The 144,179-nt window shown below is 38.5% G+C and overlaps 5 protein-coding genes across 8 annotated transcripts; 3 read left to right on the top strand and 2 right to left on the bottom strand.

The window, feature by feature from the left end:
• Positions 1-15,395: 15,395 nt before the first annotated feature.
• Positions 15,396-16,016, bottom strand: LOC126381203 (uncharacterized). Its single transcript, XM_050030723.1, has one exon. It carries the CDS (start codon positions 16,014-16,016, stop codon positions 15,396-15,398), a length of 621 nt encoding a protein of 206 aa, XP_049886680.1.
• Positions 16,017-30,559: 14,543 nt separating this feature from the next.
• LOC126382155 (peroxiredoxin 1) lies at positions 30,560-52,124 on the top strand. Of its 3 annotated transcripts, none has more exons than XM_050031930.1 (5): positions 30,560-30,672; positions 42,527-42,667; positions 46,254-46,393; positions 47,234-47,402; positions 50,813-52,124. In XM_050031930.1, exons 2-5 carry the CDS (start codon positions 42,537-42,539, stop codon positions 50,958-50,960), a joined length of 588 nt encoding a protein of 195 aa, XP_049887887.1. In that variant the 5' UTR covers positions 30,560-30,672; positions 42,527-42,536; the 3' UTR covers positions 50,961-52,124. The 3 variants fall into 3 exon arrangements, with proteins under 3 accessions (XP_049887887.1, XP_049887886.1, XP_049887888.1); XM_050031929.1 differs by lacking the exon at positions 30,560-30,672 and adding an exon at positions 31,159-31,226; XM_050031931.1 differs by lacking the exon at positions 30,560-30,672 and adding an exon at positions 33,523-33,619.
• LOC126382091 (uncharacterized) lies at positions 39,433-42,484 on the top strand. The gene is made up of 2 exons (XM_050031822.1): positions 39,433-39,662; positions 39,938-42,484. Exons 1-2 carry the CDS (start codon positions 39,559-39,561, stop codon positions 41,661-41,663), a joined length of 1,830 nt encoding a protein of 609 aa, XP_049887779.1. The 5' UTR covers positions 39,433-39,558; the 3' UTR covers positions 41,664-42,484.
• Positions 52,125-57,666: 5,542 nt separating the features above from the next.
• Positions 57,667-66,629, top strand: LOC126382134 (nanos homolog 1-like). 2 transcript variants are annotated; one of them, XM_050031899.1, is made up of 7 exons: positions 57,667-57,913; positions 59,516-59,612; positions 61,296-61,403; positions 62,561-62,695; positions 63,117-63,250; positions 63,900-64,077; positions 65,081-66,629. In XM_050031899.1, the coding sequence occupies exons 1-7, from the start codon at positions 57,860-57,862 to the stop codon at positions 65,293-65,295; spliced, it is 921 nt and encodes a 306-aa protein (XP_049887856.1). In that variant the 5' UTR covers positions 57,667-57,859; the 3' UTR covers positions 65,296-66,629. The 2 variants fall into 2 exon arrangements, with proteins under 2 accessions (XP_049887856.1, XP_049887857.1); XM_050031900.1 differs by lacking the exon at positions 57,667-57,913 and adding an exon at positions 58,627-58,753.
• A 21,248-nt stretch (positions 66,630-87,877) lies between these two features.
• LOC126381231 (ichor) lies at positions 87,878-100,376 on the bottom strand. The gene is made up of 2 exons (XM_050030735.1): positions 100,344-100,376; positions 87,878-93,635 (listed from the first exon to the last, which is right to left on the bottom strand). Exons 1-2 carry the CDS (start codon positions 100,374-100,376, stop codon positions 92,214-92,216), a joined length of 1,455 nt encoding a protein of 484 aa, XP_049886692.1. The 3' UTR covers positions 87,878-92,213.
• Positions 100,377-144,179: the final 43,803 nt, after the last annotated feature.

Here is a 144,179-nt window from a genome sequence, read left to right on the forward strand (position 1 = left end):
TCACTAACACCCTATATAGACATGAGCTTATGTTATATGATCTATCAGTTTGTAATTGATGTTGTCATCATCAAATCAAATCAAATATACTTTATTGCACAAAACCAAAATTTCAGCAATCAGAATATGAATACAGTACAATCATCATCATCATCACCAGCCCATTAACGTCCCCACTGCTGGGGTACGGGCCTTCCCTATGGATGGATAGGGAGATCGGGCCTTAAACCATCACGCGGGCCCAGTGCGGATTGATGGTTAATAACGACTGCTAATGCAGCCGGGACCAACGGCTTAACATGCCTTCCGAAGCACGAAGGAGCTCGAGATGAAAACTTTTTTTTGTGGTCATCCATCCTATGACCGGCCTTTGCGAAAGTTGCTTAACTTCAACAATCGCAGACCGAGCGCGTTTACCGCTGCGCCACCGAACTCCTCCAGTAACACCCTGTATAGACATGAGCTTATGTTTTATGATCTATCAGTTTGTAATTGATGTTGTAAATTCTCCTAACAAAATAAAGGCAAATTTAAATCGCGTAGGTTGTACATAATACAAACTTCAACGCATGTTTGTTATAACTTTATATGATTTTAGGATGTTTTTGGACTCAATTAAAATATTATGAATATGATTGTTGATTCTCGAAAGGGCAAACTACTGTGATGGGTTAATTAACATGAATTGGGGTCCGAAATTACGAAACATCATAAGGGGAAAGGGGCGTAATGTACTTGTTATCATTTGTACTTATTGTTAGATAGAACAGAATCGACCATCCTCTCTCGACTGATACATCCCTATGCTAACGAACGTCACAACACTGGCTTCTGTACTTTGACAGATCGTACTCGTACCGCGCATTGAAGCTATTGTAAAACACTATCTATATTAAAATATATTTACAAATTGTACTAAACTAGATTTTCCGTTTGACTTTTTCGATGAAAGCACAATTTCTTTGGCTTTAAGCGGCTTGACCGCTGCCAGGCAACGATTCTAATTACCTGTTGAAGTGTCTTCCCGGAAAACGACTCCTTAGCTATTCCAGGTTCAGGGAATGAAACGCGTCCGTACGTGACAATTGGAGACAAAAGACAAAAACCGAAACAAGTACCTTCACAACCAAATAATTATAAATAATAAATACCCACATACATTACACCTGTATTTAATGATAATGTGATTTTGATTTTTCTGCGAGACATTGTACAAACACATGATTTTGGATTTCAGGGAGGGGGGTTACTCATAACCCTCTCTCGTGATTAAGGAACAGCCCCTTTATAGTGGCGCTAAGCTCTTGATAGCACAACGAGGCTAAGCGCTTTACAACCCATTCACACTGAACGAAACTAGTTTTGCATTCCATCTGTTCAATCAGATTACATTCCTGGTTAAATCAGGTGTTAGCCGACAGTATCACACCACGTGATACACTCGCTGTGTCTATAAACCCCGCAGTTTACGCTCTCGCCAACAAACCTGATGGTCCATTAAATTTGCATCGGACGATTTTACACGGTTTTTGTGGTCTACTCTGTAAAAATACGTCGAGTAAGTGCAGTAAAACGAACGTAAAACAGAGTAAATCTGTTCGGCTGATTAAGGGAGAGATAAAGGTCTTACGTTATTTACGGCCAGCCAAATGGATCGGAATTAGGTTAGAAGTCTTTTGTTTATACGCTGTAATGGCCGCATTACCTTTCCGGAATGCGGTAAAGTTAGGTACGTGTAGGTAGGTATTCTTGAAGTGCCTAATAGTTACACGGAAAGAAACAATAAAATGACAACTACGGTCGCGCCATGAACAAAATGTATGCAGTAGTATAACTCTACCTAACCTGGTGTTATGTTGGTTATCACGACTGTTCGGTGGGGCCATAAGCTCACGACTATATCCCAATTAGGGTAGTCAGAGGTACAATCAAAGAGCAACAAGTTCAGTCACTGAGCCCAGCGAATTATTTGTAAACAGTGGTGAAATGGTAAACCATTAGTTGTCATATTATATGTGTTTTTGAAGGTGTTTTTGGTCTATTTATAGAAACTACATGTAACCAGTAGGTCTTTAGTGTAACCAGTAATTTAATTACTTTGCAAGAAACTGATTGGACTTTTGTAGCTTCTCGTACATCCATCGCAAGAACTGAGTACCCACGCCTCACCAAGGTTTCTATTAGATATGGACAGACATAGAGTTTTGTATAAAACTCTACAACCTAGATTATCTACCCGAAGCATTTTTATACTTATTTTGTCATGAAATACATCAGATTCAGAATGATTTTCAAGAAAGGCCAGGTCGAAAGTTCTCTAAACTGGCGAGCATACATGAATTGATGAGAGTGGAAGAAAGGAAAGTGTGTCAGGATCCTAGGAAATGGAATTCCGTGGTAACTGCCTACCCCAACGGGAAATAGGCGTGATCTTGTGTATCTGAATCCATATCCTTTTAATTTACAAAAGGAAATTACTACCCTTTCTGACGACCGAAGATATTCCTTTCATAATTATCAATCTTCAGCCAAATGCCACTTCAATGAGTCTCACAAATCAGCCATTCGCCTCACTAGATTACACAATAAACACAAAGTTAGGGTGACCCCACATCAAGCAGTTGTAAAATGGTCGCTTATTAATCCTGCAGTCACATCCTCGCCCGCGGCAGCCCGAAACTTGCCTTTGATATATATCTTCTATTTTTATTACTTTTCCGATTCTCTGGCGCGATCCCAACTCGCGTTCCGACCCCGACAATGCGATATCACGACTCTGTTTACTGTCAAATTGTCGTATAACTTCTGTGTGTGGCTACCTTTAGGAAGTTATGTTTTGATTTTTGTCATTAAAAGTTAGTGTTTTCTTACAAACTTTTGTTTGTCTTCTTTGTTAGACTGAGAACAAAGACGTTCAATACAATACAATACAAATACACTTTATTGCACCAAAATAAAAAGAAATAATTACAAAAATACTCTTACATGGCAAATGGTGGCCTTATCGCTTAAAGCGATTTCTTCCAGACAAAAATTTAAAGATTGCGGGTACAAACTATAAGTACAACTTACCAATAAATACATGCAAATAAATAAATACTTACAAATATGATATATACCTAACCTATATACATAACCTAACATATATACCTACTTATATAAATAGTACACACAAAATACCTAATAATAAGCAACTCAAGAGCTTCAGAATATGAGCACTACAACACACATTATTATAAAAACAGAACCATTCAGAAAGAAAGAAAGAAGAAATAAAAGTAACCTTGGAGTACATTCAAAACACAAAAAATAGACGTTCGTTATGTAAAAATTGACGATTTAAAGTGTAACTATGTTACCTACTGAATAAAGATATTTTTGAATTTGAATTTGATTCTTTCAGCTGCTTATCATCCAGCTTTTAGAGCAACACTGAGAAATGAGTACCTAGTCAAACCGCATGCGTTCCCCTCTGCCAAAGTTGCACATTCCAAATTCATATCACTCATCACGAAATCTCAGAAACTAGAAGTGCTAAGAGTCTCAAAGTTTGCATAGGGGTGTCTTTTGGTACGTAAGTGCCCACTAAGATTAAATTTTGCTAAATTCAACCCCTAAAGGATAAAAACAGGTGGTAAAGTTTGTATGAGACTTCTATAACATAGTAGGGTTTCCAAATTACTAGGAATAACTCATTATTTAAAGAAATCAAAACTTATAGTGTGTCAGAATCGAAGCAAATGGAAATCCATAGTCTCTGCTTACCCCGGTGGGCATTAGGCGTGAGTTAATGTATGTGTGTATGTATCAAAACTTATTTAATATTTTTTCTAAGAAATCTTTAGAAAGGGGTCTAATAGGGATTGTTGTATTAAAAAGTCATCATCATCAGCCCATTAACGTCCCCACTGCTGGGGCACAGGCCTTCCCTATGGATGGATAGGGAGATCGGGCCTTAAACCATCACGCGGGCCCAGTGCGGATTGATGGTTATTAACGACTGCGAATGCAGCTGGGACCAACGGCTTAACGTGCCTTCCGAAGCACGGAGGCCCGAGACGAAAACTTTTTTTTGTGGTCACCCATCCTATGACCGGCCTATGCGAAAGTTGCTTAACTTCAACAATCGCAGACTGAGCGCGTTTACCGCTGCGCCACCGAGCTCCTTGTAAAAGCTATCGACTATATGGAAATGGCGTAGTACGCTATAAGTACTTACGGTAATCCAAAGTTTCTCGTACTGAGGAGGGGAAAGCCAGAGTCTAACGTATAGGCCCGAGTTTGCATACGAATTGCTTTTCCCAGTTATGAATTACACAACTTTTGGGCAATCAATAGATCAACCCGTCGGATGGAGTTATCGATAGATTAAATTTATCGACATTATTGAGTAGAGACTTTGTAAAAGTACAATTTGTTTATTGAACTGATTAATCTCAATGAATAATAAATCAATAATACAAATAATAACATACATAACATAGCATCGTTCATTTTAATAGGGGACTAAAATGGATAATAGGGGATTAATAGGTTAGGGGGGGGGGGGTTAGGTTAGGGGGTTTAATGGGGGATTTCAATAGGGTAGTTTCCAACTAGTCAAATGAGTTACTTTTTACTAAACGTCAAAACAAGAAATTACTATGGAATTTGTATTAAATTCCATAGTAATTTCCGAAACAACCTGTGACGTCATAAAGGTGACGAAATGTCGTACTTATTATTACATTTTTCTTTATTCAAATTCATAAATAAAAAAGTTAAATAGAAAGAAGTAAACGTTTTTTGTCACCTTTAGGTCTGTCTTTATTTAGTTATCAGAATTTCATAATTTATCTTTGACCTAGAAAACTACACAATTGCAATTAACCTGGTTTAAATCCTGAAATCCACATGATATCAATTATCTGTGATCCAAACATGAATTCAAAGTCAAAATCAAATTCAGTGGCTTAGAGCCCGTGACTACGATGTTAGTCACGCGTTCTCCGAACAGGGCTATCACGGAATCTGATGTAAGAATAATTAGTTGTGGTTAGGTTAAGTTAGTGATTATTTAGAAGATATGAATGCATGGGATTAACTGTCTGAGAACTGATATTAGGCAGCTAAATTACTCAATTGTATACCAATATTTTATGTTTTTTTTTTTAAAGAACGTCTAGGGCCCTGTGCCGAGGTTTTTCTTGCAGCTTCTTTTCCCCGGCTATACAGGTTGTGAGAAGCTGCAGTAGTTTTAGGCGGATGAGACGTTCGTTATGTAAAATTGACGATTCAAAATGTAACTATGTTACCTATTGAATAAAGATATTTTTGAATTTGAATTTGAGTTCCCAAGTAATTAAAAAAATAGTTGCAAACCTACAAAAAAAATTGCTTGTAAAAATTACTTGTAATTACTTGTAACAACCACCTCAAGCGCGAATTTATGTATGTATGTTTTAGTAAAATCCTTGTAATTATCGTAATTACATAAGCCATTCAAATCGTTAAAACTCCTGTACGACTTATATTTCCTCTATAATTAGCAATTTATTCCACTTTTTATTTCCCCATTTTAGTTCCTTCATTCATGATGAATACCACATCTCACATGCCACAATAATGTTAACAGCAGTAAAGCAATCATCAACGGGACACCCGCTAGACTCCTAATAACATAGTTAATCGTTTCTGTCAATACATACACATACATACCTACATAAAACTCACGCCTATTTCCCACCGCGGTAAGCAGAGACTACAGAATTCCATTTGCTTCGATCCAGACACACTTCTCTTGCTTCCTCCACATTCATCAATCGCTTCATACACGCACGCCGGTTCAGAGTAGATCGTATTAAACCTTTTCTAAGGACATCTCCAATTTGGTCAATGTAAGTCCTTCTCGGTCTTCCTCTGCCAGCCCTACCATCAACTTTCGCTTTATATACCGCTTTTGCAATTCTATTATCCTTCATCCGCTCTACGTGTCCAAACCAACCTAACATTCCCTTCTCAATCTTAGTCACTATATCGTCTTTTACACCACATCTCTGTCTTATCACACTGTTTCTCACTCTACAATATATCTGACTAATAAGTACATATACATACATAAACTCACGCCTATTCCCCACCGAGATAAGCACAGACTATGGAATTCCATTTGCTTCGATCCTGACACACTTCTCGTGCTTCCTCCACATTCATCAATCGTTTCATACACGCACGCCGCTTCGGAGTAGATCGCACTGAAGTTTTCTAAGGACATCTCAAATTAAAGCAATTAATGAATTGACTAATAAGTATATACAAATGTATCTGTACTACTTACCTCCCCTTACCTCAGTTACTTCATAGATAGAATTATATTATGCGAAATATCTAACATCAGACGCCTTACTACAAGCACTAAAGATGATTCTAGATTAAAAATATGGTCCGCGAATTTTAATGGAAGTAAGTAATTGACTAGTCATAAAAAAATCTGTTTAGAATCTACGATACTACCTCCGCGGGTCTTTCGTAGCGCGCGGTGGCGGCCCTAAAAAATAATAAAAAAATAAAATTAAGCGATGCGAGACGTCAAAGTAGCACCCCTCAGCCGCTTAAAATACAATTATTTTCAGTCAGTTCACAGCCACCTATATTTTGCTGTTTAATTCTTTTAAAAATGTTGTTTACTGCCACCTGGTGTGAGTTTTATGTGGCCGCAATCTAGCCCGATGAAGTTAGTTTGCGGCCAAGGTGCACCAGTCTTGGTTGATTTTGGCGACGCCCCCCCCCCCCCCCCCCTTTCGGCTCTCGGTGCGGTCGCACTTCTCGAACCGCCCTAGGACCGCCACTGGTGCCACGAACTACATTTTATACCTGGGGGGGTTAAAATGGTCACATCGAAGCAATTTATCTAAGAAAGCAATATTGCAATTTGACATTTGCGCATTTAAAAGTAAGTGCGCAATGCAAACAAATGTCAAATACTAATATTGCTGTCTTAGATGAATTGCTTCGATGTGGCCGTTTTAACCCCCCTGGGATTATTTTAAGCCTTCATTTTGTAATAAAGCGGCAGGTGTCTCGATGGTTATACAGACGATATGGTAACAATAGTACAGCAAGCTATGATCCTTGCGTGTGTTGGAGCAATTTATCCCTACACTATAGGGTAAAGTGGCCCTATAGCCTTAATTCATCGGTTTATTGTCCCCGTTTGAAGCATAATGAGGTTATGATTCTGACGTATTTTTATTCGTTGTGACGACCTCTATGGTGTAATGGCACACCCTGGACATTCCATACATGAATCACATAACATAAACAGCCTATATACGTCCCACTGCTTGGCACAGGTCTCCCCTCATACAACCGGAGGAAATCATACGGAGGGGGTATGGAGTATACACCACCACGCTGCTCCATTGCGAATTGCTGGAGGTGTTTTACGGTTAACATGAGGGACCAACGGCTTAACGTGCTTCGGAGGGAATCATCTTACTGTTTCAGACAATCAAGTCATTCAAGCTTGCAATGTCCTTACTAAGCAAAGGACAGTCTCACAAAGTGATTTCAACAATGTGCCCATCGGGAATCGAACCCGGATGTCCAGATCTTGTGCTCAACGCCCTAACCACTAAATCACGGAGATGTCAGTGCATAAAACACATTCTTAAGTAATTAAATAGTACCCGGGAGTAATTCATCTTACTTTTGGACATTCGGGTGATCAGCCCCAATTTCCTAACCAAACCAGATATTTAGAAGTGATTTTTTTGATGCCCCACCTTGATTCGAACCCGGGACCCTCAGATCGTGAACCCAACGCAAAACACTGGACCACGGAAGCTTTCAAATGCACTAACTGTACCAAAGTCTCTGAAATAAAAATACCTCTCCTTACATTTCCTGCCAATAACTTCCGCCACAAAACAAATAGAATTTCTCCATACAATGTAAGCGGTTTATAAGTTTTCCATTTAGCGATGCTTCCCGATTCCATAAGATTTTTTTATTTCTGCCTGGAACGGATCCATTGTTTGAAATGTAGGTAGTTTAATGCTTGTTTTGTGCAATTACAGACTGGATTTCCGTTATGATTTTTATTTAATTTTCTAGAGCTTTTGGCCTGGTTATAATTGGCGATTTATGAAGTGTATAGGGATAGGAGTGTTCTTTATAATATCTTATTTGAAGCTGATTATTAGTTGTATGTCGTTTCCATATCTCGAGACTATGGAGTCCCGGACTTTTGGATGGCGTGCGTGGGGCCGAACCCAACACGTACTTAAGACAATTTAATCTAAATGTAGTGTGTGGGGGAGTTATAGCCCAGTTGGTAGAACGCTTGCCTCTCACTTTGAGGTCACAGGTTCGAATTCAACACAGGCCTAAACCAATGATTGTCGAATTCGTTTTCGAATTCAGGTTTGGATCATAAATGATAATCAGGTGCTCAACGGTGAAGGAAAGCATCATGAGGAAACCCATATTCCCAAGAAATGCGTTTCGGAGGTATGTGACCTAACCTGTATTGGGCTGGTTTTCCCTTCGTGGGTTGGAAGATCAGACAGGCAGTCGCTTCTGGAAAAACCGGACCTGACAAATCTTCAGATTAGGTAAGCAAAAGTGCAGCATATTATTTGTATCAGTGGTGAAATTATGAACAAGTTGTCATAATTATAAAATTTATGGTTTGTAGGTGTTTTTGGTACATTAGAGAAACGATATGTTACCAGGAGATCTTAAGTGCAACCAGTTAATTTATTACTTTGCAAGAAACTGATTGGACTTTTGCACCTTCGTACATCAGTAGCTATACATGTTAGTGATGTGAAGGAAACAGGGCGACCGAAGCGTACGCAACTAGTTTTCCACAGCGCGCTCCGCAATCACACGGCTGCTGCGCAATGACGTCATACACCCGAGTCATTCTATCACACTAATTACTTCACCACCAGCCAGTCAAAGGCAAAGGTAATTTTCTTGAGGAACTAGAGATGCAGTAAAATAACTTGGTAAACCCTTCAACGTGTAAAGGACGTTATGATACCGACGACCGTTCCTTATTGAGGTAGGTTGAGGCTGTCAGAGGTGGTAAGTATGTGTCAACTGGCGCACGTGTCAATTTTTATCTGTGCGAGTTGCCACCTTACTTAATTAGACAAAGCAAATTGAAAAGCAAACCTAGCAGTTGCTTTTCTTAACATGAGTATGATAGAATTACCGTGCAGAACACCAGTCAGTATCCACCTTTAAGAGCACAGGGGATCACTGATCCTTCCAACGTGTGACCATGCATAGTTTAATAGCGCAACCAGGTGAGGTACCCTTTACACGCCTACTACATATTGTCGTGGCGCCGCCATGGTGTACTATTGAGAAAATGCCCTATAAATTGAAGCCCTAATATGGATATGATGAATCGTACTTGGTAATCGTACTCGTAATCGGTCTTGTTTCTCTCTAGTGTGAGTTGTAAGATCAATGACCAACGATTATAATCACTATTGCTGAACTGATAAGGTCGATTTATGTATTTGTTAATTGAAAAAGTTGGATGACGTCATCAGAAGAATTCAGTGCGTTATACCACTGAACGGCATCCGAATATTTCAAATTACCAAAATAAAAATCGATCTTCTCTTTTCTGTGATAGTGATTACAATTCCATAAAACTGAAAATTCTATACGGAAGAATCCCGATGCGCTTTCAGCTCTACACGGAACAACCATAAACTTTTAAATAAAGCCATAAAATACTTACGACTATACCCCCAGGCATATCCATCGAATGCACTTTTAGCACGCAGCTAAATTGGCCGGCGTTCACCGTGAAACGAGCGTCTTTACCGCCTGTGAGGGGAACGTCTGAACACGTCTGAACGTCTATATACGTCCGATGTCTGAGCGGCTGCAATTGACAGCGTTTCTTTTAAGAGATGGTTAATTACTTGCTTCCGAGTGATGCTTTCCTAGTACTTCCTAGGATAACTACAGGAACGGTTAGTAACCTATTACTGTAGTCACTCACGCTCTTAATACTTAATGGGGTGGGTATAGCCACAATTACTAAGAAAACAATTTGCAACCACTTTCGAATATTGATCACATTATCTAACATTAGATATAACTACGGATAAGGATCCTTTGTAGTACTTTACAAGTTTACGTCTTGTCTTGAAGACTTATTACCAGCGAAAGTTATCTGTCAGTCTGTATCAAGTAGATACCTAATAGTGTTTCCCATAATATTTCATCCATACAAACCACTTGGATTTAGAATATAGGGTTGATCTTTTTATTGCCCAAAACTTGTGTAATACATATTTTCATTAGTCATCATTAATTTAAGAGCCTCGCTGTTGTGGGTTTAGCATTCTCCGTGCTATTTATTTAGGGAAAAATAGGGCAGGGGTTTCCCTCTTGTCTTCCTCCCCGCAGTACTGACGCGAGTGGGATGGCGCCCAGAGAAGTTATTTCAAAGCCGTACTAGGACTCCTGTCCTCCGCCTTTCAGTAGTACTTTTCATTAGTAATTAAAATAAAATTTAAAGAATACCAAATAAACAGTAGGTGAGTAAAATACGTGCAGACGCAAAAATAGGGTTGTTTATAGCAATGTTTTATTACAACCGCCTGGTGGAATCAAGTAACGATGACGAGGGTACACGGGCAGTGCAGGGTTGCCTCTGTAATCAATTTTCATATTTCAACATAACATAATCTCACGACTATATTCGAATTGGGGTAGTCAGAGGTTCCATCGCAATATGAACTAAGCACCCACATCTCACCGACAGTTATTTTAGACGTGATAGGTAGTGAGCCGTATTCAATTCAAATTCAAAATTCAAAAATATCTTTATTCAGTAGGTAACATAGTTACACTTTGAATCGTCAACTTTCACATAACGAACGTCTCATCCGCCTTAAATTACTGCAGCCTCTCACAGCCTGTATAGCCGGGGAAAAGAAGCTGCGAGAAAAACCTCGGCACAGGGCCCTAGACGTTCTTTAAAAATCGCCGTCTATTATGGTCGAGCCAACTATGTTAGTGAAAACTGCACTTATGATTCATTAATAACTCATTCGTGCAAGTCCCTAGTCGTAATACCTAGGTTCGAACCGGCGCGTGTTCAATATAGCCGACGAAAAAATAGCGCATTCAACAACACGGTGTCTTTAAGAGATATGATGTTTTAATAAACGTGTGACTTATTTTAACGAGGCAGCCCTAGCACACGGTGGCGGTACCATTAATTTCCATTTATTCCGGTGACAGCGGATCGTGAGTCGACGTGTGCGCTGAAATACGCCATGTTGCTTCTCAGACATATTCTAAGGAAGGAAAGGACCAATTACATAAATAACCGTACACGCATAAACAGTGCGCTGTGAATTCTTAGGCAAGTGGAATGACCAGAGTTATGAACTGTATGAAACGTCCTGCCGTCCCTTTTTTTGCATAAGACAAATGCATTTTTGACGTGGTTTGTCCCAGATGGTACTAACTACTTGGCGCTGAGGGTTCTCACCTGGTACAAAAATTTAAGACAACAGGCCTGAGGGTGCCCAAAGCCTCTGTTCAGAGACGCGTCAGTCGTCTGCGAGGATTATATTTAAATGAATTAATCGACTGACCACGCAGGCGGGGTCATTATCGGTCCCGATGAAAGAAGTAACTGTAAGAAACAACTTGCAGTCTCTTTTGATTTCACAAGACAAATTTATAAATTCGTAGTCTCATTTATAACTTATAACCGATACTATAGAAAAATTAATGAACACACAATATCAATTTTCAAAGAGGATTTCAGCCAGTAACATAGGTACAGGTACCAAAACTTCAAGTATTCTGTAAAGTGTATCTTGAGAGTACATAATCTAATCTAGCCTACAAGATCCCACTGCTGGGTAAAGGCCTCTCCTTCCTTTTTCCATTTCTCACGGTCCTGTGCGTACTCCGGCCAGTCCCTCCGGCAAGCGTCCAAGTCGTCACGCTATCTCTTTCGAGGTCCGACGATCCGTGCCCACCATTCAGGGTGCCTGCGACAAACATGTCCGGCCCAACTCCGTTTCAGTGTGGCGGCTTTATGTCCCACATCAGATGCCAGTTTTTCAAAGTATTGGTACAGTACCTAATACATACATACCTAAGTAGCTTATATACGTCCCTCTGCTGGGCACAGACCTCCCCTAAATCAACCGGAGAGGGTATGGAGCATACTCCACCACGCTGTTCCACTGCGAGTTAGTGGAGGTATTTTACGGCTAATAGCCGGGACCAACGGCTTAACGTGCCCTCCGATGCAGGGAATCAACTTATTTTTTTCAGACAATCAGGTAATTCAATCCTGTAGGTTGGTACTTATTCAAATTTATTCTTTATATCCCAAAACCGAGGAATGATTTATACGAGTAGAATGGAATTGTCTAAGGTAAATAAGTAGAAAGAGAGTGACATGACAAATAAAAGTGCCTCTCACTTGATGGACAGGTACACGGGTTTCCTGTCACTACACATTGCATCATACTCTCTTAAGGTATAAAATATTTTACAAAACCCGGGATTAAAGGAGTGAGTTTATTTACGACACGACTAAAACGGACTGAACTCATACATACATAAGCTCACGCCTATTTCCTATTGGGGTAGGCAGAGACCGAACTGACGTGCAATACAAGGTGTTAGTTATCCCCCGTAACGAGTACCAAGGGAAATGACTCATGATTCTGAGTTCATATCAAGTGGTAATTTCCGTTGCAAAATTCATGATTATAAGAGATAAGTCCACCCTTGTAAACGTCCATTTCTTGTTTGTGATGTAACTAGTTGTTAAGTGCAATAAAGTATATTATTTATTTTGTGTTTTTTTGTTGTGTGCAAAGCTTTATTACATAAGCGTGCTTAACACGAGTCCTTTCTTTTCTCCTATCGTGTGAATTGTAAGGTCGACTACCAACCCCATCAACCTGGGTGTCAGGGTTATTATTGAGCCGCCAAAGGCCCCTGACATGACTCATGTTTGATGGAGGTGTTTTTACGGCTAATAGCCGGGTCCAAAGGCTTAAAGTGCCATCCGAAGCACGGAATCATCTTATTTTTTCGGTCAATCAGGTGATTCAAGCCTGAAAAGTCCTTACCAAACAAAGGACAGTCTCACAAAGTGATTTCGACAATGTCCCCATCGGGAATCGAACCCGGACCTTCAGATCGTGAGCCTAACGCTCTAACCACTAGACCACGAAGGCTGTTAACGACACTTACATGAGATTTCAATTTATTTAGTATTTAATTTCACGTGCGCAGCACATGCCGGGCTTACCTAAGTGGTTAAGAAATGTTTGCGCTTGACAATCACATCTAATGGTAAGTGATAATGTGGCCTAAAGTGATACACGCCGGCTCACATGTGCTACTTCTTCATGCCATGAAGACTTGGCACAAGCGGGCACATGATTAAGTGAGTAAGAAGTGTTTGCGCTTGACAATCACATCTAATGGTTAGTGAAGATGTGGCCTGAGGTGGTGGTAGTGGTGGTGGTCTTGGTGATAGTACAAGTATTTTCCCGCAGCGTACGCAATCAATCTATTCTGTTATAATCTGTACACGTTCAATCCAAAAAAGCACATTTATAAACACAGTAGGTATACGAAAGGTAGTTGTTACTTTCGTGATAAATTTTTCCTCCTTTACGTCAGTGCCACGTTGATTGATGGTGATTGATAAAAGTTCACGTTCATATTGATTAAGGTTCAACCTCCTGTGGCAGATAGGTATGTTTATACCAGACAGGGGTATTGATTTCCATTCTTCTTTTAAATATATGACAGCGTTCTTAACGACCTGTGTCGCCATAACTCACTCACAGATACACATTCAGAAAGATAAAACGTTAGAATTATTCATCATCATATCCCTTTTTACCCGACTGCGGCGAAGCAAAAAGGAGGGTTATGTGTTTAACCGCTCTGTATGTATGTATAAGTGTATGCGCGTCTGTTACCGCCTAACTTCTAAACCACCAGTCAGAACTTAACAAATGTGTCACTAGAAGCGTTTTGATCGTCCAGTGATTATAGATTATGTGACGTTGCGTAAAAATCAATGAGGCGCCCTCTAGAGGATATAAACTGAAAACGAAAAAAAATCATGTTGGATATCAAATCTCTCTCTCTATTTAAGAGCTTAGCTCTTGTCGGTGGAGTAATCGCCGCGGATATCGCGGATATAAAATAAAAGGGCTTAATTTGCACATTTCAAATATGTACATATTATTCGCTTTTACCTTAGGAAAATTTTAATTGGGAAAAAACTGTTTGACTCTATGTGTAAAAATTTATAATAAAATACCTATTGAATTAAAATCATTTAATTTGACATCTTTTAAACGACATTTATATATTTGGTTAATTAATAAACAATTTTATAGTGTTGATGAATTATTAAGTGTATCATGTGTACCAACCTCATCAACCCACCAACCACACCTGACATCAGTCAGAATTATTATTGAGCCGCCAAAACAACAATTATTATTATTTAAATTTAATTCAGTAGTTACGAGCCTAAATGCCGCTTTACATTCCGGGGTCTATTTACCTAATCTAAAGGTAGGCATTGGCAGGTCTGGTTTTCCGGGTGAGAGCCCTCAGCGAGGGACCTCATTCCTTCGGTCAAGTATGCCAACTGAGGGAAACCTACAACAAGTAACGTCCAAAAAAAAAGAAGCCAGAGATGGCTTCTGAACTAAGAAACTGAGAAGTTTCTCAGTTTTGCAACCTGAAGAGGTAAGTAACTCTTATCCTAAGGATGGTTAAGTAGTAGTGGCCATCCCAATTACAGATTAGAGTAGTAACTAAGTACGTACTTTAAGTTCGTTAATTGTTCGTTAGAATTGAATTGAATGCATACATAACATAAACAGCCTATATAAGTCTCACTGCTGGGCACAGGCCTCTCCTCAATCAACTGGAGTTTTAGTAGCATACTAATTTAAAATAATATTCCATCTTGTTCCCGTTTAAAACCTCAATATACAGCATGTAGCACTAAAGAGTACAGATTATTAATCCCTGAAAATCCTTTAACCACATTACTATAGCGAACAGAACGACGCAACATGAAAACCGCGTAATTGACTCCATATTTGTTCCACCGAACGCTCCACTCTCCACCCGTCACGCAGCTTATTAATATGTAAATTCACCAGTCGCAAAACCACGAAAATTACTACCACAGCATAAAAAACCTCCAAAAAGCCCAAAGAACAATACCGCAGCATCACAAAATTTGCTAAGTGAGTCCGTTAGTCTGTGACGCGGGGTCGCCAAGCTATAACCCGTTTACGGCTTATTAAAAGATTGAATGTAATGAGTTACATGCAAATGCATACAGAGTAATTGTATGAACGTAATTAATGTAATATGGTTGGGCGGATCGTTAAATTGGACCAGGCGTGACCTATCATGCTCGAGGTTGATGGGACGTGGTGAGGCCAGTCGGGCAGCCGGTCGACCACGATAGGCGGGATCTTCTTGCTCGCGGGGGCGAGCGGCGGCTGGGATTTCGCGGGCTTCGGCGATGGTGTAGGCGCCGTCCGGAGGGACGGGCGCGGAGGCGCATGCGGCGGCGAATCCGGGTTTGTATTCAACACCGCCGCGTATGATCGCGGCGGTGTTGTCTCCGTGTCCGGCCTGGACATGGAGGGCGGCGAGAAGGGGTTGGTGGGTGCGAACGAGAACGTGCTCGGCGGCGTTGTCTCCATGTCCAGTGAGGGCATGGAGAGTGCAACGGGCGGGCTGATCTTCGTGCGGAGTTGCGGCGGGGGCCGCTCCGGTGGCGTGGCGGTCCTCTTTGCCGCGGCCTCTGTTCCCGGAAGTTGGGGCAGGGGTCGCGGGAAAACGGGCGGCCGGTAGGTCCGGGCGATAGGCGGCAGTGCGGGCGAAGTAGCGGTGGCTGTGATGGCGTTCGATAGGCGGGTGCTCACGAACACGCGAGACATGCGCTTCGACACACCGGCTGTTGGGGGAGCCATGCTCACCCCGTTACGGCTGAGGCGCGATCAAGCGGCGTTGGGGCTGCTTGCGTGCGAGGTTTGGCGGTCCGCCTGGCAGAGCACGCGTTATCACACCCTCCCCGGTGAGACCCGCTAGTGGGAGGCCGGGGGTGGATAGGGTGATAACGGTGATACCGTTTGGAGCCGCGGTAGGAGGGTATTTTAATAAAATACCCCCCCTGCCTCTACGTCGATGGCTGCTGAGTGTGGGTAGACGTTGAAGCTACCTCCGAGCACTTCGGCAAGCAGAGCGATCCTGAAATGGATATGATTTTCTATCGTTTGGGTTGTGGGGTGGCCGACCAACCTCAGCAACCCTGGGTTATTGTTAGGCAACAAAAACCCGTAATATGGCTCATATAAGGAGTACGAACCTAATACATCAGCAAGTTCAAGACATATCCACCGATCGGACAAGCGGATCGGAACAATCAAACTAGGGATCACAAGGTGATATACCCCATAACTCCCCCCTCCCCCCTCTCCCCTCTCCCCTTCTCCCTTCCTCCAAGAAACCAAGCAAGGAAGCCACCGAAACTTATTATCAATTAACTTCTGTCTCCAAAAATAACCTACAATAATAATATACGTACACCTATTTTTTCACGTGCTCGAGATATAATTAAATAAGATCCCGCACCCAAATCACTGATGTAGTTAGGCGGGCGGCCAAATTGAGTTTCACTAATTGTGTAACTCGCCCCGGGCCTAGGGACTAGGTCAGATTTTTCTCATACTATTAGTGTAGCTATGAGAAATGAATATACTTATAACTCTTGGCAGGTTGCGTATGAAATACACTCGGTATTTTGATGGTTGTTTACCCATGTCTTGCTTTTTTAAAATAATATATGCTTGTCATAGAGGCAGCCAATCAGCTCGCGACACCAAACACTTCAGGACCCCGATACCGACTCCGTCGGCGTGGTCGACGATTTCCCTCAATCATTAATTCTTTCAAATATTTTTCCTCTCAGACGACGCCCTGAGCCGAGTTTGGCGCCCAACTGAGCGTTGTCTTAAACGTTGTACCGAGTGAGAGCCTTCAGCGCTCCCCAATTGTCCGGCCACCTGCGGCAAATCTACAATAAGTCACGTCAAAAAAAAGACCATACATCCACATCACTTACCTGATGGTAAGTGACGATGTGGTCTAGGGTGGATCACGCTTACATAGCGAATGCCTATTCACTCTAGCCTTGAAGACTCCCAGATTATAACGAGTTGGAAACACAGACGACGGCAGTTCCAATCTTTCGCTGTTCGCATCAAAAACAAGAGGCGAATCGTTGTTTACCTATCACATTGGTCTAACCCGAGTAAGCACGAAGAAAATCTAAGTCTATGAGTCTTACAGGAAGCTCGGTGAGGTGTGGTACTTAGTTCATCTTATAATGGATGTTCCTCTAACTAGTCGAGTAAGAAAAATATCATGAACTTATGATGGGACTTATGGTATGGTATTGTATTGTATTGTAAATGTGTATTATTTCGACGACGCGACTCTCTCGTAACTTACACATGGAACAAAGTAACAGAAGACAGGTAACAAACAACAGAAACACTAGCTACAGAACAGCAGCTGATAATTCACAACAACACTTAACAGCTGTCGAACGAACAATGCAGTTTTCATAATTTGCAAGCGAGTCGATAACAAGCACAAAAGACGCTCCACTATAATTGGAGTCGCATTTATTGTTGCACAATACAATGCGTACAATACGATGCAATGCTATGCGATGCGATGAATGCGGCATGCAGAGCGCATTTTTAGCGGTCGACGTTCAATTGAGAAGGGCTTTTTGTCCGGGGAAAAGATGAGAGGCAAGGAATCGATTCTTTTTTACGGTGCACTATAGTGTTTATATGGCAAAAGGCGGAGCTTCGCGCTGCATTTACTTTTGTTGAAAAGATGAAAACAAAAATAATTACATCTTCTATCGTGTGGATTGTGAGGTGAATTACCAACCCGATGAACCCTGGTCTCAGGGTTATCACTGAGCCGCTATGGACCCCTGACATGACTCATGTAACGACTACGTACTTACATCAGTAAGTAATAACCGGGACCAATGGCTTAACGTGCCTTCCGAAGCACGGATCTTTTTACTTTTTGGATACCAGGTGAACAGCCTGTAATGTCCTAACCAAAGTAGGGATCACAAAGTGATTTTTGTGATTTGTCCCCACTGGAATTCGAACCCGGGAGCTCCAGATCGTGAGCACAACGCTCAACCACTGGACCACGGAGGCCGTCTAATTACTTAAAAAAACATCACACCTATATCTCGAAGGGGAAGGCAGAGGTGTGTACAGGTTACTGAAATCCAAACCCCATTGTTTAACTATTGTGTCTGGAAATCTCGGACGCAAGAGGAGATTAACATACTCCTCGCTAGCTATGTTTATGTTGCTGGCAACACAAGTATAAAATAATAATATTTTTTGCATGGCAATATTGTACGGAATTGAATTTCCGACGCTTCCCGCGAAAGTGTATTTTAACGATTACCTACAAAAACTTAATTAAATAGTAGTCGTTACATGAGCCCTGTCAGGGGCTTTTGGCGGCTCAATAGTAACCCTAATACCAGAGTTGATGAGGTTGGTACTCCACCTCACAACCCACACGATAGAAGAAGAAGACTAGGTTTTCATGCTGTGGTATGATGCTATGAGTAATAGAGACGTAGATACATAAAATGACTGTACGGCAACAGGGAAGGAGTTGGTACCTAATACTTGTAATAGTATTATTGCATATGGTTAAGTTCTCCGTACGCTACTCGTGATGCTTTAACAACACATTTTACACAACACTAGGTGGGTATATAAATTATACACCCCATCTCAGTATACATATATCAGCGCCACCAACCCAGCACACGTCATGTTCTAAGAGTGACAGCAGAGCATTAATAATCAGCCCGTCACGTCGCGTCACGTCGCGTCACGTCGCGTCGCGTCGTGTCGCGTCGTGTCGCGCCAGACGACCGGTGTATCGATCCTGCTTAACAACACGTCACTCCGTCGGACACTTTCGTACACGCATTTTTTTAAACGATTAAATGGAATTTTTTTGAAAGGTCGTATTTCACGCGTTGTTAACCAAAGGGATGCGGTAAATATGAGCGTATTTAACGGCTGTTTTAGGTTACTGGTTTGTGCAGAGAAACGTAGAGCCTACGCCTTCATACGTACCTACTGTAGCAGAGTTCAAACTCTGCACATACTGGCCTTTCCTTGTTACCGTCAATCATTTTAAATTTCGAAATTCTCATTCCATTTCACAATTGTTTTTATTCTACACTTACGCATTGCATCCCCGACCTTGATAAGAGCAACATCTATACTGCTTAGCTCTGGCCTTGTCCACTAATTGTAATTGTGATCATCATGTGATCAATTCTTCATTGTACGGTCACGAGCATTAATATGTATACACTTTGGTACCATGTAACATTAACTTTTTTGTCAAATTGAACTGTAAGTCTCACTAAATGTCGAATGTGTTAGTGCGACAGAGTCCTAAAGTCATGACTGTACCTATTTTATATAGCATCGTTATAATTTCGTTAATTTCGTGTTTGTGAAGTGCTAATTAATGCTATTGTAACACATTATCTGTATTGATATACTTATAGGTTATTACTAATTGTTATTACTGAATGAGACGTTCTAATATTACGTACCTAACTTTCCCTTGCATGAAATGAGAAACTGAGTTTTGTTTGGAAATGTTTAATATTCCCTAGCTCACACCTTAGCTTAGAAGAACACTAATGTTTTTACAGGCTAAATCCCGTCTTAACTTCCTATCTAGATTGCAGCGCGATTTAAGCTGGGCTAACTTAGAAACACAAATTATAACTTAGGATCGGCAGGTGATCGAAAGACCTAACTTAGATCGAGTTAGTGCTCGATACAAACACTAGATCACTTTGTTTTATGTATAGAAGCGGTGGCGTAGCTTCATAGACAGTACCCGGTGGTTTAGGTTTATTTATTTATTTTTAGGTTTATTTATAAGCTCATAACGACCTAACATAAGCTCAACTATATACGGATTGGGATAGTCAGAGGTACATCCATCACAACATATTTATATTTGTATCAGTAACTAGTCATCATAGAAGGAAAGCTAGAAGGAAAGAGAGGAAGGGGAAAGACCAAGAAGAGCTTACATGGAACAGATTAAAGAAAAGGTTAACGTCGTGTCTTATAGGGAAGTCAAGGAATTGGCCTTTGATGGACTGGAATGGAAAATGCTGCACCGACAAGAGCGTGGCTCTTAAATTGATGATGATGATCAGTAACTAAAGTGAAAACAGGATGTTAACTGCTTCCGAATATGAAAACGAATGATAAAGTTACACTCACAGAAATCCATACGCGTCCGACGCGCTCTAAGGTTTTTTTTATGAATTATATAGCTATTATAACAGCACAGATAATTTTTGCTTTATTAAAAAAGTACAGTATTTACGTTTCTTTAGATTTTTTTTCAAGTTTTTGCCTGAACGAGGCCCATTATGGCCTTTGACGTTCAGACATGCCACTCAAAAATGTACTGTAGTCGGGTTGGCATCTTTTTTTACTTCACAAAATCAACACTCTATGTATACTAGTGTGCTCAAAGTCACTGGCGTGGTATATAGCACTCCGTTACTTATCAAGTAACAGCACTAGTGCTATATACCACGCCAGTGACTTTAATACAACTCGGATGGCAGTGGCTCCTCTACATACAAACTGGAAGTAACTTTTAAACTGCATAAAAGCAGTATATCCCTTATATTGGAAATCACGTAAGCGCATTTTTGAACAACCACACTTGGATGTTAATTTTGTTAACAAAACCTCATAATAGACCACTCCTAGTTTCAATCGAGGTAAAATATTGTGGTATATATTTTTAGCCGGACTGAAATTAATTGAAAGAAATCTAGGTTGAGTTAAAGAAACTCGCATCAGAAAGTGACTTTACAAAAAAGCGCTTACGTGGTTTTAACTCGAAAATATAAAACTTGTATGTAGATTTAATGGAAACTGTGCGCATGTTAGCCATGCAGGGGCCTTAGCCAATTGAAAGCGATTATAACAATCGACAGTGACAGTGATAAAAATGCGTTGAAAAATAGGGTGTCGTGACAATCCTATATCACAAGCAAAAGCAATACCAACACTAACTATCATCATCATCATCATCATCATCCCCCTAGCATTATCCAGTTTCTCACAGGGTCCGCTTACCTAACCTGAAGATTTCACAGGTCCGGTTTTTTACAGAAGCGACTGTCAGCGAAGGGAAAACCATACAGGTTAGGCCATATACCTCCGTAAATGCATTTCCCGGGACTGTGGGTTTCCTCACGATGTTTCTCTTCACCGCTGAGCACGTGATAATCATTTATGATCCAAACATGAATTCGAAAACAAATTCAGCTATCATATTATTTATTTAATGGAAACTGTGTATGGATACGAAATTATTTTGGTATTTCGTCCAGTCATGCACGGGTTTGAGGAAAGTTCAGAGGTTTATTTATGGAGGTCGGGAAAATCAAGTATGGCAGTGAAATTCTAAATATATTTAGGTCTTCTTCTATCGTGTGGGTTGTGCGATGTCAGGTCCCTGGTGCCAGGGTTATTATTGAGCCGCCAAAGGCCCTTGACATGGCTCATGTAACGACTACTTACTTACATCAATAAATAGTAACCAGGACCAACGGCTTCCGAAGCACGGATCATCTTACTTTTTGGACAATCAGGTGATCAGCCGGTAATGTTCTAACTAAACTAGAGATCACAAAGTGATTTTTTTGTGATATATCCCCACCGGAATTTGAACCCGGGACCTCCGAATCGTGAGCCCAACGCTCAACCACTGGACCACGGAGGTATATTTAGGTTGTTACTACGAATGAGTTAGGTTAGGTTAGGTTCCTAGCATTGGAAGTTTTACAACAGCAGCAGAATTGTTCTGTTTTTACAGAGTCCGCTTATTTAACCTAAATGTAATGACAGGTCTGGTCTATTACAGAAGCTATTCCCTGTCTGTTCTTCCGACCCGTGAAGGGAAAACCACCCCATGCGTAAAGTCTCAACCTCCGAAACGCAATTTTCGGAAATGTAGGTTTCTTCGCGATGTTTTCATTCACCGCGGGTTGAACATAAAATTATTATGTGTTCCAGGAATTTGAATGTTTCTGTAATCATACCTATTTTTGTGTTTGAATGACATGAGGTAGACAATAAACTTTGGAAGATTTACCTCAGGTATCATTCACTACTTGGCCGGACAAATGGAGCGCTAAGGGGTCACTTGGTTCACAATCAAATGAAGTAGGTATCTACAATGTCAATAACTGAAAATTACAAACTTGGTACACTTTAGCCATCAACGAAATTAGTTGTTAGAATAGGTCTGTAATGCTTGATTACATTCTTGACTTAGCGTTAAAAACAGACTTATTACGACTAACTTGTCTAATAAATTACCTAGCCTAAAGCGTTTAATTGGCCATTACTCATTTCTCGTCTTAATAAAAAAGACTTTTACAACTAAAGGGTAATTTCTCAGCAAACAGATTATCAGCTTTTTCTATCTCAATTTTATATTCAACTCTAAGCTCAGCAACTTTGGGATCAAGAAAGAAAGAAAAAAGTATATTAATTCGGCAAAAAATACATTATTTAAACACAAAAAAATATAAAAGTACAAATTTATTTATTACAAAAAAGTCGTCAAATAACGCTAACTTTAATTATTTTATTATTTATGATACTTTTATTATTATTTATTTATGATACTTTTATGCTTATTTGTGAATATTATTATTTACACATTTTAAAGTAGTAGTAAGTAATTAACAATTGAATTATAAATAATGCCGAAACGATTGCAGCTCAGCAAAAGCTAGTTTTAGCTAGATTATGGCGCTGATTTTCAGCTGCAGACGATTTATCATCAAAAATAATTGAACAAACAAAACTGGACTCCTAAGTCCAGTTTTGTTTGTTCCAACTCGCGGAAGGAAAACCATCCCCATAAGGTTAGGTCACATATCTCCGAAACGCATTTCTCTAAGTTAATATCAAGTGGAATTTTCCGCCGCAAAATTCATTATCTTTTCAGTTTTTTTTAATTATTTTCAATTCTATACTTTTGCAATGGAAAATTCCACTTGTTAGTAACTCAGAAACATGGTCTGTATCATCCCTCAAAGTTTTCGTTACGATGTCACTACACCCCGTATAACTAATTTGACTAATGCCTTGAAAGCATTGCTTAGAATTGACGTCCGAGACCAACGGCTTAACGTGCCTTCCGAAGCACGGAATCATTCTCCTCCAGGAGATTGAGGGGAGGCCTGTATGCAGCTGTAGTACGAATACCTATAGGCTATTTATGTTTTGATCTTAAACACTGTCTAACCGGGAATCAAATCCGGCACCTTCAGTAGCTAAGCAATTAAGGTAATTATTAGCTGAAAATCTAAGGTTAAATGATCTCATTTTGGTTAGGTTTGAGTTCGCTAGCTTATTACAAAATACATGCAGGTAACTTTGAGTGAAAGAGGGAGAGGACATAGTTATAAACAGAGCGATAAGCTACTTTACGAATTTAAATTATATATGTAATAACTACTTCTCTGATGGGTTCGAAATTAGGATTAGGAAATACATCATTACTGCTGTTTATTTTATTTTAAACTAGCGACCCGCCCCGGTTTCGCTCGGGTGCAATGCTGATGAAAAAATGAAATTATTTACGACATCACATTAAAAACCTCAAAAATAACAATATTTTTCCACTATTTAATGGATGTTCTTATACATAATATAAACCTTCCTCTTGAATCACTCTATCTATTTTAAAAAAACCGCATCAGAAGCCGTTGCATAGTTTTAAATATTTAAGCGTACATAGGGATATAGGGACAGAAAAAGCGACTCTGTTTTATACTATATAGTGAAGCCCCCGATTACATACTTGGCTTTTGACGTGGCTTGGCGGAAGCCTAAGTCCAGGGTGGACAATTTACAGCTGATGATGATGTTAATTACATACTTATTTACGTATATCTACCCTATCGTATACCCTGTGTATCGTATTTCGTATTCCCAGGACCGACTGTTTAACGTTCCCTTCTAAGCACGGATCATCTTACTTTCAAACAATCGAGTGATCAACCTACAAATCTTAAAATGTCCTCAATGTTAGGAATCACAAAGTATTTTCTGATTATAGGTAACCCCCCGGGATTCGAACCCGGGACTTCTGGATCGTGACGCCAGCGGTCCACCACTGGACCACGGAGGTTAGTCAGGTAAATATATTAAAAACGCTAATCTTTCTTCACTCTGTCCTACCCCTAACATTCCTTAGGGATAATCGAGGCGTACATAACGATGCGAGTTTGAGCCGTGTTCTCAGCCGTAACCAACATTACATGATCTCTCAAACATTGTATTCCTTCACATAATGTTCCAGTAAAAAGATTTGTACCGAGTCGCGAAGGCTTACTTACAGTGGTCATGAAAGAAATTACAGAAACAGTCATTAGGTAAATTGAATGGGTATTTGTACGTGAGTATGATTTGTTTATGTATATCCTTAGGGCAGAGATTTGGTATGGATTTCTTCTGTAAGTAGGTATTTGATACAATGAATAATGCAAAGAAATTATATACCCAGTAGATACCTAAATGTTAAAAACTGTTCTTCTTTCCCAGGTCTCAAAGTCTTCCTCAAAGGTTTAAGTATGGATACCGAGTGTTAGTGACACCGTGAAAACTTTGAGTGATTATTGAGGGAGAATTTTCCGTCGCAAAAGTATGGAACTGAAAATATTAAAAAAACCACACTAAAATTATCATGAAAATTACCATTTTCCGACAGGAAATTCCACTTGACATTAACTCAGAATCATGGTCTGAATCGTACCCCAAAGTTTTCGTTACAGCGTCACGAACACTGTATTTTAGTAAGTACTAAAATAAAATGTATCACAGACGTATGTTACTATTAAGTTGTCTGTATCTTAAGGCAAAAGAAAAAGAGTTGCTCTAAGGGAAAACAGTGCAAAATTAGATCCCCAAACAAATTCTCCGAAGCTTCTAACGTTATCTAACACCCGTGAAAGTTTATTTTACACATCGCATTAGCGAAGGAAATTAACGATGTTGGTTAATTAAGATGAATGTACCTACATCGTAACAGCCTCGGAGAGGGAGTGACGAACCAATTGGCAACCCTTAACGGTTCTCCGGTTGAGTCGTAACTTGTGGGGACTATTACTCACCAAATTGCAAATTGATCAAATTACTAGGTAAGTCCTAACAGAACCATGGATGTGCAAGTCTTGATCCTTGGACTGTTACATAACTAGAACTATCAGCCTATATCGAGGGCTTCGACCAATAGCCGTACGACGTCCATCTACGTAAATACTAGTATTCGCTGCGTCAATTGGCGGAAGGTCTCGATTCGCGCCGCGGTGTCGTGCAGTCCTTGCTGATCCTCATTATGACCTAATGCGTCCGTGGTCTAGAGATTCATCAGAAAAAGAAGAAGACTACCAAAACTACCAAGAATCAAATGTTTCTTTGTGTTTATTTTTACACTAAAAAGATACCGCCTTAATTTAGCCGTTTTTACCGTTCATTGACTACCGACACGGAAAACCCATTCGCAAGCAAGTGTGCCAGGCAGCAGGAATTACGCCGCTTTAAAGTGCATTGTAACCTAGGAGAGACTATTTATATAAAATCGCGTACCTTAGAGTACTGGACGTAATATGCGTCAACGCGAAATTAAATTATCCCATCGTCTTTTGTCTTTTTGTAGACGCAGGTCGCTAACCATACGTAAGTTCTAACAAGATTTTTGCTAAAATACAAAACATTCTAAAATTACCCATCCCACATACGAAAGACTTCATCAAAGGACGCTCAAAGTTTATCGCTTGAGAGCTGGTGATGCGTCTAAACAAAAAAGTAAACGACTGTATGGCTGCTTCATCCACAATATTTAAAGACTAAACGTACCGATATTTTCTGTCCTGTGGTTTCTTCGTATCCATAGTGCAACACGGGCCTCTCTTTCGTCTCTTTCAACTACGTTTTCCTCTTTCAAGATAAAATTCACAACACGTTTTTTAAACTAAGCAGTTATCGTAATAGAATGAACAAACTAAACGAATAAAAGACATACTTTCTCATTTACTTACAAAAATATATAGGTATCAAAAATGGCACTGTTTCGTGCAAGGGTGGTATGAAATAGCGCATTCCCATCACAATCCTCAAAACAAAAACGTTTTTAACGAATTAACTATGAAACGAGCGAGCCGCGCTTCACCTGTCAACCGACGCAATCCATCATGTCGGTTCCCGCCAAATGTAACGCGCTTTGTCCCGACAAAATGGCGCGAGCTAAATACATGTAGGTCGGGCTGAAATATGCGGTACTTATGAGGTTTAAACAATTAACATTTTAAAAATGAGAACACAGATTAATTTGGAAAAGTCAGGGCATTTGTTTCCAGTCTAAATTAATCACGTTTATGTTTTGCGAATCTCATTCTTCTCCCAGTACCTACCTTACCTACCTACAACACTCGTAATCATAAAAGAAACTAACATAACAATAATGATTTAGACAAAAAAATATTACTTAGGTATGATCTCAGATTATTATCTAAACAAAATGTAAGCTAAGGGTAAGAAACCACCAGCAAACTAGCAAAATAATGTTCAGCCTTAAGAGCCTACTAGTTACTTATTTAGCTGCTGAGAAGTTAGCCTCAACAGACTAGATGTTGTTTTTTTATGATGAATGTTGTGTTCACTTGTAATTGGCTTACACATAAGTACTGTTTTACTTTGTTTAATTATGTCCTAACTAAATGTTAGAATGTGCATAGCTGTAAGTGATCCATTAATAAATAAATAAATAGCAGTTCACTGACCACGTTAACCACTGCCCATTATACTATTGGGTAATGCCGGATCTACATAAAATTGTTAGCAAGCAACGACAAGTGCCGACTTGTCAAATAAGCACAAATTATGCCTCGGTGTAGTCGACGCAAAAGAACAACATAAGCACACGATTTGGGTTAAGTCAGTGACTTTAAGATAATTTTGTATTAGCAAGCTTCGTCATCAAAAGGAATTTTCAGGAAGGTTCTTTGAAATCTTTGATGGTTTTCTTTGCTTACACTACCGTTGTGGCTTTTTATCTGTCTATCTGCTTTTATCATCACCGTTATCAATTTAAGAGCCACGCTCTTGTCGTTAAAGCATACTCCATTTTTACCAATCAAATGTCAATTCTTTGATGTTTTTGTAAGACACGACGTTCGCCTTGTTTTTCATTTATTCCATGTAAGCTTTTCTTGGTCTTCCCCTTCCTTTATTTTCTTGCCTTCTATAATGTTTCTTTGATAAATTCGCCGTGTCCAATCTCAACCTTCTCAATCTTGATGGCCTGCTTTATCAGTCCTCGATAACTCTCAACACTTTTCTCCTTTTCCTTAGTCTTGTAGCACTTCCTCATTAGTAATCATTTCCTTTTCCTTTCTGTCCAACTTATTCTTTCCATTCTCCTTCAACACCAACAACATCTGTTTTTATACTTAAGTGTGAAACTCGTCTAGTGTATGACTTGTCCCCAGTACCAAAGGCAGCGGCTGCAGGCGGCATATGAAGAAAGTTTCTGGACCTCGGAAGTTAGCGCGACCGGTCCGCGGATCTTTTGCTAGGATTCTTTGAATTTGTTCCGCCATACTTGTTAGTTGCTTAGCACCGGCTTTCATGCTTGAATAGTTCCTGCAATACTTGCCCGCTTTCAGTATGTCTTTGTAAACTTGTGCAGGTTGTTATTGAGTTTATTTAACGTGTAAAACTTTTAAGTATATCGAAAAAATGTTTGGATATTATTTACAAAAATAAAATAGCCTTCTTTTTCTATCCTGTGGGTTATGAGGTGGATTACCAACCTCAGCAGGCTTGGTGTCAGGATTACTATTGACCCGTCAAAGGCCCCTGACATCAATGATATCAATAATTTATGATACAAACATGAATTAAATCTCATAAAGTCGAATTCAGAGCAACGAAGAGTAACAGCCTATTACCACTATTAAGTACTATTACCAAATCTGTGCCTCTACTGGGACAATAAGAGTGTATGAAGCTTCACTGTTACTTTAAAATATACATAACTACCGACCATGAAATGTGATCATTATTTAAAAAAAGTAATTAAATATTTATCAGTCGAAACAAGCAAAAAATACAAAAGCCTAGAGAAAAGCAAATTCACTCCATTTTTGCTTAAAAGTTTTCAGGAATTAATTGTTTCTTATATTTCTTTAATTAAAAATATCTGATTAAATAGGCAAGTATTTTAATTTTAAAAAGTGGGAGATGTTATCTGAAGTATATTTTATAAGTAAGAACAGAATGAGATATAGGTAAGTATTTTAGTTTTAAAAAGGCACCTTTTGCACATTGAAAAGAGGACTTTTATTCTCGTAATAGATTTTCAATAACAATGGAAATTAAAAACCAACGGCTTCGAATATCTCAAAGAAACTCGTTATAAGGCGAAACTAAGCTCGCCTGTCGAGGGAAGAGGAAAAATTTTACATTTATTTTTTAAAGTCCTCACGCACGACGGTACGTGATGTAACCAAATTGGACTTATCCTGCGAGCTGCGGGGCTCTTAATTTACACAGCACTGACGGAAAAGATCGCACGCCTTGCATTATTTTTAAGCAAATTCGCTTTTACTCTGCAGTGTGCAGAAATAATTAGAACTTAAAACCAATAGAAAGGGCTGAGCCACAAGTAATCAAAGACACTTACGTCCACTTTTGATAGGCACGTGATGTTTTATAGTGACAAAGAATTCGCCCATAAAATTATTAACTTTAAAATTATTATTAAGTTTATTTCCCACCGGGGTAAACAGTGACTGTGGAATTCCATTTGCTTTGATGCTTAGGTATTGTAGTATCGGATAGTCATCATCATCTCCCTAGCATTATCCCGTTTTTCACAGGGTCCGCTTACCTAACCTAATTTTACAGGTCCGGTTTTTGACTGAAGCGACTGCCTGTCTCACCTTCCAACCCGCGAAGGGAAAACCAGCCCAATACAGGTTAGTTCACATACCTCCGAAAAATGCATTTCCCGGGAATGTGGATTTCCTTGCGATGTTTTCCGTCACCGCTGACCACGTGATAATCATTTATGATCCAAACATGAATTCGAAAACAAATTTGATAATCGTTGGTTTTGGCTTCTACTGGAGTCGAACCTGCGACCCCAAAGTGAAAGGCAAGCGTTCTACCAAGGCTCCACTGTAGTATCGGTAAGTAGGTATAGAAATATACCTAGTCAGGAAAAGCTTTATTATTTGACTTCTAACTATTACAATATTTTTAAGTACCAAAAATGAGCAAGTTGAAAAGAAATAACATCGTCCAAGGCCCAGGCCGCCATAGACACTCCCTGTCACCAGACATCGACTTACTTATCTTAAGATTAACTTTTTGACTAACGCGCCAGACACGATGAAACCAAAGAGGTCACAGAACGTCATCGTAAGTCGATCGGTCTTTTTCTGACCTAGGTACCTTTAGAACTATAATATTCTACTTTATTAAGTAGGTAGGTACCTTACCGACCTTCTTACCCCACTGCCCTGTATGCTACATTAAAACGAGCGTATCGTTCTGCTCCAAATCAGTCGGCAGCCAAGTGGTCACATTGCGTCAGGATTTACGACCGCTGACCTACAGAGGTTTATTGCGTGCTCCCGTAAAATACTCCGCTAAAGTCAGTGTAAGGTTCACTATTTATTGCAATTACTGCGTAGGTGGACAGTAAATACCTACGCCTACCTAACTGTTTTGAAGCCTAGTCTTGTTTGAAAAGCTGTCAAGTTAGTGATAGGAAATTATGTAACCTACCTACCTATTATGGTACTTACTTACTTACTACTACTTATAGCATTGGAAGGTAGAAAAGCATTAGCAGAATGTTTTCGTTTCAGGTTTTCAGCATCCGTCCGTCAAATAAATAAAAACTGTTGTTGTGAAGAAAAAAATACGTAGGAATAATAAAAAAACGTGTCTAAATTTTTTAACATTTTACGTATTTTTTATTAGACGGGATTTTCACAAACTTACCCCACTTCATGCACTAACTTAAAATAGCGCCATCTGTACTGCCTTGTATGAACTACGTTTCAATGTCAACATCAGCTACGTACGTAAACTCAGTAGAATTACTGGGCAGAAAATATTTTATTTTAACGGTAGAGGGCGGTATCTGTTATTGTAAAAAATACGTATTATTTCTATGTTTATTATTTTTAGCTTTTTATTTTTAAAAAGTTTAATTACCCTGTGTGATTTGATTTATTAAAAACAGAGAAACTAAAAATATGAAACAAAAGAATTTTCATTAATTATTTTATTACTGGCAACTAGATCTAGCCGGCCGGCCGGCTGCGGTCGCCATATTTTTTCCGGCTGTCAAGTGTCATTTTCACGCCGATATCTACGCAGTGTGACCGTGTCTTTCGTATTTTTTACGTCACTTTATTTCCTGGTAAGCAATTATTTACAATTTTGTACGCTTAACTTCATCTATCTCGTGTTTCTTCCTTTCGCGTATGTTCATAGCGTTAAAATGTGATTTTTATGTGACATAGACACGTACAAAATTAATAACGTACCTACCTTCCTTTTGTCTAGCCGGTGAATGTAAAGATTCATCTAGAAACGGATCCTAAGCAACGCTTCCACATAAGTAACCTTGGCATACATTTAGGCATAACTTATCAGTCGATCACAAAAAAATCGCAATGCTTTTTAATGTTTCCTCCTACTACGTGTTTCAAATTGTGTGATGCATGCTTGAACCGCGATGTTGAAATGTGTAGGATTTTCTTGAAATTTAGTTGAAATCTTATCGGAAAACTATTAATGTACCGACAATGAAACTTGGAAATTACCATGTAACGCAGAAATTAATGTTTTGTTAAGTAATTATGTGGATTTTGGTTAAGGTATTATGGCCGAATTGAACGGTAGGAAGCGACTGCGTAGTGAGTCTGAGATGGAAGTGGATGGGAATTTGTCGAAAAAATTACTCCCAGAGAGGTAGGAATCCACTGTACTTACTGTATGGTGTAGGGGGCTCTGCATGCTGCAGATTAATACTGATAAAAAAAATATAAATATGTATTGTGGCAAATAAGTATCTGTTTATGTACCTAGTGACTACTGCTTTGCAACAATATAAAAGAGACAAAGAGTGCCTTTATTGTCGTAATTTATTTCGTTATGCTTTATTTAACTTATGTTTCTAAATAGCCACTATAATATGCTATATGTATACTACCTATATATTCATGTACATTCAATATAAAGATGTAGGAATCTGTTAAAAAATGCATGATGGATTGTAGGTAAAAGGTAGAAATGTTTGCATGTTAATAAACCTACATAAATTATAAAGAATTTTGAATAAACCGAGTTGTTCTATTTGAACAAACAGGGATAGATAGGTTGAATTTATTTTAGATCTATTTTTGCATGGTAATAGGTATTAATGAACTCCATAAAAAGGTTTCAATTACTAAAAAAGACTTAATAAATTTGCCCAAATATTTTTTTTATAATCACATTTTAATCTGAATTCAGGTTAACATACTGTATTCAAATACTATCAAATTTTAATTATTAATTCACTTATATTGATGCTAGTTGACGAAGACAAATTATCAAGTGTAGCGGCAAGATGATGGAGCACAAATGTTACTGTCGTGGTGATGAGGTCAACAGCCTGGACCTCAGCAAGCCAGAGCACCTCATGCCTATGATGAGACCATTCTCTATGAGGTTCTAGAACATTCTACCTTTTGTAGATTTGTCTACAAAGTATTATTAGTATTGAATTTGTAATTTACAATAGTAGAATTAGGTACTTATGGATAGGTAAATTAAAAAGCATTACCGCCTGTTCAACAATTGGTGATAAACTGTCTGCTTAGCTTATCTGCCAGATGCTTGTCTGATAGCAGTAGTTACTGTCAAGTACTGTTGCCTGACAAGTTCTGAATAGGCTTATCAGACACTTAAGTATTATCAACAAGTGGTGAAATAGGCACCTTAGTGTTGTAAATTATGTAGTCAATGAAATAATGGTGAGTTTACAGAGTTATAGTATAGATTTATTACCTGTAGTATAGAAGTGTAGTTAGATTTCAGGTACCTAACAACTAGTTGTTGGATTGTAGTTTCAAAGTAGATAAGTTATTTGTTGGAAAATATAGGTGTGGAATTTTTCTTAATATGAGAAAATAAGACAATAATGTGCCTAGAAGAGGTCACATCATCACAGTTCTTTAGGATTTTCCATTTATAATCATTATGTATTTGATAATTCAAACTTCAAAGGGGGATAGCCCCTTGTTAATGTCATGTTTGTTGTTTATCTCAAGTGTTGAGATAATCCGCGCATGACTATCAAGTGCATACACATACCTTCTCACATAATATATTTATCTGTGACATGTGGCTTTATTCCCAAGTGATTTTATTTAGCTATTCCTTTGACAAACCGTAGGTGTCATAAATTTATTATCTTACCTACTTCTCCTTACAGAGGAGACTTTCCTTCTAACATGATGTACAGTTATTATATCTATATCGCCCGATAGGCTGATTCCTTCAGATTTTCAATGAAAAAAAATCTTTTGGATTTGGGCCGTCTTCTGTACAAAATCCCTAGTAGGTATAGTACCTATTTACCCATGCTCTATGCCATGCCTGTCTGGATTTTTGAGGACAGGTCTCTGCCCATATACATTATTTTATTGTCCCTCGATAGTTAGTTCCCCTATTCTTCCTTGTTTGAAACGTAAGCTGTATGCAACAGCCAGCCATAAAGATCGATTCCTTGCAGCTGTTTTTTTTCTCGACCATGAGCCATGACGTCAGTAATCCACGGTAAACGGTTTTGTTGAGGGTCAATTCCATTAACAATTTTACTGTAAAATTGGTTGGTCATCGATTAATTAACATGGTTTTGTAGACCATTCAAATGAGTTACTTTATTGATGAACAAAACTCATGTCAAAAAAGTTCTTATCTATCACATAGTACATTAATATTATCATCTCTAGGTATATTTTACGTCTAATAAAATTCAGCATAATCTAATCTACTTTCAATATTACATTCTAACTTACTCAATGGTTCCTTCGTGATCGATGCCCATACATCATTCTGTGAAAGAATGATTCATCATTCATTCTATTAATAATATTATTACCTAATCTTAGGTACTTAGTCCTATCAATTAAATTAGGTACCTACATATCTAATTTATCAGGCATCGTCTAGACTTCTATATCGATAATGTCTAGATAGACATACTTACCTATATCGTATTTCAGAGACGGAACTCGATAGTATTAAAAGTTCATTTGATAACAGTTCATTATCGCGTTCACACGTGTAGTGGTTATTTCTGACAGGAACTTTGAAATGTAAGTAGGTTTTTTTTTTACTTTGATATTTTTTTACTAATTCAACCGCTACAGGTCCCTTCTACCTATCGGGATATGCGCCTTTTCCTACACTTTTCAAACCGATATTGATTTTTTTTTGTTTTGTTGTTTCTTTCGCTGAAATTACTGAATGGAAATCGTAGTAAGTGAAGTTCCGTGGCCTCTGCCTAACACAACGGGAAATAGGCGTTACTTTATATTATGTATTTTTTTTTAGTAACTTTTTTATTTACTATTTTTGTCAATGTAAGGTAAGGGGGAAAGTGTTTTTTTTTTTAATACTTTCTTTCAGTTAGTATACACTGATTATTCCAGTTGACGAAGTATAGCTTCAGCATTTTTTTCTTCACCTTGCGACGTTTACCGGTGCTTTCTACAGTTAACTCTTAATAAAAACTCTTAGGTCAATGACCAAATCGCCAGTTTATTATCTACAGGACGAGACATTTGTCTTTGTGTTTGGTTCCCATCTTAAATTAATTAGCATTATTAAATTGCCTAATTCTTGTCCCTGCAGCTCACATTCAAGTTCTCACTGCATTGTTTGTTGCTTAATGGTAGTTAAGGTCAGCGACCCTACCACAGAATCGGTAATAGTTCGACCCTGCGCTATGTGGCATAGCAACCGGTTTATGTTCAAGCATAAAATAAGTAATAATACTACGTAGTTCAAGTGTCGATTATGTAACTAAGCGCACGATATGTCGTTTTTCTACTCCATAATATTTATTATCCGGACAGATGTCTTGTCAGTCCCAAAGGCTTCCTAGTCGTCTTTCTATGTTATTTTGGGCCTGCCTCTGGTGCGATGTCCATCTGTAGACAAGGCGTTACTAGGCAACGATTGCCTGCCACAGATAACATTTTTTTTTTCTATTGAACTCTGGATAAGGAACTGTGGAAGAAGAGAGAGGAGACCTTTACTCAGCTGTGGGATACGATAGGCTAGAGAAACAATAAGACTTAATTATATTCTTGCGTTCAGTTCAGATGCTAGAGTGCAGTTTTCATTAACACAGTTGGCTCGACCATTATAGTCGGCGGACGGCTCACCCACCTATCACGTTCTAACAAAAAGCTCGGTGAGGTGTGGGTACTCGGTTCATCTTGCGATGGATGTACCTCTGACTACCCAGGTGCTATGTTCAGATGCTTGTCATACCGTAACAGTCGACTTCTGGGTTTCGGTTTCACAGCTTTCGGCTCACGAGTCCGTCCGCATGGACTTCGGTTACCGCGCGCGGCACTTTTTCAATCCCCTTTTCAACCCCTTAGGGGGTGATTTCCGAGAAAAAAACTATCGTATGTCCTCCTGTAGCTTTCATACCAAATAACATTTAAATCGACTTTGCGGTTTAAGCGTGAAAAGGTAGCAGACAGAAAATAATTACATTCGTATTTATATCGACGGTTACAAACCCATCATGTTCATTTCTTTCCTTTAGGTTTCTTTTCTTTAACTGCGTCATAATATCATCTTAATACCGACGGCGTTAACCTGTGGTTCTGCCCATCTCTATAAATGTATCATCATCACCAGCCCATTAACGTCCCCACTGCTGGGGCACGGGCCTTCCCTATGGATGGATAGGAGGATCGGGCCTTAAACCACCACGCGGGCCCAGTGCGGATTGGTATATGTATATGCCTGTTTATAGCAATACAGAAAGTTGGCAATTACACTTCTCTTTATTTATTAAAGTTATAACGCAACTCACAAGGGTAGGTAGCTAATAAAACCGCCACTTCACTTTATGGACTCACCAAGTCTCATATGTATGAAAACTATCCAATCGAACGCAAATTGTCGTGATACAGAACCATTATGTTACAACAAGTTGCGACAACTTTTAAATGCAATTTCATTATAACACGCCTTATGGGAGCTACCTATCCGTCGTAGTTGAAGCATCATCGTTATTAGCTGTGACTTTTAAGTTCCAAGATGTTGGTCCCAGCAGGCTTCCGAGCTTCTAGGAGTTAGGTTGACTTACATAAGCAAAGCCTCATCATCAAAGAAATTAGACGACAAAGCTCACAGAAATTCCTTACGATTTCCTTCACCAAACCCTTCCCTTTCCCGTCCCCACTTCCCCGTCCTAACCCAGTCTCCTCGTCCTCAGGTTGGACAACCTGGAGACGATGATAACCAACATGCTGACGTGCGGTCTCCTGACAGAGTACATATACCGCGGGGACGGGCAGCTACTCGTCTGTCTGTGGCGCCGCACGCAGTTCATGCCGCCTCCCCTGGTCCATGCCATCGCCCCCGACCACTACCCCGATTGTCTAGAAGAAATAGACAAAGCGCTGATCAGCTGCACCGCTGAAGAGTTCTATATGGCGACTACCAGTAGGTTGGTGGGGATCACCAGTAGATTTACACAACCTTAGATCTTGTCGTTTAAGGTTCTATGGGTAGGAATCGGAATGTTATCCTCTTCTGTCCTTCTTCCTTAGTTCTTCATATCCTTAGCGGAGTAACCAAGACAAAACCCAACTTTTGCGAATATCAACATCATATACCTAAGCATCACGCTTGTATCTGCCTACCAGAGGCAGAGCTATACATATGTTTATGTAGGTGGCAAGTCATTAACTGGTCACAAATCCGAAGAGAATAAAATAATAGCGAATAAGCGAGATCTACATAAACCCTGGAATGGGTAGTCCCTCTTTCTGCCATCCAAGCGATCATTCATCATCATCTCATCTCAGGCCTTTACATCTTTATCAGATGATTCAAACAGTTTCTCTGGCAGCTTTAGGGTTACCAAATTATAGGTATGTTTTCAATTTTATTCTCATATAAGAAATATTAAGTATGTATTTTATTTATAAAGCAGGTAGGTAGTTGGTTAGATTTTCTTGGGTAATTCTGTATTTGTACCTACTATTTTGTAACTTAGATAAATAATGTAAGTTAACTCATTGTTTGCGCATTAGTTCTACTCTGACCTTTGCCTTGTCTTAGATGATAATAAATAAACGACAAGGTGACGGGAATATTGTTCAGTTTGGAATATTCTAGATGCCGTTGTGTGCATCGTAAAGTTGGATTGTTTTCAGAATACTTACCTATTGTCCTCTTGTGAATGTGAAAACATGCAAGATTCTTTGTGCATTTTTGCATCGGTATTTTTTTTAATTCGTTATTTAAACTTGGATGGTGTTATTTTTTTTGTTCCTACCTTAATTATACTAGCCTCTTTATTATCCTTTCTCCAACAAAAAGACTACAACTTCTCAGTAATCAACATACCCAGCAATTTACATTCAGATTCTCCATAAACCAATTACGCGTATCAACCGCATCCAACCGCTACCTATCTAAATTAGTTGAGAATAAAATGTGTATTGTATTATTTGAATAAATACAAACCGCCTTTTTAAAAACTATAAAAAAAATTCGAGATGCTCTAAACGTGCGATCATTTGCTAGTAAGTTAAAACGACTTACGTAAAAGGACCAGTAAATCTTACTTGTATCTGAAAAATAAAACTAAAACGAAATATAATTTAAATACAGACAGCTTTTTTAACAAACGAAGACAAAAAACTAAACTAGGCTTAAAATAATTTAAAGTCGACGGATTTTAATGAAACTAATTGAAAAGTCATAATAATTCTACACAAAATCTGCGACAGGGGCGCCGCAGCCGCGGGCCTTTTTTCGTGACACGAACTACACTTCTCATCAAAAAAATCGAAACACCTTGCAAGTTTACGTTTTGTCAGGATTATCAGAAAAATGTGTACATTTAGGAATAAATGTTAAATGTCGTTTAATAGTGAGTAATATGAGCTTATCAAATCTTAATGTTAATGTTCTAAATTTAAATGAATTTTTCATAGGTTTCGTATTTTGTTAAATGAGTCATTTTTATTCCGTATGGAGTATAAAGGAAATGGATAAAACAACACACGTAAATGAAAAAAAAAGCTAAAAAACGTTTATTTAATAACTTGTATTCCCTCCCCGAGCTCTAATTACTGCTTCCATACGGTTCTTCATCGATCGGATGAGAGTCACGATCACATGCTGTGGTATATTGTCCCATTCCTCTTGGATTGCATCTTGCAGCTGGCTAAGTGTTTCTGGGGCAGGATCTCTTGCTCAAATTCGTCTCTTTAATTCATCCCACAGATGTTCAATGGGATTCATGTCCGGGCTTCTTGCTGGCCATTCCATAATAGAGATATCGACTTCGTTAAGATAATCTCGTACGACGCCCGCGGTGTGAGCCCTAGCATTGTCGTGCATGAATATGAAGCCGTTGCCAATAAAATGTGCATAGGGCATCACATGAGGCTCGAGACACTCTTCGACGTACCGATGACAGTTTAGTGCAGGCAGACGTGGCCCAGACACGAAAGCAAGCTCTGTCTTACCGTCGGCGCTGATTCCTCCCCAAACCGTCCACGAACCGCCACCATAGCTGACCTTTTCTTCAATGCAGCATTGTGCATAGCGTTCTCCGTCTCTTCTGTAGACCTTGTTCCTTCCGTCGTTACCATACAGCATAATTTTACACTCATCAGAAAAGAGAACTTTGCTCCACTGTAGGTATGACCAATTTAGGTGCTCACGTGCAAAGTTAAGGCGCGCTCTTCGATGGTCTGCAGTTAATTTCGGCCCATTTGCTGGCTTATGCGGTACCAGTCCACGATCCTTCAACCTTCTTCTAATTGTAGAGTCACTTACAGCCACCCTTCGTACAACACGAAGCCGCTGCTGCAGTTGAAAAGCGTTAAGGCGTCGATTTCTTAAAGAAGTTGTTACAATAAATCGATCATCTCGCTCAGAAGTGACCCGATTCCTGCCAGATCCTGAACGGCGCGTGAACAAACCAGTCTCCCGATAACGTTTATAGACTCTATGAACAGATGACAGGCTTAGATGCAGTCTTGCAGCCACAACACGCTGACTAAGGCCAGAATCCAGCAATGCCACAACTTGGGCGGCTTCTGTGGGCGAAGTATCCATACGTTTTAGAAAAAAAACCTTTTTTCAGACGTCCCAAAGTCACAGTATTGAAATAAAAAACAAAAAGTTTAAGGATAGGCGCCAATTTTTAGTTTTTAAACGCTAAATGTACTCCAACCCTAAACACACATTTGTCTCAAAACAGTGATTCATTTCGTTTATAAGATAAACAAATGAAATTCTAATTTTGAATTTAGAATTTTCGCTTATTACTGTAATGGCCAAACTGCCAGCTATACATTTATGTATTTTTTTTTCATCGTATGAATTCTTTTTTGTGTTAAATTCGGACAGAAACAATGAAAACGGAAGTGTTTCGATTTTTTTGATGAGAAGTGTATATTCAAATTCTAAAATATCTTTATTCAGTAGGCAACATAGTTACACTTTGAATAGTATTTTTTTACATGACGAACGTCTCAACCGTCTAAAACCTACTGCAGCTTCTCACAACCTGTATAGCCGGGGAAAAGAAGCTGCAAAAAAACCTCGGCAAAGGGCCCTTTCTTTCTAGACTTTCTTAAATTAATATTTTAAACCTAGTTGTCTTTTAGTCTTCGTTTTGTATTAACAATGTAAAAGTTTAGGTCCTAAGTAAACATGCATATATGAGGGGTATAAAATCAAAATCCGCTATAATGCTTAAGGACCAAATTTGAGTTAGTAGCACCGTTGGAAACCTCGTAAAAATTGCTTTAGAATGCTTGACTAGTTTCGTACCGAAACCCGCTAAAACATACAGAAATCTGCCCACTAAACATAGTATTAAAATCAAAAGCCCCTATAACAGTGCCAGTTTCAAAATCCTCCATAATTGAAACGACCAATCACAGCACCGCATTTGCGTCACATGATCAGTAAAACAGTATGGCGGTTGTTGAGTGCCGGCGAAAACTTGTGTGTGGTTTTTTAACTAATTTAATGTGAAAATATGGATGAATTAGCCCAATTTGTTAAAAAATGTGATCCTAAACATGCTAGGAAACGACCACGCGATCCATCTTCATGGAAGCGTGAAGTGGAGCGCAAGAAACGGTATGTAATACTTTGTCATTATTGTGTTCCAACTTCTTCCAAAAAAGTTTTATGCAAGATGCATCCAGCCTATTCTAAATAAGGTATTTAGCAGAACGATTATTTTTGTTTTATTTTCATTTCACTACATTGTGTTTTACTACTAATCCCACTAAACTGTTTAAATGATTTTCGCGATAAATTATATTAATAAGCAATAAACATAGTTCTGTAGCGATTCATTTTGACGTTTGTCGTTTGTGTGCGTTTTGATTTTTTTTATATTTTTTTTTCAGGTACGAAGCCAAGAAATTGCCAACATTTCCACAATGTGAGCACGATCAAAAATCTTTTCGCTGTACCTTACTTACATGTCAAGATATACGAAGGTTTCACAAAAACTTTTATAAATGTACGACGAAACTTCAGCAAGATAATTTTATTCTGAGATATTGCAGTATCAAGAAAGCGGAGAAATCCAAGCCGGATAGCAAGAGGAAATTAGCCACAAAATATTCTATATGTTCTAAAGACGGACTGCTTGTTCCCGTATGTCGAAACACATTTTTGAACGCTTTACAAATAAAAAAAGATCGGGTCCAAGGGGTAATGACCAGATTTTATAACAGCGAAGGCTCTCCCATTAAAGAGACAAGAGGAGGCGATCGTAAATCATTTCTGTATGAAGCAAAAAAACTCTCAGTACAATGGTTTATAGAAAAATTTAAAGGTCAAGAAAGCCATTACTGCAGATCACAAACAAAAAGACTATACTTGCCATCCGGATTAAATATTAGAAAAATGTGGAGGATCTATAATGACTCAAGAGATGCTGAACTAAAAGTTAAACAAAGTTTTTTTCGGAGTATATTTAACAGGTACTATAACATCGGATTCGGCACCCCGAGAACAGACGTATGTTCTACTTGTATATCTTTGCAGGAACAACTAAAAGTTGAAAAAGATGTTACAAAAAGAAACGAGTTAATGATTCAGAAAAGACTCCACGGTCTTAAATACAAAGCGTTTTACAGCATATTGAAGGAAGATAGCCAAGACACCAAAACGATAAGCTATGACTGTCAAAAAAATCAGCCTCTGCCGAAATTGCCCGATCAGTCTGCCTATTTCAGCAGGCAGTTTAATTTTTACCACTTTGCTATAGTGGAGGGCAATTCGAAAGCTAAACTCGGAAAAGAAAACGTACATTCTTACTATTGGAATGAAACAACTCACGCCAAAGGAGGCAATGAAATTATAAGTGCCGTTTACCATTTTCTACAGAATGTAGAGATCTCAGAACATATAAAAGTTCTTCGCATGGTTTGTGATGGTTGTTCGGGCCAAAATAAAAACACTGGTATGATCAGCATGCTAGGTAAATGGCTTTCTGTTGAAGCCCCAAGACATCTGAAAAAAATTGAATTGATTTTCCCAATTGTTGGACATTCGTTCATACCGCCTGATCGTGTCTTCGCCAAAATTGAAAAGACGCTGAAGACAAAAGAAGTTGTAACGTCTCCATCGGAATATGCAGCTGTGTTACAAGAACATGGATCATGCGTAGACCTAGCATCGATTCCAGTTTATGACTGGAAGACAGCTTATGCTTCCATCATTAAACCGACGACATCCTGGCACTTCCCTTTTATGAAATCGAAGCGCTTTTTTATTACTCGTACCAAAACGGAAAATGTTTTGGTACAGGGTGAAGAAGCTTATAGAACGGAGCGAAACACAAAAAAAATAATAACGAAAAAAAATAAAAAAATTATAATGATTGCTCCACAGGTTATTCAACCTAACACAATCGTACCAAAAGCATCGAAATTGAACGATGTTTATGGCCTCCTTAAAAAACATTTTGGGGACGAATGGAAAAATTTAGAATGTTTAAAATATTATAAAGATTTGGAGGGCATTGGGAATAATGATTCTCAAGATAACGAACGCGATGATGATGATGATGACTGTAATGGTTTATGCGAGCCAGGCTTTGAAGAAGTTGCCATAAATGTATAAAGTAAGAGCTATCTGCGCAATGAATACTAGTGTTTTAAGCTTGTGTTAATTATAATATTAGGGTTAAGCTCAGTTATTAATAAAAAATTGCTATTGAAAAGATCCGATGTTTTTATTTTAGGTATTTACCTAGCTACATTAGAACTAATCTAACTCATCTGGCCCTAATACATTTTGCATAACGCCATCCACCCGAGTTTTATTCCTGGTTGCAAAACCCGCCAAAATATGACAATTTATTTTCAAAACCCGCTGTAACGGCAGGTTAATTTCAATCTCCTCTATAACAAATTTTTAAATGCTTTTAACGGTTTCATAACTTTAATTTTTTTCCTTGTCCAGCCTAAATTAGTGTTGTCATGTCATAAACTAAATTATTAGCATAAAAAAATCCCAGTAAGTTGTATTGATTAAGCTCTAACGATTTTTTGTATCCTGTGATATTTTTGAAAAATGTGTTTTAGTGGGTTTTGATACTATACCCCTCATATCTACCACACCTACAAGAACATTACAGGCTGATCACCTGATTGTCCGACAGTAAGATGATCCGTGCTTCGGAAGGCACGTTAAGCTGTTGGTCCCGGTTACTACCTACTGATGTAAGTATGTAGTCGTTAGATGAGCCATATCAGGGGGCCTTTGGCGGCTCAATAATAACCCTGACACCAGGTTTGATGGGGTTGGTAATCCACCTCACAACTCACACGATAGAAGAAGACCTACAAGAAAGATTGTGTGGTACGGACTTTTGTAGCCTGGAAAGCTTAAACTACTGTACCGATTTAGATGAAATTTGTGCGCGCGAAAGCCGAAGTCACAGACATGAACAGAAAGCTAAAAACTTTGTTAATGTTTTCCAGTTTCAACAAGATGCCGCTGCAGCTGACTAAACCCGCCCCCGCGTGGAAGACCACCGCCGTCATTAACGGAGAGTTCAAGGACATCGCGCTCTCAGACTACAAGGGCAAATACGTCGTGCTCTTCTTCTACCCCCTCGACTTGTAAGTTGAATGATTTACTTTTTAACCGACTTTGAAAAAAGAAGGTTCTCAATTCGTTGGGGGTTTGTTTTTTTTTTTTTTTGGGGTATAAATGATGACCCTTTTTATTACGCCCAGGCACAATAACGTCTTCCACCCATTATTATTCTGATCCAAATAGAGAGAAGCAATATAGGTAGCAACATATTCTATACAAATATCAAGCAACAATTATTTTTATATGTTTCTGCCATTACAATGTATTTTGGAATAATTATGTAGGTAACCTACCCAATTGATGAGAAAATAGGTAATTATCACGCTAAAGCTGTACAACGCCATCTAGAAATAGAAATAGAAATGTTTTATTGCGACCATGTGTTCGTACAAATTGTGGTGTTATAAAAATACAGATGTAAGTATTATAGTATCAACATGGATCCGGTAAGGGCACTGCAACTGTGAACATCGCCTGGAAAATCCCACATTGGGAATATAACATATTCATGTAGTTGTGAGTGTTATTAACATAATTTTTCTAGAACTTTGACCCAACGAACTTTTGAACTACCTCTTAAATCCGGTTTTGATAGTCATTTTGTGTTAGTTTCCACTGGAATTAGTATTCAATTTGGTTTGAATTAGATTTGAATTTTAATTGTATCGTTGACTAAAGTTTTGTAATCGTTGTGAAATACGAAGGTAACATGAAATGAATAGTGAATGAACACTGTGTCACATTATTACGTCATTCGTTACATTTCCTCGTGGTGTGTCGAATTCTTGCGTAGGTATACAAGTGTGGATGAACAGCTTATCACGAATTGAGTTCAACGTATCGTGCGTGACTTCACAAGTTGTCTTGTAAGGCCCACAGTGTAATAATAAAAAGGTATTTTTTTCTAAACTCTGTTAGCACTAATTCTGTCGGTGGTTTCTCGTCAATATTCTCACAATACTCTGACAAACAGCATATGACCCTACAAATAATGATCACAGTACAGTAAAAAAAATTAAGCAAAATTAAAAATTTTGAAAAAAACCCACGACGGTAAAAATATCATCGAAAAAGAATAAAATAACTCAAAACCCCCGACTTAACCCAATTATTATGTAACGAAATATTATATTAGACTTAAAAATACTTTCTAAAAAAGAGTTGATATCTCGAGACATCGGTAATAGATATACTTAAGTACCTAAACAATGAATATGGATGTTTACAGTTTTTTCCTAACGTGTCTGTTTCTCGAAGATATACTTAAATGTAGCGATAATAATTTTACCATAATACATAACCGAGGAATATCCGTCGGGGGCTGCCTTTTCTATATAAAATTTCAACAAAAATTTAATCATACTCATAAGTGTATTTTATATCGTCGTTAAACATCTACAATTCTTCAATCATTGTATTCACGTCACTAGAAAAACTTTAGCTGGGTTAATGGCAGCCCCCGACGGATATTCCTCGGTTATGTATTATGGTAAAATTATTATCGCTACATTTAAGTATATCTTCGAGAAACAGACACGTTAGGAAAAAACTGTAAACATCCATATTCATTGTTTAGGTACTTAAGTATGTATATCTATTACCGATGTCTCGAGATATCAACTCTTTTTTAGAAAGTATTTTTAGTCTATTATAATATTTCGTTACATAATAATTGGGTTAAGTCGGGGGTTTTGAGTTATTCTTTTTCGATGAGATTTTTACCGTCGTGGGTTTTTTCAAAATTTTTAATTTTGCTTAATTTTATTTCAGACTTTTTAGAGAGCATATACGAATTATAATCTATATATTGTGTAGGTAAGATCTCGCAAAACAATAAGTGTGATTCATCCTACCATATAAAATTAAGTTTCTTATTAAATATTATACAGTTGCTTTCTGTTTAAAGTTACCTCTATAACACTCATCTGAGAACATGCACCAATCACCCACGAACTCATTTCTGAAATCCGCATTGAAAACAGACAATAAGTTTTAATTTTAATAATATTGCAATATAAACGATTCACACTAATAGAGCAGCGCCCCCTAGTGAGTTAATATCATAAGACTTAGACCATGCACCATTCAACTACGAACCCATTGCTGAAAACCGCATTGAAATTGGACAATTCGTTTTAATATTATTGCAATACTATTTTTCACTAATATTGTAGCGCCCTCTAGTGAGGTAAAGACGTAATTTTTATTATTTGGGAACATGCATTAAGCTACCACGTACACATTGCTGAAAACAGAATTGTAATCGGACATTTCGTTTTGATTATATTGCAACATTGTTTTGCACTAATATTGTGGCGCCCCCTAGTGAGTTACAGCCATGACACCTGTCTAAGAACATGAACTCAACAAACACAATCCCGTTATTGAAAACCGCCTCAAAATCGGATCATTAGTTTAAAAGATAGGTGGTAACATTACTTTGCACAAACGCACACACAAACATATCTCACCCTAAACACATATACCTGCTCCGTTCCGTCGTGGGTAATAAATGTAATTAAAATTATACTAACCGTAATTAACAACACTTTGCTTTACTTAATACTACCTGATTATTGAGTGATAGGTTCAACTTTATGAATTAAATGAGGATTAATAGGATGAATTTGATTCACTTGACCACACAATCCATGTGCCACTTATAGTCGATCTTGATTTTTCTTTAATCTTCGCCAATCACTTCGTATTAATTTATCTACAATTTATTGTTTATGATCTTCTCTGAAATCCGGCTCGAAGGACCATGAATATGCCTGATATGACTTTTTACTGATTTTTAAGGGATTTAGGTAGCAATGAAACAGCACCGTGTTCGACGTAATTACGTGTAATCAATGGAACCGAAAAAAAAAACGCCTGTCAAAAACAATTAACTAATAAAAACTATTGCAAATAAATTGCTATTATAAATTGAAGAGGCGTTTCGGATAATATTGACTGTAAACACTAATATTGTGGCGCCCCCTAGTGAGTTACAGACATGACACCTATCTAATAACATGAACTCATCAAACACAAACCCGTTATTGAAAACCGCATCAAAATCGGATCATTAGTTTAGAAGATAAGTGATAACATTACTTTGCACAAACGCACACACAAACATCTCTCACCCTAAACGCATATACCTGCTCCGTTCCGTCGTGGGTAATAAGCCGTGGTAGTAAAACGCTTGCTTCTCACTTTGAGGTCGCAGGTTCGAATCCAATGTCGAATTTGTTTTCGAATTCATGTTTCGATCAAAAATGATTATATCACGTGCTCAGCGGTGAAGGAAAACATCGCGAGGAAACCCACATTACCGTGAAACGCATTACCGGAGGTATGTGACCTAACCTGTATTGGGCTGGTTTTCCCTTCGCATTAAAAAATCTTCAGGTTAGGTACGCGGACCTTGCGAAAAACAGGATAATGATAGGGACATGATGAGTACAGTAAAAATAAAGTTGAAATATGTAATATCGCTCTTAGGGTTGTAGCTCATCTGGCAACAAGATAATCAGCTGATCGCATATTTATTGTTATTCGCTCCCAGCATAGAAGCAATTATGAACACCAAAACTATAACCATCTCTCTCCTTCCCACAGCACGTTCGTATGCCCGACAGAGATCATCGCGTTTTCGGAGCGCGCGGACGACTTCCGCAAGATCGGCTGTGAGGTGATTGCTGCTTCCACCGACTCGCACTTCACCCACCTCGCCTGGATCAACACGCCACGCAAACAGGGTACGTACCTACTCTCGTATGGGTTGTGAGATCAAAACCGACCTCATCAACCCTGGTGTCAGGTCTATTATTGGCCAATGGCCCCTAACATGGCTCATATAACGACTACAAACGTACGTAATTAAGTAAATACGAGTAGTATCTTGGGCCGACTACATACAGTCTGAAGATCGGGTGATCAGCCTACAATGCCCTAATCATATCAGGGATCACAGTGATTTTGTGTTATGTCCCCACCGAGAATCGAACCCGGGAGCTCCAGATCGGCAAATAAGTACCTATAACTAGAGATTGATTATTTTATGAACTTGTGTTCCTTGTCATTACTGATATTCAATATAATAATGATAAATAATAATATGATAATACGTAGGTGATAGGCCGCGCTGCTGCTGTTATCTAGCAATTTGACAGGTCACTGAATACACGAGTCAAAATACTGACCTTAAAAATGTAAATACTAGATTCAATAAAGTTCTTTTCCAATGCCTAATTTGATAATGTAATTAATTGAAATATTGTACTTTATCTTCTGAATTATTTGACACATTTACACATTCTTTAACACTTCCATAAATGTTATGCCTGTTTAATTACCCGTCCCTTTCATTTTCGGTGGATAAGAAAACGACAGGTATAACTTAGAACAAAATTAGATGATGTGTACGGTCATGAGCAGTATAATGTACCCACTTTAGGACTCTGTCGCACTAACATATTTCAATTTGTCAAAAAAGTTAATGTGACATGGTACCAAAGTGTATACATATTAATGCTCGTGACCGTACAGCAAGAATCGGGGCCAATATTAATACATACATATATTCTGTTATCTTCTAGGTGGTCTCGGCCCAATGAACATCCCGATCATCAGCGACAAGTCCCACAAGATCGCGCGCGACTACGGAGTCTTGAACGAGGAGACCGGCATCCCCTTCCGAGGACTGTTCATCATCGATGACAAGGGCAACTTGCGCCAGATCACCGTCAACGACTTGCCCGTTGGACGGTATGTGGTTGTTCTACTCATCATCACTAATTTAAGAGCCACGCTCTTCTTCTTCTGTCGTTTGGGTTGTTGTCTGTTGTAGGATTATCAACCTCATCAACCCTGGTGTCAGGGTTACTATTGAGCCGCCAACGGCCCCTGACATAACTCATGTAACGACTACGTACTTACATCAGTAAGTAGTAACCGGGAGCAACGGCTTATCGTGCCTTCCGAAGCACGGATCGCCACGCCACGAAGCCACGCTCTTATCGGTGTACGTAGTATTCTCCATGCTACTTTTTAGGGAGAAATAGGCAGTGGTTTCCCTTTTACCTTCCGCCCCCCAGTACTCTGTCTGACGCGAGTGGGATGGCGCGATAGTCTATTTCAAAGCCGTACTACGACTCCTGTCCTCCGCCTTTGAATAGTACTGATATGACAGTTACTGCTGCCCTCTGTCAAGTTCCAGGTTTTAGTCCATTTGTTCTACTACAGACAGATAAATTATTCGCGCTGGTAACTCTTAACGGAGGGTCTCCACCAGTCACCACAAGACCCCCTGTGCTTTTCTTCTTGGAAGTATCACATTTTATCAAACCCTTTTGCCCTTATACTTAGAGCACAGAATAAAGAAAAATACTGCGTATATAACGGTAGCTCCCCCCCGCACCAGTTCGTATTGGGCAGCAACCTCATCCTCTGGGTCTTTAGTTTTGTATCAGCACACTACGAACGAGATTTTTGTATAGTGTTCTGTAGGGCTAACATGCGCAGGGTGATGATATTTTGTCACGGTCATTTTATTAATTCTGACGATATAATTGTCGTCCTGTCGATTGGTGCTAATATGTGAACCCAAATAAGTCATGTCGTTCTTTTAAATTAGGGAAAAAACAAACTTATCGATTTCGTCAAAATTGATTGATTCGATCGATAAAATCACCACATATTAGCCTTGCAGGGTTTGCTCCCAATGTTAATGTTGTGTGATGTTTAAGGCCAGCCAAAATCAAAATTATAACCTTTCCCTGTTTCAGCCAAATGTTTCCAGCAGTCTAAACAAAACATTCAACTTCTCCTATTAATGTTCACTCACGTATATCAATCATCATCACCAGCCCATTAACGTCCCCACTGCTGGGGCACGGGCCTCCCCTATGGATGGACAGGGAGATCGGCCTTAAACCACCACGCGGGCCCAGTGCAGATTGGTGGTTATTAACGACTGCTAATGCAGCCGGGACCAACGGCTTAACGTGCCTTCCGAAGCACGGAGGAGCTCGAGATCAAAACCTTTTTTTTTGTGGTCACCCATCCTATGACCGGCCTTTGCGAAAGTTGCTTAACTTCAACAATCGCAGACCGAGCGCGTTTACCGCTGCGCCACCGAGCTCCTCCGTATATCAATCACTGCATTCCTATTTAACAAACTTGCTCATCGTCGTGAAAATAAAATAGATTAAAAATAGACACTTTTTGTCAACTTACGTCGATAACACGTCACAGTCCAAGGTTGAACTCACAACTATATGCGCGTGTAATGAAGTGACTCTCTCATACGTCATTTACACCGTTATGTCCATATTATGACCGCGTGCTATGGACATTAGGTATTCAATAGTCAGTGTATGACTATTGAATACCTAATGTCTTCCGTGTGATCTTAGACAGAATTTTCTGCCTCAAAAGGGATTATGAGCGGGAGTTATATCTGATTGTATACATATTTGAATGAAGTATGTTAAGTTTTTATTACAAATGACCTTTTGTAGTTTGTTTGTAGGCATCTGATGCCGATAATTTCCATCTTCTCTCGTGTGGGTTGTGATATCAATGACCAATCACATCAACCTTACGTCAGGGTTATTATTATTAGAACCGACAAAGGATGAACCGTGTGGCTCATGTAATGACTACTTACTTACGTACATAGTTGCCGGTACCGACAGCGTATCGTGCCCTCTGAAGCACGGATCACTTACTCGGACAATTCATCTCCCCATTCATTCTTCTTGGGTGATCAGCCGGCAATGCCTGACACAAAGTGGTTTTTGTGATGTGTGACCAAAACATTAACTTGCACAAAATCAACTCCCTAACATTCTAATCTCGTTATTCACAGGGTCCACTTCCTTAACCTGTAGATTTGACAAGTCCAGTTCTTTACAGAAGTGACTGCCTGTCTGACCTTCCAACCCGCGAAGGACATACCATTATGTCACGGCACAGCCTATTACAGTTTAGGTCACATACCTCCGAAATGCATTTCTCGGGAATTTGAGTTTCCTCGCGATGTTCTTCTTCACCGCTGAGGACGCGATAATAATTCCAAACACGAATTCGAAAATTATTGGTTTAGGCCCGTGCTGGAGTTCGAATCTGCGACCTCACAGTGAGAGTAAACAGTTCTTCCAACTGAGCTACCATGGCTCCTATTATCATATCTTGTATTACAACCAATAAACATGACAAATGCGATACGATTCAAGAGTTCACGATACAAAATACATGCAATGTTAATCACTGCCTTATCAGTGGTGGAGTAAGTTACTATATTGATTAATTACATACACAATAATCTCGCACGTAACAATTGTATTATCGCTCAGGTGTGAATTATCCACTGTGATATGGCGGCAAGGCCATCCTGTGAACGCGACAGACAAACGATGCGATAAAATTTGTTAAGTGCTTTATTCAGAGTGTTAGTGACATCGTAACGAAAACTTTAAGGGATGATTCAAATCATGCTTCTGAGTTGATATTAAGTGGAATTTCAAAAATTCAAGTGAAAAAAGCATACATTCATTTTGCTACGGAAAATTCCACTTGATATTTACTCAGAATCATGGTCTGAGTCATCCCCCTCAGTATCCGTTACGATGTAACTAACACCATGTATACTACCATTGTGGAACGGCCTCTGTGGTCTATTGATTAGAGCGATGAGCACTCCATCTGGAAGCCCCGGATTCAAATGCTAGCACGGGCCTAACCTAAACATATGATTTTCGAGTCCATGTTACAATGAGTTCGAGTATCACGTGCTCAGCGGTGAAGGAAAAGATAAACCCACATTCCCGAGAAATGGATTTCCGAGGTATGTGACCTTACCTGTGAGCTAGTTTTCCCTTCGCAGGTTGGAAGGTCAGATAGGCAGTAACTTCTGTAAAAAACTGGACCAGGCAAAGATCCTTTGAAAATCGTGATAATGCTAGGGACGTGATGACTTTTATAACCTTCTTTCATATCGTATGGTACACCTTATCTCACCCGCATCGCATGGCGACACGTATCACCTATCACGTTGGTCTAACTGAAAGCTCGTTGAGGTGTGGGTACTCAATTTATCTTGCTATGGATGTGCCTCTGCGTACCCCAATTTGGATATAGTCATGTTTTTCTCAACCATTCCTTTCTCTCCGCAGATCAGTAGAAGAGACCCTCCGCCTTGTGCAAGCATTCCAATACACTGACAAGTACGGTGAGGTGTGCCCGGCCAACTGGCAGCCCGGCTCCAAGACCATCAAGCCTGACACCAAGGCGGCTCAGGAGTACTTCGTTGATACCAACTAAACCAAGAAACTCATCAAGCAAGGATAGACGTGTGACATTGGGGAATGTATGTTATGCCATTCGTTGAATGTAATGTAGGAAATACCAATAGTAGACCGCGAAAATCAGTTCTACTGATAGGCATATCCATAGTATTGAAGTTTATCAACAATATCGATCCTATTGAGACGTTGCTGACCAATAGGCTCGCCCCTATAACATGGGACTTAACTTAAACATAGTTGGTGAGGAGTCGTTTATGCTATATTATCTTGATTATCAATAATCACTATCAATCGGCAACACTAATGTAAATGTACCTAGAAAATTACTTTAAAGGACACTTTGGTCAAGTAAATTCCATCTTGAGGGAATTCTTACAAGCCACGTCATAATATGTGAAATGTCAACCACAATACCTTGCGAAATGACGTAGAATCTATCATTGTAAAATTTTCCTGTAACAAGCTTATCTATAATTTTGAAGAGACAAGGTACTAGAATTGAAACTAAAATCCTTAATTTCTAAATTCCTATCAAACAATCATCTTGAAATGGCATAACATACTGAAATGGGTTTGGAAGGCGGGTCCTTTCACATATCCGTAGTCGTAGAGCACTAAGCCAAACAGATTGTAAATCTGTCAGACTATTCGAATAATAGAAATCAACGTCTATCCTTCCTTACCATTAATTTAGGTGCACCTATCGGCACTGGAAATTGACGTTGACGTGAAATAACAACTAAAAGACTATAAATAATAATATGTTACGGAGTGAAGTTGGTCCGAATGTATAAAATGCGTTCGGACAATCCATGAGCGCATTTTTATATTTTTAGATTTGAAAAAAATAACGCTGAATCAGCTGCCAACTTCATAGTCGAAAAGCAAAAAAAAAACAAATTTCATTCGTCGTTTGAAGTTGTTGCTTCACGTACAAAAGCGATTTCCTTCCTACATTTTTGTATTCTATAATAATAAATCAATGCATACTTCGGTGCGTATCGTGCGTGAATCTCACAGAGCAGATCACATGTAGACGTTCTATAGCCTGTATTTTATAACTATTCGGCAATAAATTGGTCAGAGTAGCTCTGAACTTTACCTCTAGTTACGCAATCAGTATTTACAGAGATCCTGTTAATCGAGGCTGTAATAAAGCTACATACTATGTTATACAATATTTTGTTGTTTTATTTTTTTATAGGTCCTAAATCATACACCCACCGGTGTTACTGTTACTGTCATCTTTTGTATTGGAATTTTTATTATGATACTGTGGGTTGTTTTCTTATTATTTGTAGTTTATTATTTGTTCTCACCTTTGGGATGGCTCAGCTAAGTACCAACTTGCTGCGTTGGATTCTGTTGAGCGACGTGCTAAGAGGTTGATCGGCGACAGGAAGCTGGTGGAAGCCAAACTGCATAGCCTAGACCACCGCCGTAAAGTCGCCTGTCTGTCGGTTTTTTACAGATTGTACTTCGGGGAGTGTGCACAGGAGCTCCATCGGCTCATTCCACCAAGTCCATTCCATCTGAGGACATCCAGACGTACTGCGGGTTACCATCCTTACTTGGTTGACATACCACTAATCCGCACCAAGCGCTTCGCTTCATCCTTCATAATGCGCACAGCCAGGGAATGGAATGGGCTGCCGGCGTCGGTGTTTCCTGACTCTTATAACCTGGGGTCCTTTAAATCACGGGTGAATAGGCATTTTCTGGGTAAGCTCGTTCCAACGTCGATCTCTTCTTGTAGAAGAACGAAGTCAAGAGCAAACCCATCTTAATTAAAAAAAAAAAAAAAGTAGTTCTGCCCACACCGTTTACGCACGTGACTATTGATGTGTGTAAAATATCATGCACCCCCCTTTGCCAACAACGAAAAACAAATGCCTACTTAGGTACAAGCTAATTACCTATTTATCGTAAAATATCAAACAATTTCTACATGGTGTAGACAGATTGTTCACAAGAATTTAGTGCATTTAAACTGACTATAATATTATCCTATTTAATGTGACATGATTAGAATGATAGCAGGACAGAGATGAGAGTTACTAGACGGGTGGTAGCTTCTGCACTGTAGAACTGTGTGGAACTTGTTGAAAAGCAGCCATATGAAAAGGAGGCCTCAAGTAGGGGCGAGCCTTGTCAGTAGATACATCGCAATTTAAACCCCTCTCTCATAACCCCTTCTAGCAACTATTCTCAGTAGTTACGAGTACTAATATACACTTTGATACCATGTCACATTAACTTTTTTGACAAATTAAACCGTAAGTCTCATTAAATGTCAAACATGATAGTGCGATAGGGTTTTAAAGTGGGTACATGATATTACTTATTATGACCGTACAAAGAAAGCTTAGTGCGAAATAGAGACGCTACGTTAGTTACCAAGAGTCCCTTATCATGGCACTGCCACCAATAAATGCTTATAACTTTTGAACGTCAGACCGACAAATTCTGGTATTTGGCGACAAATTATCGTATATTTTTCTGTGTAGATACAAATACTTGTAGGTTTAGAACTTGCGAAGGCTATAATATGAAAACTAGCCAAGACATACCTTAGGCTACAATACATTATCTTATGTTATAAAGAAGATATGATATGTTATACTGTTACTTATAAATAAAGGGCATTGAACATTTCACTATAGAGGCTGGCATAGCCTGGTGGCGCCACCTAGCGGATTTTTCAAAACTGCGGCGCACGATGAAACCTGTGCATATCGATAGGGGGCACTTTTCTGCACAAAAAAGCTTTAATGAACCTATGCTCTAAAGCGTCACGTTTTCAAGATATTTAGCTTGAAAGTTCCGAAAAGTGTTGTATGAACAAATCGATTTTACTTTTATATGCAATTGGAATATAGTGACTAAGTGATTATGCATGGAATATTAGTGTTTAATATACCACATATTTACTTTATTGAAAAATAAATAAATAGAAAATAGATAAAATAAATATCTATAACTTACTTTTATGTGTAACTTAAAAGAAATCCAGAAACGAGTCGTAAGATGTACAGCTCATGACTTATTCTCGTGGTAATCACGCTCATTTTTTTTTTTTTTTTTTTTTTTTTTTTTGACGTGACTTATTGTAGATTTGCCGCAGATGGCATTAACTACTTGGCCGGACAAATGGGGAGCGCTGAAGGCTCTCACCCGGTACAACGTTTAAGACAACAGGCCTGAGGGTGCCCAGTTGGGCGCGAACCTCGGCTCAGGGCGTCGTCTGAGAGGAAAAATATTTGAAAGAATTAATCGACCCTAGTGGGTCGATAGCGATAAGCGCTGAATGAGGGAAATCGTCGACCACGCCGGCGGGGTCGGTATCGGGGTTCTGAAGTGTTTGGTGTCGCGAGCTGATTGGCTGCCTCTATGGCTAGGGTAATCGGGTCGTCGGGATCGTATATTACGTCCTTCGGACGCCGATACTTTTCAGTACCGTCCCTAAGCGGGATGTATTCGGAAGCCGCAACTACCAGGGGATCGTAATCACGCTCAAAGTTATTTGTTATGATTGTCTAACAATTTCACACTTTTTGAGTTTTTATGTTTATTCAATGAAAGGCAGCTTAAATGTTTAATCACAGTGAAAGCAGGTGGGGTGTGAAAATTCGCTTTTAGGACTACTTTACTTTGCAGCAGTGTATGGAACATACCTAGTTCGTATAGACACACCAATGGGGTGTGTGCCTTCAATGCAACGGGACCTTAAGCTGTTTAGTTCATAACAATCATATTACATGAACACATTGTTCAATTATTCATCGATTTTCTTAGTTGTGTTTTTATAAGTATGAAATAAAACATCGTAAAAGTAGTCATATAGTTATTTATATTTTGCTTAAAAATGTAATCAATACTAATTGTTATTGAATACATACAGTGTATATACTTATAACAAATAGGCTTTTTTTATACAAATTCGTACCTATTAGGATAATGAATATCAGTCTTCTTGAATAATCAATCTTCTTCTTCATCAGAAATAATAACTTGATCTAAAAAGGCAGCAGGGGGTTGAATTTCTTGGTGCCGAGCCCATCCCATATACCAAACTATGCACATGACATGAGCACAGCACCCGAGTGTCCGTTTTCCAACTATACAGCTGCAATAGTGACCGACAAGTTTATTTCTGTTTTTCAAACTATTATTTAGCAAGATATATACAAAATAAATTCTGTTGCTCTGGTGCCTCGAGAGTATTTTAGCTCTTGTCAGCCAAGGATTACAAACTACTATGTTGTATTGATTTAAATTATAGTCAACTTCAAAATCTTCATACACTTCAATGAAAAACGTTCCGTTTTCTTTTAGGTGTTCGCCATAGTAGCTTCTTGCCTGCGTCACTTGATACGGCCCCAGAGACATTATCAACAGATCCTCATATGATAAGATGGGAAACTGTTGAAAGCCTTCACTTGAGTTTATAGCTTGGAAAGCGGCTCTGCGTTGATTTAAATTGTTTTGTATTACAAACTCGCACAGATAGTTTGGGGCGTCGTGCTTAAGGTATATATCGTTGATTATTTCATTTACGAGTGGGTGATCTGTCACCCGTTTTCCGAAGGCATTTATTAGGGCGCAAGCAATCCTCACTTCCTCTTTTAAATGTGGCATATTCGGTATTGCGTAGTTAGCTGGAAACGATAAGAATACTGTTCCATCAATAATGAAGTAAGTACGTCACATTTAGACTGCGTTTCCACCAGTAACATGCTAGATGCTACGTTGCATACCCTACAATCGGGTTCATTGTGCCGATCAGAATCAGACCCAATTATCTGATTGGTGGATATTAAACCTAGCAACGTAGCACATGTCAGATGAAAAAACAGCCTTACCGTTGTGCTTGCATTAATATGAACTGATTACTCTCTACTGTTACAAAAAAATGCAAATATCATTTATTATACATAATTAAGTGGTAATAGTTGGCTATAAAATCTATTGAAAGCGTAAGTCTGGTACACAAGTGATACGCTTGGCGTAAGAGCTATCTCTGGCTAATTATAATAGAGATAAGTTGACGACTTTCTGTTAAAAATGTTTTGCGTTGATTACACTTTGTCTAAGACGCTACATAATGAGAGCTTCGATAAAGTAGGATATATTATTTCCATACACGAATTTTTTTCATATGACATTTCGATTATGAAAAGCACGATTGAGAAACGAGCCGAATTATACATTGTCATTTTATGTATTATACTGACCAGGGACTATAATATAGATACCAGATACACTGCATACTGAGATTTTTAATTTTTGCAATGTTCAAATAAGATTACTTAGCTCTCGATCGTCAAATAAGTGGCGAGCATAATTCAGGATGTTGGGGTGCCTAGCAATATAATCTTCAGTTGTCAAGTAAGACTGTATAGGACGCCGAGATCTTCGGCGCGGGCCACGAACAGTGCTTACACCACAACAAAAAACATTGCCTGGCACCAACATGACTGGACATCTTGCCAAGACAAAAACAACAAATTCAACAATAACACTAACAAAGTCAACAAAAATACTAACAAACTCAAGAGGAATATTAACAAACTCAACAGTGGTAACAAATACAACAGAATGAACAGGATAGAGTCTCAGAACAGAAAAAAGCGCGTGCGCACGTTGAAGATGAAAGTGGCAAACTGACTGAAAGTTCACCCGGCTGCCAATCGTCCTATTGTATTTATTGCATGATATTGTCTCACTCACACTTATTGTATGGCTATTCGCTATCCTTGTTGATTCCGCCGAAATAATAGAAATTCGTGCAACTTTAAACAAAGGACCTCCATTTTCGTAGTTCCTGGAATTAAACGAGAAAGCAAAATGGCAGTTAATAAGTACACCATTTTGTTTCTCTTACACAGATTTCTTAAACTTCGAGAATTCTGCTTTTTAACGAGTACTAATGATGCCGCACTAAACGCATTGTGTATATAAAAATGTAAACTTTATTTTATATTTCATTAGATCCTGTCGTTGTGTTAAGTAAAATCAAGTTAAGGAGTAAATGACGCCTATATCATACATAACACAAACTGATAAACTCAGTTTGCAATTAGTAACCTTAGATAAGGTGTGCACAGTTAAGTACCTATGTACTTCCTATATAATGTAGCAAAGACAAAAACCATTAATGTTGTTGCAAGTATTTATTAATTTCATTTTTTCAATAAGATAAATATGTTGTATAATCACTATGTCACTATATTACGATTGTATATAGATAAAGAGTAAAATCGATTTATCCATACGACACTTTTCGTAACTTTCAAGCTAGATATCTTGAAAACGTGACACTTTAGAGCATAGGTCCATTAAAGCTTTTTTGTTCAGACAAGTGTCCCCTATCGATTTGCACAGGTTTCATCGTGCGCCGCAGTTTTCAAAAATCCGCTAGGTGGCGCCACTGAGATATGCCAGAAAGGTTCATAGCCCTTTCAGGACTGACCATTGAACTTGGCACCCCCATTTAGATCTCACTTCTTTTGTCGTTGAAGTCAACAACCAAGGCATTTATCATAATATTGAACTTGGCTCTCATTTTACATTTATGTTTTTGATTGGATCTCTATAACTAAACTAAACACAATCAAATAATAAAAAAAATATAAACAAACTAGTTTCGGTTTTCAAACGTACTTTGTTGTCAACGCGCGATTTTTTGCCCTCACGTCCCTATCCTGTCCCGCTCCTACGCATCTTCCTTTTATATTCTTCTCTCTTTCACACATCAAGGACCAATCAGGACCCCGGATTTAGCGCTGTCGCTCGCTGCTCGCAGCCAAATCAAAATCTCATGTTTTTTATTCCCAATTTGATTGCTGTTGTGGATAGGACGCGCGCACGATTCGAAAATTAAATAGGTACGCGATCGCAAAATCGAAACAAAAAATGGGTTTGAATACTTTTAGCAGTGACTATGGCAGTGGTAGTTCCATGAATTCGGTAAGTTTAACATAATTTTTCTTATCTATCAGTTTTAAAGTTATCGTGTCGAATACATTGAACCTTGCATTGCAACCTACCTTTAACTGAAATTATTAACTGTTGCTTGTCTACCGCACATTTTGTGTCATTTTATATTTTTTATTATTGTTGCGTAGGACCTATTTTATTTGTTACATTTTACTCCTATTTTATATTTACTTTCTTCGTTGGACATGTTACGACCTGCACAAGCAGAAAGTATTTGGTAGGTATTTTATTTATTTAAAAATATTATTTTAAATAACCAAGCTGTCGTTTCCGCTAACAAACTCTATGCACATCACAATGTCACCCAGTGTAAGGTAGTCAGGTGACTTTAGAGAACTGTTAGGGCTCCTAAGAAAACGACAACTACTACGATGATACTGTTTATTATTTAGATATGTACCTAGGTAGGTACCTACCTACCTATTTCGTAGAAGTTTAGATCGTGTGGCATGACTTCACTGCTTGGCCAGATACTTAGCTAATAATTTTTCATTGTCACAGATAGGTACCTATACCCTACCTACCTAGGTAATAGGTAAACCAGTTGCCGGTGGAAAGTGGTAGCATGCAGATAGATCCTGTCACTTTCAGAACATTTACTCTGCTACCGACCTACAATAATTTTAATAAAGTAGGTAGTTTCGAATCTCGGTGGGAACATACCTAGGTAGGTACCCACCTACACAAAACTCACTTTGTGAAACCTCGTTTGTATTGCGAGCTGATCGCCCGATTATCCAAAAATAAGATGATCCGTGCTTCAGAAGGCATGTTAAGCCGGTGGTCCCGCGGTTCCTACTTCTGATATAGGTAAGCACCCACCTACCTAGTAATCGTTACATGAGTCATGTCAGGGGTCTTTGGCGGCTCAATAATAGCCCTGATACCAGTGTTGATGAGGTTGGTTATCCTCATAGGTAAATACCTAACCCTTGTAAATAATCCACATGATAGAAGAAGTAGGTAGGTAGTACCTAGTAGTAGTTCTTGTCTATTAAGGGTATATTCTTTTGACTTCCGTATAAGACACGACGTTTGCCTTCTCTTTTTTCCGTCTAAGCTCTTTGCACTACCTAAGAGCTTCTCATACCACAGAGTAATTTGATTACACGTAGATTCCTGCATGCTCGGAGATGTGTGTCTGTATCCATATGATGTTAAGTACTCTGTGACAACGCGACATGACATCAGACAACGCGCTTAAAACGCCTCATCTGGATAGGCTCTAATAGGTAGGTAGTATCATAATGATTCATCATAATCATCAGCCCATTAACGTCCCCACTGCTGGGGCACGGGCCTTCCCTATGGATGGATAGGGAGATCGGGCCTTAAACCATCACGCGGGCCCAGTGCGGATTGATGGTTATTAACGACTGCTAATCCAGCCGGGACCAACGGTTTAACGTGCCTTCCGAAGCACGGCTCGAGCTCGAGATGAAAACTTTTTTTTTGTGGTCACCCATCCTATGACCTTGCGAAAGTTGCTTAACTTCAACAATCGCAGACCGAGCGCGCTTACCGCTGCGCCACCGAGCTAATCATGATGATTAATGACTGTTTACCCCACAGTCGACATCATGGGGCAGCCAAGAGTTGGATTGGCAGACATTCCAGTCACAGCTGATCACCAATACTCCCAGGACAAAAGCTGCCAGTTACGCAGACCGTAAGTTGCATCGCATTATCATTCGAAAGGTTTTTTTACTTAAGATCATTGATCATTGGGGTAAGCACAGACTAGTAGGTGGGTACCTACTTGGCACACCACTTTTGCTTTTTCTACTTTCGTCCAGATTTACCTACCTACCTTCCTACATACTTACTGGGTGTAGCCTATGAGGTCCTGGGTTCGATTCCCGATAGGATATGACCAGGTAAACTTTGTCAGACTGTCTCCAGTTTGGTTAGGACACTGTAGACTGATTCAACCGATTGTTCCAAAGTAAGATGATTCTGTGCTTCGAACTGGAAATAGTAGGGTGTCCTGTAGACAGAAAAGGCGAGCCGAGCTACTGGCGTACTAGCTTAGACAAACCGAGTAGCTGTCTATAGGCCAGGCCGCAGCTGCTGCAGGGTTAGCTGCTGCTGAAAACTAGTAGCTTCTAGCGATTCCGTATACTTAGTAATTATGGCTCAAGGATAACCAAGTATTCCAAATTCTGTAGTAGGGAGCTAAGTAGTGTACCTACATACCTAATTATTATTTATTTAAGAGATGAAAATTACGAATGAACTCGTAATTAATGTTCTCTTGACTTTGCAATGTTTATCAGTTCTTGTTACCAGCCGATAGTTTAAACCGTTACAAAATAAACTCAGAAATTGAGTCAAGTATCGAATGACGTTATGAATGGCTTGAGCACACACGATACCGAACACCAGCGTAAACATTATTTCATTTACGATCTACTATATTTCAAATTCATGTGTGAAGTCAGTTGTTCCAAACGCCTTTGTAATAAGTTGTAAGTGGGTAGTTTATTTGGATAAAATTGCAATATTATGGAAATTTGAAAGAAAGAAACATTATTACTTCCGGACACCACAGACACAGACAGACAGGTACATTACATTTAACACAGGACAGAAACCACACGGAAATCAATAAGTACACAGACAAAAAAATATCCAAAACAAAAAGAAAAACCAAAATCATAAAAACAATAATAATAAAACTAAGTATTCTAAATGCAACGCACTGACGGCCCGATCATATGCGGTGGAGTCCGGAATAAATTTCCCTTGCAAGTGGTTGCCTACCCACTAAACTTTGAGGAGACCCCTCCCTGTAACATCCCCATAACCTCCAAATAACCTCGATCCCCCGATTAAGGTTATTTATTGTATCTGATTCCGTGAGCCGCGGTAGCCCAGTTCGAACGCTTGACTCTCACTGTAAACACGCAGGTTCAAAATCAGCAATGAGCCTAAACCAATGACATCCGAATTCATGTTTGGATCATAAATGATTACCATGTATATAGCGATGGAGGAAAACATCCAGAGGAAACTCACATTCTCGAGAAATGCGTTTCGGAGGTATTCTAAATAAGTATCCTTACCGGTTACCAGTTATCCTTACGTCAGACAGGCAGTCTCTTCTGTAAAATCCAGAACTGTCAAATCTTCCGGTTGTTAAGCGGACCTCGTGAAAAACGGGTTATCGTTAGGGAGATCAAATTTGTTTCACAGGTTTGACAGAATCCTAAGTTGATCACGCATCATCTTATTTTAGCCCAAATTGTGGTCCTTCGCATTTCGCGTATTCCCTTCTGTGGAAACGCACCTTAATAGGGTCTGTCTCCGGTTTTTCAAAACAGTTCATTTTAATTGCAACCACTATTTGCAGTTGTAAACGGAAGATGCACGATTGAAGATGTGATGCAGGAGTTCCGAATGAATGGATCTGACTCTCCATACAATCCTGAGGAAGACACGATTTGGACTCGGAAGACTGGTGAGTTGTTTTAATTTAACAGTTAATAAAATTCATAATATAACTTAATAGGTACTAAACCATCATAAACAGCCTATGCCGGATTCACCCTCCTTATGATACCGGAAACTTCTAACTGGTCAAACACCACATCCCTTGCAGCCTGCACATAACCTGCAGCTTTCGTGGTGCAGTGGTTTAGCAATGGGCTTACGATCCAGAGGTCCCGGTTTCGAAACCCGATGGGGACATATCCCAAAAATCACTTTATGGTATCTTGTTTAGTCAGGACATTTGTGAGACTGACCTAGTAGGTGCCCACCTTGTACGTGGTCTTGTACCGAACCCAAGGAAGTAAAAACCGTAGGGCGTAAAGGTTTGACGTAAATATAAACACACACACACACACACACACACGCACACGCACACGCGCACACGCACGCACACGCACGCACACACTCGCACACACACGCACACGCACACACACGCACACACGCACACACTCACACACACACAACACACACACACCCACGCACACACGCACGCACGCACGCACGCACGCACGCACGCACGCACGCACGCACGCACGCACGCACACACGCACACACACACACACACACACACACACACACACACACACACACACACACGTATTATGTTTAATTTACCTAAGTTTTACTTTAAGACAATATGTATAGTGTAAATCAAATTGTACTGGTTGCGTTGGAAGAGCGAGGCATTCCCATCACAAGTGTCATCTGACTACTTTTAGGGAAGCCCCTGTAACTTGTTTGTTATAGATTTACAGAAATAAAACCCTTTTTATTTTTATTTTATTTTACATTGCTGGCTGATTATCCGATTGTACGAAAGTAAGATGATCTGTGCTTCGGTGCGCATTTAATTCAAGTATGTACTCGTTACATGGCGACTCAATAGTAATCCTGATACCAGAGTTGATGTGGTCGGTCATTGATCTCATAACCCACACGAGAGAAGAAGAATTTATAACCTATTAAAATCTTATAGCCGGATTGGATTATTTTATGTAATGCTGTTTACCTAATATAATCTATCATCATTTCAAAACATACAGAATGAAGCAGGTATCTACTTGTGGACCCAGGGCCAATTGCTTATTTACACCAGAGATTACATTCCTACATTTCCACTTGCAGATACTCCAGCCCTGCCAGCAGTATACACTCGGCAGAAGTCGTGGCCGGCGCCAGAGCGCACTCCCGCGGCGCGCCTGCCGCGCCCCGTCTCCGTGTCCATACCACTTGCGCCCGCGCCTCAATCTATCAATGAAGGTACCTAAGTACCTAAGTCAAGGGATCTAAAAAGTCACATCAAAGCAATTTATCGAAAAGTAAGTGCGAAAATGTCAACTAGTGTTAAATAGATATTGCTTTTTTAGATGAATCGATTTGAAGTGGCTTTTTAGACATCCTGTTCTTCCAAGTCTAAAATAGGTAGGTTGCTCTTCGCGCCGCAACAACTGCGCTCGCACTGCAATAGCGAATGACGTCACACGAAATGAGAAATTTCTTATTATTACTATAAGTTTTCCTTTGCGTCTGACCGTACACAGTTACGCCCGCGCTCCCAGAGCCACAAATAAGCAGAAGACTATTTGCAGCCACTTTTGATTATAGTCCTAGGATGTCGTGTCCCCCCCGTCCCTCCTCTATCCATACATGGAATAAGTTGTATGTTATTTTATCGTTTCAGCGTCGGAGTACTTCCAGCCTCTGGAAGATCAGAAGATCTTGTCGGAAGAGCAGCGGCGCGTGCTGAGTTCGCTGTCTGACGGTGCTGTGTTGACGCTGCTCCGAGAGATACGACGCAGCAAGCGCCAGCCTGAGGTAACTACGAAACGTCTTCATAACATGTCCTTTCATACATTTTACATTTAAGAGGGTACCAACTCTTGTCACCTTTTTTTTGACGTGACTTATTGTACATTTGCCGCAGATGGCATTAACTACTTGACTGGATAAATGGGGAGCGCTGATGGCTCTCACTCGGTACAAAATTTAAGACAACAGGCCTGAGGGTGCTCAGTTGGGCGCGAACCTCGGCTCAGGGCGTCGTCTAAGAGGATGAATATTTGAAAGAATTAAACGACTCTGGTGGGTCGATTAATTACATGGGCGATAGTCGGCGAGAAGTGGTTGTATTACAATACAATATACCTAATAAATTGGGTATAGTTTCAAGATAAATTATGAAATTCTGATTTCTAAATAAACACAGATCTAAAACTAACGAAAAACATTTTCCTCTTTCTTTTTGACTTGTTATGAATTGTAATCAAGAATAACGTAATAATAAGTTCGACATTTTATAATGTTCTTCTATGACGTCACAGTGTGCTTTTTCATACAAATTCCATAGCAATTTTGTGTTTTGACGTTTAGTAAAAAGTAACTGATTTGACTAGTTGGAAACTACCCTATTGTCATAAAACAAGGAGTAATATTACGTAGTACTATTGTCCCGTTCCCCGTCCAGGAGTGTCGGTTCTGCAAGAACAACGGAGAGCGCGAGTCGTACTACCGCTCGCACGCGCTGAAGGACGCGGCGGGGCGCGTGGTGTGCCCCGTGCTGCGCGCCTTCGTGTGCCGCCGCTGCGGCGCCCGCGGCGACCACGCGCACACCATCAAGTACTGCCCGCTCAGCACCAACGAAGGTACACTGCGCGGGCTGCTGTTGCCGAACTATCCTTCTTTCGTGTCGATGAATCGATATGACGCGCAGCCAAAATGACAGATTCTCTGCGGGCACACCGTAAGCGCGCGACTCTTTCTCGCCTCGACATACGTCACCTGTCACTCTGTCACAGTACTGCACAGAAAGAGAGGGATGATCTGTGTCGCGGCGAGAAAGAGTGAGGTGCTGAGCCCGCTGACTTGTCATCGTGGTGTAGCAATCGGTTTCACGGCATACAGGTATGCTGCGACTCACGGTGGGGGCCGAGCATGGATATAGCTCTAAGTGAAGGCTTGCTACTTCCCCCCTAGCTATCCTATAGTTGTCTATCGATTGTTGACTTTGAAAATCATCTGTAGGTACAATCGATTGTACTAGTATTGCTCTGACTATTGAAAAGACTACCAATATCGACACACTGATCTAAATGAGTTATCTCCTATTGTACGATATAGTCTGTCGACACTATTGTTTTTTTTAAACTGTCGATCGAACTCTATAGTAGCCCAGAGCCACAGTTTATGTTATGCACAAAACGTACATATTAAATAAAATATAAAAAGAAGTGTATTCAACCACAAACATTTTAAAAAAATTGCTTAAACTAATTACATGCAACACACTATCAGTTGTGGCCGAAAAAAAGGAGGAATGTCAGCATTGCTGCTGCTTTTCAGAAAATGTTCTCGCTAAACAAAAGTACTGTTCGGGGAAATCAGGTTTCTTTTTTTTATTATCACATGAGGCAACGATATCGTATTATGCAACTTTGCACGTCATATTAATTATAGAATTCAAGCATGTGTCTTTATTGCCTATAATGTTTATTAGACCGAGATCTTGATTTAAGTAGTGTGCCTATTTGCGTATGCTCCACACGTTCCCTCCAGATATTTTAGAAAAAATCCGTGCCTAGTAATAGGAGCAGGTTGTTTTGTACGTCTGTTTTAATACAATACTTAATTTTAAATAAAATGTTCCAGAACGAATGAAATCAGCTGCAATGATGCGTAGCGTGCGCATGGCTTCTGGCCGTCGTCGCAACGCGCCACTAGCGCTATCTATTGGCGGGGTGGAGAACTACGTGTACTTCGGAGAAACCCCAGCGTCTGTCATACAAGATACTACCGCATTCGCCGGAGAGAGGGCGCCACTCGACCCGCTTTGGGCTGCGCTGGAACAGAAATTGATGCTTTAGAACGGGTAATAAAGTTTTGTTTTGTATTTTTATGTAAGAATAATTTTTAGGAACTTTATTTTTGTTTCTTGAATTGTTCAAAATTAAATGGCTGGCCAACGTATTACGCCAAGATATTTCGATAATAATAAATGAGCGCTCATAAAAATCCTTTCGTTTATGTTCCTAAAAATTATGTCTTTAAAAATACGACGGTTACAATGATTATGAATTTGAAGTCTGAAGAATTATTGATCAGTATTTTCTATTGTGTAATTTAGTCACTAGATGGCAGCTGTACCAATGACTAATTAGTATAAGTTTTTACGGATATCTACGTGAAGTAGACAGAATATATTTGTTCTTAATATTGACGAGTATTGAATATGTAATCGTTATAAAATCATGTAGTTCGTAATCCAGTTTCTACGTGGGAAGTTTATTTTTGTTGATTATATTTTTTACAATAATACTTGACTAAAAATCTGTAATCAATTATCTACTCAAATATTGCTATTTTATATATTTAACTGAAACTCGTATTGCTGTATAGCACAATAGAATGTCCACAACTTCAAAAAAATGTGACATGCTTGGATTTTGCTAAAATTGATCAGATTATGTTTCAGTTCTGGATTTCTTCGGGATATTACTTATATTTAACATTATACCAATAAACGTTACATTTTTCATTTTATATGTTGTTGCATTGAAATGTAAAATGTGTTATTACAATGAATTTATACAAATTAATTACATCTTTGCCTAACATTTTTGTGTATTAACAACTTAGTTCATACAAATTTCCATAGATGGCGCTACAAGTTATAGAATTTCTACAAATACAATAAAATCATTTCCGAAATTGTCCGGTTAATAAATTGTCGAATGATAATGAGAATTATTCCGTTTATTACTTTTACGGGCAACTTTTTATTCGAATAAAATGAGTAGTTTTTTTCTACAAAATGAAATCCGCATGTCACTGGTACAATTTATTCTATAATTATTATTATTGTGTCTGAAACTTTTATTATTCCAATATAGTATACATAAAATATCTCTGAGACCAAGAAAAGTGTTACTTTAGAATGACATCACCTTGAAGAGAAAATGTGTTACTTTTTAATTTCCAAAATTCATTTATTTTTTTTATTATAAACTTTAGTATTTGTAAAATATAGGAATAATGTTTTTCTAAACTTCTTTAATAAGAAGTACCTAGTATCATTTGTTTCAAGATATATCTATTTTTGTTGATTATTCAAATATCTATTGCCGTTGTGATTGCTAAATCAGTTGAAATTTTACTGGTGTTGGTGACATATTGGGAACAATAAATATACTTGATTGAATCTTGCCGTTTTAATTGTAATAGTAGGTACATGCACATTTCCAAGGCCATGCTGCTCTGTGGGTTGGTAGACCAACCAACGGTTTAACTAGCCCTCAGTATTACAGAATTATGCTGAATCGGACTACCAAGTGAAGCCAATACAGAAGTATTCAAGAAAACTTATCCATGCCTGTTCTAGTTGCGTATGGAACGAGATGCAGATAATTCGCTGGCGTGACTAAACTACCGGCTAGCTCGCTACAATGTAGCGTGGGCGGGAAGCTCTGATCCGGCACACGGTATGTAGTGAACGATGTAGGTACCGAGAAGATACTCGTACCAGGTATTAGGTGCGAGTAAGTTCTCGGTTAAACCCTAACCTAGTTAGGGTTCTTGGTGGCGTATTTACGCAACAACAGCAACAATTCCAACCAACATCAACAAAAACAACAATTTCTGTTCTATTTTAGTTTGACAGCTATTGAACTAGTGGCGTCCTTCACTTACTATAAGTGCAGGAACGAGATAGAGCTAGTTGTAGTCCTGTCAAAATAAGTGATAAACCGTATACAGTTGATTAGCCTATCCCTCCGTCGCTTTTCCAATGTATTCGGGAGATATGCAGCTGAACTGACCGCTAAGTTAGGTACCTACTCTTTAAACTGTTTATCTGGTAATTTCGGCCAGAATCTCAGAGCATACAGGTCTTCCGAAGTTGTCCATAAACAAACAATATCTCGTTATGGCTGAATGATAGTAAAAGTCAATTCTTGAGTGGAGTGTCGAATTCCCGCGTCTCGCGAATGCGGCCGCGGGAACGAATTCCGCGAGCGTGAAGCGGAGTTTTAGGAGCTGAGGTTCCGTATAAATCGCAAGATGATCGTATGAAAAATATTTAGTTATCAGTGACTAGAGGCCCGCCCGGATTCGCACAGGTAGACATTTGTTATTTAAGAGTAAATTGTATAATAGCTGTCCCTATTTTTTTTCGAGTAAGTCATAATATAGCCTGTGTTACTCGGGGATAATGTTGCTTCCTTATGGTAAAATTTTTTTGACATCGGTTCAGTAGTTTTTGAGTCTGAATTTTATAATGTTAGTAAGTATAGATAAACATTAATGTCTAAATGTGGGTACAGGTACCTACTGGGACAATAGTACTATTTGGTGAAGGATACTTTATTACTATTTAATCCTGTAAATACATTATCTAATCAGCAGCAATAAGGTAATAAAATTAACATTTATTGCCTATAGACACGGGTACCTACTTTGGACATTAGAAGGTTGTATCATAGCTCTGCTCCTCCATACTGAATACTGTAACAACAGACGCATACAGTTGATTCATACAATATTGTATAGTGTATTAGGTACGTGAACTTACGTTAATAATTCTTCCTTTGTTGTTCATATATTCTTCTATTTACCGTCTATTTGCGGATCCCTAAAAAGTCGCACGTCTTCGCTTCAATATGCAAAGTCAGCTGTGACATACCTACTTGAAAACCTACAAAAATCGCCCACCTAAAACCTATCCAACCACCCGCAACTTAAAACTCAAAATACCGTGAGCTGAATATAAAAAATAGTCCGAATTTTAACGCACGCATTGAGACTTCGCATACCGTTTTGAATTCATTTACTAAAGTGTTCTTACAAGCAAAATTAAACCTTAGCTTCAGACTGTTTTAAAGAAACTTTCCTTTGCATAAAAAGCAGTTATAACTTCCAAGCAAAACTCAGCTATGCGTTACTAAGTTAAAGTAAGTTTTGGCACAAAAAGTGAGGCCTAAAATATGTAGGCCCCAATCCGGTAGATTTGGGAATGTGGGCCACGGAAGTGGTACGTAGGGGGGGGCGGTGGAGGGGGCCACGGATTATGCAGATCCGTCCAACCTCTCGCGATGCTTGGCGACCTTAATTGATATAATATGGAGCTTAGATGGTAATTACAATTTTGGTTTCGCTATTTTGTTTAGAAAGGTGAACCATAATTAGAAATAAGTACCTACAAGTTAGGGAAGACAATTTAAATTAAGTAAGTGTTTTTATACCTTTGTTTGTAACGACATAGTATTTAATTGTGCATAATGCAAAATAGAAGAGCTGTCAGAGTGTACCATAATAATAGATAAGCAGGCCAACTCTAACAAAAAAAAATCTTGATTATTAGACAAGGTTGTCATTGGACAACCTTACATACGTAAGGTATTTTTTAAATGTAAGTAACGCTATCGTAATATAAAAAACGAATTTTAATATTTTTGCTTTTCATGAAGTTGATTTGTTTTTAATATCTAGAGTAGGTTGTGTGACTTTTGTATTAAAATTTTAATATTGACATTTTGTTAGGACGATTTGCCCAAACTGTGGGCGGTCCCTAAGAGTACTTAGGCCCAATAAGATAGATATAAATAACATTTTGTTAATTTATTTCTTTAATTAAGTTTGTATAGTTTATGCTTCTAGTAAACATGATGGGGTTAGTAATCCTCAGTATTGGCTCCGATTCCTACGTTCACCTCCTAATTTTAAGTTATACCTGTCATTTTCTTATCCGCCGAAAAGGGAAGGGTCTTATTACATGAGACTTAAATGTGAGGCCAGGAGTGGATGTTTATACTAAGTATTACATCTCTGGCTATCCCTTCGGGACTACAGGCGTAATGCTATTTGTCATTATAAATGCATAATGTATTTGCCCTGTCTCTTTCCATGAAGCCTGGCATATCTAAAATTTAGTCCACAATATTCAAATCGCACAATATTTTCGCAACCGTTCGTGAACTATGAACAGTCTGGTATTGTTCCCGACTTTCTTTTAGCACTTGGCGATGCTCTGTGAATTGTCAAACAAGTGCATGTCCACCGCACGTCTGCAGTGCAGGCTTATTTCTGCAGATCATTTGCAGTCTAAACACAACTTGGGCGCTCTTAAACGCTGCACTTTCCAATTGATATATTTTTCCCGTGTACCTAGGTACTCGCTGATAATGTCGCGTAATTTTACTAAACATTTTCAACTACTATGGTAGTTAAAAACCATATATGGTGATGTGATGGTATGCTAGTTCCACCGGAGGTCCCGGGTTCCATTTCCGGTCTGGCCAATTTAAGAACTGAACTTATCTGAAGAGGGTAAGTAATTGACAGAATTATAATTATTGCGTAAATGTTTTCTTAGGAACGTGCTGACGATTTAAGTATTTATTTATTATCTTAAGATAGATCTAAAATCGTTTTTCAGAAATAGATAGAATGGTTAAATTCAATACTGGGGTAGTACTCGGATCCTTTTTAGCAAAACGGCTCTTGTATGTAGTTTTAATAGCATTAGCAACATACATAATAGGGGGGTTAAATGGCCACATCGAAGCAATTCATCTAAGAAAGCAATATTGCTATTTGACATTTGCGCATATAAAAGTAAGTGCGCAGTGCAAACAAAAATCAAATAGCAATATTGCTTTCTTAGATGAATTGCTTCGATGTGGCCATTTTAGCCCTCCTGGTCTCCCCTCAATCAACCGGAGGACGTATGGAGCATAATTCACCATGCTGCTCCACTGCGGGTTGGTGGAGGTGTTTTTACGATATTAACCGTAAAAACCCGATCCCGTCTATTAAGATGGGAACAACGGGAAGCATGGAATCATCTTACCTTTGATAATCATATCAGGTGATTCAACCGACCGACACGTCCCACCCACGTCCACGTCGTCGTAGTGGTGTACGTTCGACATGGACATGCTGTTGAGACAATTTTATAATTTTTGACAACTGCATGTATGAACTTACACAGCTTCTCAATAAATGTTTCTTGTTTGTTTGTTTCAAGCCTGAAAGGTGTTTATCAAACAATGGAGTCTCACAAGTGAATCGGGAATCTAACCCGGACTTCCAGATCGTGAGCCTAACGCTCTACGTGTGACATGACAAATCCAAAAAATCAACAGCCATAGCTAAAAGTTCGCAGCCTACTCTGACTAAGACACTAATATTCGGGTCATTAGATTAATTACCTTCGCCCACAGACAAAAATACAAGCCTTAATTTACATGGAATTAGAATGTAATCATGTAGACGTGATCATTTGCATAGCATTCACTCAGTGCTCTTCATTGCGTGTTATAATGCTATGACGAGATAAGTCAATCACTTTTTGTCATCCAAGAACAAGTGTTCTTCTATCGTCTGGTGTCAGGGTTACTATTGAGACATGGCTCATAATATCATCATCAGCCGTACGACGCCCACTGCTGGGCATAGGCCTCCCCCAAGGATCTCCACGACGATCGGTCCTGCGCTCATATAACGACTACTTACTTACATCAGTAAGTAGTAACCGGGACCAACGGCTTAACGTGCCTTCCGAAGCACGGATCATCTTACTTTCGGACAGCCTGTAATGTCGTAACCAAAGTAATTTTTGTGATATGTCCCCACCGGGAAACGGACCCAGGACCTACGGATCGTGAGCCTAACGCTCAACTACTGGACCACAGAGGTCGTTAGAATAAGTGTTTGTAAGGACAGTGACGTCAAAATTGGGTCAGTGTATGCGTATATCACTTACCGGGTTATTTTAGGGCTCTATCCCACTGAAAAGCAAGGGAACTGTGTCAGGGTAGAAGAAAATGGAATTCCATAGTATCTGCTTACCCCAGTGGGAAATAGGCGTGAGTTTATAAATGTATGTATGTGTCTACTAGGACACCTTGGTGGCTCCACCATGGTCGATCCACCAACAGATTGGATGCAGTTGTATAAAGGGTAACTTGGCTGTAGGGTAACATGCGCAATGTGATAATATTTTGTCACGGTCATTTTATCGATTCTGACTATAGAATTACGTCGTTTTGTCGATAGGTGGTAATATGTTAACACAAATAAATCATGTTTTTCTGTCGAAATACGAACAAAATAACGTGGCGCGCATGTTAAGGAAAAAACAAACTTATCGATTTCGATAAAAAATATTATGTCGATCGATAATTTTATCACGCAGCGCATGTTAGCCCTGCTGGTTGCGCAACCAAATCCTGAATAACCTTCCGCTAGTGGGGCAACCATAGTGTTCTAGTGAGATAGGGCCCTTCAAATCAAATCAATTTATTTGCGAGAACACATAAAACTCGACTCCCTTACTTCCCCCTACCCCCTTCTCCTTCCCCTCTTCCTTTTTTTCCTTTTTCCTTTACTTTAACTGACTACCTTATTCATCCTCCTGCCCTTATCCAACTCTATGTGAGGTCGGTACAACATTATCTGCCAGCCGTCTCCCCTGTACTCATACACATAGGTATCCTTCACACAATCCATCCACACTTTTTAGGGCACCATTCGAATTAAGAATTTCGGTGAAAAATCGTTCGAGTCAAAATTAATCATTCGAATGACGAATTATTCACATAATTCGATTATTATTTTTTTAAATAATCATCAGTACCAATATTCATACTTTACGTAGGTATAACCAAAGCATAGTCAACTATAGTCAAACGGAGACTTCACCCACGCCCTCCCCCGCAATGCTGCGCGGGCGCCGCGGCAGAGAAATGGCGCGATAAAAAGGCTTCAAATAAAAAAAAAACTTTAAAAAAATCATCATTACAAACCTAAACCACAATTAATACTATAACCACTTTAACTATAACTAAAACAGCCTAGTAGGTACAATTATAGTCAAACGGAGGCTTCACCCACGCCCCCCCCCTCTCGCTGCGCTGCGCGGGCGCCGGAGAAATGGCGCGACCTTGTTTCTTGACCCACTGCCGACGTCGCTGCCGAGTACGCACGCACACAGGCGCTTGCGCACACATAGGAGGGCGACAGGCGAGCCTTTTTGATGGTTTGGTTTGTTAAGGGCTTCATATAGGTATAATGAAAGAAAGACTTTCAAAATGACATAAAATCTAATAGATCAGGGTCACAAGTTGTAGTCAGAAGACAATTTCCAGCCACTATTTATTTGAAGACTTAAGTCGGATAATATTATGTTCATTTCGTATGGCTTCTGAGAACCATTGAACCAACATCATCATCCATGGTGTCAGGGTTACTATTGGGCCTTCAAAGACCCCTGGCCGTAACAACTACATACCTACTTTAGGAAATAGCAGCCAGGACTAACTGCTTAACGTGCCCTCCGAAGCCCAGATCATTTTCTTTCAGACAATCGGGATTTGACCTAAGGAACAAATTCTATTATAATGTAAGTAACCCACTCCCTCCCCCCCAAGTATTCCCTCTCGGAGTTAAAGTTTTGTAACAATAAATGTATAAATTAAACAAATAATTTGTTATGAGTTATAAAACCTAAATCGCTCATACAAAAGACATCAACGACTTGTTTCGAATATTTTACGTCGTGCCTTGAATCTCAAGCAGTTTAGATAATGTGTTTTCTTGTAATTTATAGGCATTCAATATTTCCTTAATAGTTAAGTAACATAACAGCATTGCGCCTGTATCCCCGAAGGTATAGGTAGTATGCAGGTACACCCACTCGCCGGGCACAAATTCTGGACCCCGTGATGATCCAAACATGAATTCAAACTCATAAAGTAGAATTCAGTGGTTTAGAGCCCAAACCGGGATTCGTACCCGTGACGCTACGTTCTACAAACGGGGCTATCATGGATTCACAGTTATAAGTAAGTATTTTAAATATAAGTAATAAGTATAAAGTGTTTAGCAGCCTCCGAGGTCTATTGGTTAGAGCGTTAGCCTCACGATCTGGAGGTCTGGGTTCGATTCCCGATGGGGACATTGTCGAAATCACTTTGTGAGACTGTCCTTTGTTTGGTAAGGACTTTTCAGGCTTGAATCACCTGATCGTCCGAAAAAGGAAGATGATTCCGTGCTTCGGAAGGCACGTTAAGCCGTTGCTCCCGGATTAGTAAAAACACCTCCACCAACCCGCATTGGAGCAGCGTGGTGGAGTATGCTCCATACCCCCTCCAGTTGATTGAGGGGAGGCCTTTAGAGGCAGTGGGATGTAGGTATATGTAGGCTATTTATGTAAGTATAAACTGTTAAGCAATGCAATGTTAATTGCTATTTAGCAATAAGGCCGCCGATTGTACTTCTCTTGTAACATTTGTAATTGTTTTTGTTGTGTTTATATGTGCAATAAAGCGTTTTGTATTGTATTGTATTAAGCAAACCACTAAGTATTCCGGCCAAAAACTACCTACCCCAAGCCATAAAAAGAAAAAAGTTCAGTTAACGTACCGCCATCGCGCGCGTAATTTGGCGAGACACGTGATAAAATTATATTAAACTTAAAACCGTTGTCTCGTTTAAAATGCATTGAAAAGTGCATCAGCAGATTCTATAGTACCCCGGGGTCAGAAAATAACCAGCAGATATGGAAGAAATCATGTGAGTAACCCTTCCCTCTTCTCTACATTATCTATATGCAAATAAGGCTTTACGTATAGTTCTAAACAACACTTATAGTTACTTTATTATACGTCTTTCCATAATAATACTAATAAAACGTATATGCTCAACTATATTCAAAATAGGGGTAGTCAGAGGTACATCCATCGTAAGATGAAATAAGTACCTAACCGCGTCTTACTGGGCTTTATAAGACGTATTTCCAAATCCATTTAATGATTATCGAGATTAGCCCAAAAATATAACAGGCCAGCTTCGTTCTGACTAATAGTTATGCTGTCAACGCTACAATTCGTTGTTTGGATCCATAAATACATTTATTTTTACACCATAAATAAATTTGTTATTATAATGAAAGCACATAATAACGGGTTCTTGCCGCGTTTAAATGGGGATATGAGACTACGTACGTACATCGATCTGTACTTCAATTTACAGGAAGAAAACATCTCGAAGTATGCAAACTGAGTGGCTTCGCTGGGGAGTATGCTCTCCAGCGAAGCCACTTTAAATAGTTGTTTTCTTTTTAATTATAGCACGTACGTATAAAATCTTTTCACGTACACTATGTACGTAGTACGTACATCAATCTATACTTTAATTTACAGGAAGAAAATATCTTGAAGTATGCAAACTGAGTGGCTCCGCTGGGGAGTATGCTCTCCAGCGAAGCCAATTTAATTTGTTGTTTTCTTTCTAATTATAGCACGTACACATAAAATCTTTTCACGTACGCTATGTACATGGTACGTACATTAATCTATATCATCTTCAACAGAATTGGAGGTGGTGGCCCCGCGACAGAGCATCACACGAAATTATTACATATCATTATTTAAAAAAAAATATTTAAGTTAAGAAACTGTTAACAGAACAGCCTGATTTTCCCTTCTGTTTGTAAGGTTACATTGGCAATCGCTTCTCTAAAAAACTGGACCTGTCAAATCTTCATGCTAGGGAGATGATGGTTTATATCAAACAAACTCTATAAATGTAAATATTATCATAATAATCCGTCGTGTTTAATTTACGTCTGTATCTGCAGTCGTTAGCAAGGTGGGTTAGTGGGTCATCTGTCAGTCTGCTAATAACATCATAGAGGTATAATTTACACTGTGTTCATTGCCTCGTAGACATTGAGGACCAGACATAAATAATTTCGTTTACAACTTTACTAGTTAGATTCTGCGATAAACCGTTCGAATTAACAAGACACTGCGCATAAAGTAACTTGCATAATTATCATCGTCTTACCTATATTGAAAACAACATCTTTTTTTATGAAAAATTTAATTCGGATGTGATTTTTGTTAAGAAAACCTCGCGGTCTCAATTTTTACCCTAGTTGAAATTAATTGAAAGAAATCACATCAGTAAGTAGTGTTTTTTTATTTAAAAAAAAAACTATATCCGAATTTCACTATAACAGGCTACGAGGATGTGCAAGGCGTCTTAATTCGTATAGGTATATATATGTACAATCATCATCATCATCAATTTAAGAGCCACGCTCTTGTCGGTGTAGCATTTTCCAATCACACGACTATATTCCTCAATAAGGCTAGTCAGAGGAAAGTACCATAGTAGATACGATACGAGTATCCATCGCAGGATAAACTGAGTACAAATTTTAGCGGATAAGAAAAAGAAAAATAGAATTACCCACATGCCATACAGCACCTTGGAATTAACAACAATTAAAAATTAAATTTAACTACTCTTTTAATGTCCCGTATCTCTAATCTATTGTCGTATAAAGACAAACTTATCACCACACATTGTCATTCATTGTGTCCTGTTAAAATTCCTGCAAGGTGTTTTTCAGTGACCTTCTAATAATTTTGCATTAAATATGGCCCTTTGGGTATTTATTTCACCTTCACATTACATTCCCGGTAATATAGACGTAGAGAACTGAGGAGCTATTAGGTATTCTTCGTGTACGTAAGATATTATTATCTTTTTCTACTCCTCTACTTTAATCTGGCATTTAAATAACCAAAAAGTCTAATATAAGTACATACATAATTAAACTCTTTGAAAAAGTGTACGCTCTATGGCCTATAAAAGCATTGTTTACAAAGTGTAACTGTACTATAATGTCGCCAAAAAAGCATTGTTGTTGTTTTTTTTTTTTTGACCTGGAAACTGGCACCTTTACTTTGTTTGGTGCCATAGATATACTATATAAAAAGTATACATTTGCCGCCATTTTCCCGCGCGTTGGAAAATAAATTGGAAAATTTTTGTGTTTCGTTTCAAAACACTAAAAAGTATAAAATAAAAAGGAAAAATGGATGAAGAACTATTGAATTCTACACCAGAAGAAATTTCAACGTTAGCTCAAGAAATTACAGAAAATTTGCTACCAACAAAATCTAGCAGCCTGTACAATAAGGCCTATAATAATTTCATGGCATGGAAACTGGATCACAAAGCTTCTTCATTTTCGGAGAATGTTTTACTGGCGTATTTTCAGAGCCTCCATAATAAATTCAAGCCGTCTTCGTTATGGGTCGAATATTCGAAGTTGAAATCGACGATTAATTTGTATTACATTAGGCTTAATTTTTGTTTCATTTAAAATTACGTCGTCGTAGAAAAAGTATTGTATGCAACGTTGTATAACTAGGTCAAAAAATGCTCGTGGCGTCTCTTATTGCGATGTTCGCCAAGGCTCACATCGCAACTCACGCCACTCGCATTTTTTTGACCCTTCTTATACAACTGTTGCATAAAATACTATTAAAAGCTCCTGTTACTAAACCAACACCATTATTTATTGTTTATAATCCAACAAAGCTCGGTGAGGTGTGGGTACTTAGTTCATCTTGCGATGGATGTACCTGTGACTACATCAATTGGGATAATTGTTGTCAGCTTATGTTGTTATGTTACCTATTTAATTTATTGTACATACATGCATGCATAAACTCACGTCTACTTCCCACCGGGGTAAGCAGGGATTATGGAATTCCATTTGCTTAAAGTAACTGTTGTTTATAGGTTCTTCCCTACAAACTGGAGTCATCTGGAGCCTGCTTCGTACCGGGTGTCCACTTGTGTCCAGCAAAGGTAAGTGTTAATGTTAAATATTTAATACCTAATTCCAATACTCATCCAGCTTATAAACAGGAACGGTATACCATTTCCTTTGGAAATTAGTTGCGTATAATGTGATACTGAAATTGTAACAGATAGTTTGCTAAGGCCGCGTTCGTTACCGAATAGTTCAAAAGCCTACTTCATTAACATTCCAAGTTCATGCTTATCTGATCTAGGATCTAGACGCGCACGTGTCCTATGTTGCCTATGTGTCTTTGTGTGTCAGTCACACACAAGTTTCTACGCAAGTGAGTAAGCGAGGTGCGTGTGTGAGTGTGGAAAGCGGCGCGAAGTCTAGTGGGGGTTCGATAGTGTACCTAGGTTTACTACTCGCTTCTTATGTCAATAAACAATCCTGCTACGTTATAATGTATGTTTGTAGTTATGAGCGAAGTAAGTGTACCGTTTTCATTGTTTCAAAGGCCTATTGAAACATAGTATTGGTACCTACTTTCACGTTCGTTTATTTTTGGCTGGGTAGCTATAAGACAGAGGGCAGCAGTAACTGTCGGTACAGAGGCGGAGCACAGAAGTCCTAGTACAGCTTTGAAATAGACTACTCTGGGCACCATCCCCTTCGCGTCAGACAGAGTTCTGCGGGGCGGAAGGCAAGAGGGAAACCACTGCTCTATTTTTCCCTAAAAAAGACTACCCCAATTGTGATGTAGTTGTGAGATTATATATGTATATTATATTTATTTTCCTGTCGTAGTCATACGAGACGACTCGCTGACTGTCCATAATAGGCTAGTTTCCAACTAGTCAAATCAACCCTGACACCAGGGTTGATGGGGTTGGTAATCCACCTCACAACCCACACGATAGAAGAAGAAGAACTAGTCAAATCTTTTATTAAACGTCAAAACACGAAATTACTGTGGAATTTGTTTGAAAAAGCAACCTGTGACATAATAGGAAAACATTACATTTTTCTTTACTTATTAAAATTTATAAAAAAGTTAAGTAGAATAAAATACGGTTTTTGTCACCTTTAGATCTGTCTTTATTTAGTAATGAGAATTTCATAATTTATCTTTGACCTAGGAAACTATCCAATTGGGTGACACTAATCAGATAAATAAGCTTCGAATCAAAGACATAAATGTGGTTTCAGAATGAACACATTCACTGGATTAATCAGATAAAAACTACTAAGTAATTATGAGGAATGAAAAAACTGTACCTACTTAGTTTCTTATGAAGACTCATTCCGAACAACTCCTTTAAAACACCGCCGATTGAACACCTTACAGACAGTAATACGAGTAGTTCAGTTACAACAGTAAAAAAAACCTGTATCTTCCAACATAAATAAATAAAATATCAACATTTATCTTCGGATGTCTGTCGACAGCAGAAGATGTCCCAATTAGTTCTGTCGTCACTATCTACAATGAATCGATAAACTTGATTAGAGCCTTTAATTTAGATCGATTGTAACGGAGCTTTTATTGCCGAGTGCGAATCTTGGAATTTGAACGTCAAATGTTTTTGTTTGAGGAGCTCGGTGGCGCAGCGGTTAACGCGCTCGGTCTGCGATTGTTGAAGTTAAGCAACTTTCGCAAAGGCCGGTCATAGGATGGGTGACCACAAAAATAAAAAATACAAGTTTTCATCTCGAGCTCCTCCGTGCTTCGGAAGGCACGTTAAGCCGTTGGTCCCGGCTGCATTAGCAGTCGTTAATAACCATCAATCCGCACTGGGCCCACGTGATGATTTAAGGCCCGATCTCCCTATCCATCCATAGGGAAGGCCCGTGCCCCTGCAGTGGGGACGTTAATGGGCTGATTGTGATGATGATGATGTTTTTGCTCGTAAATTTCAGCGAGAAACTAGTTTGTAGGACACTTTGTCTTCTTCGATAGACATTTTTTTTATTCTAATATTAAAATAGATTAATTAATACACATAACAGCGGTTTCTTACCGCGTTTAAATCAGGGATATGAGACTCCCGATATTTCGCAATCTTGCAAGTGCCATGATCACGGGATCTTGATCATGTCATCCGTTATTATGTGTTTTTATTATAATAATAATCGCGTAAACCTAAAACAATGTCAAAACAGATTATTTCGGAAATTAGGACAAATGTAACTGATTATTATAGTTTTTGTATAGCATTGCATTCAACTTCTCCAAATAAAAGTCACTAAAGCACTCAGCCTCAGTAATATAGGTACTTCACAGCCCATTAACATCCCCAGTGCTGGGGCACGGGACTTCCCTATGGATGGATAGGGAGATCGGGCCTTAAACCATCACGCGGGCCAATATAGGTACTTATATAGAATTTATTACACTAGATATAATTTAGTGAAGCTAATTTAAGAAATTATTAGACCGCATCCATCTTATAGCATCCATGACCAGAACAGAATTTACTGCCAAATTATAGTTGCTACTTAACGGAATGGCTTTAGATTCGCTCTTTAATATATCACATCAAACAATAAACAAACAAAAACAAACTAGGTTGCCCAAATGAGTGGTTCCGCAAAAATTACGGCGCGGTTGTCCCAAATGTTCGACTTTGGTACTACATTATTTGTTACTAGGTTCTCACTTACTTATTTTTCTAATAGATTAAATCTAGGTTTACCAACGAAATGTTTTTTTGAAAAGTGTTTGTAAATTGTACCCAGTACCTACATTCGTCCTAGTAATATTTGGGTACATTCTTTGTTGCTAGGTACTTTACTTGCCGACGTGTATTTAGATTCGGCATTCATTGTATCAAATCTAGGTTGGGCAACTGAGTCGCGTCGCAAAATTACATTAATTTATTTGTCACAATTTCCCAAATAACCTGATTCGTCTGGAGGTCCGGGTTCGATTCCCAGTAAGGGCATTGTCAAAATCGCTTTGTGAGACTGTCTTTATTTGGTAAGGAAATTGCAGGCTTGAATCACCTGCTTGTCTGATAAAGTAAGATAATTCCGTGCTTCGGAGGGCACGTTAGGCCGTTGGTCCCGGCTATTAGCCGTAAAACACTTCCACCAACTCGCAGTGGCCCAGTGTGGTGGAGTATGTTTTATATCCTCTCCGGTTGATTTAGGGGAGGCTTTTGCGCTGTAGTGGGACGTATATACTATGTTTATGTTCCCAAATAATCGGTTTTAGTAATATGACTTGTTTCTGGTGAATGCCATCCATATTATGAGAAAAATGTTCCTACCGAAATGAGTTTAGCTTCGGGCATTTAATATTTCAAATCTAGGTTATCCAGATGGTTAGTTTCGCAATAATGACAGTGCATTTCTCCCAATTTCCCAAATATTCGGTTTTGGTATATTACCTACTTGTTGTTGGATACTTACCCGAAAGTTTTGACTCGGCATTTAATCTATCAAATCTAGGTTGTCCAACTGAGTGTCGTAAAATAGTCGGTGCATTTGTTCCAATTTCCTAAATGTTCGGTTTTGGTACATTACTTGTTGGTAAGTGGGCCGCGCGAGAGTGAACGCGGGACCGTTACCCGAGACTTTTACTTTCACGGCGCTCGCTCGAGGAAAATTTACAATATAAACCCGTTGTTTGATTGCCGATTCTTTGCGGCGATGCGGTTGATTTTTCATACGTTAGGTTAGTACTATTCGCGTTAATACCAATAATACAAGGAAAGAACTTGGAATGTGAGACCTACGGATAGGCAAACTGATTTAATTTGGTAAAAATAATAAAATTTCAATCATCATCTTTACTTAACATCTCATGACCAGTCACATTGAGTTATATAAGTATTGTAATATCTTAAATTGAGTAATAAAAGAATAACATATACAAACCTAACCTAACATAAGACCTACATAAGTCCTATATATTATTTATTATTCTTTTTTAGTTAATATGTTGGTATCATTATAATGTTTATTGCACCAGCCCGTACTCCAATGAATAATCTTCTTTCACCCTAAAGTTGCCTGGTAGAAATTGCTGTTTAGCAATAAGGCCGCCTATTGTACTTATGTTTTATTCGTATGTTTTTGTATATGTTGTTGTGCAATAAAGTATTATTGATTGATTGAAACATAACTCGCCTATATACCTACATCCGGCTGCTAGGCAACCGGAGGGAGTTGGATCATGCTTAACTACGCTGCATCATCATTTACTATCTGATTTGTTCATTAATAATAATTCAGGTAGTCAGTAAGCTAAAGGCATTAAAGCGTGCTTCTCGAAATTGTATTGGTGTTGTAAATAACTCTTAGACAAAATAAAATAATATATTGTTTTCTTTGTCTTTACAGGTAAGTAAGTAAAACCTACTCATCCACAACATAAAATATGGAACCAGACAAACCCATGCTATCAACGATGCACTTCATCATTCGACTTAACAAACGTCTACTCGGCGTCATCTCAAACTAATCGCGTCTGGCCATACCAGTCAGTAAGGAGCGGCAACGGATGTGGCGTTGAGAACTAGGTCGTCGGCACACTTTCCTTACCTCCCCCTCTCTCCTTTCCTCAACCCCCCTTTCCTCAGTCCCCCCTTTCCTCAGCCCCCCTCTCTCGCGGACGCCCGCGCAGCTTCCGCGGAAGCGCGCAATGTCAAGGTTAGAAGTGCAGTTTTTTCGTGTTTTGAGTAGGTGAGATTACGGTGTTTTGAGCGGCAGTTTTTTTTTGGTTGTTTTAGGTTAATTTTAAGTAAACTTTTTTTGGTATAATAGGTGAATATTTATAGTAAAAGTGGTAAATAAGTATTATTTACTAACTTATCTATAGCGTAGGTACGTACATTGTCGTAATTGGTGTCAATTTTGCGCTACGATTAAGTAGGCCAATTGTTTTCTACTTAAACTTAAACGTTGAATTAAATAAAGAGTTAAGTAGGTACTTCAATTATTACTTAGTAAGTACTTTTGTTCATTTCCACTTATTCACAAAACACAAAACAAAACTACCATCAATTTTATTATCCCACAACCCCTCAGCATAATTTCTCTTTAAGTAAGTAATTACCTACATATAAGTTTTGCATGATTCCACTTGACATTTACCTAGTTAGGCTAACGATGTAAGGGAACTAGCGTGTTCATATGAACACGGGTTAGATGGTAACCATGGTAACGTAGATGGTAACCATGGTAACGCAAACTGGGTCGTCTGTATGGGTATCATCGTTCGCACACTTGCGCATACGTCGCTTACGATTAATCATGTTAACCCAAAACTGAGCGGAAAGGTTAACCGGTGCAGGTTTTAGGCGAGAGCGGACTGGTTGGGCTGGAGGGGGAAAATGGAAGAGCAGTCCCCGTGGTATCCAACCTGCTGATCTATTCTGTAACTTTTAACAGTTTCGGTGGACAACTGAGATCTGTCAAAGTCTAAAATAAAATTATTTTTTCAACGTAGGTAATTACCGAAGATAAACTATAAACTTGTAAGAAATAAATTTTTGCAAGTTTATATTTTGTGAAATGTGTGCAAAGGAAAAAAAAGTGAAACGTAATTAGCAACATTTATTAATAACTATACCTAAATTTATACACAATAAAAATCTTTATCTTTAACAAGTTATAATTAATAATTGAAATTTTGAATAAATTTATATTTCGAAGCTTTGAAAAGTTACAGAATAGATCAGCAGATCATTGGGAGAGACCACAATATGAATGGTGAAAAAAATATGGTTATGGCAATTTATTATCAAAAGAATGTTACAAGTCTTAAGATGATCAAAAATAAATCTCATTTTAAATTTGACTTATTTTCGAATTTGAATTACGAAGTAAGTAACAATGAGTACGACGTTTGACCGCTTTTATTGATGACGTCACACGACAGTATTTCCATACAAATTCAGTGCATAGTGTTTATTTTGACGTTTCGTAAAACGTATCTCATCTGATTCAGTTGTGTAATAACTTATAGTAAAAATATTTTTCTATATGTATATATATGCAGTTTTTTTTCCGTGATAGCACTGTTTGGAGAACGCGTGTCCTACATCGTATTATCACAGGTTCGAATCTCAGTTCGGGCTCTAACCCACTATCACGTGATTTCCAGGATTTGTGCCCGATAAATTGTAATAGGCTTGCCTCTATTTTTTTTTAAATTCAGTAGGTAACATAGTTGCACATTGAATCGTCAATTTTTACATAACGAACGTCTCATCCGCCTAAAACTACTGCAGCTTCTCACAACCTGTGTAACCGGGGAAAAGAACCTGCAAGAAAAACCTCGGCACAGGGCACTAGACGTTCTTTAAAAAAAAATAAACATAAAATATTTTTATACAATTGAGTAATTTCGTTGCCTAATATCATATTACTAAGAACTTAAACATAGCTAGCGAGTGGTGGTTGTATATACTTACTATACACTTCTGCTTACCCCTTTGGTGATACAGGCGTGATGGTATGTTATTTTTATTTCAGAACTTACTCTATATACTCTTAACTTCTACCATATACCATTTATATTACTTATTAAGAATATTTAGTAGAGTAAGAGTTCTCTCATAACTTGCACCAAGCTCAGGTCAAGTTCAAGTATGAAGGGCGGCGCGGCGGCTGCGCAGCGGCGGAGGGTTTCACTTGATCCCGCGAAAGGTCGCCCTGACCTTTCATTCAAGAGATAGTAGGGTGCCGGGTTCAGCGCCAACCATTTCACCGAGCAAATATTAGGTTTAATTATTTGTAGTACTTACTCATCAGGTTGAAGATGGATCGTTTTAATTTGTTGTTTTTTTTATTTCATATTTTTCTACAAAATATGTACATGATGTACATGAGATGCTAGGAATCTGCGATAATTATCTTATTATTATTAAATTATTTTATTACGATATCAAAACAAAAACAAAAGTTGTTGAGCTATGTTATCACTTGACGGCTCAAATACCTACGTAATATTATAACATCCTCCGTACTGTAGTGGCTAGACTACTAGAGATCTGGAGGTCCAGGTCCCGATGGGTACATTATCGAAATCACTTTGTGAGACTGTCCTTTGTTTAGTAAGTCTATATACTCATAAACTTAAGTGTTCCAAACTTTATGCTTTGTGAATTTAAATGCGATTAGTTTTATACCATTACAATATATTTTATAACTTGTGTAGGTATCGATGTTTACTGCTTTGAGAATATATCGATACGACTAGCATAATTCTTGATGCGTACATTATATTGTGTGCCTACCAACACTATGGACTTAGGCCTCTTTCTTAAAGAAGTTTTTTAATTCGACCCATAATTATTCATATTATTTCATTATTATTTATTAATATAATGTTCAAAATGCGTAATGCCACGTATAATTATGTGACACTACCTACATATTACGTTTCCAAACAATTTCATCTGTATATCTAGGTAGACATTACAAAAGGAGATACGGCTCACCACCTGTCACGTTGGTCTAACAGAAAGCACGGTAAAGTGTGGGTACTTAGTTCATCTTACGATGGATGTACCTCTGACTACCCCAATTGGGGTCTTTTGTTCACGGTATCTCCGAAAGTGTTCAATATTGAATGACATTTATTATGCATGGATGATGTACAACACTTGAACAAGTTTGTTTACGGAATCCCATTCGATTTACATAATAATGTGAAGTAAGTAGTAAGATTTCTTTTCAGGCCCATTCATATTAAATCCCATACTGTATTATGTATTTTGTTCGTCTATCTATTATATTCTTCCACTGAATATTCTTCATAACACAGAATTATAATTATGAATACAGCTCCAAAACGTAATTAATGTCTAATAAGTATTGTAATCGATATTAATCTGTACGGGATATTGATTTATGCATTATTACCTTTTTTTTTAATATTTTTCTTATCGTTTATCTGACTATGGACATTCAGCTTTTTTCATCCAAATTTCAATTTTTCAAAAGTACATTAAGTCTTCTTACTTGTTTTATATCTCACATTTTTTTATATGTTGTTTACATAACCGAATACTTACGTCTTAAAACTTGTAACTATAAAAAATAAAGTCTCAACTCCTCAGCATATGTAGCCGCGTCGGAGAAATCACGTCGCTCGTCGTAAGTGGGTTGGTGAAAGACGCCATTGAATGTCGCGCGTGCTTTTGTTTGTACGATAGTTTTTTGTTTGTTCAATTTGCAAACCAGTGGCGTTGGGTTGGTCAGGTTGGTTCGAGCTGTTATATCCTCCACGTCGCCTGATAGTCGCAAGACCAAATATCCTTCATGCAAACTCCATTGTTTAACTATTGTGCTTGGAAATCTCATCGTTACAAAGTTATAGAGAAAACCACGTTAAACGCCTTTTTGATAAATCACATTCAGATGTGATTGTCATCGATAAAACACCGAAGCCATTCAAGTAATTTTTACCGACTTCAAAAAAGGAGGTGGTTCTCAATTCGACCGTATATTTTTTATGTTTGTTCCGGGATAACTTATTGAAAATACGTACTTGTTACTTTGTGTGAAGTAAATTTATTTATTGCTTTTTAGTTTTGCGTTTGAAGTCGGTTTTCTTTTTGTTAAAAATATTATTTTTCAAACAAATTTTGGCATCCATGGCCCTAGTTTGACTATTGTGAGGTTTTGGTAAGAAAAATCGCATATAAATGTGATTTTTCAAAAGCCGCTTATGTGGTTTTCACTACAAGGTGATAATATTGACGTGAAAATATCAGTGTATATTTCTTTACTGAACTGGAAGTAAAGAATGGTGTAGGCATTTACTAGATACGCACATTGCACAAGCATAGACCGCATCTCTGACCATCAGGTGAGATCATAGTCAAAAATATAGCTATAAGCTAAATATTTTATTTCGAAATATTTCAAACAGAAAACTTAATTACAAATAAAATAACCATTAAATAACATAAATTCACACGATAAGCATACTAAAAATCGAATTAAACGCTGAAATATTTAGCAAGCGTTTAAGGCCTAAATATTACTGAAATCTCAATATTCGTACAAATTAAACGGAATTAACTAAAACATTAATTACAGTGGCTAACTGCCTATTATAGTCGATTGGTTGCAAAATAATTGAGGAATATTTTGCAATAATGTTCTTTGAGTAGGGTTTATACTGATTACTCTGTCGGATGAGCTGCATTTGAAGAAATTACAGCAGGTATCTAATATATTTATCAGTCACTGACTATACCTATAAACTCTATCGGGGTAGGCAGAGTAAGTTTTCAAAAGGAAATGTTACCCGGATTTACTATTGCATAAGATGAACCGTGCTTCGGAAGGCACGTTAAGCCGTTGGTCCCGGTTACTACTTACTGATGTAAGTAAGTAGTCGTTACATGAGCCATGTCAGGGGCCTTTGGCGGCTCAATAGTAATCCTGACACCAGGGGTGATGAGGTTGGTACTCCAGCTCACGATAGAAGAAGATTATTGCATATAACCCGGGTGCTTTCAAGGCCAGAGTGAACAGGTACCTTCTGGGCGAGCTCGCTCCATCTTAGGCCTCGTCAATGCCTTCGGGCAAGTTTGGAACCAAGACCAAATCCAACAAAGGTAAAAAAAAAATTAGCTACTTTTAGAAATTCAATGGAAAAAAATATGGCAAATGGAATTCCATAGTTTCTGCTTACCCCGGTGAGAAATAGACATGAGTTTATGTATGTTTATCTTTTACAAATCTATGTACTTACTCGTATGTCCAAAAAACATAACACAGCATCACCTGTGTATCCCCAAGGGGGTTGACAGAGATATGCACCTCTGTCAACCTCTGCTTTTTACTGTATAGTAAAGCATTCATGATTTTACGCCACTACTGTCGTTAATGTACTGTGTAGAGCCACGATTGAGCCACCGCTTCATATAACAAGAAACTTGCTTTACAAATTACCTTTGACATTGACTTAGAAAGCTAGAACAATAACAAGCGTATTGTTCCGGTTTTCCACATAAACCTCGGTTGCATCTGCGAGCAAAAACCATTTCTTACAACTACAATTTCAGTTTTCCAACCTTCACACGGTTTATAATGGAGTAGTATGATTTTTCTTGTAAAAAATACGTGTATAAACGTCTTGTGTGAACTATGAACACGTTCACAATTCACATATTCACATCCGACTTTCGACGTCGTGTGTGAACGCGCTCTCTTGATCACGCCTTTGTTTGACTCGACCCAAATTGTATAGAAAACTGTGTAAAGTGGAATTAAGCATCTATCGATTGACTTTCCAGCTTCCGTGCTTCTATTGTGTCGGGTTACGATCTCTCTTGTAATCGAGTTTCCATTGGAGATTATGGGATTAGTTTATTTATAGATCACATACAAATATTAACAACAACCGTGAACCTGTTATAGGCCTGTTCTTACATCGTAGTGTCGAAAATTCCACTTGATATCAGCTTACACACAAACATTTTACCAATACAAATACAAATATTTTGCCAATGTGTGGAACTGATAAAAAAGCGCCTATATGTACCTATACAAGTTTCCTTAATATGTTTCTTTGCGTACAACAGTCTTATAAAATGTAGTACCTACAAGAGTTCTTGAAACTGAAGTGTTATCTGAAATGTGAGTATGTTTACAGATCTATAAGATCATAAGTTAGTAGGTATGTTCTTGATCTTGTTTTAGTATGGTACATACTGCAGAATATTATAGGCGTTTTATTGCAGTCAGTCTACAAAAAAATAAAAAAAACTGTACTTACCTATTTTTTGAATGCTCGGTATCTGTAAGTAGTACTTACCTAGATAATATAAAAAATACTCATATTTTTCATTTGAAGGATAAAAAACAGAAAAAACAGAAAGTATCGTTAACAAAAATCTCAATTTATTTTACATTAATTTACATTTTACTTAAAAGTGGAAAAACCTCTCGAAAAATATAACATGTTCTCCTTATAACGTACAACATCTTTATTATGAAATAAACCCCGTTATAACGTTTGATTATTATCAATTTTATGGGTTCGATTTGTGCGCTTAAGAATGGTACTATGGTATCAACATTGACAATGAAACATTATCATATCATACACACATACATACATATAGACCAGTATCCCCAGTATATTTCTATAAAACATAATTATAAATCATCTTTAGCTCTATCACATTTAGGGCTGATTTTTCAATACGTGTATTAAAATTCTTTACCAAGGAAAAAACAAAATTTTGTATGAAAATACTCAAATTTAGAACATTTAATGGATTCTATCTGATTATTTAGAAACCGGCCTTCCACGCAATCACCTCACATTAAAATGTCCTTTTTCAACAATGATTTTAAAACTCATAAATTGATAATACCCAAATCGAGATACACGGGCGAATGGAAGGATTTACAACGAAATAATTACAATATTACAATAAATACTTACAACTAACTTAAGTACTACAAAAGGTACTTTATAAGGTCTATCTACACACAAGCTGTGGAAAACGCCGCGTGTGAAACACTTAATAATTATTAAAAAACCCTTACATTCTTCAAACATATTTTAACGTTCTTTTATGTAGAAAATATCTCTTAAATTCGGTAGGTAACATTATGATTTTTTTTAAATCATTTTAATTATAATCTTCATAAAAATATTGATTTTGTGACAGCTTTTTGTGCCGAAAGATGTCATTGTTATAAAGATGACGGTGAGAAGCCGTTTTTAAATCATGAAGATGCTCAGTAGAACTTTATTGTTGAATTTTCAAAAGTAAAGTGACCTTATGTTTCTTGTTTTTTCAGGCAGCGTTTCACAAACGCGCGTCCATTCCACAGCGGTTAGCCAATCGCCCGCGACCGCGATTGCTAATAGCCAAAACCTATTCAAAAATGCCCTTTATTTCGTTCTGAAGTTAATTAGGTTTTACTTCGATTTCATTTTTTTATTTAAATATTTTGTTGCCATATTTTTTTAAATACTATTTTTTTCTTTATTATGCTTGCGTGATGTACATCACAGTAGTGTCTGTACATGTTCGCTATGATGATTTACATATTATAAGGGAGTCATAATTATAAATTAAAACTTATTTTTACGTTTACTTCTCTAATATCTACCTAATTCAACCTTCATCCAGTTTGCAAAAGTCACGTTCTCCATCAACATGGCAAGTACTTTTTTAGTGTACCAACAATTATTGGTACAAAACTATTAAGAAAATCTTATCCTATTTTTTATCGAAACAAAACCTAATCGATTTCAGCATAGGCTTCCAATTTCAAACAGTGAATTTTCTAGCGACCCAATTGGCGGCGCGGGCGCAGGCAACCGACCCGCTCAAGCGTTCGTACGCATGATCTCATTTCAATGGTCAATGGAAATGTTAGGAAAGCGATGGAATGTTTCGCGATACGCAGCTATTAAAAGTAAAATAAAAATTTGACCGCAAACGCGGTGACGTGACGAGGAATGTAAATGCGCGTTCTAAAATTGATATTTTAAAAATAAATTAGGTTAGTTTTGAAATGGTAAAAGATCACAGAGTAAAGTGATTGGAATACGATGACGGAATGTGTGATAAGATGATAATTAACGATCGTGTGATGAATGGTTTTTTAAACAGACACAACGTGAATTTGAATATCATAATCTTATTCGAGTCTCAACTCTTGAAAAGGTTTGCCAACAACGTTTTATATCGTACCAAAGCTTTATAAAACATTCTTGCTTAGTTTCCTTTATCCTCCAACATCGCAATGAGCCAATCTAAAAAAATATAATCAATTTATGTTCAAAGTAATTAAGGATTAATGAATTGGGTAAAAAACACCGGCTACAGATAGTAGGTTAGGTAGGTACTTAGTGTTTATATGATTGTTCACAGGATGGTTGCGAAATACTGACACGCGAACTACGAAGTTATTATATTACAACTAAGGCTGAAAATATACTTTAAGGGCCAATGCTGTTGTGTGGTTAATATACACTAAACAAATAAAAAAAAACAAATTCAGCTCCTTGTCTTCCCATGCATCAGACAGAGGCAAAATCCGACAGAGGGTATCCTTTCTAACATGATGGGCAATTGTTATTGGCGACAGGCAGACCCCTTGTTCATTATAATATCCATCTTAGATGGGCTATCAACTACGGAATTTTGTAACTTAAATTGCTGATTTACCCTATTCCTAACCCCAGAAGCCTGTTTAATTAACATTGAAAATGTAAAATACAATTATAGTTTTGTATCCGTTGCGTCGCCATTATAAAGCTAAAACAACAAAAGATTACAAAAGATTCCTGGTCAGTCTACATTCAAATACAATATTTATGCAAATATTTTTAACCCCCGACGCTACGCGGAGAGTTGTTATAAGTTTCAACCCGTTGTCTGTCTGTCTGTCCGCGCTATTGTACTCCGGAGCGGATGGTCCGATTTGGTTGCGGTTTCTTGGCGTCAGCTCAGGCAACCCCCGTGGCCTAGGTTTGTTGAATATATGACGCATAGCAATGCGGGTGATATGTAAGGTTTTTTATATTATGTAAGTTTGTGTTTTCTTTCTCTTTATTATATATTGAGTTAATCATTTCCCATTTCGCTCGCTAACAGGTGGTATTTGCGAAAAGGTTCTTGTTCTTATACACTAGTTTTGTTTATTAAACAAGCTCTAGAGTGTTCGTAGTCGTCTATCTGTTATTTGCATTTTTTCCCAATATTTATCTATTTGACCCGACTCCTGCGCCCTACATTCGTAAGGCCGGTGTTACGCAACAGCGGATCGACCGACTGTAGTATATTTTTTTCCCGTCCGCTTCCCGGACGGAGCAGTTCCGCAGTTCGCGTGCGTGCGCGCTGATCGACCCGCGCGCGCTGTTACTGTGCGACGGTTAAGCTACGTTCATAATTATAGTACAAGGCTTATGACTCTTAGATAATATGATTTAGGCGTGATTCTTCTGGAATGCCTGTAAAGACGGTACACAGAAAATAATCTAAACACCCGCTTTCCGCTCGGAACGCTCTCAACACCGTGTCTATGAATTTGTGATTAATATTTGATAATAATGACAAATATGATGATGATTGGAAGTAGAAAGTTATGTGCTAAATGCTAATGAATAATTATTCGTGCATTTCTCTTGACTTAGTTTAGGTTAGTTTGGTGACATGATAGGATTCGGTGACAGTGATATAATACTGATGACGATGACAAAAAATGGCGTGCATTCATGCGTGTACGTATAAAAATGATTGATTTTAAAATTATTCCTTTTAGTGGAGTGGATTACCTAGTCGACGGAATGTTTTTTTGTGCCAAAACGAATGAAAATAAATGTACTTTGGTCGTGGTAATGAAAATGGTGGATTATAGGAAAGTTGTATAATTTGTGATTACACGATGCAACAAGGCGGACTGTATTGTTTGTGACAAATGCGTAATATTGTGATGTTTCGTGTCAAGCGAAATTGTTAGTTAAGAAAGTAATAAATAAGTTAGGAGACTGATTTGATTAAGCAAGTAAAGAATAGCATGTTAGAATTGTATCATTAAAATAAATTAATTTAAAACTACTTCAGAGCTTTGTGTTAGCCTCGTAAGCTTTGTCTTTGTTTTTTATATAATACATATTTAAGTAGCTATATCATACATTACAACTAAACATTTCCATTACAAGTTGACTATAAATAGGTAATCGGAGTATAGAATAGACTATAAATACGTCCAAAAATTTCAATTACTAAAACATTATTCGTTCATGTTTTGTTCGCCTACCTCTTGCATAAAGTGTGCACCGTAGTTCAGCGAATGGAGCGCACGTGGCTCTTGAAGCAGACAGCAATCAAGACATTAAGCGAAATAAACCGAAGACTAACCTAACGAGACGGAGTAATATACTAAGTAAATTATTGGAATGAATTTCGAAAGGTCAAAACGTCACTACACAACAAAATTATAAACAATTATCTACATCAAAATAAATCTGAAGATACTTAAAACTAGTTAACATTGCACTTGTCCTTAGGAGGAGTTAAACTAAAGGGTTACAATACGTGAACATCGCTCTTAACTACGTTAGAAGACAATGATATACCATGTACAATAGCCTAGAATGAGATTCAGCGCAGATTGAGGTACCAATCGTCCATACACGCACACAACCTAAACTATGAAATGCTTCGTTTTGAGCGGCGCGGGCGCGGCTCAGTCCCGCCCGATCCTCTTGTGTATCTGCTGGTGCTTAATGAGATGCGCCTTCTGTCTGAACGCCTTCGCGCACACGTCGCACCTGAACGGCTTCTCCCCCGTATGTGTTCTGAGGTGCACCTTGATGTTGGACTTGTTAAGGAACCCTCGGTTGCATATCCCGCACCGGTGCACAGGCTTCTCCTTGCCCAGCAGCCCGCTCAGCTCCGCCGCTGTCGACGGGAACGCCAGGCTCCCGTGAATGTTCGCTCCGTTATTCTGCTGCTTCGCTTTCGCTCGACTTCTTTTACTCTTATTCGACGGTGTGACAGTCGTCGTGTGTGCGTGCGGGTAGCCCAGTAATCGTTCTGGACTGCAAAGTCCGTCCTGCTTCAAACTGAGCGCATAATGTGACGCGTACCGGCCGTTGAGCAACCCGCCGACGCCGTCCGTCGTGGACACCGCGTTGCCGGGCGGCGACGACGTCGATATCACATCCATGCCGTAGCTCGTCGAGCTCGGCGCTTCTTGCTTCACCGGGGGGCCGTTTTGAAGCCGGTTCTGAAGCAGTGGCATGTAGCCATGAGTTAATAACGTCTGTAAAGTGGACCCGGCTTGTCCAAGATTCTTATGGAGGAACTCTTGACTCTTGGAAAACTCCTGATTTTTGCAGGAGAACTCTAAATTGCTGTGGTGATTGTTCTGTGGCGTCGAGAGGGGCGAGCTGGGAAGGCCGAATTCTGTGAGATCCTGGGGAACGATTTTGTCTCCGTGTTGATTACAAGCACCCGCGATCCACGCGTCTATGTCCATCCAACTGTCACGAGAGTCATTGGTTTCCGTCTCCTCTGGCTGTGAATGTACCGTCGTGTCGGCCATCGCAGAGCCGATGATGGCGGCGATGTCCTCAATGGAGCTGATGTCGTACATGTCCTGCTTCTGGCTGTCCTCGAAGATCTTGGCGGGCGGGGAGCAGGAAGCGGCACAAGAGTCCGGCGCACCGGGGGGCGTGGTCTCGAAGGGCTTGGTGTCGTCGAGCGCGAAGGGCTTCACGTCTTCTAAGTCGGGGGGCTCAGCGTCTGCGGCGCACGTGGACGACGAAACGACGTCATGGTCGGCGCCGTAGCCGCTCTGCGTGGGGTAGTTGTTATTCTCCTCGGGCAGGCGCTGCGCGATGGCATGGTAGTGGTGGCCGGAGATGCCGTTGATGGAGAGGTGTCCGGTGTAGCCGGTGAAGGGAGGGAGGGGCTTGAGCTCGGCGAGGGGGGGTGGGGCGAGCAGCGAGTCGAGCAGGTCGTGTGGGGGCGGCGGATCGGGCTCGGGCTTGGGCTCGAGCCAGCAGCCCAGCACCAGGTCGTCGGGGCACTTCACGCCGCGCCGCACTCCCGCGCCCACCGACACCCCGCCGCCGCCATACTTGGACGCCGCCACCCTGCCGCGCTATCTGCAACAACACACATGTCATATGTTAATTAGGTTTCTAGTTGCATCGAGACAGTTTACCGAAGTAAGTTTATAGGAAAGGATGGTTATATTTTATGGAGAGTACATTTCTTCGGGGATTTTGGTTAGGGAGGGCATTATGATACTACTTATTACTTACTTAGATGTTTTTGAATTGAAATTATTACTACCAATAGAAAATCTGTAGGTTTTATTAGAAGTGACATAATGATACTGCCGTAACCTACTAGCGGTTCAATTCAATTAGATATTCCTATTCCGGACAATGGACCGCAACATACTAAAGCACGAAATTTTTGCAAAGACATTTCCAAATCCAAATCGATACGATATTATATTTTCGAAGGAGCTATAGAAAATCGTTGGCCGTGTCCAATTCCGAAATTGTGATTTGGCTAAGTAGGTGTATGCGCAATCCGCAGCGTGATCGTTTCCATTTTGCCGGCGCGCGCGCCGATACGCTCCAGCGCGCAACCGTGTTCATACCGACACTATTTACAACTGCACTTATTATAACAAACCCATACAGTAATTTAGCAATTTGCGGGTAAGTAGTGGATGATTTCATTTTATTTTATTCGGGTAGCTTACAGCCTCTTTTACAAAGTAGATATTTATATGTGTAAACAAACGCCAATTACAAAGCTACCACAGGTGAACCTAAAACATTTTACATGTCAAACGGGCTCAGTTACCTAACCTAAAATTAAATAAGGTTCCTTGTTCAGCAAGGTTTTTAAACTTTGAGTACTACTGCAGAACAGGTCAAAGCGAGAATCAGTATTGAGCTTATTAACTAATCTTAATGTTCTAGGAAAGAAGCTATTGTTTCTATAATTAGTGTGACTGAGAGGGGCGTGAAGCAAATTAATATGTCGCAAAATTCTATTAGGAACTCTAAGATTCATGGAAGATCGTAAAAGGTGGACAGATGAAGGGGAGGCTTTTGCCCAGCAGTGGGAGAATATTGGCTAGTAGGACAAGATATATGATTTGGTGAAAATGGGAGTAAGAGTTATTTGTTAAAATATTGGTGAGTTTGGTATTTATGACAATAACCTATACTGAAAGTTCACGAGTCAAACGTGACTGAATCACTCTCGAGAATGATTACAAATAGATAGTAAAATAATGCTAAAGTCATACCTTATTAACTTTTAGTGACAGCGTTACAAGCTCAACATCTAAATGTTTCATGTTCTATCATATTAATTGTCTTAATTTGATGTTTATGCTATGTTGTTAAAGTCTCTTTTGCGACTTTTTTATGTATTGTATGCAGTGTACATCCAATTTGAATACCCTACCTCATTTACATACAACAATTTAATGAATGACCGTACTCCTCATAATCAATTGCAGATATATGCGAAGATAGCGCGTAACATGACCAACGAATGATCTACCAAGTAATCTATGCGAGTATACTTAATAACTATAGCATAATTAACTGTGTTGTTCGCTGACCGTGTTTCAACGAAATCAGGATGCAAATAGTTATTATGCAGTTATAATAGTGTATGGTTTTAAGTAGTTTTAGTATCAAGGGTTTTTTTTATATTAAGTTCCTGTTTAGGTATATACAGTGCTGTTTTTTATGTGCCTCGGCAAAGGAATGCTAATTTCCATGTTCATCAATTATTAGTTTTGAATTTGAATTCAGAATGAAGTACTTTATTGCTGTTTTGTTCACACGAGAATTAAAGCAAAACAGCAATATAGGGTATTTAGTTCTGAATTCAAACGACAAATATAATAATCGACATGAACATGGAAATTAGCATTCGTTTGTTCGGAAATGCGATGATGCGATATTAAGAAAATTTAAGCATTGTACCCTTCTAACTCCTATTGGAGGAGACTAAGCCACAACTTACAGAAGAACCTGCAGTTACTCATAATATTAACATCTCTAAATAGAATATGAACTGTATAGTTTAGTAATAAGTTTACAGGTGCAAAGAGCCAATCACGTGGTCTTTTTCGGCTCCTAGATATAGGCATGACAACACAATATAATCAGATTCAAATTACAGTTCGAAATTTGGAATAAAACGTACTCGATTACCTGAAACAGAATACGGACAAAGCATTTGACAATACCAACAAAGCTGAAAGCATTATCTTACAGAACGTTTCAGTTTTTCATCACCGCGCTTTATGAAAAGGAATGCGCAACGCTGCGACACGAAAAAACTAGCAACGCACTGTTGGGCAACAGTGGCACGCAACCGTTTGCAATATTGGAGAAAAAAAAAACAGATACTATTAAAATATAGATTTGCCTCGCTCTTTCAAGAGCGTGGCCTTGAGGGTTTTCGCAAAATCGAGTGCGAGATATTGCAGGTCGACGGCCGCTGGCGCAACTCGGGAAAAAATGAATTACCCGATTGCACTCGACGTGACAATGTTGACAGTTGGAAATTGAGTTTTTGTCGCTATTCATTTGGACTGGTATAAATAATAATATTGGTTAAATTGCGGTGGTCAATAACTGGACATTTATTGTTGTCGAATAAAGTTTTAGAATTCCATAGGAAACATAAATCTGCGACTTTATGTTTTTAATTGAAATAACATAACATCATCATAACATAACAAATACTTTATTGCACACACAGCAAATACAAAAATACCTAAAGAGAAATATAAAGAGAACACTAAGCGGCCTTATTGCTAAGCAGCAATCTCAAACATAGGATTTTCATAACGTAGGATCACGCCTATATAGGTATATAGTCATCCTCACCAGCTATGTTTAAGTCCCTTGTAATAGGAGGCGAGCCTATTACCATTAACCGGGCACAAAACCTGAAAACCACGTGATATCAATTATCTATAATTATAACTTGAATTGAAACTCATAAAGTTGAATTCAGTGGTGGTGGTGGTGGTAGAACACCATAATCCTTCTAGAATCCCAGTGTGTACGTAGTGTAACTAGATTCATCATAAACCTCATAAGTCTGTTTTAGATTATTTATTACATTATTACGTCATTATCGCGAAGTGCATACCAACCCAATTCTAGAGCGGCAAATTCTACCGCACACTAAATAATTTAAAGTCTGTGACTAATTCAAACCACGAGTATATCTTCTAACCCATACTTCTGCAAAAGCAACCTACAACAATTCCGAAGCCCCCAATATCAACGTTTCTGTTTCTCTCCTTTCTAAGTATGTCTATAGTCATTTGTTTCGGTCTAAAAACCCCGCGGCCATAGATTTGGCGCCAAAATTAGCATTTCTTCGGCAAGAGGAAAAGTCCCAATTTGGACCATTTTCCGCTCCGATGACCGTTGTTAGTGAAAGTTGTCACAAATGTCAGCCATTACGTTTATTTCACGTGGATTTTGGTGAATTAGCGGAATGCTTTCTTTCAAATTACAGAGATTATGAATTTTTTGGTTATTTTTCATCACACGATATATAATTTATGTTAGTTTTATGATTCACAGACACGAAAATAGCACTTGTCAAATGCATTTGATTTGATTTTGTTTTGTTGATTGCAGACCAATTCGATGATGACTTTACTTTTCGAATCATAGCTTCTTTTTTGGTCAATTTATGAGTAACACGGCTTCGGCTTCGGCTTTACTGTTCTTATTACTTACTGGTGTAGCTAAAGCTTTTTTTGGGGTAAGTAAATAATTTTGAATTGTTACAATAGCGGAATTAGGTATTTTTACAAAAGAGTTATACTATGAAACTCTATGTATATGTATAGAGGTATGACGTTTATCTACGTAGATAACATACGCTGCTATATTGGTCGAAGCTTGCGTTGCAGTTGGTAATGTCGCGTCGCATGGGCCATGCAACGAGTGCTGAGACTTACTTCAGTTTTTTTCAGTGTGTATTAATAAAAAATAATATAGTAGTTACCATAATTTGTTCAAAAATTTGAAAAAAGAACGACTTCCAGATTTTGGGTGACCACAAAAGCTCCATTCAAATGTTTGCTGACTCCAACGTCGACGATTTAAGTTCAACCAAAGTCATTGTCAAGGCTCCAAAAGCCAGCTGTTTAATTAATTACTACGAGCACACGAGAGTATCTACATAATAAAATGAAATTGAAACCGCATCAATTTATTTTCAAAACCAACACACGCCATTAAGCACATGTTTTTTCAATGTCTAGCCTTGAGGTAGGCTTCGAAGTTGCCGCTAAAGTAGGCATCGACAGAAGCGGACATCTATTGTGGCGAATCACCACCGTGAAAATCGAAAACTCGATCCACATTCAAACGACTTCCGATCGTAACTGCTTAGGTCAAGGTTGCTATTCCGAGTGGCCACGCTCGGCGTTTACGACCTATTAGCAACTGCGGCACAGTTTACGCCACTGACATACTTCCGTATGGTACCGTTAGCCGACCCTGTTTTACTTATATCCGTCTCTTTCACTCTCGTTTGGATTGTATAGGCTGTTTCGGTCGGCGCGCGACAAATTTTCGATGCGGGCGCAGCGTGTGGGTCGGCCTAAAAATTAAGTTCGTGATAGGATTTTTTTTGTGAGAATCCGCTTTGGGGTGGCTTAAAGTTGGCCAGTGGGTCAGGTGGGCTATGGTGGCGTTGTGTCCTTATTCATGGTATTTATGGTCAGTATGGTCATAAATCCGCGATTAATAGCGCCTTTATGATCAGAAGATATTTCATGCATGTTAGAGGTTCTATGGTTAAACAAGAAGTCAATAGAGTTAGATCAACAAGTTAGGATAGCGATATGATGAACTATTAACTAACTATTCTGTTTTATTTGTTTACTTAAGTATTTAATATTTTTGCTGTTTTGCTAACCATAGCGATCAAACAAAAAACTTTCTCTCGGGTTAAGTAATTATTCATACAGCTACTTACATATTTTTTTATTTCGTTTTGTACTGCAAGGAGAGGAAATTATTTAAAATAATCTTATTTTAGAACTTTCGTAAGGGCCATATCTCACTAGGACACCACTGTCGCGCCAGTTGACATTGACACCTGGGGGGTTAAAAAGGCAACATCATAGCAATTCATCTCATCATCAAAAGCAATATTGCTATTTGACATTTGTTTGCATTGCGCACTTATTTTTATATGCGCGAATGTCAAATTGTAAAATTGCTTTTTTGGATGAATTGCTTCGACGTGGCCTTTTTAACCCCTCTGGTGTCTTGTTGGTTGCGGGATCTATAAGTAGCGTTTATACAACGGCAGACATTTTGTTGGTTGTGCGACGATGGTTGCGATGGTGTCCTAGTGAGATAGGGTTGTTAGGGCCACCAATGTCGAAAAACAAAATGTTACTTACAACATAAAAAACATCGTCTTATTTGACATCCTTGTATTACTTTTACAACGTGAACATTATACAATACAAAAATGCCGATCCATATTTGTGAGTAACGGTAACAGTATAGTAAATACTTAGGTAACAAACAAGAGTGGTCATAAAACCGTCGCGGGCGCAAGCGGTACGTTTGAGGTCCTTCATCCTAATTACCTAATATAAAGTGTTTGTCTGTTCGGACGGACCGTTACCGGCTCAGGCGCAACGGGTTTTGGGAGGATCATAGAGACGTTTTGAGTTGATGGTTGAAGCTAGTATTGGTTGGTAACTAAGTAACTGTTGTATTTTCGCGGTCACCTGGGTATTTAGAAATGTTGTTTCGAATTATTACTGGGTGTTTTCCTAGTCTCCCCATGCCTTCGATACAGAATATACAGCGGTTTTATGGAAAATGTCCCAGAACTTCAACACACGAGACGTCCCAAGATCCAAACTCTACTAGAGCTAGAATTTGTCAGAAGACAACTTGCAACCATTATTAGCAATGATGTCTGGTGTCTTGTTGGTTGCGCAACCAACCAGACCACTGGAATTTGTTGATGGCAAGACTGTAGTGGCGCCACCATGGTATCCTATCGAGATATGGCCCTAAAGCGTTAACTGAAATGAAATGGTTTCTAAACTATCTTGTTTTTCTGTCCAACCAAAAACACACTGTTTCTATTATCCACTTAGGTAGTTTATTTTCGATCTATTCAGAAATGCACTTCATTGTGAAAGCTATTACGACAATATCAGCTAACAATGGCGGTCATGGTGCCTCTCTACTCTCTAGTTACTCGCATACGTGACCGGGCCAAGTGGGTTGCTAGATTTCGGGCACATTGGGTGGCCAGCGCTGGGTGTGGGAATGACAGGGCGAGGCAAGTACTGTTGTAGGTAAACATGAGATATTGTCTACAGGTATTTAGGTAAATTGGCAAGCTTATTTGAGGAACTTGTTGCTTGGTTGTAGATTGGAAACGATTAACAATTGACTTACAAACCTGATGAAGAATGGTAAGAATGGCTACTAAGGCCTACAAGATTTGAGACTTGTATTTATTGGCCTGTATTGGGTTGGTGTTCTCTTCGGATTGGAAAGTCAGATAGACAGTCGCTTCTGTAAAAAGTCGGACCTGTCAAATTTTCAGGTTTGGTAAGCGGATCTTGGGAAAAACTAGGGAGATGATGACTTGTCAATATGTCATTGGTAAGGACTCCAGGTGTACCCCTGCGGGTTGACGGGCAGAAGATAATTTGCAGAAATGTCTGTTGTGGTATTCGTCCAGCTAGAAAAATATTTCCGTAATTTCCTACTGCGGTGTGAAGATTCATCAAAAGGTACCTTCTAAAGCTTCGTACGGACAGCGGCGTTTGCGTGTCCTGGAACCCCATGTCCATAATTGCTACGCATATGTTCTCGGAGAACAGGTGACACGCGATTCGTAAGAGACCGCGCGTTATGAGGATATGCACGACTCATGTCGGATTCCAGTTTGGGGTGGTTCAGGATCTGTATGTGTAACCAATGCACGCGTGGGCAACGTATAGCGTAACTCAGGAAAGCGGTTTTCGTGCGCAGCTTCAAATCGACATGAATTCTATAGACAGTTTACCCCAGTCTAGCCCAGAACGATATTATCAGGATGCGATACCATACACTCATTTTACGATTTCAGGAAGAGAGGTTGGATTGATGATTTATTGAGTGACACTAACCAATTATTTCTCATGCAGATCTTCTTTCCGGCTTTGTATGTGTAAACAAAACTGTCCCAACAAATGAAGACATTAACATATTTTACGAGGGAACCCTTTTAATGTCCCTTGTTGCATAATTCATGTAAGCAAATGTTCCTGTCAGGTATACATCCTTATTTGGACAGCGTCCTTGCCTTTTATGGAGCTAAGCAATGTTACCGTTAGAAAGAAGTGAGGAATTTATATAGACGAAAATAATATTATAGGTAGCATGACCTTGTTCTCTTTAAACTATGGAGTTAGTCAGATTCGGTCAGTATTGCTCTGAGTTGAGAGTTTGGTCCTATGGACAGTCCTATTGTAGTTCCTATTGTAGTTACAAAAATAAAGCAAAGTTTATAAACTATCCCAACCAAATTGCAATTTTACCATTCTGAAAATAAAAGAGCAAATAAAAGACGGTCTTTGCAAAAAAATATACGTGTTCTTCTTCATAGATGTACGAGAAGAAATGCAAGAGAACTTGAACGATTAACAATCCAACTAATAGGTCTTTACGTAAAATCTATTTTGAGCCGTTGGAAAATAGAAATGCGTTCGTACCTAGCCTTCGAAATACTAAACTGACCCCGTAAAAATAGACCAGGGAACGACTCTCTGACATAACGTTACGTACTTAGCAGGGCTCCGCAAGGTTTCATGGAAAGGGTGACCCAACCTACGCATAACCGCATGGTGGTTTTTTGGTGTGCAACAAAGTACTTATAAAGTGAATTTATACTTATCAATTGATTATGTATAGAATTAGTAATAAACAAAATGAACAATACAATATACTTATAACCAATTAGCACAATAAATTCTATTCGAGTACTTTTGACAAGTCGTATAATGATGCCGAATAAAAATAAAAAGTTCACGTGAAGCTTACTTTAAAAAAGGTTATTATAGGAAGAATGATTACCTAAATGATAAAAATGCCTGGTGTTAATTTGTTCCTCTAGTTATTAAATAACTTGTAATGTAAACCTACATTGATTTATAAGATGTGTTGCTGTTGCAGTTTCTTGTCATTTCTTCTCCTCAGCAATAATACTTTGCGAAATGACATAGATTCAAAAATGTTAAATTAACCTTCGACAACTTTATCTATGATAATTACGTTGAATAATTTATTCTGATTTCTGATATACCTTAACGTAGGTAGGTATTCAAGGGCACATCAAGGGCAAAAAAAATGGCTTAAATTTCTAACCAATCGTAATCGTAGAAATTTTGCTTTACAATTAGACCGCTGCTATCAAAACAAAAAGATAATCCTGTAAGAAGAGATCAGTGAACGAAGCATCTGATATAACTCATATAACGTTACGTATTCAGCAGGGCACCCCAAGGCCGGCGCGCGCGCATGTCGCTCCCCGGGGCGACGACCCCGCGCTACCACGTGCTCGCGTGCGTGTGTCGAAAGTAACCTGTCAGCTGGGTAGAATATTCTAGAAGGTTTTGTTTTTGTTAATACTTATGTTAGGGTTGGAAGAGTCTGGATGGATTTGTTTTCGGCAACTAACTTCTCAGCTGGACGGAACGGTATTGTAGAATTTGTTTTGCTACATTTTGGTAGTGCTGAAACATTGCCAAGAGAATTGTCTAGCTTGATGGATTTTTATAGGTGATGAGTTTTTAACCTGTCGCTTTTAAGGTTCATCAATTTCATACTTGGAAGCTATAACTATACTGAATCCTCGAAGTGATGGTTGTGGTTCTGCAAACACCAATATGAGTTGATTTGTTTGATATTATTAAACCAAAAGAAATTCGCTCAGAATCTTTGGAAGTGGAAGATTTTATTTGGAAGAGCTCTATAGCAACACCTACCTCCATGCTTTGAAAACATGGAATTCATACAACGTTTCAAATTGAAAACTAGTTATAAGGAATTAGCTGTTTACGGTTTAACGGACCAAAACTGCTTCACAAAAGAATGCTACAAAAACTCTTGAAATATTCCAACATCTGAAAACGCCAAGCGATCAAATGTCACCATGTTGTTCTGCTATAAAATGCAGGTCCGTTAAATTCCAAATCGAGTTCGATACCCATGGTAGTACCAGGAGAGGTCTAACTGTAAATTGCCGGAATCCCGGGCTATCCCTACAAAAAACCACCGGCCGTCGACCCCTAACTGGTTTCGGCTGTTGACCACGACGCGGGAGTCGGAAGGATGTATGGAAGGAACCGTACCAATCATTTTGGGTTGTTCACCTTATTTTTTTGGGGATGAACGGTTGTTGATTGAAGTGGATGCTGTTTTGTTTGGAATGCAATTACTATTCGTGATTGACATGTATTCGTTAAACTGTAGGTAATTCCACAGAATTCCTTTTTTTAAAATACATTATCTTATCTTTTTAAAGACGTTTTTTGGACGTAGGTAAATGAGAATTTGGATCTATGCGTGGAAATAATGACAAAGGTGTCAAAAGTAATTTACTTACTGTTACTTGGAATTGACTCAGTTATAATTGCTTGTTATGTTATTGAAATGTCCGGCGTTACCTGAAACAAATAACATATAGAGTTAGTCAAAATATAGATACAACGATAAATTTCCTATTTAGGTATTTATAATATGTAGTTACACAGCCTTCTAGTTAAAATAGCCTCCGGGAGGGTTAGGTTAGGTTAGGGTTCGGGTTAACAGTGGCTGTGTAGCTCTCACGTTTTGCTGCAGGACCTCTTGTGACTTCTCAAGCCAATAGCAGCACGGCACCTTTTGCCGCATTTCACAAAAATAAAACGTGAGTCGGCGGAAAAACAGTGGTGTGAAGGCGAAGCATTTTCTGGTCATCAAGCCCTTCATAAAGTTCATAATTATTTCTCATTAAAGCTCGTCAACAGTCGCGATTTATTTACAAGCCACGGCGCGGTGGCACCTGACGGCCGCACTCACACCGTGACGGACGCGAGCGCATGCGCGTGTGTGCACTTGTGACGCACGCGCCGCGCCGCTAGACCTGTGTGACGTAGTGCCACTCGGCATAGGTAGTCCGACTATGATACAGGACGATTTATATTATGTGCCTTTATTAATAATCTTTCTTTGATCTCATAGTACACCGGATTGTTACTCAAACGGGGAGCGTCGGTTCAAACCCCGGTACCAGACTTGCACAAAGTTATTAATTATTTATCTTAAGTGCAGTTTTCACTAACATAGTTGGCTCGACCATTATTGACGGTGATACGGCTTACTACCTATCACGTTGATCTAACAGAAAGCTCGGTAGGGCGTAGGTACTTAATTCATCTTCAGATGGATGTACCTCTAATTACCCCAATTTTATTGAGATATAGGATTTATGTTATACTCTATAGTAAAACATATAAGCCATACAGCTAGTTATTATTTCAGGCTTAAGGCGATCATCACCATCCCAACCCTATGACGTAACACAATGGGTGTACCATGTCCCTGTTCTTCAATTTAACATATTTTCACGCCCAAATGTCTACTGCACCGATTTGTGGCACATACGACCTCCTAAGGTCGAGGTGTCAGGACACAATTATTAAAGATTTAAAAAAGCATTCAGTCTTACGATTTTAAACTGCCAAGCGCGATAACGCGAAGTCGCGGGCGGATAACTAGTAAATAATAAACTTGACCTCTAAAACAATTTCCACGTGAAAGTAAGTAAATAAAGTATTGGCACACCCTGTGTTGTCAAAGGGCAAGATCGTCAGTTGTCCAGCGTACAGTTAGCTGGCATTGTCTGCGACACGCGCCGCTGGCTGTACTTGTTTACGTCGGTGACTGTACCTAACTATACCTGCTCTACGACAGGGCTATTATAATTGAGGCGACGCGACTTGGATGTTTGAAATCGATTTCGGAAGAAAATGTATACACAAGAGTACCGTGCGAGAAATTATTTTTTTGTCCATCCAGGAATTTAATCATATGTGATAGAAGTCTACATAAGGGCCCTATCTCTAGTTAGACAGATGAGAGCGAATTGATGCGGGGCGGATAGTTACCGTTCTATACGTATTTTTATTCTTCTTTCTACGACTAGAGTAAGGTTAGAGCCAAGGCATTTGCTAGGTAAGCGTGATCCACCCTAGACTACATCGTCACTTGCCATTAGGTGAGATTGTGGTCAAACGTGAGCCTATACTATTAAAAAGAACCTCTCGGTCATACTATAGCTACTCTCTCTGGGGGGCGAAGTAAATCTATCTCGGTGCCTGATAGAAATGGATCGAATCAAGACGAATCGGTTAGTTCTATGCTTAATATTATTCTTTATTCTAAGCTGTCAGGACAGCAAGATGGAATTCTAAATTGAGATCATGTCCAAGAATACAAGACGTGTGACAACCCTAGTAGACAAAAGTAGGTACCTATACAGGGTGGCCCAGAAGATCAGGTTCAAAATGAAAAATTAGATAGAGGGGCTCATTAGCTACCAGAAACACCCACATGTATGTTCAGCAATTATTTACGGTTTAGGAGATATGACCCATTTTGTACCTTTTTCTAGATTTTCTACCTTACTTCAGAAATAATCATTTTGTCGCTATCCCTTACTTAATAATTATTTTATTTTACTTCACAACCTATGCCTAAGGCTGTGACCGCTCAATCAAAAATAAATCAAAGTCAAATCAAGTATAAAAAAAAAAGTTATCGGAAGTCAAAGTGAGAATTCGACCAAAATTGTTACAGTTGTTAAAACTTCGCCGAAGAATAATAAACACATCAGATTGTCATGGACCCTGAAAGTATTTCTAAAAACTGCTCCATTTAATAAGCTTTTAGAAACATCCAAAAAAAGTACCCTCAATACGGGCAAAAAACTAAGTAATTTGACCTCAAATATTGCAAAACAGACAGATTTGAAGGAAAATTTGACATTCTCATACAATGTAGCTGCTTCTTTCTAACGTTGTTAAAGGTGGTCAAAGACACATTTTCAGTTAAAAGTAAATAAAAATCACGCTTATAATCGCTAACAGGGTAGACATAGCAACATTCCGAAGACAAAACTTGCAGTCACTTTTGGTATTCGTATTTTATTGAAGGTACATAGATTTCAAGGAAAAAGTTATCCCCAAACACTGTTGGTGATTCATACTATTGGATACTAAAATAAAATCTGTCTCATGTGTTTATTATTCTTCGGCGAAGTTTTAACAACTGTAACAATTTTGGTCGAATTCTTACTTTGACTTCCGATAACTTTTTTTTTATACTTGATTTGACTTTGATTTATCTTTGATTGAGCGGTACACAGCCTTAGGCATAGTTGTGAAGTAAAATAAAATAATTATTAAGAAAGGGATAGCGACAAAATAATTATTTCTGAAGTAAGGTAGAAAATCTAGAAAAAGGTACAAAATGGGTCATATCTCCTAAACCGTAAATAATTGCTGAACATACATGGGGGTGTTTCTGGTAGCTAATGAGCCCCTCTATCTAATTTTTCATTTTGAACCTGATCTTCTGGGCCACCCTGTATAGTGTCTAGCTGCAACTATACGTCACTGTCTTGTTAAGGCGATTTAGTTCAGATTGAGTGAGTGAGAGATTGTGTGCCGACTTGAAAAACATTTGTAGGGGGAACTGAACGCGTTGTTACTGTAAATGAAGGGCTCTACCTCTAGAAAGAGATGAAATAATGTGGTGTTTGTATTGCAGTGCAGATAGGTAGTTATGCTAGGATATTGTGTTTGTGGTTTTATGTGCGTAGTTAAGGATGGAAAGATGAACAAAGAAATGTTTTATATTCTGACAGTATGGAAAATATATAACAAAATGTATGCAGTTGCATAAAAATGATAATTGATATCACGTGGTTTTCAGGATTTGTGCCCTTTTTATGGCAATGGCTTCGCCACCATGGAACTCACAATTCTGATACTAGAGGTATTATCATGCATGCATGTTCCATGCATTGCCATAAAACGGGAACAAATCTTGAAAACCACGTGATATGAATTATAATTTATTATAGAACTGCATTTTTTTTTGGTGGTGCAACCGTGGTGGCGCCACCACGGTGTCCTTGTGAGATAGCTCATGGCTTCAATGCCGAGTATACATGAAAGTGTGACGCTATAGTTATCATATTACTAGTTATATCACATTATTAATAGTTCTGAGCTTATATTTTGGTTGGAGTTTTTAAGGCTAAAGTGAATAGGCGTTTGCTAGGTAAGCGTCTTCCACCTTAGCCCTCATCGTCATCGTAGTTTAATCCCAACAACTTGTGACTATCTGTAGTTAATTCTAGTAAGAGGTAACGGGAGTGAGTTCATGTGTAAAATCAAATAGAATAACAATCCTTTATAAGTATTAGACTCAAAAGCCGAAGATGAATCATTGAGGTTTAGATTATTTATATTACGAGAAGTACGCTTGTTATAAGCTCAGTGTGTGGGAGTATAAAGCCACTCCAAGCTTACGGTAGCTGAAGATGAGGTTATAAATACAAGTTACATGGGTTTTACTCACATAAGTGTTTTAGCTTTCCCCCCCCCCAACTTTGACCGCCTGGACTTCGGTTTTGGCGCGCGACACGTTTCTTTTTATCCTGCTTAGGAGGTGATTTCCGGTTTCCTATGTTCTTCTCCATAGGTCTCAAAACTATCTCCATACTAAACTTCATCTAAGTCACAAAAATGAGGTAGATCACCAACCTCATCAACCCTGGTGTCAGGGTCATTATTGAGCCGCCAAAGGCCCCTGACGTGAATCATGTAACGACTACGTACTAACGTTAGTAGGTATTAACCGGGTCCAACGGCTTAACGTGCCTTCCGAAGCACGGATCATCTTTCTTTCGGACAAACGGGTGATCAGCTTGTAATGTCTAAATCAATCCAGGACCCACAGAGTGATTTTTGTGATATGTCCCCACCGGGATTCGAACCCGGAACCTCCGGATCGTGAGCCCAACGGTCAACCACTGGACCGCGGAGGCCGTTAATCTATCTAGTGAAATAGGGAGTGTAAGTTTATATGGAAACATTTTATTTTTAAAGATGTGGGCTCCTAAATCACCCGTGCAAAGTCTTTGCGGGTAGCTAGTTACATACTTGTTACTAATTAAGTAGGTACTATAACGTAGGGAAGTAAGTTTGGTCTCCGACTACGAATGGAACGTTTATAAAGTATGTAAACATCAATGTAGTCGGTTTGTCGTAGTGAGTTTGGTGCGAGTTCAAATGGTTCCGAATATTCCGATATCAAATACATAAACAAGCGGCAAAGAAAGAGGGTAGACTAATATGTCTGCCCGTAGAAAATTATAGATCTACCTACTCCACTCCAATCTCATCAGTCATCCCGTGATGATGGCACTTGCAACAGTGTCGAAATATCGGGACTCACATATCCCTATTTTAAACGCGGTAAGAACCCGTTATTATGTGTTTTAACGTCAATGTAGGTACATACCTATGTACGGTCACGAGTACTAATATGACAAATTAAACCGTAAGTCTCATTAAAGTGGGTACATGATGACAGGGTTCTAAAGTGGGTACATGATATTGCTCATGACTGTACTGTGTTTTGGTATGAAAAAAGAAAGCGGACACTTCTATAGCTAAAATAAACCTCTAACACTTGCAATTGTAACAAGACTTTTACTTGGCAAATAGAAACTCTACATTTCATATGTCGAAGCCTTAAGGTTCACAATCGCGTGGTGGACAAACAAACGCCTAATACGATTGTCACCTCTTACATTTAGCAAGAATATGTTAATTTACGTATATATATCTCTATAGACCTAGATTAGTTTAATAAACATTTTGGATTTTACTTTTTTTGTGTCCGAATGAAAGTTCGGTCATGTGCCTTGAAGTTTTCATTGTGTACATACACACATAATCACATGCCCATAATTCCTTATGGGGTAGGCAGAATCACAAGTAATCAAAGAAAACTTGCATCTACTTTTGATATGAAGTCCTAAGATGGATTTGATGAAGCTTATGGCGACAAAGGATCAGCCTATCGCCCATAACAATAGTTCATCATGTTAGAAAGAACTCAATCCCCTCTGTCGGATTGTACGACTCCGGCAAGACAAGCAGCTGAACGTGTTTTATGTTTTTTTTCTCGCTCCCAGTTCCGCATAGAAGAAAGTATGACTTTGCTCCATACCCCCTTCGGTTGATTGAGGGGGAAGGGGGGTATCATTATGTTTTAGTAAAAACTATACTAAATAACTACGTTTTTTTTTATGACGTGACTTATTGTAGAACAGCCTCCGTGGTCTAGTGGTTAGAGCGTTAGGCTCACGATCTGGAGGTCCGGGTTCGATTCCCGATGGGGACATTGTCGAAATCACTTTGTGAGACTGTCCTTTGTTTGGTAAGGACTTTTCAGGCTTGAATCACCTGATTGTCTGAAAAAGTAAGATGATTCCGTGCTTCGGAGGGCACGTTAAGCCGTTGGTCCCGGCTATTAGCCGTAAAAACACCTCCACCAACCCGCACTGGAGCAGCGTGGTGGAGTATGCTCCATACCCCCTCCGGTTGATTGAGGGGAGGCCTGTGCCCAGCAGTGGGACGTATATAGGCAGTTTATGTTATGTTATGTTATGTTATGACTTATTGTAGACAACAGGCGTGAGGCTGCCCACAAAAAGTGTGATTAACGTAAAATAGTACGAAAATATCGCCTCTCTATCATCTAAACATTTAAATATCAAGCCTCACTAGCTCACTATACAAATCTGCCCTCATCTCACTACACTAAATCCTCACACGAGACAACCTCCCTAGCCTCCTAACTCGGTGGAACCTTGCCTTAGAAACGACATGAGCGCGGTACACTGACCCACTGAGAACGTACTTGCGTGTGCGCATACTGTACGTTGCACACACGTGTGTATGTGTGAACCTGAGCATGCGTGCGTGTGTCAATGTGTATACTGTATAATTAGATTTGTTGCGAGTAGATGCGATGTCACTGTGGTGTGTGTGTGTGTGTGTGTTTGAAAAGTGTTTGTTTACTTAATTGACGTATTGGTGTTATTATACTATAGAATGTAATTAGAGTAATGCGATTATAATTTGTGAGAAGTATGTTTGTATTGTGTTGAAGTGGATTTGTTTTTCCTTTAAGGGTGGATATAATTGTAGTATTAATAAAAAAGTTAGTCAAAGTGATAAAAAAGTATCTTAGTTTATATAATGTCTGGATCTGGCTTCGTCTGAGGTATATTTTTAACTTATATTATCCTTAGGGAATCCTTAAATATGATTATAAAATTTAGTGGTTTTAGAGACTGAATTGAATATTGGTAATTGAATATTTCCAAAAGACTATTGTATTAGGTAACAATGCTGATTAGCAATTTTGGGTATAAGCACACAACTCTTATGATATACAATTATATAGCACTAGAAGAAATGGTTATAAATTTCAAAGCCACTCATTACGACAGTTGCCAGTTACACAGTTGTATTTAATAATTAATTACAAATGTAATTTCAGTTCCAAGTTAAGTATAAAATATGAACATTGGAAACTATTACTACCAATTCACCTGTGAATGAAAAGCACAAATAGACTCGGCAAAAAGTGCGACAAAAAGTAGTCTATCAGCAGAACCATCAACAAACGTCTAGAAAGTCAAGGTAAAGGCTACAACTGTACGATACACACGTACCTACACACGCGTGTGTGTTATACAAGTCTACGATGCACACGAAATGTGAATGTGTGTAATTGATCGGTTCTGTGTGAATGTGTGGTCGCGACTTTCTTTTCGCTACGATCATACGCTAACGCTAATGTGGCATGCGGTGGATAAAATACACATTCAAGTAGATAAAGTTTTAGTGTCTATAATGAATTGTTGTTTAACTATCTATTAGAGTGTAGGGATGTTAATTATGATGATTATTTCTGTTACAAATGCAGTTATTAGAGAATGTTTTTGTTGCATTTTTCAAGGTCTTATCGCTCTCAACAGCCAAAGCAACTGTCAGAGAAGTAGTGGGGCCTTTGGCGGCCTTTTGTTGCGGCTAATAATAACCCTGACACCCAGGGTTGATGGGGTTGGTATTCCACCTCACAACCCACACGATAAGAAGGGTGAAGTATTACAGCAGAATAGTGATTTAAATAAGTTTAAACTTTTTCATAATGCATAATATTTTACCGTCATAAAATGGATATGAATACATACTTATTTGTACATATAAAATAATAATAGTTGTCAAGATTTCAGTTACCGTAGCGTGCAGTAATACAGCTACCTATAATAATAAATCTCTTGGAGAAAGTGTAGTAAAACATAATTGTAATGTAATATTTATTAATGGTCTGATCTGGTGGTCTGGGGTCGCTGGGGGGTAGACACCAGAATCCTCATTTCTGAGTTAGGTCGCAGGTTCAGGGAAAAACGGGTGACTCCCACTCCGGTTTGTTCTGGGAGCAAAGGTTGGCCGTCGCTGTTCAGCGCAGTAATGCGGCGAGCGTTATGGGCACCTTTGCACTGTTTTTGTTTAATATATTTATAAGTTTGTCGTTTGTTAATTTATACAAATAAAGTTTTCTTATTTTTAATAATAATCTTCAGTGATTAATAAAAAAAAAAACAATAAGGAAATAGCAACGTTCCACTGCTGGGCTCAGACCTTCCATCAGTAACTTAATTTAGAAAGAAAGAAACATTTATCATATAACTAGCGACCCGCTCCGGCTTCGCTCGGGTGCAATGCCGAGAAAAAAAAATACGACATCACAATAAAAACCTCAAAAATAACAGTATTTCTCCACTATTTAATGGATGTTATTATACATATAAACCTTCCTCCTGAATCACTCTATCTACGTATTAAAAAAACCGTACCAAAATCCGTTGTGTAGTTTTAAAGATTTAAGCGTACATAGGAATATAGGGACAGAAAAAGCGACTTTGTTTTATACTATGTAGTGATGGACACCACAGTAACAAATGCAAAACAAAACAAGGAATAACACATAATTTACAAATAAATAAATTCATTTCCAAAAAATAATTGTTACAATTGAAACACCTAATTAAAACAACTAATTACATAATAGATACCTCTAAATAACAACCGTGTTCCGAGAACGCGGGACTTACATCTTAATGTGTCGTTTTCGGGTTCTAAACTTTAGAGTTTAAATTCGTTTGGATCATTGATTATTGATATCACGTGGTTTTCAGGATTTATGCCCGGTTAATGGCAATAGCTTCGCCCATGGGACATAACATAACTGGCGAGGAGTGGGTGTATATAGTATTGCCTTTAACTGGTAGGTATAACGGCCTCTGTAGTCCAGTGGATGAGCGTTGGACTCACGATCCGGAGGCCCCGGGTTCGAATCCCAGTGGGAATATATCACAAAAATCGCTTTGTGATCCCTAGTTTGATTAGGACATTACAGGCACCTGACACCTGATTGTCAGAAAGTAAGATGATCCGTGCTTCGGAAGGCACGTTAAACCGTCGGTCCCGTTTACTATTTTACTGATGTGAGTAATCGTTACATGAGCCATGTCAGGGGCTTTTGGCTGCTCAATCATAACCCTGACACCAGGGTTGATGAGGTTGGTAAATGGTATTCCACCTCACAACCCATATAAAAAGAGAAGAGAACTGGTACGCCGCCTATTGTACTCATTCTATTTTTCTTTTGTTTTGTATTTTGTTTTTTTTTTCTGTTTGTGCAATAAAGTATTTGTTATGTTATGTTATGTATAACAGCATCCCTAAAGGGGTAGGGGTAGTGCTTTGGGGATATAGGCGCGTAGTGTTGTGTTATGTTATAAACCTGATAAATTCGCACGTGTTTCCCCCCCCAAGTTCCAACAAGTTGTAGCCCCTAAGTAAGCCATCAGCAATTACATCTGATTCCAAATCGTCTCGGATCCAACTAATGAGTATGTCGCGTCTCATCAGATGGACTCTGCGATACGCGCCCGCGCCGCCGCTGACAAATGGCCGATTAATTGCTGATTGCGCGGCGCAGGAGTGCCAATTGCTGGTTTGGTGATTAATCTGTGCTAGGGATGGAATAATTGCTAGTATGATGGGATAATGATGATTGATTATTAAGCATCACGGCTATGAAACACTGCTCACGCAAGTGATCTCTATCGGTTAAAAAACATAATTTAAGTATTAATAAATTATGATTATTTTGCAATGACATTTCCCATGTAGGCTAGTCACAGGTATATTGATCGCAAGAAGAACTAAGTACCCATGTTTCACCGAGCTTTCTGTTAGACTAAAGTGATAGATGGTGAGTTGTGTCGCTGTCTATAAAGGTCAAGCCAACTATTTTGGTGAAAATGCAATGCAGCTGATAAGTGAAGGCTGTAAGGAATACTCTATGCTATACGTTCTATTCTTCTATCTATCTATCTACTCAGCCTGTATCCATCCACTGCTGGGTATAAGCCGCCTCTCTTTCACGCCATCCTTTCCGGTCCTGTGTTCGATTCTTAGCTTCGGGAAATTTAAAAATCGATTCTCAGAGAACAAAAAGCGTTAAAGTATACGACTATGGCCCATACTTAAGTATTTGCCCAGAATGGCGCAAAACTACGAATCTAATTGACCGTGGTCAAGCGGCATTATACCTCTAGTTCGACATGTGGGTATCGGAATTCGACGTTGACACAGGCACCGTTACCGAGTATATTGCGTGCCTAATTAGGCCCAGGCGGTTCGCACGACCAATATTTGATAGTTCGTATTTGATGGGCCAACATTGGACGGAATAACATTTGGAAAAGCTGCCTGTCTGGTTCGCGATAGGGATAACGGTTTATATAAATACCCTAGGGTGCAGACGTCTAATCGAAAGGCTTTGATAATAGGTTAGTCATTTGATATTTTATCACGCTTTTCTATTACGTCACGGTGTACATTTTCATACAAATTCATTTCTTGTTTTCACGTTGTAACTGATTTGACTATTCTTCTTCTTCTTCCAGTGCCTGTCCATTACTGGACGTTGGCCGTCAGCTTTGAGAACTTTTGATTAATAAGTGGTTATTAATTAGTCCTCAGGGCTCCCTATTTGCCCGGCGAAGTTGTTAATGCCATTTCGGGAATTGTACAATAAGTAACGTCAAAAAAGGTTATTTATTATAAAAAATAATTAAGTAATAAGTATATCTAGAGAAGACTGTCCATAGACTGTAACCTGGAACCTGACAGAGGGCAGCAGTAATTGTCAGTACTATTCAGAGGCGGAGGACAGGAGTCCTAGTACGGCTTTGAAATAGACTGCTCTGGGCGCCATCACACTCATGTCAGACAGAATACTGCGGGCGGAAGGCAAGAGGGAAACCACTGCCCTATTTTTCCCTAAAAAAGTAGCATGGAGAATCTTACAGCGACAAGAGCGTGGCTCTTAAATTAATGATGATGACAGAAAACTGACAGTAGCTAACTACTAAAAAGAAACCATATTCACACGTGTTTTTAAGCGTTCACTATTTATCTTGAAAACCGAAAAGAAAACAATCTAATTCTTGTTACATTTACTTAATCGAGTTAGTTAACAGCACCACTATCACTCGTTTAGCGCTATCAACACGATCCATGGCATGGGAGTCATTCATTAAAATACCGGCGGACAGACGAGCATTTTTTTGTACACAGAATTATAATATACAATCTTACAAGCTTGTAACGGTGTTTAATCTGTCGTAATTGGGTGTATGCGAAATATCTGCGTGTGGAAGTGTGGAGGTTGTGTGGGGAAGTGTGGTGTGGGTGTGTTGATAATAAGTGTGTGTAAAATTTAAGCCAAGAGAAGTATAATTTGTGTAATGATCAGTTTTTATACGCCACTGTAACAAGAATGAAGAAAGTAATTTATGAATTTTGTGATGTAATGACACCTTAGCCACCATGCCTGAGAGACAGTCATGTCAGTGTTCGATTTCCGTTCAGGTCAATGTGGAAAACAAACCGTCTTTCAAATCTGAGTGTTTCTCCTTTGAAACCATGTCACATTAACTTTTTGACAAATTGAAAATTAAAAAAAAAAAATTAAAAAAAAAAATGAAAAAAATTAAAAAATATTTATTGCTTAAACCAAATAAACATAATTACAGTAAATTGGGATCTCATAGTAGGCAAATTAATTTACCTGTGTCAGGAGTATCCAGAATAACAAATTAAACCGTAAGTCTCATTAAATGTCAAATATGATAGTGCGACAGGGTTCTAAAGTGGGTATATAATATTGCTCATGACTGTACAGCATGGCTGAGACCTCTGACTGATTAGGAGAGGACAGTTTCCACTTGTGGGACGTATATCAATTACTTACGGTCATTTTCCAAGAAAATATTGCTCGCCCTCATTACATGTGGCAAACATAGTTCAACAGCCTCCGTGGTCCAGTGGTTAGAGCGTTAGGCTCACGATCTGGAGATCCGGGTTCGACTCTAGGTCAGGTCTAGCTCTAGGGACATCACTTTATGAGACTGTTCTTTTTATGGTAAATCATTGCAGGCTTGAATCATCTGATTCCGTGCTACGGAGGCCGCGTTGGTCCCGGCTATTAGCCGTAAAAGACACTTCCACCAACCCGCAGTGGAGCAGCGCGGTGGAGTATACTCCTCACCCCCTCAGGTTGATTGAGGGGGGGCCTGTGCCTAGCAGTGGGCCGTATATAGGCTGTTTAAGTTAATGTTTAAACATTACTCCTCTGTCTACTCCGGCGAGAATGTAGCGTGATGCTATATTATTTGTGTTTCATTTATGCGAGATCTTTTATTACTCAAAATCTATGTATCAATAACAATTTCTACTTCGATATTCGGGGAATCGCATAATTTCAACTCTTTAAAGGAAATTCCTCAAAATATGGCCGACTTATACACGATACTACGATCTATTCGTCATATAGAGTACCGTTACTCACTGTGTATCCCACAGTGCGTAGTAAAGTCGATAATAAACTGTAATTTACAAGTGTTAGGCTATTATAATGTGTATGTCAGATTCGCGTGTCATTTCAATGTGATCTTCGACCTTGATTCGTGTCAAAGGCATGTTTTTTGTGATATTTATTTTCGGCCGATTTGTTTTAGGAAGATAGGCTCTAGAAAGTCTCACGGTGCAGTGAGGTAATGAGGTAAATGTGGCAACATTCGATATTCTGAAGGCTGGCAAGCCTTCTGTGGTGCTTACCATAAAATTTGTAGGAAATTTAATTGTTTTTACTTGTAGTGTTGGAGATTTTGTTTCTTGTTAAACCAATAATCGATGAAATGCGGATTTACGACTGTACAACCAAAATATAACATACATACATAAACTCACGCCTATTTCCCACCGGGGTAAGCAGACACTATAGAATTCCATTTGCTTCGATCCTGACACACTTCTCTTGCTTCCTCCACATTCATCAATCGCTTCATACACGCACGCCGGTTCAGAGTAGATCGTATTGAACCTTTTCTAAGGACATCTCCAATTTGATCATTGTAAGTCCTTCTCGGTCTTCCTCTGCCAGCCCTACCATCAACTTTCGCTTTATCTACCGCTTTTGCAATTCTATTATCCTTCATCCGCTCAACGTGTCCAAACCAACCTAACATTCCCTTCTCAATCCTAGTCACTATATCGTCTTTTACACCACATCTCTGTCTTATCACACTGTTTCTCACTCTATCACTCAACTTCACACCGCAGATGCTACGCAAAGACCTCATTTCTACGGCATTGATCCTACTTTCATGCTTCTTCTGCTATACCCAACATTCACTACCGTACTTCAGCGTAGGGACAAGCACTGCATTGTGGAAATAACTTATAATAAATAACACAAGACATATCCTGGATCGTGGTCAAACGCACTAAAATCTTTTAATAATATATAAATCCATCTCAAACTTCGTACGAAAAACGTCAGTAAGACCTTATGAATAAAAAATATGTTTTGCACTATCACGGAGTCGATCACCGCAACAAGAACATTCAATTATAATCTTGACCCTTACTCTTTGGGACCGTTTGTCATGAAAGTGTCATATTGAATAGAACTCTAATGATATTAGTGCCTAAGGCAGCATTTTATCACTGAATCTTTCAAATTAAAGTATAATTTATTTTGAGTAGGTACCTATTCGACTTTGTAATGAGTTTCCATTCTTGCGACTTTTAGCGGTCTTCATCTATCGTTTGGGTTATGAGGCGGAGTACCAACCTCATCAAACCTGGTGTCAGGATTACCCGCCAAAGGCCCCTGACATGGCTCATGTAACGAGTACTTACTTACTGATGTAAGTAGTAACCGGGACCAACGGCTTAACCTGCCTCCGAAGCACGGATCATCCTACTTTCGGACAATCTGGTGATCAGCCAGTAATATCCTAACCAAACTAGGGACCACACAGTAATTTTTGTAATATATCCCCACCGGGAATCGAACCCGGGACCTTCGGATAGTGAGTGAGATCATTGTACCACAGAGGTCGTTACTTTTAGCGGTTATCGGATGTAAATGTATATATGGCATATAATAATATTTGGAAAAACGTGCAACCCTTTTGGATGCTGTAGACAAGTCTCGTTAGAACAAGAAATGTATAGAGCTTTCCCTGAATAATTCTACTGGCATATTAATTGAAAGAGAGAAAGATAGGAACAATTTCTATTTTAGGACTATACAGATACAAAAAAAATTAGCTTGAATAATTGTCCTATTTTAATTAGTTTTTACAAGCAGGGGTCGTGATGTTCTACGATTAGATCGCGAGAATAATTTGGCTCAGTCAGGGAAGCTTGTCTTCCTCTCTTCTACTCGTGTGGGTTGTGAGGTGGATTACCAACTGAGAAGCTTTGCTAGTTTCTTTGTTTTTAGCTTTGAGGCAAACTTGTGATACGTATTCTGAGTGAGAGCCCTCAGTACTCCCCAGTAATTAATGCCATCTGATACAAACCTATAATAAGACATAACATAAGTCACGCTTGTATACTAAAGGGTAGGCAGAGATGCATGGTATACATATCCACTCCCCGCCAGCTATGTTTAATTCCCGTGTAATAGGAAGCGAACATATTGTCATTAACTGGGCAGAAATGCCGGAAATCACGTGATTATAATAAGTCATGTTAAAAAAGTCACTTTGCGTATCAAGAAATATTCACTTCGTCCATCTACAATTTTCCACGAACTTAAAGGACGTGTTCCAGCAAAAATGACAAGTGATTGCGTAACATTACGGTTGTCGGGGTCCTGTGAGTGCCGAAAAGCAGGCGGACCTGTCGTAACGGGACACTGGCCTCGATGGGATTCGGCGGCGCGGGCGCAGCGTCACGCGCGTACCGGCGCCATCAAGATGTCATGACGGATTTTTTACGTGTTTTTTTCTATAGAATAATAGAATGAGTATAATATAGTATAATAGAATTTCTATTGTATCTAATATACGGATATCCTCGTAAGGCCGACATTTCCAGAGACAATAGTTAAACAATGGGGTTTGGATTTTAAAAGCACATCGTCTTTCGACTTCAAAATGTTTCACTGAAAAATAGCATGAAAAAGTCCAAGGAATTTCCTTACTCTTCATAACTCAGAGTAATTATAGGCAGGAATTGCCTTTGGGCTAGCTTTCACTATAGTTTTTCTGCCACTTTCTGAAGGAGGTACCTATACATTTATAGCACACACCTACTCACTGTCGCACAAAACCAACGTCTTCACGAACGCCTACGAAACAAAAAACGGTCACACGAATAACGAAACACTAACGTTCTTTTATAAATGTATTTTCGGCAGAGCGGGGCGTGTGCGCTTGGCATACATAACTCCCGTCCGTCCGTTCCGTGCTTCGGAAGGCACGTTAAGCCGTTGATCCCGGTTACTACTTACTTCTTCTACCTGGTCCCTAACCTTCGTGGTCCAGTGGTTGAGCGTTGGGCTCACGATCCGTAGGTCCCGGGTTCGATTCCCGGTGGGGAAATATCACAAAAATTACTTTGTGGTCCCTAGTTTGGTTAGGACATTACTGGCTGATCACCAAATTGTCCGAAAATAAGAAGATCCGTGCTTCGGAAGGCACGTTAAGCCGTTGGTCCCGATTACTACTTACTGATGTAGTATATAGTCGTTACATGAGCCATGTCAGGGGCCTTTGTCGACTCAGTAATAACCGGCGGTTGATGTGGTTGGTATTCCACCTCGTAACCTACACAATAAGAAGGAAGACTCCCGTCTATAATTTCTCTAAGGCTAAACGATGTACTTGTGAAAAGAATCAGCTAGGCTTATCTACGGCAGAACGGCACACCGAAAATGCCACCGGGGCATAAAAATTCTTAACCCACATAAAACGTGTTTTAAGGCTACAGAGGAATACGGCGAGGCGAGTGTTCTCGGAAGCCCGGACAGGTATGTGACCTAATTTTAGGCATTTTAGCATCCTGGACCGATGAAAGTTTCCCGGATGAGACGAGATGACGTATAACTTAAAAAAGGATATGATTCATGGAACATTATTACGGGTTTCTTCACTTTCCAACAGATGACAACTGTGTCGTAACTTTTTATACTTTACTTATGAACGCTTTTTTTTCATGTACTGTTCGGGCTCAAATTTTAAGTAATGTTTGGATCGTAGATAGTTTATATCACGTGGTTTCGGGGATTTGTACCTGGTTAATGGCAATAGGGTCTGGCGAACTTCTCACATGGGAGTTAAATATAAATGGAATTGTGAAGAGTGGGTGTATGTACTGTATATACACCTTTGCTTAACCTCTTCGGGGATACAGGCGTGAAACTATGCTTATGTTTTTCATATATTTAGGGTGGCTTGCGTAAGGGTCTTTAAACATGTTTAGTGGGCCACTAAACATATTTAAAGACCCTTACGCAAGCCACCCTTAGTTTATAACAAACTACATTCAGCTTCAAAAATAAAAATCAAATCACATCTTGTTATCAAATAGAGTTTTGTTTTCTGTATGCAATAAACTGTTTAATAAATTCAGTGAAGAGGACAAAGAGAACTTAGATGGGGAAATCAATCAATAGATCGATAACTTATCGAGAGAGCAGTCAACATCCGATTATTGATCACTTATCAAAATATTCAACTAGACATTCCCACAACTAAACAATAGAACTCAATTACACCGTTCACTTAGCAAGCTTCATTAATTAGACAGATACACACAAATAATAACTGTATTCTATACTGGTTTATTCTTATTCTTTCAAATGACAAGAGCTTGAAAAACCATTCACTTTAATTAACCCTTCGGCACATCAAAACAGCGCGTGCTAAAACTATATAAAGTAGATTTCTAATAGAGCGTTCATTATTAGAATAAAGTGTTCCAATTTTGAAATAAAAAAAAACTGCTGTTCCATTGATAAATGGTTTTTCCGTTTATTTGTTTAAAATAAGCTCTAATAAACTGCATTAGATTGCGTTAGCCTGTAAGTTATTTTGATCCGGATACGTAGAGTGGATAATCAAGCAATATTGAAATCATTTTATAATGGCGAGTTACCAGCCCTCTTTTATTGACAGCCCATCACGTTATTAGAGCACAGATTCCAGAGATTTACCGAGAGGATCGAGCAGCTGAATACAATACATTTTTTCATTTATTCGCAGTGCAGCAGTAGGTAAAGCCATAACACGGACTTAAAGAACTAAACAATGGTAATGGGTTGATAATGTAGCTGAACGCCTTCTAAGTTTTTCCTCACCAATCCAGCGCACTAGTGCTAAAACAAATCGCAATTAAGCTTGTGAATCACAAGAACAGTTAGGTACGTTTCACTTTTTGAGACGTCTCTTCTCTCCCCCCTTTGCCTTTCCCCCCTCTCGATGGCCGCGAAACCCACATTCAAAGTCAAGTACAAGACAAGAGTGGAAATGAAACTTGTTTCGACTTGCCGCGACTTGGTGGGGGGTTGTATTAGACGAGTTTCTAGGTAAATGGTTAGAGTTTAGTGAGAAATGTCGGGCTATTATGTTGTGAGGAGAATGAGGCGCTGGAATTGCGTGATGAGAAAAGTCTGAAAAAATATTTTGTGCATTTTCCGTAATATTATAACATATTTTTAGAGTAGAGCTAGACGCAAGTCGAGATATAATCTGGATGTAAATATAATTTTTAATGAGTAATTGTTACAATCTTTATAATGACATATATAAAAACTGACCGAGTTTTTCTTACTGATGTTATAATGTCGAAAATCCGTCTATTTTATTTTGATACTTAACTAGTATGGCTAGATAAACAAGTAGATACACCTATAAACAAGCGAGTGACTTGGTTCTGAGGAAGCCGACAAAGTAGCGCGCTAAGATTACCATCGTAAGGTCGAGATTTCCAGACACAATGTTAAACAATGAGGTTAGGATTAAAAAAAAAACATTCGGTCTTCAAAGAAATTATTGGTTGTAACCTGCGCTGCGTTAGCGTAAAATTACCTCCACCAACCCGCAGTAGAGCAGCGTGGTGGAGTATGCTTCATACCCTCTCCGGTTGATTGAGGAGAGGCTTGTGCTCAGCAGTGGGACGTATATAGGCTGTTTACGTTTATGATTTATGTATCCTGTGTTAATTGCGGATGCAGTGGGGATCGAACGGATCGTCCGATATATGACGATCTCACCCGGAACATAGTGCACGAGGTATCGTAGCACAATTTACGTCGGTGACGATCGATTTGTTGTTGACTACTGAGCTGCTTTCAAGGAACCATTTATTTATGTTGTAGTTGGGTACCTATATATCAATATCCTATTGTATCCTTACACTTAGAAGTATGAATGAGTGAGAGTATTCGCGTCTTGTATTGATGGATACTGAAATGTTATAAGTAGTGCTTGCTAGTGAAGAAAAGGCGACCTGCGGTGTACAGAAATCCTACGCCGGTCTATGAGACACCGTATTAGATAATATTGTTTGAAACTCTGTTATTACAACTGAATAAAAATAATAATTATTGCAGGGGACTTTACATAAATAAATCTGTTTTGTGTTAGGATACCTTCACTACATAGTATATAAAAAAGTCGCTTTTTCTGTCCCTATTTCCCAATGTACGCTTAAATCTTTAAAACTACGCAACGGATTTTGATGCGGCTTTTTAATTGATATAGTGATTCAAGAGGAAGGTTTATATGTATAATAATATCCATTAAATAGTGGAGAAATACTGTTATTTTTGAGGTTTTTAATGTAATGTCGTAAGTAATTTCATTTTTTCCTCAGTATTGCACCCGTGCGAAGCCGGGGCAGGTCGCTAGTAACTAATAAAATAACGGATCTCAATTAGCAGCAAACCCCGTAACCGATAGCCTTATGAAGACATTCATTTTCAAAATTATTTCAATTACCTGTCTTGCCCCACTAGCGTTTCAGGTCATACACCACCGTTACAGCCTCATAATTTTTTAATCGCCAAAATGTCTACTAACCGTACTCGAACGTAAAAAAATAACGTTATAACGGACCGTCTCATCTTCTGTTTAATGCTAAAATTATTGTACAAATATTTTATTTACTAAAAGCGGAGATAAATTAGGTGTAATTATGATTTTACATTTATTATATGCGCTTTAGTTTATGTACGTAGGGAGCTATTTATTTAATTTAAATTTTCAATAGAGAAATTGTTTTTTAGATGTATATTTTATGTTACTTATTTTATTTATGTCTGTAAAATGAAATTATTTATAACCGTAAATTTAAAATCAATATTCGATTTAATAATAATACTTGATTTTTTAATTTTTATAACTAGGTACTTAATAATAAAATGTTCATAGACAAAAACAATGATTCTATTCGACATTCCACACAAGACACTATTCCCTACAAAAAGTCCCTGCAGTACAGTAGCATATGTAAATGCGCGTGAGCACGTGGGGCGATGCGCACGGCCTTGCGCGTCGGACCGTGCGCGCAGTTAACGTACGGGCCGCGCGTCACGCGCATAACTGTACCGCACGTGGTCAGCGTGGGCGGAGCGCGAATATGCGCGTATGCGCTGCGCACACTGGACTGATTTGCCGCGAGGATACTGCGCGGGAGTTGCTAGGGGCGATGTGCTATAACAATTAAAAGCGTGGTGCGTATGGCAACAGGACATTAACAGAGTAAGAAAGTAGGTACGAAAGAGACAAGATACATAATGGTTTTTTTTTTGACAGAGCTGTCTCTCGTACTACGCTAGAACGTAAATAGTATACTTATTAGAATATACTATAGACGTAAAAAAGGCATTCTATGATGGGCGTTTTGACGTTTCCCCGCTTATCAAGTTCTGTATTATTTTATGACAATACTGACGGAGTGAATTTCTGTATACTTTATTTATTATGTCAAAACAACCATGCGGAGTGCCGCTGTTCCGCTAATGTGACGCATAAAGTCATGAAGTTCGAAGAGAAAATGCCTACATAAAGTAGCACTACGTAGTATTATTCCTTATTCTATGGTAGCATTGTATCAATTTATAGGTTTAGGCCGACGATAAAGTTATGAAAAATAAATAGCTTTTTCGTGTTTTAAGGTAAATGTCATAGAATTCTATGGTCCATTTTAAAAATACAGATTTTGCTATTTTATTCGTGGAACTTATCACCTAAATCATAACAAACACATGAATTAGTTATCAAGGATTTAATTTAAAGAGATTGTACGTTTTTAAAAGTTGAAATGCGTTATGAACAGTGATTAGACCGCCCAATGCCTGAAGGCGGTAATAATATTTACCTACATACAAAATAAGTAATAAATCATATTCATAATCATATAGTAAGTATACTGTGGAAATACCTAACTAATTGAATTAATTACCCCACTAAGTTATATTGTGGTGCTGAGTGTATACAGTTATACTGACCAGTGAGATCCGTTTTAATTAATAAGAAGATGTATTTACTGTAGAGTCTTGATATAATTTAAAACACGCAATTAAAAAATAACAATAAACGTTATTACCCTCTCCATCATGAGATATAAACAGGAAATAGATTGGTATGTACCGCATGAGCCATATATCAGGAGCCTTTCGTGGCTAAATAATAACCCTGACACCAGGGTTGATGAGGTTGGTCATTCATCTCACAACCCACACGAAAGAAGAAGAATAGGTTGGTAACATTATGGTTTATCATTTCTTCTTTATCTTAAGAATTCTATAAAAAGTGTGATTTATAATTGTGTTTTAGTATTATAGTAGTCTTCATTGCGAATTATAGTATCTTTTTACCAGACTGTAGCGAAGCAAAAAGGAGAGTTGTGTGTTTGACCGCTATGTATGTAGTCGGGTTTTAGTTTTTAAACTTATAATTTTTTATTCTCTCATGTGGGTTGTGAGATCCATTGAACCAACCTTATCAATCCTGGTGTCAGGGTTACTATTGAGCTCCCAAATGGCCCTAACATGGCTCATGTAACAACTGAAATACTTAAGTAAACAGAAGCCGGGGCTAACTGCTAAAATGTGCTCTCCGAAGCGTGGATCATATTTCTTACGAACAGTATTTTTTGGTGATAGGTCCCTAGCGAAATTCAAACGTGATATCCCGGATCGTGAGTCGCGGAGGCCGTAATAAAAATTGTTAAATTATAAAACACGTTTCAGTTCAATATATATTTTTTTATTTTATTTATTCCAAAAAAGGTACCATATTTCTTAAAAAAATAATTTCAAAAATTAAATTATATGATCTTACAGAACCACCTATAAACTTTGGAAACCTTTCGAAGGCTCTCTATGTCGTGCCGCCCACCCGGCGAGCTAATGTGAATACATTTAAGTAATAAACAGTTGATTACCATAGTTTATTTTCATTTGGATTTGGGGAGATCTTGTGTTCTGAACGTACTAATAATAGGCTTTTGACGGACTTTGATAAGTGAATTTAAGTATAAGTTGCACGTTTCTATTTATGCTGAATTCTAAATCAGCTGAGTTCGAAATTATTTATAAAATTTTGAAGACGTTTTTCAAGACTTCTACCTTAAAATTTATACGTTTTCCGTAATCTTTTAGCTTGGCGATTTGCGCCTGTATCCTTTTCAGCGGATAACAAAATGATAAATTCAAATTGATTTTTTTTATTCGCATTAAATACGGAAAGGTTATAATAAAATTAGAACCATCACCAATAACTGTCTTATCTAAAACAACAAATGACACTCACACACATCTACTAATTCACCTGCAGAGAGTAGCTTTAATTGACATGTTTCCGAAACGAAAAGAATCTTAAAATCTCATAACAGATATAATACCGGTAATTCCACAATTTGGTTCCCGTACATTTTTGTGTAACCACTAGTTATACTGGACACGGTACGAAGCCTGCGGGAGGGGAACCAAATGTTGGACCACTGGACCGTTATCCGGGCAAGGACCTCCGCCTTAAGAGGCGTACACGCAGGTCCAACTGGCCGAATTTACGCCCAGTTTTAGAAGAAAAATAATTCGATTCCGGTTTTAAAATTCCAAATTTAAAATGCAACCGTTATGACAAACAGGTGGAATCGCAGTTATTTGAATAGATTACTATTTAGAGAAGAAATATTTTATTAATAAGAAATCAATTTGATATTGGCTTTTAGCGGGTATGATTTATAGAGTGGAAAGTGATATTTGTATGATTTGGAATAGCTATTATAGAAGTAGGCATGTTATTAATTGTAAAGTTTCATACAGTTTCTCTTAAATGTGTATTGCCTCCCAGTGCGAGCGCAGCCTTACATAGATCCCTGTGAGGTTCGATCTCAATGAAATGTGGGTCAAGTTTATTGACGAATCAGGACGTTGCCCGTACTCAGTCTTGCTCTAACACGAGGCTCTCTGTCATATGCCATCTCGCTCGCACAGCTTGTAGGATCCAGGTTTTTGAATACGAACGCTTTTGTCAATTGGAGATTGGGAACTTGTGAGAAATTTAGGTTTGAGGTTTTAGTGATTACTGTTTCAATGTCAAGTAGGTTCTTTTATTTGTTTTTTTTTTGTAGTGTATGGTAAAAATGCATTTAATTAAATAGAACGAGTAATATTTCATAAAATATTGAAACCAAACTGAAACATAACCTAGTACATCCACTCCCCGCCAGCTATGTTTAAGTCCCATGTAATAGAGGGCGAGCCTATTACCGTTAATCGGGCACAAATCCGGGAATATTAAAAAAAAATAAAAAAAATTCAAAATTGGCTTACAAAGTTAGTGCTTTTTGATTGTCAAACAAAATTAAATTACATATTATGTAACTAGCTGTAAAACTACTACCACATCGGAATCTGTAACGCTGAGGGAAAGACGTGGCCAGAAAACCTCCCAGCACAGGGCCCTAGTCCTACTGTTTCATGTTTTCCTTTCCATTATTTAGTTAAAATTAAAAAACCTTTTATACTTTTTTATAAAATTACAAAAAAAAAGCAGAATAAAACACGCATACCTGATCGCCGCACCCATAACTACAGGTATTATTCATCGAAAATTAAAGAAAAAAATAACAGACTTTAATAGGACCTTAAGGTCCCATCATTACGCCTTTTAACAAAGTGTAAACACACCCTCCTATTTACATCGTAGGTAAATCCGGAACGAACCGGATATCGACTTAATAAGCACAGGATGTGAGATCATGTGAAAAAAAAAATTGAGAAAATAAGTAAGATGACACCATACATCCTTTAGTAGGCTAGTGGGTTATGAAAGGGTAGAGTAAGTAGGTACTTTACTTAGGTGTGTGTGCGCATGTATCTACAGGTACAGGTACTATGCGATTGGTATTTTTTTGCAAAATTATGTTTCGGATTGTCGAAATCACTTTGTCAGTTTGTTTGGTAAGGACTTTTCAGGCTTGAATCACCTGATTGTCCGAAAAAGTAAGATGATTCCGTGCTGCTGAGGGCACGTTAAGCCGTTGGTCCCGGCTATTAGCCGTAAAAGCACCTCCACCAACCCGCAGTGGAGCAGCGTGGTTGGAGTATGCTCCATACCCCGTCCGGTTGATTGAGGGGAGGCCTGTGCCCAGCAGTGGGACGTATATAGGCAGTTTATGTACGTATGTTTCGGACTTTTACAATAAACATTATTTCTACGTAGTATGAGGTCCACTAGTAATGTTTGAGGTCCAGTAAAATAAACTTGTAAACTGTTATGATCGGACGACTCCTTATAGACTCTCTACGACGCGTTTGTCATTTGTTGGTACAGTTCAAAACACAGTTATAAAGACGCCAGATATAATAAATATTTTGAATTAAGTAAGTAATCATTTATTCGTAAGAAACATTACAGTCAAAACAAAAATACACATTATATAAAATAGACAATAACAATCTATTTAGTCAAATAAGCCCCCGCGGGTGGCTCCGGGCGCAAAGGTCCCCATCACGCATCAGTAATTGCATTTTTGATTCCTTTTCACTTCATCCATAAATGGCACGTTATACTTATTTTATATTTTACACTACACAACATAACTAAATCAGCTAAACTATGTTCACAAAACCTTTTCATCGTTCTAAGATGTAATCATTTACACTCTCACGATTGAATGATTGAAAGCTGATTGAGATTGAATCCGTAAGTAAATCGAACACCTTACCCTTCCGTGTCACAAGTATTCAACAAATTCGTAGGTGCATTCATGTTCCCACACCCCACACATGGTCTTTTTTTTCAAAAGTTTTTTTGTATATTCAAATATTGACTGATTGAAGGGTTTGCATCTGTCGGTCGGAGAAAGCTTCCTGAGAAAGCCGTATATTATCTCATATAGAATATTTTATATTGTGAACTTTTGAAAAATAACATGTGTCATGTATTGTTTGTACACAACATATGCTCTTTTGAAATACCAAATTTAAACGAAGAATGCCATTAAAATTTTGGGTGATTATTATTTTTATTTTCGGTTTTCTTTTTTAAGTGTGAATTCGTTGGTGGCCAGTTTGTTATTATTTTTTAAATAATGTTTTATTAAGCGTTTTTTGAGGGTAAATATCGTTGGGGCGTATCTTCCTATGTCGATTATCGATTATATGTAATTGTGAGTAACGGAAGAAAAAAATATATTTTTTTTTTATAAAAAGAAACCTACCTATTTCCCAAAATTTTGAGTATTTAAAAAAGTAAGGTCGACGGAACAATCGGAATAAATCCTAAGGACACGATGAAAAAATTAAAATGGTAAAAAATCTCGGCAATCTTAGTTAGCCCCGTCCATACATTAGACATCAACGCAAGCGACTTGAAGCCAAACTTTTTCAATTTTACTAATTTTACTGTTTTTTCTATAAGTAACCTAATTTATGTCCCACTGCTGGCCAAAAGCCTCCTCTTTCTCTTTCCCACCATCCCTGTCTTGGGCATCGGTTTTTATAGCACTCACCCGAGCTGAGAGAAACTTACAAAGAGAAAATTAAGTCTGATTCGAACAGAATTCAGACATTTCCGATTTAATTTTATCTTAAAAGACTATTATAACATAATAATAAAGTCCCATCACTGATTAAATACTTCAAGAACTTTACCTTCCGAATATTTATTCCACCTACTTTACCTAATACCTCATTACCATGGTAACAACAGAATAATGAAACCTCTTATCATAAAAGAGAATAAGCTGGTTTAGGCGTAAAGTACGGCCCATCTAATTAACATTATGTGAGATTAGTAATTACTTTAGTAGGTCACTGCGCGGCCTAGGTCCGGCGGCGATCGGCGGCTTTCTCTTGCGACCGATGGATACCAATACCACGAATACGACGGATACGATAGATACAACGGCGCACGTGTTTTGTTGACGCTTTCTTTAAACATACAATATTGTGCACTTATTGATGTAACAACAATAGTGCAATTCGAAATTCGAACTTAAGCGACGCATTATTTTTTTCTTAAATTTGTTAATGGAGACTCGACGTGCTTTAGGAATTCTCTCGTGTCGATTGTGAGATCAATGTGCGTTCTCATCAACCCTGGTATCAATTGCTATAATTGAGCCGCCGAAGGCTACTACTATATACTTAAGTAAACAGCAGCCGCGGCCGACAGCTTAACATGCCCTCCGAGGCACACGGAACCATCAGATTTTAGTCGAATCTGGTGATTACTTTATACCCTGCAATGTCCTGATCAAACCAGGGCTAGTCTTATAAAATGTTTTTTGTTAGATGTGTTCTCACTGAGAATCGAACCCGGGGCCTCCAGATAGGGAGGCCGATGTTCAACCACTGGACAACGGAGGCCGTTAATATCAATAGATCATCAAAATGGGATGTGCCTACAAGTTGTCTGTTACAAAACTTAAAATAATCTCCTTCGCCATCATCAATATCCCTTTAAAATGAGTACACAGCCTTATAACTCTTACGTCATCAAGGCAGTTATGAATTTCGAATCACTAGTGTTTGTACTACGTAGTTCTAGACCTATAGGCGTTCTAAACACGTCTGCGCAGTGGCCTAGGCCGTGCGTAGCGGGCGATCAGCTGATCTGATCCTGCTTTCACCGACGCCCGCGCGGCCGGCCGACGTCCGCGAGTGTATCGATTGTCTCTCTCCCCCTTCACCCTCCTCTGTATTACCTCGCCATCGCATGCGCTGCCTTTTGTTTATTTATAGCTATTATTTTGTATATGCGCTGGGATTTATAAGTACATGAAGAATGGCTCTCTCGCTCCCTGCCCTATCCAATAGGGTCAAATGCCTACCTTACATTGATGTGGTCCTATAATATGGTCTTCTATGTTGAGACCTATCGGAATACTCTAATAATGCAGCTTAACACCACGCTTGCATCCCGAGAGGGGTAGGCAACCCTCTGTATAATAGGTATATCCACCTAATCCTCGCCAGCTATGTTTAAGTCCCATATAATAGAGGCGACCCTATTGCCATTAACTGAGCCCAAACACTGTAAGACACGTGATACCAATAATCTGCTTTAAAAATAAAAAAAATATTCCAAAGAATGGCCTTCTAATGTTTAAGGGCAATGGATTGTTACTAAGTTCAAAATAAACAGAATCGACCTTCAAGCAAACAAATTATGACCACAAGTTTGTCTTCGTCGAATTGTTCAGCCCACCCCGGTAGGAATTACAGGCGCGAGTCTATACACGTAAATAAGTATTATTAACTTTATTGCCAATTTTATTTGAGAATGTCAATAAAAGTTGTAATTGTTTTATGTATTTCTTGATTACATTTGAGGTTATATAACGTGGCATTTTATTTTTCGGTACAAATTCCTGTTATTTTATAATAAAAGGGTCCGTTACGCTACAATCCTAAATTGTAAGGTAACAGCAAGATAATAACTGTTATAAGCTGATAAAAGGGATTCCCTTATGGTCGAAAGTTAACGAGATCTGTCAGTCATTCTTGTTGCAGTTCATCAGGAAGTGTTATGGCTAAAATTCATTTAAAAAGTCTTGTATGAACTTTTCAATTTGTTATCCGGATCCTTTGAGCGACTTGGAACAATAAATGAATGGAGAAATATTTTATTGCACACAGTAACACAGAAAAGGCACAAGGAAAAACTGAAAAATAAAACAGCAAAGGCCTTATCACTGAAAGCGATATCTTCCAGACAATCTTCTATAGATGATACACATAATATACAGTGTAGCTCGTAAATAGATAGATTTTAGATAATTTTTATAAATATATGGCTACGATGCTACTATTCCTAGTGTAGAGTCTTGAAATAAAAAAAATACGCGAGTCTTTACACCACAACAAAATAGGTACTAATTATATCAAAAGTTGATCAGTTACATATTGAATTGAAGACATCAAGACCATTTGAATAACATGTGAGCTTACCTACTTTCGTCTGATTCTGTAACATTATGAAGGGCTTATGTTCATTAAGTGTCTACAATACATTGTTATTCTCGATAGATAGTATTTGAATTTTCCGAAAAAGAAAACTCGAATATAATTTTCCTCGTAGGTGTACCTTTACTAACAAGATATCTACCAAGGTATAATATAATGTAGTACAGCGAGTACATAGCCTGGCAGTGACACATATCCGCGGCGCGCGCGCGGGGCGCGGGGCGTGCAACTTTCACTGCGCGCCGGAGATGCGCGCAGATCGCGGCAATGACCACGCGAGCTGGCAACGCCGCGTGTCAAGTGCAGGGAAATTGAGAGAAAATTCGTTGCGACATTTCATAAGAGGGGGTTAAAACTTTAATAATTTGGGGTCAAGACCTCAGCATTCTCAGCAATCACCGGACAAAATGGCAACAGCCAGTACTAATGTCAAACGCAAAAACAAATTGAGAGTAAACCGTTGATTAAACTCTACTCTTTGCATGTATTTCGGCTATTCATGTTGCCACGTGGGGTCAACTGCGAATGCACGAACTGGCAACGACTCACGGTAATGTCAAGTGCAAGAAAATTGCATAGAGAAATCGCTTGCGACACTTTTGTAATTGACTAGAAGGAGGGGGTTAAACCATAACGAGCACGATACTCTTTATGTAGTGATTATATGGGAGCTTTGGTGCTCGGAGCTGTGGTCTTATGAAAAACACGTCAAGAATTAATCTAGTAAAAATAAAATTATGAAAAAAATTATAAAAACATAAAGAACGTAGAGTTTCTTACCACTAACTTAAATCGTGCTTAAAGGACGCATAATTACCTAACTCTATTTTAAGAACACTTTTTATGAATACTCTATTTTAACATGTAAATTTCCGGCTTCATGGACGCCTATATAAACTTTCGTTATCAGCTTAATTTCCCCACCTACCAATACGTACTTACCTTTTTGTTTTCATCGGGATTCGTCTAGACGTTTCTAGAAGCATATAAGTAAGTCGCAACTCTCCAACTCACTCCGGACTCCCCAACAGTCACGTCTGAACAAGGATCTAATACCCGATGGTCATCTTGCCCAACCATGAATCACCAGGTTGCCTCCGTTATGTAAAGGCCAGACGCTTAGTAACACCAGTTGCTAAACTGTCCACTCACTGCTTCTGTTTGTCTTGTGGAAATTGTGGAATATGCAGGCGGAGAATGAAGGGGGAAACCACAATTTTGTGTAAGTTTAGAAAAGACTGAATTCCACGCTTGTTCACCGCAGTCTATGCTTGCATATCACTTCTTGGCATAAGAATATATGCTTGTTAGTCTGTAAATAATCCTGTTTGGAGAACGCGTGTCACAGTTTCGAATCCCGGCTTGAGCTATAAACCGCCGAATTCGAATTTATGAGTTTGAATTCATGTTTTATCACAGATAATTGATATCGTGTGGTTTCCAGGACTTGTGCCCGCGGTTAACGGCAACAGGCTCGCCTCCTATTACATGGGACTTAAGCATAGCTGGTGAGAAGTGTGTGTATATAGTAAATACCTTTGTCTACCTCCTCGAAGACACAGGCGTGATGCTATATATGTATCAGGTACTTATTTCGCATGTATTTCACATGCTTACATTTCTCGAGTAGTTAAAGTAGCCGCAGTATTGAATGACTCTCGTCAATCGGTTCTGCGAACGACGCGTGCGCCGCTTTCTCGCGTCGACGCCGGCGCCGGTTCAACAAACCACCGGCCGTTTATTTATTTTACTATTACTTTTGTTGCCTCGTGTTTATCGTATTTAAAGAAAAGTCAAATAAAGGATTGGTGGATTGCAAATGACATGAACTTTCTAAAGGAATCCTACGTAATATCCTAGCAATAGGAAGAATAACGTATAAAAGAAACAAAAAGGGGTTTTCCGACTTAAACTCAACTCTTACTTGAAATCGATGGGCATAGAAGCATAGAATCAAGCAGAGCAACCCAGAGCGCGTAATTTAGTATGAAACTCTGCTTTCTGGTATTTTTTATAGCGAACATTAAACCTTACTTGCTGAAACGTTCTTCTATCGTGTGGGTTGTGAGGTGGATTTCTAAGCCAAGCCACCAAAGAGTCACATGGCTCGTGTAACAACTACTTTACTTCCATCAGTAAGTAAAGTAGTACTTGGGACCAGCGGTTTAATGTGCCTTGAGTAGCACGGATCCTCTTACTTTCGGACAATCGGGTGATGAGCCTTTAATGACTTATCGGCAAACTGGGGATCACAAGGGGATTCGAACCTGGAACCTCGTGAACATCGTAAGCCGAAACGCAGATACAAGAGATTCATCTCAGGCCTTTATCATATGATTCAAACAGCGTTTCTGTGGCAGCTTTTAAAATGGCTGTAAAGATTATTATTTAAAGATATATATATTCTCCCCCCCCCCCTTTTTTTTCTTTGCTTTTTTAATTAGATACTTATTAAGTTTATTATTTAGATTTCTTTTTGTTTATTATTTATAGTATTATCGACAGATAAGGAGCTAATAGGGGTATAACAATTGTTTCTACATCTTCTACGTATGAGGCTTCTTTATATTAGTCACTATAGTTTCTTAACATTACTAAACCATTACAGATAAAAGCACAATGTCAAATGTTTAGCGATGTGTCATTTGACAGGCTAAATTATTATTGGAGGTCGCTGATGATACATGCAACCTTAGAACCACTACGCAGAGGTATTTCCTAAAGCTGAGTACAGATATACCGACAAATTAAAGTAAGTAACTTTGAATTGAATAAAATACTTTATTGATTCGCAGACGTTTATTTTTTTTTTTATTTTATTTATTTCAAAAATTAAGTACAAACAGTGATTAAACTAACTAGCATCGTTAAACCATGGTTTGTGTCGATGCTAGGTATCTACGATGTCCGTCTTACATTATACATAGACAAGTAGGTAACAAAAACTTGTGGGTAAGCAAAAGGTAAACAAACATTTTGTGCAGTTCGTGTCTCGGCTACGCATCGCAGAGCGCAAGCAAGTGATATGATAACTACAGTTATAATTTTACCTATAAAACTTATGCCTACTGGCCGATAATAAAACTTATGCCTACTGGCCGATAAAAGTTTAAAAATTGACTTCAAATATCCTTCAAGTATCCGGGGCGAGATTAAATAAAAAATACCTCTCATTATCACAGTTGCCTCGACCATTATATACGGCGATATGGCTCCCCACCTATTACGTTGGTCTAACAGGCATCTAGGTGAGGTGTGGGTACTTAGTTCATGTACTACAACCCAAAATCCTATAAAAATACATACATAAACTCACGCCCGTAATCCCTAGTGGGGTGGGCAGAGCCACAAGTAATCAAAGACAACTTGCAGCCACTGTTGATACGATGTCGTAAGCTGGATATGATGAACCTTATGGTGATAAGGGATCAGCCTATCGCCCATAACATTAGTCCATCATGTTAGAGGACACAATCCCTCTGTCGGTTTTTACGACATGCCCGGGAAGACAAGCAGCTGAACGTTTTCTATGTTTTTTATTTGCTCCCAGAACAGCATAGAAGCATAATCCTATAATCCTATAAAAATATGTATATATATATGTAAAATATCTATAAAATAAGCTCTTAACTATATCCCAATTGGGCCAGTCATAGGTACAATCATAGCAAGATGAACTAAACAGCCACCCCTCACCGAGCTTTCAGTTAGACTAATGTGATAGGTGGTGAGCCGTATCGCCGTCTATAATAGTTGAGTCAACTGTAATAGTGAAAATTTATCATCATAATACTTAAGTTCCAGTATCGAGCTAAGAATGGTGAAAAGAAAAACGGATGTGAGTTAATGTATGTATGTGTAGGTACAGTCTTACAGTTATCATCTGCACTCTTCAGTCTATCCTCATCTTAATTTAAGCTATAGAGCATGAGTCACTGCTTGCCTCACAGTGTAGGAGGTACGGAACCGAGCGATGTAGGTTATGTTTTTATGTACCAGACGAGATGATCTGCGGTCCAGGATGTGTGTTCCATGTTAGGTTTTTGTTTAGGCTGTGGTCGAGACAATGTTCTGGTATGCGGTCGGTGTAAGCCTTGCTTGTTGTACCTAATTGGTTTACAGTTATGATATTACGGGCGGAAGATCCTGATCAGTTTGATGTAGGTCATAAAGGCTATTTAGTTTTATGGTTTTAATTGTACGATGATTAAGTTGATATCAACGAGCTTTTCGATGTACTAACTACGTTGATAGAGTGCTAGCTGTGTTAAAGGTCCAAGAGCTTCATTACCCAAAGAAAATTGCATGATGTTCAGTTTTATTTAGTACTAGTGATTCGACCCGGCTTCGCATGGGTTCAATTTTTACTGTATAGTCTTCTAGAGATATGCGTTTCAGAGGTATGTGACCTAATCTGTGTTGGGCTGGTTTCCCCTTCACGGGTTAAAAGTTCTGACAGGTAGTAGCTACTGTTAAAAACCGGACTTGTCAAAATCTTCAGGTTAGGTCCGCTTACCTGTGTAAACGATATAACGATGGGTAGATGTCAATAAAAAATATATGCAAATACATAGACTTCCTTTTTGTGCTATACCTAAATGGAAACCTATAAACTTATACATTTTCTTTTTATTACAATTCCATGAATAATTTAAAAAAGTAACTGTCCCAATTCTTTACCTAATTCAGAGACAGTTGCCATTAAATTATGAAAATAAAGTTTCAGCGCGCCATGTTTGGAACGGTGTGGGTAGAAGAGGGCAAAATACAAAATATGGGGGCTGCCTAAAATATAAACAAGTGACCGAAATAATACCGTTCAGTGTGAGTAATTGTGGGGGTGGTACATTATGACGTCACATATTGTAGGTTTTGAAAGATTTTCGGGGCACCTGATGACGTCACGTATCTTTGACTTTTATACGGTAGACTACATATTTTTTTTGTTAACTGTGGTGGTTGACAGTTACGGTACCGTTTATACAAATGCATATTCAGGGGGCAACCAAGTTTAAAACGATTATGATAATCGACAGTGACAGTGATAAAAATGTATTTATCAGTTTCACTGTCAATTGTCATAAGGTTTGCATCTTGACTAAGGCCTAGTACATTTTGTTGGTAACGCGACTGTGGTTTTGCCACCATGGTGTCCTAGTAAAACAGGGCCCTAAGTGATCTTTTCAACATATTTCACGCACGCTAGGTATCATAAAACCTGAACATACTACCCAAGTTGACTTTAATAACTTAATAAAATTAGATATAAATGTCGCTTATGAGCTGATAGAGTTCTAAACTTAACTACTGTCGCTCGAAAATAGATAGAGTTTTCATTGTCTATTGGGTCTACGTGATATGTTACAGTTAATTAGAAAGAAAGCATTTACGTACACGCACCTGCCAAACTATGGCCCATTTATGCCTGTATTATGGTTATGAGCAGAAACATAACTTTTTAATTTCGTTACGTTCGAGTCTGGGAGTTTAATAGAAAAGTAACTGTGACGCTAAAAGTCAAGTAAGGTGTGTCTTGTTCAATGATCATGAAAGCCTTGTAATAAAAAAAAAGATGGAAGATTGGACATGGCCAGCAACATTTTAACAGACAAACTCGTGGTGGACGGAACTGCAAGCTACCAGAAGACGTATTGAATCTTAAATTGTTTTTTGTTAGGTACATTAATGACTGGTTTATCGCTCAGCCGTAGACATAGAGTTAGGAATAAGAAAGTAATTTGCATCATACACCTGTATAAATGGGGAAAAAAGACAAATGGGGGTTAGAGAGGAAATAGGCATAATACTTCTTATCAAATTAATCAAAACGCTTTTGAATTTTTATTCAAGAAGACACGATTTAGTTCGATTTTAAATTTGAATTTGGAACATTAACGTTAAAGTTTAGTAACTTTATAATGCCCACTGTAAAATATATTTTTTTATTCACGGTTTAATTCGATTTTAAATTTGAATTTCGAACATCAACTTTAAAATATAGTAACTTTATAATGCCTACTGTAAAATAACTTTTTTTTTAATATTCATATTAATTAATCATAATTATGAGATATTCCGTACGAAACATAAACTTTGAACTGTTTCGATTTTTTGAATCAGAAGTGTATAGGCCTGTTACCTCTCTAACCCCCATTTGTCTGTGACACAAAAACTACAAACCACTTTAAAAGAAAATGAATATTCCTACTAGCCATAGTAGCCATCTAGCCGTAGAACAGTTATTCTGTGACGCATCCACGAGCAACTATAAAAAGCAACAGTTTGAATGTGGAAAAACAAGTGGTACACTTTCAGGTTTCTGGGTCATCAGCGAACCGATAACTTGTCATTTTACTACCTTGTTATCTCTATAGATATTATTGTAACTTCACCGCGTTTAATTAGAATATTTTGTATGGAAAGTCCATCCTGTTTGTAATGATATATATCTATCTATTTAGGCGAGCGTATCCTATCTATCATCAAAGATTCAAGGCTTAAAGTTTGTTCTTATATTAAAGACTTGATGTTTCGTCCACTCGGTAGAAGATTTCGGACATTACTTTATGTATGTATCCATGTAGGTATGTATATATTAAGTAACAAATACGTGTTAAAGTTCTGCATCTATATTGGTTTTGTAAGATATTCGAAAGGGATATATTATAATGAGACTCGGGTTTGAACTTGTTAAGTTTAAGGTAAATGTAGGTTAGACAGAGATAGACAAGTATGTCATGAGGTCAATCTGACGTCATCATTTTTTTGAATTCGTCATTGATTAGGTCAAAGTGAATAGGTATGATGGATAAAAAACATTAAAAGCCGTTAAGCAACTTACTACCTAAAAAGTCGAAAAGGAAAAGTCAATAAGTTATTTCGATACATCTAGTTAAATCAAATTATTGTTTTTATTTTGTGTGTTTCGAAAGGGTATATTGAAAAAATGCATACAAAAGTCATACAAAATTGTACATATAACAGCATTTTTTAAACTACGCCATAAGCATAGAATGAAAAAATTAAGAGTGTTTTTTCTGTTTCTATTAATTTTTATAAAAGTATTATTTTAGTCTGTGGTGCTTATAACTTTTTAAATATTCTCAATAGGTACAAACACTTACCTGGGAATAGCTGGAGCAAGATTAACGCAGCAATCCTTGAAGGGGTGTCAAATCCGAATCATCATTCACTATGTCCACTTTGGTCAAACTTTCCCACTTTGTCAATGACAGCCACTTTGGCAAGCGTGCCACTTTGACAGTTTATAGTCACTGAGGTGCCTTCAACAGCGTACAGGGACAATCCGGGGTCAGGGTTCAAGGTACGGGATAGTAGACTAGAACAAGAGAAAGCTAGATTTAGAAGAGAAGCCATACATTATGCCACTACGCTACTATTATTTGGCTGTTTTTTGTCTTCTTTGATACTCACCATTTCCGAACATGATTTTTTATTTGAATTTTTCGCGGTAATTTCGATGGAAAAATGATTTTTATTAATAATATTTTCTATTCAATTACTTATTAAATTTATTAATTCAGTACATTTCATAATGTATTTTTTATAGATTATTTATTTCTATAACGAGTAATAAAGGGTTTATTTATATTGTTTTAAAACTATTCGAATAATAAAGACGCTATTCTCGATGCAATTATGGTAAACCGGTAAAATGAAATAGGCTATTTGCGTTGCGATAATGAATGAACGGTGTTGTGTTTTCGTATCGCCGCTTAATAGGTGAACGACTTCGCATATAAATACCTATTCCACCTCAATTGTTTAAGCACCTGTTTTTGTTAAGTAGGTCATTGATTAAGTACCCCAAATAGTACGTGATGTACGATTTTAAATTACAATAATGAATATTCTAAGTATTTTAAGTAATTACAATGAATAAATTATCAAATGAGTAACAAAATTCATTAAAAAATATACCGTAAACGTTTTATAGTAGAAAATATCGCGTGACCTACATAAGTTTTCCGCGGAAAAGTTTTTGACAATATAATTTTACGAGGTTTGGCACTTTATTAGAAGTGAGGCCAATATTTTTTTAATAGAATAAATCTATTTTGTCTAAATACAACTTATTAAAAGGAGTGTGCTGTCCAAACAAAGAGTTGGATGTGTGTCGGCGGGTGTGTGGCGAGCGCCGTTAAAACTGTAAAAAAAAACCAGTCGGGCGACCTTCTGCCAAAAAGCCAACCCGCCCGCGCTCGCTCGTGGAAAATCGCTTTTCTCTGCGCCCCACACAACTATCTCCTTATACACACCATACTGACCTATATAATTCTGCAGCCAATTTTGTTTCCAATTTTTTTTTTGCTAAGAAACCATGCGATTAGTAAATAGGGCAAACCAGTTAGTTAAAAGAAAAGAAAAAGGAAAGATGTGATTGGCATAAATAAAAATAACGAAACAAAAACAATCTAAATTACAGAGGAGGGTAGAAAAAAATTGTAACTAAAAGTAAAATAAAAAATAAACAAAAAAAATGTTTGATGGAAAAATGAACTGGCATCCATTCACTGTTTCCACTCGTCCAAGTCACTGTCACGTCACTTTTAAAAATGCCAATTACAATTTTTCCTAGGGCCTCGGGGGCAACGTACACTGTTTGGTTGGACGTCACGGGTCCACGGGGCACACGGTTAGGGCCACACTGTAGCTGATCGCGGACGGGCGCGGGCCGCGCGGGTTGTCGACTGACTGCGGCGCGCGCGCACCCCACTCACTTCCCACCAAATTTTCTGCCACCACCGGCCGCAGGGGCCACCAACCGCAACCAAACGCGGCCCGCTAGCGGTTCTCGACGCGAGTGACGTCGACGTGGCGCGCTGATTACCGCGCAACGCTCATTTACAGTTCGGCTGGGTCCAGCTGTGGGAGTAGTGAGACGTAGGTACTAAGTTAGTAACTGTAGTAGTAACTTGATATAATTATCAATAATTAATATAACCTCTAGAAATAGGTTCTTCACAAACAAACTGTGTAATTGACAGGAAACATAGGCGTTAGAAGTTCATAATGAATTTATTTTATTCTAGCTGACTGATTATTTTCTGTGGCATTATTGCAATTTTGATAAAAACATTATTGAGTTTAATTTGAAATCATTATTAGATAGTACGCTCACGTAGGTATATTGTAGGTGTGCCTCAATTATAGTGATTAGACTAAAATTAGCATGAAGTGTATTGTTCTTGTTTAAAAATAAAGCGTCTGAGGTTATTCACCTGCCTAATTAGGCACTCCTTGATATCGAGCATTTGCATACCTAGCAATGGTGATTAACACAGTTAGGTACGTCTATAGTTTTTATGCTAAAAATATACAGCCATTTATCTCTTTAAATCGTTAACAGAACCCACATACTTCAAAATGAAAATTTAGACCCAAATTTGTTAGCTACTACGTGGTTTCCATACTGTTTTATTTAACATATTAAATTAAGAAGAAAACACAACAATTTGAAAATATTTTACTATCTAAAATCATTCACAAACTAAACCTAAATGCGACGCATTTCACTTAAAGTTGAGCTTCCCTGGCGGCTGCTATCTCCGCGCGTGTACGCACGCACGCCCACATTGAGAGCGCACGCACACAGCGTCGCCCGCGCAGGCCTACAGACCTACAAACAGCTTTCTTCGCCGGCGCTCTTACTGTGCCGGCTTACAGCCGCTATTTGTGCGCTGCACCTTATAAGTGGGACACCAGAGTGTGCGCTGGCCCTCACAAGGTCCTCCTTGCTTAAGGTCACTGTCGAAGCTGATTAACGACGAACCTAGTCCACGGAAATTTGTGTGAGATCGCTCGAGAGGAGGTACTAATGAACTTATGGTGACCCCTGTTTGGTTCTCAAGGGCAGTACGCTGGTTAGAAAAGTTATGGTTTTTAAGAAAATTTATTATTATTATTTATTTAACAGTTTATTGTACACAGAACAGCAACAACTTAAAAAATCTTCATATTTTTAGAAAATGTTCTTTTAGCGTCTATAAAGGTCGTCTATTCACATTCTATACCTAGCTAGCGGGGTCTGTAGAGTACCGCCTACTTTCAGGATAGTAAACGTTACTTGCCCTAATAATCATAATCCAAGAACCTGTCAAAATCATAACAACCGTTCGTTGATTCCGTGACCCTTACTTATATTAATTAAATATTTAAGTAAGTAAATACAGTTTTCAATTAACTGTTTGTACTCGTTTAAAGTGTTACAGTTTGTAACGACACAGAATCAGTATAGCACTGTATAACGAGAATTGGCAAGACTTTTTGTGATAGGTACGTAGGTACTTATAGTATACCTTTATTATGATAAAGTACTTAAGTGAATAACTCTCACCCGGTACAAAATTTGAGACAACAGGCCTGAGGGTGCCTAGTTGGGCGCGAACCTCGGCTCAGGGCGTCATCTGGGACGATTGTATTTGAAAGAATTAATTACTATTGACCTTAATTAATTACGGAAAAATCAAGATATTTTTCCGAGCTTCAGAAAGGGCACGTTAAGCCGTTGGTCCCGGCTATTAGCTGTAAAAAGCACCTTCACGAGCCCGCAGTGGAGCAGTGTGTTGAATTATGCTCCATACCCCCTCCGGTTGATTGTGGGGAAGCCTGTGTCCAGTGGGACATGTATAGTTTGTTTATGTTATGTAATTAATTGCGGACTTATGTACGTTCTTTTTCTCTGGGATGTGAGTTTACTGACTGATCTTATCAACCCTAGTGTCTGAGTTACTATCTAGTCAAAAAACGCTACTGACATGGCTCATGTAACGACACACTTACTTAAATAAATAGTAGACGGCACTGCTTAACATGCCCTCCGAAGCACGGATCATCTTCTTTTCGTATAATCAGATGATCGGTCTGTTACTGGCGTCTAATTAGCAATAATGATTACATTCCAGCGCCACGAACTAACGATAACATTTACGTAATCCCAAATCACCTGCACAACAAAGGCGGGCAATAATTTATTACGTGACTAATAGTTCACTTTAAAACATTATGTTTTAGGAAATCAGTTATATTTACGAGTATTGTCAAGGTAAGGGCGGTGCCTAATGGGCGGTCTAATGATTGCCGAAGGTTCCTGTCACAATACCACGAGAAAAATTATGAACCACATTTCCTTGACCTTCATTATCATCTCATCGGACAAAGGACGTCGTGTCTTACAGGGAAGTCAAGGAATTGGCCTTTGATAGACTGGAATGGAAAATGCTACAACGACAAGAGTGTGGCTCTTAAATTGATGATGATGATGGACAAAGGAATATGAAGTACTTTTAAAAAATGATACTCTGAATAGAAGGGTAACATTCCGCTGCGACCAATTCACCTCCTAATTCTACAATTCTCCTCTAAGCCCTAAAATATAAAAAAAAATATCTTCTATCGTGTGGGCTGTGAGGCGCATTACCAACCTCATCAACTCACCAGCTCATGTAACGATGATTCACCTGCATCAGTAAGTACTAACCGGGGCCAACGGCTTAACGTGCCTTCCGAAGCACGGATCATCTTACTTTCGGACAATCAGATGATCAGCCTGTAATGTCCTAACCAAACTAGGGACCACAAAGTGATTTTTGTGTATGTCCCCACCGGGATTCGAACCTGGGACCTCCGGATCGTGAGTCCAATGCTCAACCAACGGACTACGGAGGCGGTTTTTAAAAACTGTCCATTAATGAAACAAGTTCTTTATAATAATTTCGTGCTATTTATATCTAAGACACTTAGTAAAGTTGCGAGTAAGATCCTAATAACCGTGTGAATGACTGAACTACACTCGCACTGTACTTGCTACGCGATATAATGAATCGACTACGTCACAAGTACCGTTCGTTGTGGGCAGTATGGAGATTACTGTTTCAATGCTGTATCGTTGACATACTAACATAAACAGCCTATAATAATATCCGTCCCACTGCTGGGCACAGGCCTCCCCTTAAACAACCTGAGGGGGTATGGAGCATATTCCATTATGCATACTTCTTCTATCGTGTGGGTTGTGGGGTGGATGACCAACCTCAGCAACACTGATGTCAGGGTAGGTTATTATAGGGCCGCCAACGACCCCGGACATGGCTCATTTAACAACTGCGTACTTACATCAAAGCAGTAATCGGGAACAACAGTTTAACGTGCCTACCGAAGCACGGATCATCTTATTTTCGGACAATTGGGTGATCAAGTGGGTGATCAGCTTTAACCAAACTAGGAAGAACACAGTAATTTTTGTGATATGTTCACATCGGGATTTGAACCCGGGACCTCCGGACCGTGAGATCAAGTAATGTAATGTCACATTATTATTTATTGGTCTTGAAGATGCTATGGCTGTTACCCCCCATTACTTGGGAATTAAACATAGCTGGCTGGTGGGTTTAGGGTGTATATACTATGCACCTATGCCTACCCCTTTGGGGATACAGGCGTGAAGCATATTATGTTATAATGCCATGGAAAACTGAAAGGTCTTGTAGAGCGTACGATTCTTAAAAATATGTAAGCATTTTTAGCATAATTATTTATGCTATGCATAGTAATGCCTGTAAATAGTTTCATTCCATTTTCTTACTTATTAAGCTCATTAAGTCTTCTAGACGAAAATTAATTAGAATAAATAATAGGAAGCTACATAATGAGTAGTTCCGCTAACGCGAACAGACAGATTGCATTAGGCTAATTCGAATATAATGTTACATATTAGCATACATACATAGTTCATCGTAACTGTACAGAGTATCACCGATGACTGGTATTGTCTAAACCATGGTATAAGAAGACCAGGTATGCTCAATCCTATGACAAGCCGCCATTGCTAGCCCATTGATGACGTAAGTGTTACCATTAAATTGGTACCTCCAACATTCCAAGGATGTAAATTTTATTATTGAAAATTAACTGAATTACTGACTAATGTATTTAACTACAATTATTTTTCACATATACATAAACCATTAAAATTGTACGTAAATCTTTTTTACTAAAAGTACAAAATTTCCTTGTAAAGTAAATTAAAAACATTGGACGTGGGTAATTTATTTTTACGAAATAGCAACGCAGGGTCGGATGATGTCAGCTGGGCTAACCTTGAAATGCTAGCTGTCAGTTTTGAGCATACCTGGTCTTCTTATACCATGGTCAAAACAGAAGTCAAATCAGCAGTTGAGGTAATTATTTACGCCAATACATATAATAATAATAATCTTTATTGAACATAGACTTACAATTTTACATTAATAAAAATATAGACAACTATAATATGACCAATACTCTAGATATGCGGCGGTCCCTGCACTAAGCTCAGCTTGTATCGCAGGGGCCAGAGTACGATTTCCTGTCAGGATTTACAAAATGGACACACGGACAGAATACAGACCACTATGAAAAATTATAACTGCTTATATCAAAATACACAATAATGAAACATAATAAAAATATTTAAAATTAACAAAAATAAAACTTCTAAGTATGGAGTAATGTGTGTGTGTGTGTGTGTGTGTGTGTGTGCATGTGTGTGTGGGAAGTTCAAAGGGAGCAGTAGCTGTTTTTCGGCATTAGAGCCTCTGTTTCGTCATAATTTAGCTCTTGTA

The sequence above is a fragment of the Pectinophora gossypiella genome, chromosome 3 (assembly GCF_024362695.1).
Source record: "Pectinophora gossypiella chromosome 3, ilPecGoss1.1, whole genome shotgun sequence".
NCBI lineage: Eukaryota > Metazoa > Arthropoda > Insecta > Lepidoptera > Gelechiidae > Pectinophora > Pectinophora gossypiella.

Bases quoted from the DNA above. Each gene is read 5' to 3' on its own strand.
- LOC126382155 (XM_050031929.1), top strand. From the start codon at position 31,183: ATGGAAGTGGATGGGAATTTGTCGAAAAAATTACTCCCAGAGAG. The intron at 31,227-42,526 runs GTAGGAATCCAC...AATGTTTTCCAG, and splicing joins AAAAAATTACTCCCAGAGAG to TTTCAACAAGATGCCGCTGC. The intron at 42,668-46,253 runs GTAAGTTGAATG...TCCTTCCCACAG, and splicing joins TTCTTCTACCCCCTCGACTT to CACGTTCGTATGCCCGACAG.
- LOC126381203 (XM_050030723.1), bottom strand. From the start codon at position 16,016: ATGGCTCCCCCAACAGCCGGTGTGTCGAAGCGCATGTCTCGCGTGTTC.
- LOC126382091 (XM_050031822.1), top strand. From the start codon at position 39,559: ATGGATGAATTAGCCCAATTTGTTAAAAAATGTGATCCTAAACATGCT. The intron at 39,663-39,937 runs GTATGTAATACT...TTTTTTTTTCAG, and splicing joins GAAGTGGAGCGCAAGAAACG to GTACGAAGCCAAGAAATTGC.
- LOC126382134 (XM_050031899.1), top strand. From the start codon at position 57,860: ATGGGTTTGAATACTTTTAGCAGTGACTATGGCAGTGGTAGTTCCATG. The intron at 57,914-59,515 runs GTAAGTTTAACA...TTTACCCCACAG, and splicing joins GTGGTAGTTCCATGAATTCG to TCGACATCATGGGGCAGCCA. The intron at 64,078-65,080 runs GTACACTGCGCG...AAAATGTTCCAG, and splicing joins CCCGCTCAGCACCAACGAAG to AACGAATGAAATCAGCTGCA.
- LOC126381231 (XM_050030735.1), bottom strand. From the start codon at position 100,376: ATGGGGTTCCAGGACACGCAAACGCCGCTGTCC. The intron at 93,636-100,343 runs GTACGAAGCTTT...TGTTGCAGATAG, and splicing joins ACACGCAAACGCCGCTGTCC to CGCGGCAGGGTGGCGGCGTC.